Source organism: Bubalus bubalis, chromosome 2 (genome assembly GCF_019923935.1).
Source record: "Bubalus bubalis isolate 160015118507 breed Murrah chromosome 2, NDDB_SH_1, whole genome shotgun sequence".
NCBI lineage: Eukaryota > Metazoa > Chordata > Mammalia > Artiodactyla > Bovidae > Bubalus > Bubalus bubalis.
The window spans coordinates 141,378,574-141,485,722 of NC_059158.1; the positions used below are offsets into that span (position 1 = coordinate 141,378,574).

General features: G+C 41.8%; 1 protein-coding gene and 2 pseudogenes across 3 annotated transcripts; 1 reads left to right on the forward strand and 2 right to left on the reverse strand.

Annotated features, from left to right (window-relative positions):
- Nucleotides 1-12,218: 12,218 nt before the first annotated feature.
- Nucleotides 12,219-12,912, reverse strand: LOC102390472 (annotated as a pseudogene).
- Nucleotides 12,913-28,586: 15,674 nt separating this feature from the next.
- On the forward strand, nt 28,587-98,551 carry LOC102391150 (aldehyde oxidase 4). 3 transcript variants are annotated; one of them, XM_044937029.2, is made up of 35 exons: nt 28,588-28,766; nt 30,909-30,966; nt 36,495-36,591; nt 39,073-39,181; nt 42,620-42,746; nt 46,136-46,197; nt 49,070-49,153; nt 49,969-50,049; nt 51,960-52,104; nt 52,340-52,432; nt 56,514-56,665; nt 57,103-57,196; nt 58,327-58,436; nt 60,730-60,914; nt 63,024-63,186; nt 63,797-63,889; nt 64,932-65,101; nt 65,425-65,539; nt 65,973-66,095; nt 68,390-68,486; nt 72,666-72,790; nt 75,251-75,384; nt 76,615-76,702; nt 77,304-77,390; nt 77,565-77,756; nt 78,757-78,984; nt 80,622-80,717; nt 81,089-81,217; nt 85,405-85,479; nt 86,681-86,733; nt 87,202-87,316; nt 87,478-87,543; nt 93,654-93,839; nt 96,067-96,243; nt 97,387-98,550. In XM_044937029.2, exons 1-35 carry the CDS (start codon nt 28,713-28,715, stop codon nt 97,438-97,440), a joined length of 4,017 nt encoding a protein of 1,338 aa, XP_044792964.2. In that variant the 5' UTR covers nt 28,588-28,712; the 3' UTR covers nt 97,441-98,550. The 3 variants fall into 3 exon arrangements, with proteins under 3 accessions (XP_044792984.2, XP_044792964.2, XP_006047604.4); XM_006047542.4 differs by having other exon boundaries at nt 96,067-96,234; XM_044937049.2 differs by lacking the exon at nt 80,622-80,717 and having other exon boundaries at nt 28,587-28,766; nt 97,387-98,551.
- On the reverse strand, nt 29,085-29,667 carry LOC102390816 (annotated as a pseudogene).
- Nucleotides 98,552-107,149: the final 8,598 nt, after the last annotated feature.

Genomic DNA, 107,149 nt, shown 5'->3' on the forward strand with positions numbered 1-107,149 from the left:
TATGAAAGAATGGTATAAGGCAGGTTAGCTCTGACAGATTGTGTAACATTAATTAGCCTGGAAGACAATAGCTAGAATGCTACGACAAAGACGCTGATGCTGGGAAAGATTGAAGGCAAGAGGAGAAGGGGGTGACAGAAGATGAGATTGTTTGATCGCATTGAGTCATCACTGACTCAATGCACATAAGTTTGAGCCAACTTAGAGAGATAGTGAAGGACAGGGAAGCCTGGGGTATTGCAGTTCATGGAGTTGCAGAGAGTTGGACATGACTTAGCGACTGAACAAGTTAGCCAAGGGATTTATCTAACAGGCAGTTAATTCAGGATTGGCAAGAGGTCTGGGCTGGGCTGCAGACAGATTTATGAGTCAGTGCAATTAGAACCTGGATCTGTTGCAGGAAAGGGGACCCATTCCAGGGCCTGAAACTGTTGCAGGAAGGCGAACCCCTTCCAGGGCCCGAAACTGGGCTCTTGTCTAACACTTGGAAATGAATTGTCCGAGGAGACACATGTGCTGACAAAGCAAGAGATTTTATTGGGAAAGGGCACCCGGGTGGAGAGCAGTAGGGTAAGGGAACCCAGGAGAACTGCTCTGCCACGTGGCTCGCAGTCTCGGGTTTTATGGTGATGGGATTAGTTTCTGGGTGGTCTTTGACCAATCATTCTGACTTAGAGTCTTTCCTGGTGGAGCAGGCCTTGTTCAGCCAAGATGGATGCCAGAGAGGATTCTGGGAGGTGGTCGGATATGTGGTGTCTCCTTTTGACCTTTCCCAAACTCTTCCGGTTGGTGGTGGCTTCTTAGTTCCATGCTCCTTAGCAGTACCTCTTGTCGTAAAACAACTCATGCAAATGGTTACTATGGTGCCTGGCCAGGGTGGGTGGTTTCAATCAGTGTGCTTTCCGTAAACAGATCCAGGAAACAGCACAAAACTCACTGGAAGGTGAAACTGCAGATGCGGAAGAAAGAAGAAAATGTAGAAGAGGAGGAGAGAGAGGGAAAAAGAAGTAAAACTGAAGGAGAAAGAGAAGAAAGGATAAACCAAGGATGGCTCACATGGGAAAGGTAGATCTAAGAGGCAGAAGTAGAGGGCAGGAAGTGCTGAACCTCTTGAAAGAAGTGGGGCATGCTGGAGTCTGGGCACACACTGGGAGTGTTAGCAAATCACAACTCTGTGTGCCTGACACACAATGAGGCCAATCAATACTAAAACATCAGAGTTTGGAACAGAGAAAGGTTTATTACAGATTCATAAAAGGAGAAGGGTGGCTCATGCCCTAAGAACCCTAAAATTACTGAAAGCTTTCAGCAAAGCCTCTTTAAAAGCAAAAGGTGAGGGAGGGGCGTGGTTAGTTGTTACAAACTTCTTAGTGTCAGATCCTCTGTTCTTAAGGTCAGGTCATGATCAGGTAGCAATGTTTCTATAAATCTCTACCATACAAATGTTATTCTGTCTTGACAAGAAAGGACAAGGTCCCAAGGCACAATTTTCACCCTTCAAGGTCCCAGTCTTGGCCCAGTGGAGGCAGATTTTGGTTGGCAGCTGTTTCAGGCCCAGGTTCCAACACCCTGCCCAGCTGTCATCTCTGAAAGAGCCAGGCACTTCAACCCAACTGTGTTCTCAGGCCATAAAAATGGGGTAGACCAGATCTCACAGACTGTGACCCAGGCAGATGGCCACTGCTAATAGGATTCAGAGATAGGGAGGAGGGAGAGGTTCACCACTGCTTCAAGGACAGGGCCAAGGCTAATGTAGGGCCTTAGTGAGGGCTCAGGAATCCTGTAGGGCATAGTCCCCAGTCTGTTCCCAGGGCCCTCTATCTTACCTGCTGGCCCAAGGCTGGGTGAGCTGGAGGGTCTCCAGGAGAAGGCCTGAATCTGCCTCTTACCTCACTTTCCACCTGATGACCATCACATCACTGACACTTCCCTAATGGTCCCTCATTGACAGTTACTTGTGGGCAGGGCACACTGTGGTGCTGACCAATAGCTAAGCAGGACAATGAAAGGTGGCTCATTGACAGTTAAATGCTTGTGGGCAGGGCCCACTGAGGCACCTGAGCAATGGCTGAGCAAGACCAGTTGGCCACCTGCTAAAGGCTGTGCTCATCCTGCTCTGTTATAGAAGCAGGAGCATACCCTTGGATAGAGCCAGTGCCTGCCACCTGCCCAGGGGAGGAGGTGACCACCAGACAGCAAGATTTTAGAGGCCCTGAAAGTCCCCCATTTTATGCCCCCTACACACCTACACATCACAATAAACTGAAAAATTCTGAAAGAGATGGGAATACCAGACCACCTGACCTGCCTCTTGAGAAACCTGTATGCAGGTCAGGAAGCAACAGTTAGAACTGGACATGGAACAACAGACTGGTTCCAAATAGGAAAAGGAGTACATCAAGGCTGTATATTGTCACCCTGCTTATTTAACTTATATGCAGAGTACATCATGAGAAATGCTGGGCTGGAGGAAGCACAAGCTGGAATCAAGATTGCTGGGAGAAAGATCAATAACCTCAGATATGCAGATGACACCACCCTTATGGCAGAAAGTGAAGAAGAACTAAAGAGCCTCTTGATGAAAGTGAAAGTGGAGAGTGAAAAAGTTTGCTTCAAGCTCAACATTCAGAAAACTAAGATCATGGCATCCAGTCCCATCACTTCATGGCAAATAGATGGGGAAACAGTGGCTGACTTTCTTTTTTGGGGCTCCAGAATCACTGCAGATGGTGATCACAGCCATGAAATTAAAAGACAGTTACTCCTTGGAAGGAAAGTTATGACCAACCTAGACAGCATATTAAAAAGCAGAGACATTACTTTGTCCACAAAGGTCCGTCCAGTCAAGACTATGGTTTTTCCAGTGGTCACATATGGATGTGAGAGTTGGACTGTGAAGAAAGCTGAGCACCGAAGAATTGATGCTTTTGAACTGTGGTGTTGGAGAAGACTCTTGAGAGTCCCTTGGACTGCAAAGACATCCAACCACTCCATGCTAAAGGAGATCAGTCCTGGGTGTTCATTGGAAGGACTGATGTTGAAGCTGAAACTCCAATACTTTGGGCACCTGATGCGAAGAGCTGACTCATTTGAAAAGACCCTGATGCTGGGAAGGATTGAGGGCAGGAGCAGAAGAGGATGACAGAGGATGAGATGGCTGGATGGCATCACCGACTGGATGGACATGGATTTTGGTGGACTCAAGGAGTTGGTGATGGACAGGGAGGCCTGGCGTGCTGTAGTTCATGGGGTCGCAAAGAGTCGGACATGACTGAGCAACTGAACTGAACTGAACACACCTACTTAAAACAGAGTATTCTCCACTGGTCTGAAAAGCACAAGCTCATAACCCTGACATGGATGAAGGCAGCCTAAACCCCAGAAAGCCTCGATTAATGTGTCCCTAAATCCAGGGGGTGGGCTGTGAAGTTCTCAAGACTCGGGTAAAGAGCCATGGAGTCTGGTCTGCAGGCTTCTGGGAAAATAACATCTGGCAGTGGCATGGATGAGGCCACCCACATGGGACCTTGTGCCAAAGTGTGACAGAGACTGCAGGGCAAGGTCTTTATGGGACATGAGGAAGGGGAGGTCACAGGAAATGACCCATGGGAACGTCTGGTGATTTGCAGGGAAAACGTGCACAGACTCAGACCATTTACGGCCTAGGAGGCATTTGGCGATGTGCAGCTAACCCAGCCTGGGTCTGAATTCACTGGCCATTCTAACTAGCCTCTCCCGGTGCCCAAATACCCATGTTTCCATGAATCTGAGCCCTCAAAGGCCCAGGTACCTTACCTTGAAAGTTGTTCAGTTGTGTTCAACTCTTTGAGAACCCATAGACTGTAGCCCTCCAGGCTCCTCTGTCCATGGAATTCTCCAGGCAAGAATACTGGAGTGGGTAGCCGTTCCCTTCTCCAGGGGATCTTCCCAACCCAGGAATCCAACCCAGGCCTCTCTCATTACAGGCAGATTATTTACTGTCTGAGCCACTAGGGAAGCCTACAGGCGTGGCAAGGGCCCCGCCAAAATGCGAAGCGCCTGGTGATGAGGGAGCGCTGAATGAAAGTTATCAATTCAACCGACACTTTCCCGCTTCCCACCATCACGAATGCTTTGCTTTTCCAGATAAATGTCAATGGAGAGCATGATCCTACCCTCCCATCAGGCCCCGTGATGCCGAGCTTCTGGGATGCGGAGACCCCTGCGGGGGCGGAGCTGGGTGGGGTCTCGACCCACATGCACGGAGGCCGGGCATCTTCAACGTCTGTCCCAGGGGACATGGGGCCAGTGCAGCGGTTGAGCCATTGACCCCCAGGTGCGGGAAGGACCAGGACCCAGACAAGCCAGTGAGCACCACCAGAACCCCACTCGCAGGGACCTAGAAACAGTGACTAATCCAGCAGCTGCTGCTGCTGCTAAGTCGCTTCAGCCGTGTCCAACTCTGTGCGACCCCACAGACGGCCGCCCACCAGGCTCCAGCCATCCTCAATTGTACATCCAGGACATCCTTGTAAAAAGTGCACCCGGTGTCTTGAGGACCCATGACCACAAGGCGACAGTGGTGGCTTTTATCGTCGTGCTCTGGAGCAAAGAGAATTTTAGGCAGAACAGTTTGGCTGTTTTCTGCAGTAGATTCAGTGGTTCTTGGGAAATACTTTGGTAGGAAACAGACTGAAAACCATACTTGACAAGAGCCGAAGGAAAACCGTTTTGGAAAGAGAAGTGCTTCAAATATTAATAGCTGCAGATACCTTGATGCTTCTGAAACCCACTTGTCAAGCTTTGCAAAAACTAGGAGTAAATCTCACCAGATGATTCATCTCTGTTGTATCAACCCAAGTACAAATGGATGTATATTCTTTTTTCAAGTGGATTTTTGTTCACCTAGTGCCTTCTGCATGCAGGGAAAAGAGTTTAATTGAAGCAGACACCTAGTTTCCCGAGTGTAGGGAAGATAAATTTCCTTCCTTAAAACAGCAAGGACAAAAACATGCCAGCATTTATTTGAGGATTTTATCACCAGTATAATGGCCTCCCTGAGAATACTAGGCAAAGTATTTCACTATTGCAGGAGAGTTGTCCTCTTTTTCAGAGTGGGCTTACTATGCTCTGGAAAGAACCACCGTAGTGGGCTGGACCTGGGAAATCGGTAAAGAACATGGAGGGAATAGCCTGAGATGTGGGAGGCCCAGGATGGTGAGTATAACTGGTGTACACTGATTGACCCAATTTGTTACTTAAATTGTTAGCATTATTGTTCTAGCTGGAAACACTGATGAGCCATTTGATAGATCTGTGTGCTTACCGCCCTGAAGAAGCAACATTCAGATTATATTGACTCTTTTTCCATAGCAGCGGGTATTGAACTTAGCAAAATTCTGATCTTTGTGTGTCCACTATAACTTCCTGTATGTATAAGTCACCAGAAAAGAAAACTGCATATGATTGTCAGCTACAAAATACAGAAAGCGGAGTCTCATCAGCTGGAAATTTACAAATTTGTTTTGCCTTCTTTATATTTTAAGGACCTCACTGAACTAATTAAGCTAAAGTTACTAATAGTGAAAAAGTTATCTTTGAATGTCTTCTCTTTATCATGCTCCTTTGCATATGTAAAGAGAAAAGATTTAAATCCAAGAAAATGTCTTTTAAAGTAATTGTGTTATAAAGATGGTATCTTGTGCTTTTGGTTTATCATTAACAAACAGGTACTGAAGAATTTGGGAAATACTATACTGTGCAATAAATACTATACAAATTTTCATTTTAGATAAATTTTGACCCTACCAAATATTAGTGAATTCTAGTTATCTTTATGTAAATGTTCTCTTATTTAGATAAAACATTGTTAAAGAAAGAATTTTATAGTCTAAATATAAAGTCTGTTTTACTTGGTGAGTTTAGCCTTTTGTTCTTACTACATACTGAATCTCCTCAGTTTTCCATATCCCTCCAGTAGGTTCTTGTTTTTAAAAATTACATAATTTCTTGGGTTTTTGTAAACATTTTAACTTTTTTATCAATTTAAGATAGTTTTATGCTTGTTTGACTTTTTATTTTAGCTTTAGATGGCATTTCATTCTTTTTATGACCGAGTAATGTTTTATTGTATGTATATACACCACATCTCCTCAATCCAGTCATCTGTTGGTGGGCATTTGGGTTGCTTCTGTATCTTGACTATTGTAAATAGTTCTGTTGTGAACATTAGTTAGTTCAGTCGCTCAGTCATGTCCGACTCTTTGCGACCCCATGAATCGCAGCACGCCAGGCCTCCCTGTCCATCACCAACTCCTGGAGTTTACCCAAACTCATGTCCGTTAAGTCGGTGATGCCATCCAGCCACCTCATCCTCTGTCGTCCCCTTCTCCTCCTGCCCCCAATCCCTGCCAGCATCAGAGTCTTTTCCAATGAGTCAACTCTTCGCATGAGGTGGCCAAAGTACTGGAGTTTCAGCTTTACCATCATTCCTTCCAAAGAACACCCAGGGCTGATCTTTAGAATGGACTGGTTGGATCTCCTTGCAGTCCAAGGGACTCTCATTGGGGTACGTATATCTTTTCAAATTAGTGCTTTCATTTTTCCTGGATATATGTCCAGGAGTAAAATTGCTAAATCATATGGTAGTTCTTATTTGTAGTTTTTTAAGGAACCTCCATACTGTTTTCCATAGTGGCTGCCGAGGTCCAGCCCCAGCTGATCCAGGGTATTCGAAGGAGAGACGGCTAGGCGGCCTATTCAAATGTTAATTAGAGATAATAAAGAGGAATAGAATGAGGATAGCTCAGTAGGAAAATTCAGTGGAGAAAAGAAGCTGAGTGGCTTGGTTTACGCAGAAAATCAATATAACCCGTGACACCAGGTTAGCTCTGACCACGGAGGCCGCAGGCGCCCTCTCGAATAGCGGAAGGTGCCCCACCTTAGACACCTTCTCGAGTGGGTCTTAGAAGCCCAGGCAAATAAATGGTTGCAGAGGACATCCACGCTCCAGATGGACACTCAGCTGGAAGTTAAAGGGAAGAATGACATGGGGAGACCAAGCGTTGGTGAGCAAGGCCCATAGCTTTATTTTCAACAGGGGCTTTTATACCCTAAGTTACACATAGAGGACAATAGGGGATGCAAAATCAGCAGTCTTTGATGCTTATCAAAAACCAGGGTTTCTTTCCTGCAGATTTATCGTATACAAATGGTTTAGGTGATTTACATCATCTTCTGGCCAGAGGCCTATTAACATTTTATGACTCTTGACAAGCACTTATCAACAAAGACTTATTTTCTCTAAGAGTAATTATTTTAAGGTTTGGCGCCATCTTCCGAAGATAAGATTACGTTCCTATAGGGTGGATGTGTAATGGGTTTACAAAGGAAAGAATTTACTACCTTAAGGGTCTAAAGTTACTAACACCAGGCCACTACTTATTTTTTCTACATACCAACTATATTAATCAATGCACATTCAAGGATACAATTCAGGGGATGTGAAAACTTGGCAACAAACATTGGCTCATCAATGAAATCTTTTACTAGTTTTATTCTGACACTTTCTAATTCTCTGAGAGGCTCTAAGCTATTTGAATATCTTAAGCTTCCCGTGCCTCTGGAGGCTGGGAGACTGTAAACAATCGTATGCATAGCTGTAGGTGTCCGGGTAAACTTGTCAGGCGAGTTAGAGAGCCATCTGAGGGGTTTGGATTTAAACACTCCTAATTGCCCAGGAACTTTATTAATTGGAGCTGTAAGTTAACTCTTTGACAGAGAGAGTGAGATGGTGGTGGGGGACAGCCCCCAGTAAAGTCAGAGGTGAGAGCACAAAGCAATAAAGTAGGCAGACTCTGGTTTTTTGGGGGTAGATGCTCGAGAATATCCGGGGGCACTCCCGAGGCTCGATCCTGCCTTTGCGTATGCCGAGCCCCCTTCCTCATGACCTTTGTCACGAGTGGAATGTCTCTCGCCGGCTCCCGGCAAGTGGCTACACTAATTTACATTCCCACCAACAGTGTATGAAGGTTTCCTTTTCTCCACATTCTCCAACATTTGTTCTTGGTAGATTTTTTTGATGATAACCATCTGACAGATGTGATACCTCATTGTGGTTTTGATTCTCATTTCTCTAATAATTAGCGATGTTGAGCATCTTTTCATGTGCCTGTTATCCATCTATATATGTTCTAGAAGAATATTTTAAATAAGAACATTTGTCATTATTTGATATGTTGATTCCCTATGTTACTGCTCTATCGAAAAAGTTTTTTTTATTTTTAGCTAGAGTAAAAATTGTGTACGTTTAGTCTCTGCTCTGGTATGTGAAAGAATTAGGGATCCTTTCAGTTTATCCACAAAAATAATGAAAGAGAGAAAACAAGTTTATACAAGTTAAAAAATTCTTAATAAATTAAATGTTCAAAAAAGAAACTATTTTGCAGCAAATTATAGTTAGTAGTTTTAAATTTTCTTACTGTTTTTAAATCATATTCCTTGTCTGCTGAATTCTCCTTTTAGATTCCATTTACTGATTCTAAATGCTGTTACCTAAAGTTTGGGGCTTGAGAACGCAAGTTGATTTTCTGAATGATTTAAAGACTTGGCAGGTCATTAGCATACACCTCTTCATCTAAAATACATAAGATGCTGTCAGTTCAGTTCAATCGCCCAGTCATATCCAACTCTTTGCAACCCCATGGACTGCAGCACGCCAGGCCTCCCTGTCCATCACCAACTCCCAGAGTTCACTTAAACTCATGTCCATCGAGTCGGTGATGCCATCCAACCATCTCATCCTCTGTCGTCCCCTTTTCCTCCTGCCTTTAGTCTTTCCCAGCATCAGGATCTTTTCCAATGGGTCAGTTCTTTGCATCAAGTGGCCAGAGTATTGGAGTTTCAGCTTTAGCATCAGCCCTTTCAATGAATATTCAAAACTGATTTCTTTTAGAATTGAATGGTTTGATCTCCTTGCAGTCCAAGGGACTCTCAAGAGTCTTCTCCAACACCACAGTTCAAAAGCATCAATTCTTCAGTGCTCAGCTTTCTTTATAGTCCAACTCTCACATCCATACATGACTACTGGAAAAACCATAGCTTTGACTAGACAGACCTTTGTCGGCAAAGTAATGTCTCTGCTTTTTAATATGCTGTTTAGGGTGGTCATAGCCTTTCTTCCAAGGAGCAAGCATCTTTTAATTTCATGTCTGTAGTCACCATCTGCAGTGATTTTGGAGCCCAGAAAAATAAAGTCAGCCACTGTTCCCAGTGTTTCTCCATCTATTTGCCATAAAGTGATGGAACTGAATGCCGTGATCTTAGTTTTTTCCCTTTCCTCTTTCACTTTCATCAAGAGGCTTTTTAGTTCCTCTTCACTTTCTGCCCTAAGGGTGGTGTCATCTGCATATCTGAGGTTATTGATATTTCTCCCAGCAATCTTGATTCCAGCTTGTGCTTCATAGTCTGGCATTTCACATGATACTCTGCATATAAGTTAAATAAGCAGGGTGACAGTATACAACCTTGACATACTCCCTTCCCAATTTGGAACCAGTCTGTTGCTACATGTCTGGTTCTAACTGTTGCTTCTTGACCTGCATACAGATTTCTCAGCAGGCAGGTCAGGTGATCTGGTATTCCCATCTCTTGAAGAATTCTCCAGTTTGTTGTGTTCCACACAGTCAAAGGCTTTGGCATATTCAAAAAAGCAGAAGTGGATGTTTTTCTGGAACTCTCTTGCTTTTTCAGTGACCCAACAGATGTTGGCAATTTGATCTCTGGTTCCTCTGCCTTTTCTAAATCCAGCTTGAACATCTGGAAGTTCTTGGTTCATGTACAAGATGCTATGCCTAAAAGTTATTTTTATTGAGCTTTTGTCAGTCTATATTAAACATGACAGTATGATAAATGATAGTCCATAATGATTGTGAAAGCAAATACTCATTTATTTTAATGCACAAGTTTGTTGGCAGCTTGCTTGACTTTCTAAGGCTCTCAGTTATCAAAGAATTAATAATTCACTCAATAAAATGTGAGGTAAAGCAGAGTCACCTTCTAAAATGAAAGGGAATTGTCACGCGAGTGTATGTTCCTTGGCTCTTTGTCTCTTCACAACAAAGATTCGGAGTGACAGACATTAAAGCCTCCTCAGCGTGTCACAGCTCTCAGGTCTTGGATAGACCGTGTTATAGCTCTCAGGTCTTGAACGGACCATGTTATAGCTCTTAGACAAATCAGTGTTAAAGCTCAGTGTTACAGCTCTATTTTATTTAGAAGATAACAGGAAAATCCATCTTCGAGGCATGAGGGCACATCGATCCAAAGACACGAGAGGAGCACCCCAGCACGCGGGAGAGAGCACGCGGGAGAGAGAGAGCTAGCTTTGGCTCCTCTATTTATATGTTTATTTTTCCCTGGGCCTGTCCTATGTAAATTGGGCCAGCCAGGAGTGTTGTTTGTTTTACCTGAAGTCTTCACTCTGGTTCTCGGACCTTCCTTTATCCTATTTTCGCGGGCTTTTCCCTTTCTTGTCTTTTAGCCACTGCCATTTTGGACTCCTTTTCCCTATTCTACCTACCTAACAGGAATTTAAGAGAACTATAGAAATAATTCCATAAAATCTGTGGAAATATTTGCCACCATAACTTCAACAAAGTAATTCTATTCATTGACTCTTTTTCCCCTGTGTGTGTGCTCAAAAATGAATATTGATTGTATTCACTACTAAAACAGATCTACTGTGTTAATATGAGAGTGACCAAAATACTTCCAGCCAGTATTCTTATAGGTTCTGTTCAAAAGGCATAAACACTCAATATTTTTAATAAACAAAGCATATTTAAAAATTCTGCAGTCTGTAGTATTCTAACCTAAATGTTCAAATACTGAATAATGCCTAGTATCAAACATTATTCTGTAAAATTTTTGTAATTTATACAAACAAGCTGATTTTCCTCATGGCATCACCATAAATCCATTCAGCTCAATAAATCCTCTTTGAATTCTCACTCATTTCCTTTCACTTTTTTCTTTTGAGATTCACTGTTTTGCATCCATTTTCAAAAATTAGAGCTGCCATCTGAGGGTCATGTGAAGAGTGAAGAGGGTGGCAGGCTAAGCATGAGTTTGAAATTAGGGAGGCAATTTATATACAGTGCAGGTAGTCAGGAGTTTTGTTGAAACTATAGCAAAGAAAATAATAACTACAATAATTATAGCCAATATTTGCATGTTACTGTCAAATTTAGAGAGTGTTTTCACATGTCTCACCCACGTTAAGCCTTATAGTTTGCCTCTGGGTACTTAATAAGACTCACTTTGTAATTTTTACTGAATCATTCATTATATCCAGCTGTCACTTTGTGGGAAATGACTATGTCTTATATTTCATGAAAATACACACACACCCTCTGAAAATATATGTTCTTAAGGTGCTTAAGAACACCTTAAGCTCTTAAACACTCTAAGCAAGTGCTTAAGAGCTTCATGTGGAAGATTTGCTGGATTTTGTGATGAAAGGGTGTTAAGGACACGAGTGACATCATCAGAGAGAACTAACTATAGGAAAATCTGTGGTGAGTGGGCCAAAGCAAGGAGATTGGACACAGGGAGGCCAGAAACAGGAGAGAAGACTCCAGGAATTCTCCTTGGAAAGATTAATCCTGGACCAAAGTCCTTCATTATTTTTAATGGCTAAATTGTTTTCCATAGTATCTATACTTCATAATCAACTATTTTTTCCATTGAAGTGCATTTGTCCTACTACACTGAGGAACATGTGTACTAAATTTTTTATAACATAAACAATGCAGATTTTTAGGCACGAAACTGAATATAATGGTTATATCCTAGTTCTTATTCCTAATTCTGTTTATTTCAATCATCTCATTTTTTCCCTTGAGCAGACTTGTTAACTATTTAATTACTAGGTTTTCACAAAAAGTTTTTCATTTATCATTTCAACACTTTTCACATTTTCTAAATATTTGTTCTGCATTTATCTTTGTTATATCTCTCTTTTTTTGGATTTATGTTTATTTTTCTACCTTCTTGAGTTGAAAGATTAGTGCTTTTATTTTCAATCATTCTAGGTTAAAAATAAAACATTTCAAGTTATAGAATTTCCCTCCAATACAGTTTTAGTCACATCTCATTGGTTTTGACATATAACTTTTTCATTGTCATTTATTGTTATGTCTTTATTTTCTGTTTTTAGTCCTTTGTTTTTTTGTTTTTTGTTTTTTCAAATCAAGAGTTTTTATTGTCTCTTTAAAACATCACAACTGAGTCCATAGAACCATCTGCTATCTTGTTGTTTCTGCAGCAGGATCACTGAGATCTTATTCATCAGCCTGCTGAACTGTTCCTTTTTCAGAAACATAGATACCATCCAAAAATTTTCTGATATCCTTGTTTTTAACTGTGGTGGCTTGCTGAATCAAAGCAGCTGAATTTGACACAAGTTCAATGTCATTTCCTTCAAGAATCAACTCATCTTGCTGGGCTTGAGATACTGAACAGGCAACCCCTGGCCTCATTCAAACCCTGCATATATATTTTTCACCCAAAAAATTTCAGATTTCCACAAGAGAACCATTCTCCTGAATAACAACGTTGATGGGGAAGTGGGCATACACCGACCTCATCTTGTAACAGAAACCCAGTGTAACACCCTTGATCATGTTCTGTACGTGACTACAGATTGTGCGAACAGTGGCCAGTTCCTTTCTGTTTCCCCACCATTTGTCAACACGGAGCCTCTTCTTTTTCTTTCCAAGGAGACTGAGTTCTACATTGATGTGATTGAAGTCCCTCCGCAGGGTGCCTCTGGGGCCCTTCACAATAACTGTCCGTCCCTTCAAGTTAATGTCTACATTTTCTGGGATGTTGACAGTCTGGTTGCTGAGAATGGTCTTCATTCTCGCAGTAGATGCGGCAAAGAGCTTTAGTCCTTCTTTGAACCTAAGTATTAAGAATTTAATTTTAAAATTTATCTGTGGTTAGATGGCTTTTGTCTTTTTATCATTAATTTCCAATTTGATTCATTGTGATCACTAATGACTGTTGACAGGGAAAATAAATAGAAAAGGAAATAAGAAACAAACTGAAATGGGGGGATGAGGAGCATATGCATGAGACATAGCATTAAAGAGTAAAGAAAAATAATGAGAACAAAGCACAAATAGGAAGAGAAGTAAAAGGGCCCAAATGACTGGACAGATTAGAGGACTGAGTCTGTCAGTTACTACCTTGGCAGGAGGTTTGGATTGTTGAACAGGGTACATGATTCAAGTCAGTGTTTGGAGAACAGAATGACATAGAGAGGGAGAGTAAATGCACAGGCAACACAGTCCTGCCAGAAACCCAGCTACTCTTTGGTTGTGAAGGTTCTTTGAAGACTAGCAAGAAATGCCTTACTTGATCTGCTCTGATGATAATCTTTTTCTGCCATCATCCCTTGACATATTAGCTTCTTGGGTAGACTTACTATTTCTTTATCTTCCACTAAATTGGAGGATTTCAATATAGAAAACTGAGGAACCCATCCCACTCATACTATTTTCTTCATCCAACAGTCATTTTTCAGTTCCTATTATGACCAGTACTGTAAAGGGTTATCCACTTCTAAACATCTAACATTTACAGCCCATGTATGCATTCCGGTTCTCTTTTTGCCAAGCAAAGAGAAGCTGCTCCTACTTGAGAAAGAGTGATTGGCCAAGGTTGCAGTTATTTCACAGCCAAAAGAAAATTCCATATACCCACTATCTACCTGCAAGACCCAGTCACTGGGGGAGCGGGAGAGGAGACAGATTCCCCAAGCCACTCCCTAATTATTTCTTTCAGTGAAGAAATAATGAAGCTGCCCAGAAATGTCATGGTATCCACAAATCGTTAGGGAGGAATTGGTGGTGAATACTCCTGCCTCAATTTTTCAGACCCGTAAGTGGGGATTGTAATAATCCTTACCTAATTGTTTTGAGAATTAAATGAGCTAATGCTTTAGAACAGTGTCTGGCACATAGTGAGCACTCAATAAAATGAACTCTTATTGTTATCCCAGAATGCAGGTACCCTCACCAGTGCACAGTCATGAAGGCATTGCCAGTCCTGCAGAGAGAATGAAGCTACCAAAGAGAACACAGATAAAAGGATGCTGAAGTTAAACAAAGCCACAGCACCATGCAGGCCTTTTCAGTAAAGAATTAAACAGCCGTCCAGAAAGTTGTGAAGCAAACTGGAGAGAAGCCAAGACTTCAGCAGACATCACTGAAAGGGATTTTATACTTAAAGACTTTTCTTTGGGCAACTTAGGACCTGTCTGTGATGAGCACTGAGAGCCCTGAAAAAAGACTTCTAGCAGGACAAGAACACCTTAGATCATCCAGAAAAAGGTCCAGAAAGAACTTAGATTATTCTTTGAGCCACACTGCATAGGCTTATTATCAGTTCTTTAGTAAGAAAGAACAGGATAGTAGTCCACTCTAAAATCTTTATCATAAAGCTCACCACAGTATGGATTTAGTCCTTCTTTTTACAAAAGTATCCTTTGTCTTTATAAAGTCATAGATGAGCTGGGCTTTGTGCTAGACATTGGAAACACATGGTGAACAAGACAGACCCACATGAGTTTATGATTCAATAGGAGAGACGGACATTGACCAAGTAATCACACAAATGTCATTGCAGGCCTTGATAAGTGCCCAGAAGAAATATAAAGTAGTCAATGAAGGTAATATCTGGGACTTTGAGACTTGGGGGTCCGACAGTTTTCTGAGACAGCAACAGCATTGCCACACCCTCAGGATAAGGGGGCACTGTCTGGGCAAGAACTGTAGCAGATGGTGCCAGGGAATAGACAGTGTGCTTGAAGGCTCTGGGGTGGGGCTCTGGCTGTGGGCCAGCAACTGGAAGAAGGCTTGTGCAGGGAGCATGTCAGCAGGATAGAGAGCCTGCCAGGCAGGGCCAGGTTAGCATCTTTGCTTTCTTCCAAATACAGGGCAGGTCATTGAAGGGTTTAGGCACACACAGTTGATGGTGACATATTTAGATTTGTGTTTTCAATGGATCCTTCCAACTGCAGTGTGGAAAGGAGTTTGAGGGACTAAAATGGAAAAGAGAAGTCCATTTTGGAAGACTTTCAACCTGGCATTAGAACCAAGATTATGGTGAGCACAACCAAACACAAAGACCCCTTTACTGAATCAGATCCCAAAAGGCTCATACCTGAATGGATGCTCCATGTGCTGGAGAGACACCCAAACTGTAAGAGTCCAGGTGACCACAGTGAAACTGTTATTTGGGTAAATTTAGTTGAATCAGAAAGTGTCAAGAATAACACTTAGCCATATAGAAGTTCATGAAAATAATGGGCTTGACCCAGCAAAATAAGTAGCTGGGAATGTGAGACTGAAATGATTAGCCAACATACTGGGGTTTTGAACAGGCCCAGCTGAAAAACAAGAGAAATTAGACAGATGAAATTAGACAGATCAAATTACTCCACCAGTTTTATTAAAAGCAGAGTTGAAGAATTTGGCTTAGGTCTATGGGCAAGCCATGTTGCAAAAATTTCACTTCTAAATTCACACTCTGCCTCTCAGAGTGTGCCCTGTAACTGAGGAAGGAGGTGCAGGATAGAGCCTGTTTGGGGAACTTTTGCCTTTTGTGGGCTCCTTCCATAAGCAAACATTAGAAATTATATTTTACAGCTGCATTGGTACAGAACTATAAGCCAGGGTGATTTATATTCACTTTCTCTTCTGATTTTAAAAGAAAAAAACTTTTTTTGTGGCCCTCTAAACCGGGATGCATCAGCCCAGCACAGGGCAGAATCCTGGTGTTGCAGGTACATTGGTCCTGAGATGCAGGAAAGGGGACTTAAGCTGAAAGTGCCCATGATGGACAGTGCTAACCTTCATGGGATCTGCCCATGGAACACGACTGGTTGTCCCGCCAATAAACTACACTAGGATCCAAAGACATGTTCTGGTCCTGGATGACCAAATTTGTGTACCAGCAGATTCTGGTTCCCTCAGTTCCACGTACCAAGTGGCATTAAATACAGTCTTGGGACTTCCCTGGCAGTCCAGTCGTTAAGACCACACTTCCAATGCAGGGGGCATGAGTTTGATCCCTGGTAGAGCAGAGACATTACTTTGCCAACAAAGGTCCATCTAGTCAAGGCTATGGTTTTTCCAGTGGTCATGTATGGATGTGAGAGTTGGATGGTGAAGAAAGCTGAGTGCCGAAGAATTGATGCTTTTGAACTGTGGTGTTGGAGAAGACTCTTGAGAGTCCCTTGGACTGCAAGAAGATCCAACCAGTCCATCCTAAAGGAGATCAGTTCTGGGTGTTCACTGGAAGGACTGATGCTGAAGCTGAAACTCCAATACTTTGGTCACCTCATGCGAAGATTTGACTCATTTGAAAAGACCCTGATGCTGGGAAGGATTGAGGGCAGGAGGAGAAGGGGACGACAGAGGATGAGATGGCTGGATGGCATCACTGACTCGATGGACATGGGTTTGGATAGACTCTGGGTGTTGGTGATGGACAGGGAGGCTTGGCATGCTGCAGTTCATGGGGTTGCAAAGAGTCGGACACAACTGAGCGACTGAACTGAACTGAAGAGGAGCTAAGATTCTACACGTCATGTGCTGTGTGGCCAAGAAATAAAAATAGTCTAGTAGCCAAAAATAATGTGTTTTCCAGTCTTTGTGTCTCTTGGAGAATGTTAATTAAAATCTGTAACTCATCACAACACATCCAGAAAGACCGTTCCTTCCTAATTCTGTCAAGCCCTGCAACTGACTGCCCTTACAGCAAACCCACCTATCTGACCCTAGTCTGGCTTATCGGTTTCTGTCTGGGTGTTTGAGTTGTTACACTTGGACAAGTGGCACATGTGTTTCAACAGCTGGTGCTTTCAAACTCCAGAGAGGGGTTCCATGATGAAGTTTCCAGGCCTGTGATGCAGCCCAGCTCCCAACATGACCTGCATTTCCAGGGAGGATAAGTAGGCCATAGTCTTACATCTTTGACTAAACAAGATCCACGCCTACTGATAAGGCAAGAGCTTAAGAAATAATTTACTCCAAGGTGTAACTGCCTGTTTTCACATGATGGGAGAAACCACATCTCTGTATTATTACAAGCTTAAGTAGGCTCTGGGAGTGATTCTGTGCTATTAAATCTTTAAGAAAAGTTGGTATTCTATATATGCAAATTTCTACTCACCAGGCAGACACTGCAGCTCCGTTTGCTTGAAAAAGATGGCAGAATAGCCTGGACCTAGACTTCCCAATACATCTCAGGAGGCTGAGTCTGGGTCTTCCTACCATGCTCCATCAGTGGTGAAACTAAGCCAACCCAGCCAGGGGCTGGAATGCACCTGCAGTCAGAAGCCCCTACAGTTCTTAAAATTTTGATGAATAAAAGCTAGGGGGTAAATTGCCCTGGCATTTAAAAACTCCAGTGGTTTCTATTTCACAGGCAGTGAAAACTTTATTACTTTGTTAGGGTAAAGTGGTACCAGCCTCCCAGGGAAACCAAAACTTATTCTGTGTCTCACAGAAAGCTGAGAAAACAAGCATGTGAAATTATAAGTAGGAATTTTATAGGGCACAGACTCACTTGTACAAAGCATGTTAACTATCTTTCTTTGGGTGCCTCAGATCCTTATTTGTAAAATGGACACTCTATTCCTGCCTTAAAGTTTATCACAAAGATTAAATGAACTAATACAGGGAAGCTTTTCATTCAGCATATACTCGAATATTGAACAAAGGTTAGCTATTACACAACTGTAATATATTTTATATACTCACTTACTCAAAAAATACATATGTATATATATTTAAATTCTATCTCAAGCACTGTTCCAGCTGGCAGCAAAAACTCGGTCCCACAGAGAGGAAACCCAGCAGTACAAAGTCCCTGTAGAAGATTTGGGCCAGTGGCATTAGGAAAGGACACTTTCCTTGACATCCCTGTCTTTGTTCCTGGCATTTCTGCATTTGTCTTTGCTTCCTGATGTGAGAACGCCACTCGGAAGCCTGGGAGTGTGGCATGGCCTCCCCAACACCTGAAAGCGGGAAAAGGAGTGGCAAGGGGGAAGCATGTCAGCTAATATTTCCTGCTGCAATAGAAATACTCTACAGTTCCCATGTAGCTTGTGTTTATCATCTATGAGCTGATAGTCTCCAGTCTGGATGAGTCCTCTGACTTCTAGATTTCTGTACCCAGTGGACATGTGCACTTGCAAGTCAAATAAGCAGCTCACATTGAACAGACCCAAGAAAAGACTCTTGGCTCCCTTGCCCTCCTCCCCAGTGTTACAAACCCAGTCTTGCTATCTCAGCAAATGGCCCCATGGTTCACCCAGCTGCTCAAGCCAGAAACCTAGGACTGATCTTTGAGACCTCTCTTTCCTTTACCCCCACCCATATCTCATCTATCCAGTAGATTCTGCCTCCAGAATTCATACCAATTCTGTCCTTGTCTGTCCATCTCTGATGCCACCACCCTACACCCTAGTCTGATCCTCCATCAGCCCCATCAATAGCTTTAGACCTGGTCTCCATGCTGCCCTCTTAGCAGTAATAACTCATTTCTCTATACAGTGGAATGATCTAATATAAACCGTATTATATCCCAGCTCAAAACTCTCAATGGTATCCCTTCCCACATAGAAATGTACAAACTTCTCCCCCTGGCCATGTCATCTTTCTGACCTTCTCTTATGCCATCTTCCTCCTGCTCTCTGCACACACCCATGCTGGCCTTCTTTCTGCTTTTCAACATGACAAGTTCATTTCTTCCTTGAGGTCACATGGGACTCTTTTTCTTGTGCCTTCTCTCAGTGGGTTGGCTTTTTGGACTCGATTCAAGAAGGCACCCTAGTGCTAACTACCCAAAACTAAGTTAGTCTTTTAAGTATGTTTGTATTGCCACCCCTCCCGTCTTTATCATATTGCTTACCATTCATTTCTTGAAGTTAACTTATTTCTCTAGTTGTTTGTTATCCCATCATATTAGAAATACATGGCATTTTATCCAGTACTTTACAGTTCACACACACATTTGAGACCCAGGAGAACAATGATCTTGTCAGGTACACAAATATTTTTTTAATAAATGAATCATCTTATTTGATACTCATGTTCTTCTCACTCAATCTCATGCAATTCATACACAAGAATAAAATAAACTACTTGTAAATCTCTGAAACATAATAATTTCAAACTTCCTTGACTTTACACAGTGGTTCCCTCTGCTGAAATGTCCTTTATTTGTTCTTCTATTCATCCTTCAAATCCCTGTTTGATAAGCAGCATGCAGAGGGATGCGAATAGGAACCATGGAGGTGATGAGGCAGGGAAGTAAGTAGCCTGCTGCCAGTTGGTGAGGTAAGAACTTGGGGCTTGAAGGAAGACTGGAGTCTCTGTAGGGAAATTCTGCCCCAAACCTGGAGCCTTCCCTTTTCTCAAGACAGGAAGCAAGGGGGTGGGGGACTTTGAATATTCAACAGCCTACTCACCATCTCCATTTGTGTGTTTTTTTAGGTTCCCAAACTTTTACTATCCAAATAGAACTTGACATGTAAGATAGCCCCAGTCACCTGCTCAGCCTAAAAGCCGCAGAGAAATTTTTGACTCCACCCCCCACACATACAACACACACACACACACACACACACACACACACACACCTCACATCCAATTTGTCAGCACATCTGGGCCCTTCTTAGCGCTGCCCCCCCAACCCCCCACTGGCACCCTAGACCAAGCATCATCATCCCTTGGCGGAGCCACTATCATAACTTATAATTATCTCTCTTCTCTCTCCCCTTGTCCCGACCCTTCATTCTCTGCAAACAGCCTAGCAACCTTTTTAAAACCTAGACCCTGGTAGGTGGTCCTAAGATGGCAGAGGACTAGGACAGGGAGACCACTGTCCATTTCTCCCCCACAAATTCATCAAAAGAACATTTAAACGCTGAGTAAATTCCACAAAACAACTTCTGAATGCTGGCAGAGGACATCAGGCACCCAGAAAAGCAGCCCATTGTCTTCGAAAGGAGGTAGGAAAAATATAAAAGACAAAAAAAGAGACAAAAGAGGTAGGGACAGAGCTCCATCCCGGGAAAGGAGTCTTAAAAAGAGAGAAGTTTCCAAACACCAGGAAACACTCTCACTGCCGAGGCTGTGGCAAGCCTTGGAAGCACAGAGAGCAACATAATAGGGAGAAAAATAAGTAAATAACTAAAACCCACAGAATATGAGCCCAACCATAACTCCCCCAGCGGAGAAGCAATGCAGACACCTGCACCCGCCACTAGTAAGTGGGGGCTGGGCAAGGAGGCGTGGGCTGCAATTGCTTAGAGTAAGGATCGGGCCTGAATGCCCCGAGGGTAATCAGAGCGAACTAATTTGGCCTAGCAAACCAGACTGTGGGATAGCTACCACGCGAAAAGCCCTAAGACACCGCCAGGCCCTCACACAGAACAAAGGGCTGAACAGAACTAGCCGGCTTCAGACCATCCCTCTCCAGTGACAGGCAGCCAGAGCTGGAAGGGGGCAATCGCAGCCCCAGAGAGACATTATCTACCTAACTGCAAGCAGGCTTCTTTGCTAACTAAGACTTCTTGGGGTTCTGGATAGTCATCATCTGCCTGAGAAGGTGCGCTGGTTGTACACCCAGAAAACCAAGTGGCAGGGACAGGAGAGGCAATAAGTCTCAGTGACTGTGCTCACCAAACACCTCATCACCCAAGCTGCTCAGAGCTGGGAAGGGCACAAAACGCAGGCCCAACAGAGTCTGTGCCTCTAAAGACTGCCCGAGGGCCTGAACCTGAGCTGCTTAGACCTGGGAGGTGCATGCAGCCAAGGGCCAGCCTTGGATGGTTCCCGGCGGAGCAACCTAGAGCCTGAGCTATGTGGGCAGGGAGGGTGCACGTGCCGTGAGTGGGGGCAGGCCCAGTGTGGCTGAGACACTGCAAGCACATGCCAGTGTTATTTGTTTGCAGCGTCCCTCCCTCCCCACAGTGTGACTGAACAAGTGAGCACCACCCCCCAAAAATAGTGTTCACCACCGCCCCCCTTGTTTCAGGGTGGAAATCAGACACTGAAGAGACCAGCAAACATAAGAAGCTAAAACTGAGGGAACCGCCTTGGAAGTGACAGGTGCAATAGATTAAAACCCTGTAGTTAGTACCAACTACATAGGAAGGGGGCATATAGATCTTGAGAAATATAAGCTGGACCAAGGAACTATCTGAAAATGAACTGACCCCACACTGCCCACAACAACACCAGAGAAAGTCCTAGATATATTTTTACTATTTTTACAATCATTCTTTTTTTTTCTTTAACTTTTTTAATTTTTAAGTTCTCTATTACTCCTTTAATTTTCATTTTTATAACCTACTACTACTTTTCCAAAAAAAGACGATTTTTTAAAAGCAAACTTCATATATATATATTTTTAAATAATTTTTGTGACTTTGTTTTTTTCTTTAATATTGTATTTTTGAAACTCCAACCTCTACTCTAGAATTTCAATCTTTGCTTTTTGGTATTTGTTATCAATTTTGTACCTTTAAGAACCCAATCTTCAGTGCCCATTTTTACTTGGGAGCGAGATTACTGGCTTGACTGCTCTCTCCCCCTTTGGACTCTCCTTTTTCTCCACCAGGTCGCCTCTGTCTCCTCCCTCCCCATTCTCTTCTCTACCCAACTCTCTGAATCTCTGTGTGTTCCAGACAGTGGAGAACACTTAGGGAACTGATTACTGGCTGGATCTGTCTCTCTCCTTTTGATTCCCCCCTTTTATCCTCCTGGCCACCTCTGTCTCCATCCTCCCTCTTCTCTTCTCTGTATAACTCCATGAACATCTCTGAGCGGTCCAGACTGTGGAGCGCACATAAGGAAGTGATTACTGGCTAGCTTGCTCTCTCCTCTTTTGATTCCACCTCATCTCATTTGGGTCACCTCTAACTGCCCCCTCCCTCTTCTCTTCTCCCTGTAACTCTGTGAACCTCTCTGGGTATCCCTCACTGTGGAGGAACTTTTCATCTTTAACCTAGATGTTTTATCAAAGGTGCTGTATAGAAGGAGAAGTCTTGAGACTACTGCAAAAATAAAACTGAAAACCAGAAGCAGGAGGCTTAAGTCCAAATCCTGAGAACATTAGAGAACTCCTGATTCCAGGGAACATTAATTGATAGGAGCTCATCAAACGCCTCCATATCTACACTGAAACCAAGCACCACCCAAGGCCAACAAGTTCCAGAGCAAGACATAACACGCAAATTCTCCAGCAACACAGGAACACAGCCCTGAGCTTCAATATACAGGCTGCCCAAAGTTACTCCAAAACCATTGACATCTCATAACACATTACTAGACACTTCATTGCACTCCAGAGAGAAGAAATCCAGCTCCATCCACCAGAACACCAACACAAGCTTCCTTAACCAAGAAACCTTGACAAGCCACTGATACAACCCCACCCACAGTGAGGAAACTCCATAATAAAGAGAACTGCACCAACTGCCAGAATACAGAAAGGCCACCCCAAATTCAGCAATATAAACAATGTGAAGAGACAGAGGAATACCCAGCAGGTAAAGGAACAGGATAAATGCCCACCAAACTAAACAAAAGAGGAAGAGATAGGGAATCTACCTGATAAAGAATTCCATATAATGATAGTGAAAATGATCCAAAATCTTGAAATAAAAATGGAATCACAAATAAATAGCCTGGAGACAAGGACTGAGAAAATGCAAGAAAGGTTTAACAAGGACCTAGAATAAATAAAAAAAGAGTCAATATATAATGAATAATGCAATAAATGAGATCAAAAACACTCCGGAGGCAACAAATAGTAGAATAGTGGGAGCAGAAGATAGGATTAGTAAAGTAGAAGATAGAACGGTAGAAATAAATGAATCAGAGAGGAAAAAAGAAAAATAAATTAAAAGAAATGAGGGCAATCTCAGAAACCTCCAGGACAATATTAAATGCTCTAACATTCGAATCATAGGAGTCCCAGAAAAAGAAGACAAAAAGAAAGACCATGAGAAAATACTTAAAGAGATAATAGTTGAAAACTTCTCTAAAATGAGGAAGGAAATAATCACCCAAGTCCAAGAAACCCAGAGAGTCCCAAACAGGATAAACCCAAGGCAAAACACCCCAAGACACATATTAATCAAATTAACAAAGTTCAAACACAAAGAACAAATATTAAAAGCAGCAAGGAAAAAACAACAAATAACACACAAGGGGATTCCCATAAGGATAACAGCTGATCTTTCAATAGAAACTCTTCAGGCCAGGAGGGAATGGCAAGACATACTTAAAGTGATGAAAGAAAATAACCTACAGCCCAGATTACTGTACCCAGCAAGGATCTCATTCAAATATGAAACAGAAATCAAAAGCTTTACAGACAAGCAAAAGCTGAGAGAATTCAGCACCACTAAAGTAGCTCTCCAACAAATGCTAAAGGATATTCTCTAGACAGGAGACACAAAAACAGTGTATAAACTCGAACCCAAAACAATAAAGCAAATGGCAAAGGGATCATATACTTATCAATAATTACCTTAAACGTAAATGGTTTGAATGCCCCAACCAAAAGACAAAGACTGGCTGAATGGATACAAAAACAAGACCCCTATATATGCTGTCTACAAGAGACCCACCTCAAAACAGGGGACACATACAGACTGAAAGTGAAGGGCTGGAAAAAGATATTCCATACAAATAGAGATCAAAAGAAAGCAGGAGTAGCAATACTCATATCAGATAAAATAGACTTTAAAACAAAGGCTGTGAAACGAGACAAAGAAGGACACTACATAATGATCAAAGGATCAATCCAAGAAGAAGATATAACAATTATAAATATATTTGCACCCAACATGGGAGCACCGCAATATGTAAGACAAATGCTAACACGTATGAAAGGGGAAATTAACAATAACACAATAATAGTGGGAGACTTTAATACCCCACTCACACTTATGGATAGATCAACTAAACAGAAAATTAACAAAGAAACACAAACTTTAAATGATACAATAGACCAGTTAGACCTAATTGATATCTATAGGACATTTCACCCCAAAACAATGAATTTCACCTTTTTCTCAAGTGCACACAGAACCTTCTCCAGGATAGATCACATCCTGGGCCATAAATTTAGCCTTTGAAAATTCAAAAAAAATTGAAATCATTCCAAGAACCTTTTCTGACCATAATGCAGTAAGATTAGATCTCAATTACAGGAGAAAAACTATTAAAAATTCCAACATATGGAGGCTGAACAACATGCTGCTGAATAACCAACAAACCACAGAAGAAATCAAACTATGCATAGAAATGAATGAAAATGAAAACACAACAACCCAAAACCTATGGAACACTATAAAAGTAGTGCTAAGGGGAAAGTTCATAGCAATACAGGCATACCTCAAGAAACAAGAAAAAAGTCAAATAAATAACCTAACTCTACACCTAAAGCAACTAGAGAAGGAAGAAATGAAGAACCCCAGGGTTAGTAGAAGGAAAGACATCTTTAAAATTAAGGCAGAAATGAATGCAAAAGAAACAAAGGAGACCATAGCAAAAATCAACAAAACCAAAAGCTGGTTCTTTGAAAGGATAAATAAAATTGACAAACCATTAGCTAGACTCATCAAAAAACAAAGGGAGAAAAATCAAATCAATAAAATTAGAAATGAAAATGGAGAGATCACAACAGACAACACAGAAATACAAAGGATCATAAGAGACTACTATCAGCAATTACATGCCAATAAAATGGACAACGTGGAAGAAATGGACAAATTCTTAGAAAAGTACAACTTTCCAAAACTGAACCAGGAAGAAGATAAAATCTTAACAGACCCATCACAAGCACAGAAATTGAAACTGTAATCAAAAATCTTCCAGCAAACAAAAGCCCAGGTCCAGATGGCTTCACAACTGAATTCTACCAAAAATTTAGAGAAGAGCTAACACCTATCCTACTCAAACTCTTCCAGAAAATTGCAGAGGAAGGTAAACCTCCAAACTTATCCTATGAGGCCACCATCACCCTAATACCAAAACCTGACAAAGATGCCACAAAAAAAGAAAACTACAGGCCAATATCACTGATGAACATAGATGCAAATATCCTTAACAAAATTCTAGCAATCAGAATCCAACAACACATTAAAAAGATCATACATCATGACCAAGTGGGCTTTATCCCAGGGATGCAAGGATTCTTCAATATCCACAAATCAATCAATGTAATATACCACATTAACAAATTGAAAAATAAAAGCCATATGATTATCTCAATAGATGCAGAGAAAGCCTTTGACAAAATCCAACATCCATTTATGATAAAAACTCTCCAGAAAGCAGGAATAGAAGGAACATACCTCAACATAATCAAAGCTATATATGACAAACCCACAGCAAACATTATCCTCAATGGTGAAAAATTGAAAGCGTTTCCCCTAAAGTCAGGAACAAGACAAGGATGCCCACTTTCACCACTACTATTCAGCATAGTTTTGGCAGTTTTGGCCACAGAAATCAGAGCAGAAAAAGAAATAAAAGGAATCCAAATTGGAAAAGAAGAAGTAAACTCTCACTGTTTGCAGATGACATGATCCTCTACATAGAAAACCCTGAAGACTCCACCAGAAAATTACTAGAGCTAATCAATGAATATAGTAAAGTTGCAGGATATAAAATCAACACACAGAAATCCCTTGCATTCCTATACAATAATAATGAGAAAACAGAAAGAGAAATTAAGGAAACAATCCCATTCACCATTGCAACGAAAAGAATAAAATACTTAGGAATATATCTACCTAAAGAGACTAAAGACCTATATATACAAAACTATAAAACACTGGTGAAAGAAATCAAAGAGGACACTAATAGATGGAGAAATATACCATGTTCATGGATCGGAAGAATCAATATAGTGAAAATAAGTATACTACCCAAAGCAATCTATAGATTCAATGCAATCCCTATCAAGCTACCAACGGTATTTTTCACAGAGCTAGAATAAATAATTTCACAATTTGTATGGAAATACAAAAAAACCTCGAATAGCCAAAGCAATCTTGAGAAAGAAGAATGGAACTGGAGGAATCAACCTGCCTGACTTCAGGCTCTACTACAAAGCCACAGTCATCAAGACAGTATGGTACTGGCACAAAGACAGAAATATAGACCAATGGAACAAAATAGAAAGCCCAGAGATAAATCCACGCACCTATGGACACCTTATCTTTGACAACAGAGGCAAGAATATACAATGGAGAAAAGACAATCTCTTTAACAAGTGGTGCTGGGAAAACTGGTCAACCACTTGTAAAAGAATGAAACTAGAACACTTTCTAACACCATACACAAAAATAAACTCAAAATAGATTAAAGGTTTAAACATAAGACCAGAAACTATAAAACTCCTAGAGGAGAACATAGGCAAAACACTCTCCGACATAAATCACAGTAGGATCCTCTATGACTCACCTCCCAGAATATTGGAAATAAAAACAAAAATAAACAAATGGGACCTAATTAAAACTAAAAGCTTCTGCACAACAAAAGAAACTATAAACAAGGTGAAAAGACAGCCTTCAGAATGGGAGAAAATAATAGCAAATGAAGCAACTGACAAACAACTAATCTCAAAAATATACAAGCAACTCCTGCAGCTCAATTCCAGAAAAATAAACAACCCAATCAAAAAATGGGCCAAAGAACTAAATAGACATTTCTCCAAAGAAGACATACAGATGGCTAACAATCACATGAAAAGATGCTCAACATCACTCATTATCAGAGAAATGCAAATCAAAACCACAATGAGGTACCATCTCAAGCCGGTCAGAATGGCTGCTATACAAGAGTCTACAAGCAATAAATGCTGGAGAGGATGTGGAGAAAAGGGAACCCTCTTACACTGTTGGTGGGAATGCAAACTAGTACAGCCACTATGGAGAACAGTGTGGAAATTCCTTTAAAAACTGGAAATAGAACTGCCATATAATCCAGCAATCCCACTGCTGGGCATACACACTAAGGAAATCAGAATTGAAAGAGACACGTGTACCCCAATGTTCATCAGCAGCACTGTTTATAATAGCCAGGACATGGAAGCAACCTAGATGTCCATCAGCAGATGAATGGATAAGAAAGCTGTGGCACATATACACAATGGAGTATTACTCAGCCATTAAAAAGAATACATTTGAATCAGTTCTAATGAGGTGGATGAAACTGGAGCTGATTATACAGAGTGAAGTAAGCCAGAAAGAAAAACACCAACACAGTATACTAACACATATATATGGAATTTAGAAAGATGGTAACAATAACCCTGTATGCAAGACAGCAAAAGAGACACAGAGGCATAGAACAGTCTTTTGGACTCTGTGGGGAGGGGGGGGGGCGGGGAGGATGATTTGGGAGAATGGCATTGAAACATGTATAATATAATATAAGAAACGAATCGCCAGTCCAGGTTCAATGCAGGATACAGGATGCTTGGGGCTGGTGCACTGGAATGACCCAGAGGGATGGTATGTGGAGGGAGGTGGGAGGGGGTTCAGGATTGGGAACACGTGTACACCCGTGGCGGATTCATGTTGATGTATGGCAAAACCAATACAATATTGTAAAGTAATTAGCCTCTAATTAAAATAAATAAATTTAAATTAAAAAAATTAAAGAAAAAAAAAAAAACCTAGACCCTGTCACCCCTACTAAAAGCCTTCCAGTGGCTTCCCATCATATTTAGACAGTTCAGCAAAACCTTCATCATGCCTGCCAAGCCTCCCTCCATGCTCTGGCCCAGACTCTGGCCACTGGCCACCTCTCCAGCTTCATTTCCTTCCATCTAGAGCACAGGAAGAAAGTCAAAGACACGGACTCTGGAGCAACTCTTCCATCATTGCCTGTGTGACATTGGACAAATTGCCTGATGTCTCTGCGCTGCGGTTTCTACATCTCTAAAGAGAAGATGACAACACTTGATCAAGCTGCTGTAGGACTGAGGGAGTCCTGAAAAGGGTCTCCAGCCCATAGTAAGCTTCTGTACATGTTTCTGGTTTTAAGTAGTTCGATGTCTTAACCCTCAAATTCAGAGAAGAAAGTGAGTATGAAAAAAAGATTAAGAGAATATACTTGCAGTTTGCTTAATGCAGTTAAGGACACATTTTTATGAAGTCTCTATAAAGAAGTTATGAAGGTATGTACATAGTGAAATCTCCTTTTGCCTTTTAACTGTAGAAAAACCTAAGAAAGTGTCATGAGTTTTAATAGCATTGAATTAATTGATGGTGTGGTTAGTTAAAAAAACAATAATAGTCTATTTAAAACTCTCTTTTATTTTTTTCATTCCTAATGTTAAACACCTTCCCCCAGTAAAACCAGTCTTGGATTCCAAAGGGGACTGGCAAAATCACTGATCTGACTGACATGAGAAGGGAGGAGAAGGGAACGCTTGTGGGCTGGGCGGGCCAGGAGCTCTGGTTGGTGCTTCATGTCTGCTAGGGTGGCTATAAAGTCACCTCTTCTCTTCTTGCTTTGGCAGCTCGGGCTTCCCCAAGGCTGATAAGCATCCAGGTTTTTGCCCTAACATATCTGCTCGCCAAGAAAAAAATAACCCTCTATCTTGCTGGAGGTATTTTTTCTGGCATAATGCCTTCTCTTTCCAATTCTGATGAGTTGATTTTTTTTGTGAATGGAAGAAAGGTAAGTTTATTAAATGATTAATATGAATTTTCATATGTCAGAGATAAAAACCAAGCTGATTTTCTTTCACTGATACTGTTTCTTATTTATTTAAACTCTCTTTTCTGTCTTTTTCAAGTCATATGTAGTAGTATGAACTTGACCATGGGTCGTTAGTTTAGGCTTTAGTGCGAAATTATTAAAGCTTGGGAGTGTTAGTTTGTTCTTTTCTTTTGGAATCAATAAGGAACTCTCATTTTATTTGTTAAATTACAATGGTAGTGAATTCTGACCCAGGCATTAAAAACTATGTCATCCTCCCATTACATGGATGTTAGCTCTGCTTGAGTTTAGCAATACTATTTTATTTTATTTATTTTTTTACTTTGGAGGCTTGTGTTTTATTCATGGGCTATCAGCCTCCCTCCTGCCCACCTGGGGCAGGTAGGAGGAGTGAGGGAAGGGAGGGCAACTGGGCTAGGAGGGGGCCAACTGCCACTGCCCTTTGTAGATGTACTTCAGCATGGTGGTGATGGTGCACATGTCCAGCTCGATTTTCTGAACCCAGTTCTGCACATCCCCGATTTCCTTGAGTGCCTGGTTGAAGTTCTCCACCATCCCGAGCCACTGACCTGTATGCTTGGCAGACTGGGCAGCCTGAATCTGTAGGGTCTTCACCTTGTTGTCCAGCTTTCTCTGGCTCCTGTTGGCCTGGGCCACGCCCACATTGAGGTGATCCACCAAAACTTCTGTCAGGCAGGTGGCTGGAGTGATGGCCTCTCGCCTGTTCGGCCGCAGCTTTTTGCATTCTTTCTGCCTGGCCTAGTGTTCTTTCAGCAGGTGAGACAGCATGGTCATGGTGGGCTGGGGGCAGGGCACACCTGACACCCTCTCAACAACACTGTTTTGATAGAAGGAGTATATGACATTGATGATAATAATAGCAAAGGAGGATTTTATTTTGCCCTAATAAATACTTTCAGGCTGATCCATGAACCTTGAGGCTAAAGCATCCTGGCCTGCTACTTTGGGCTTGGAGCAGTATCGTGAATGAAGACAACACTAAATCAAGTGTAGCAATGATCCGGCAATTAGAATGGTTGAGAAACATTGACCTGGAATGTTGCATCAGGAACATCGATGTCTTTATAGCACAGAATAGTGTCAGCAGGCTGTGTCTCCTCAATGTAGGGGCACACAGGAGGAAGGGACAGTGGTCCTGGCTTGCAGGCCATCACTCCCGACCTTCATCTTGTTTCCACCTTGGAAATAATTTCTGTAGCCACACAGTTAAGGTGTTAAAGCAGTCTAGGTGTAATGCTTTGCTTCTGCGATGACATTTCACTCAGCCTGCTCTGCACGCTGAGATTCCGAATGGGGAGCACTGAGCTCATCTGTGGCTGAGTGAATCTTCTGAGGGCTCAAAAGGAGACTTGAAAATAGGAGGCAGTTATGAAAAACAATGTGGTTTGTTACTTTTTCTGGGGTGATCAAAAATATTTTTAGTGGAATAAGGTCCTGTGTCTCTAGTCTCAGTGTTGCACCTCTTCCTGATGGGTTTCGCTCCAATTCTCCTCTCTAATCTTGCCTGACTTTACCCAGCAGAGATGCTGCCTGAGTCAGGGAGGACAGATAGCTTTATCTCATGTGCAGGCTTCAATCTATTGGGATTAGCAGCCTGGAGCGCCACGTGACAGGCAGAGGGGAGATTCCTGTTCCCTTAAGCTCGTTCTTCACCCAGGCACCTCCGTTTCAGTGGGCAAGGGGAGCTGGTGGGGACAGAAGAGGCTCCCTCATAACATACTCTCCTATGACTCCTTTGGAGAATCTTCTCTAGCTAAGCTTTTTCATGACTTCGTGTGGCTGTGTTATCCTGAGTCAATTTTGGAATCTGTTTCCCTATATGGATCCTCTGCGAGTGACTCTAAGGGAAAAATAAGCCAGAACTTACAGTTGTCACATACATGAGAAAGTTCAGAGACAGTGAAACGGCCTTCCACTATTTCTCCAGAATTCTAGTTCCAGTGTTAGAAAGGCTTCTTTTGTTGTTTTTTGTCCTTGTAAAGACAGCACCTTTCAAAACATGCCCCCAAAACAACAGATAGGATTGCCATAACATGCTGGTATTATCTCCCTAAAATCCCTTCTTATTTCACAATGTAGGTCATAGAGAAGAATGCTGATCCTGAAGTAAATCTGCTATTCTACTTGAGGAAAATCCGTATCCTTTTATTTTACTGTAATTAATCTGGCTTTGGTGGTAAAAAGAAAACATGCTAAGACTTCTAAAAGAAGTCATTCTTCCTTTCGTATTTGCTCTAGATAAATAACCTTGTGTTCAATTTGCACAGTCTAGTTGGAGTTCAGAGAGTGCATTTAAACGTGACAGATATGTGGTATATTTGTTGTATTTTTTGCCTGGGCAAAACCAAAATGATCATCCAGTGAACCATGAGTGTGCTAAGATTGGAAATAACTTTTTGACTTTGAGCCCCCATGGTCACCTTGATGATGATTTTATATTCAGCAGTGTGAATGTGAAAATGTCAAGCCAGGAATTTCCCCAGTGGTCCAGTGATTAAGACTTCCGTGTCTGGGGGCATGGGTTCAATCCCTGGTTGGGGAATTAAAATCCAACACGGCAAGCCAACCAAAAGATTAAATATGTCCAGCCACTTGCTCAAGGGTACATGCCACTGACAATGACAATGTGTGTACCTTCCCACAAGGCATTGCACTGACTTGTCATCTATGCCTTTTAATCATCCTTATCAGAGGAAACAAGGTTTTATAAGCATATTTCAAAATCCCATTGTATAATGCACTCCAGCTCTTCACTTCTGATCTGGACCCTTTTTCACATCTCGCTCCTCCTGCACCTTCAGTAAATATTCAAAAAGAATTTCTTGGGCCTGAGTGTAACTGTAAAAGCACGAGAGAGTGACTGTGGCAGCGGTCACGCAGATCCATGAGATACAGTTGCATAGAGCTGAGTATACCACATAATATGAGAGCATGCATAAGAGGCAAAATCTGAAGAAACCCTGGCCTCTGGTTATCTGTTTTCAGTATGATACCTATGTCAGCTTCCCGGTTTTGGTGTTGCACTGTAGTTCTGTGGGATGTCAGCACTGGGGGAAACTACGGAACAGGTCCATAGGGCAGTCTGTACTATTTTTGCAACTTCTTATGAGACGACAATTGTTTCGAAATAATTTGGAGATTTTTGGGGGGGGAGTTTCCTAGTACCTAGTGATTAGAATTCCAGGCTTTCACTGACATAGCCTGGGTTCAATCCCTTGTCACGGAACTGAGATCCTGCAAGCCACATGGCCAATAGATAAATCGACAAATAATAAGTTAAAAATAAGTATACTTAGTGTCTACTAAGAACAAGGCACTGTATTAAGCTCTGAGGAATCAGTGGTGTGCCAGACAATCCTCTCTCCAGAATCTTCGTTTCCTTCTGCTTCTGGCTCTTGGCCTCCCAACACGCACATCTACAAACATGAAGCATGACTTCCTTTCTCCCTGACCTTTCCTTGCCAGACTTATCTAATAACTGTGTGTACCTAATGTCTCATTTCTCTGCTGACTCCATCTCTCACTATTTAACATTTCAACCTGGTTTCCTACCCCCATTATTCTACTACTCTAGCCAGTACTGCCCTCCAGTGTCCCCGTTACCCTCACTATTCAGGGAATTGGGATTACAGTTGAAACAAAACAAAAAAAACAAACAGGCCAAATCCTTCCTCCTTGGTTTTGCCACCTCCCATTTACCCAGCTTTAAAATCTGTGTTAGTCAGCATACCCTATCACTTCCCTTTTCTTACCTTTCTACATCTGTGCCACACTTTACCATGCTTTCTCTAGACTCCCAAAGTGAAGAAACTCTATATTAGGAACAAGCTGAAAATTCATGGGCTCCCAGGTAAGCAAGGCTGATAGAGCCCTAGACAGAATCATCCCCAGCCTCCCATTTCCCTGGTGGCTCACACAGTAAAGAGTCTGCTTGCAGTGCAGGAGACCTGGGTTTGATCCCTGGGTTGGGAAGATCCCCTGGAGAAAGAAATGGCAACTCACCTACACTGCCCAGACATGCTGGGGTGCAACCTCATGTTACCTCTCCTTCTACATGACAGATCCTGGCCTGCTGTTAAGCAATCTGACCTGTAAAAGCAAGATACTGCACCAGCAAGAGTTGATGTCCCACAGCTACATGGATTACAGAGGATGTGCCGGGGTCCAGCCCCGGTTGGATCCAGGGATTCCCTCGGGAGGATGGCATTGGCGAAAAGGATAGAAATAGAGAAAGAGATAAGGAAAGAATTTTGCAGTTGAGAAAATAGAGGAGAGAAAAGAAGCTGATATTCCTTGGTTTATGCAGAAAGACAATAAAGCCCCAGCACTGGACTTGCTCTGTTCACGTAGGCCGCAGGCGCCCTCTCGAATCACGTAAGGTGCCCCACCTCAGGCACCTTCTCGAGTGGGTCTTAGAAGCCCAGGTAGGAAAGTGAATGCAGAGAGCCCCTGTGCTCCATGGAATCAGCCTGAATAGGAAAAGGAAAGAGAAAGAACGACCTGGGGAGACCAAGCTTCGGTGAGCAAGGCCCGCACTTTATTTTCCAAAATAGTTTTTATACCTTAAGTTGTGCATAGAGGATAATAGGGGAAGGGGTAGAGTAATGCAAGGTCAGCAGTCCTTGATCCTTATCGAAGCCAGGCTTTCTTTCTGCAAACTTATCATATGCAAAAGTTTTAGGTGATTTACATCATCTTCTGGCCAGGAGGCCTGTTAACCTTTTATGACCCTTTCTTCAGAAATCTTATTTTTCTCTAAAGGTGATTATTCTAAAGTCAGGCGCCACCCTCTGAAAGCATTAAATAAAGTTGCATTCCTATAGGGCAAAAGTGTGGTGGGCTATAAGAAGAAAAGAATTAACTCAAGGGTCCAAGGTTACAAACCTTAAAGCTACTACTTACATTTCTATACATGAACTATATTAATCAATACACTCCCAGGGACACAGCAGGTAAGGGATATGGAAACTTGGCAGCAAGCATTAGCTCAACAAAGAAATCCTCTACTAGTTCTATTCTAACAATTTTAACTCTCTGAGAAGCTCTGCACTGTTAGAATATCTTAAGCTTCCTGTGCCTCATGTGGTTGGGAGGCTGTGAATCTGAACAAACCTGTCAGGCAAGCTAGAAAGTCATCAGAGGGGTTTGAATTGAAACACTCCTATTATGCCCAGAAGACTTATTAACTAGAGCTCTAAATTGATTTTCTTCAGAGAAAGGTGGTAGGGGATAGCCCCCTGTTAATGTCAGAAGAGTTGGTGAAAGTCGTGAAATAGTAAAACAGACAGATTCTGGTTTTGGGGTAGATGCTCAGGCAGACCAGAAATGGCGCCCTTGAGCCCTGACTCGCCTTGCCCGTCAGGGCTCTCCCGCATGACCTTGTCATTGGTGGGAACTCCCGTGCTGGCTCCCGGCAAGGATGTGTCATTAGGGAGTTGCTTTAATGCAACTGTGAGATCCTGGCTCTAGGACAAAACTGGAAATGCTTGTCCTCATTTTCCCTCACTGTTCACATACCCAGCCCTATCACTTCTTGCAGTTCTTGAAACAACTCTTCATTCAGTAGATGAATTTTACCAAGCACCACATATGCAGAAGTAAGCTAGAAGACACAGCCTCCGCCCTCAGTCTAGAGAATGAAGAGACAGACAGCGGGTGTGATGAGTGCCATGTTATGGGAACATGGACAGGGCACTCCCACCAGGCTTGAGGAAGGAAGGGAGAGAGAAGGGTTGTGTAGGAGTTGCTGGGAAAGGGGAATTCTTGGGGAAAAGGGTATTCTTGGTGGTGGTGTTGGGGGGATGGGGTGGTGCAGAGACAAGAGAATGTATTGCTTTAGAGGAACCGAAAGCAGTTTATTCCAATGGATGTACAGCTTTGGGGGCGGGGGGGGGGGGGAGGGTATAGCAAGAGATGAATGAGGAGTGAGATCCTTGAGGCAAAGAGTCAAGTTTGGCATGCAAGATACAATCACTCACTGATGAATGACCAGAGGTCAGTGGAAATTCCAAGGTCAACTGCATACGCTGGCCATGAGCATTTAGTCTCAGGGTAACTTCTGTATATGCCCATAGTGTTGTGTATCTTGGTGCCCTGAGAAAGCTCTTTTCTTAAAGGACCAAAAAATAAACTTCTGATATATTATTGTTTGTATTTGACTTATGTAGGGTTGTCAGCTTTAGCATATAGAAATATAGTATGCCCAGGTAAATTTGAATTTGAATGCATGGGACATACTTACACTAAAATATAATTCATTTTTTATCTGAAATTCAGATTTAACTGGGTGTCCTATATTTTGCCTGGTCACCCTACCTAGCAAAGAGCTTTAGGATGAGTCAACAGAACATGGAAGAAACTGCGTGAATCAGGCACTTCTGGTGGGACTGGAGGAAGGAGGCATCAAACTACTTGTGTGGTAACCAGAGGGCAAAGCAGCTGGTTGAATCAACCTTTCACTTTTCATTCAAGGCAATGTTAACACGAGAAGCAGAGAGCTGCTTTAAGGTCTGACAGAGTGAACAGTCAAAATTTGACTCTTCTTTGAGTTAGACGGCTCCTGGATTCCTTTGCTTGAAAATATCAGGTCACCAAAGGCAAAGAGAAGGGGTTTTGTCTGACTTTTCCATTCAGGTCAATGGAACACTCTCACTAAGGCATCACCCACGTGACTCTGCCTGAAGAAAGCAAGCTTGACTTGCCTGAGTGGGCTCAGACGAGGGAACAGAGGAAGCGGGGTGCCACCCCCTCTGAACCTCTGCAGAGAATCTCAGCTTCCTACTCTGTGGTGTCCTGACCTGTTATTACCTCTTCATGGGCAGAAATTTCTAAGATGAAATTATTCTCAGCCTCCACCCAAGCCAATTATAATCTGCACCCATGAAATCTTTCTTAAACCTCACCTGGAAAGGTCCCAAACAAATTCTAGTAGACTCTAATAGCACCTGAAGCAAAGGGATCCCATACATTATTTGTTCTTTCTTTGTGGAAACATGCCAGTGTCTTACAGGGAAGAGGTACGCAAGAGTTTGTTGATATTACTGGTTCGGGAACCAAGTTATCAATTCATATTCTCTAATCTTGTAATCCTATAAGAAAATAAAAGCATTACATTGCTGAACCAGGAAAAATTAAACTTCCTGGTGGGGGTTTCTAAGTTTTACATATGCACCACCTCCCAGCACCTCCACAGCAATAATATGAGTGTAGAATCCATTGTCCCCAACTCTGAATTCAACAGGCTTTTCCCTATTCATGTGGATGAAGACTATGATCTAACTGGCATGAGACTCTTTGTAGTCTTCATGTGTCCCACTTAGTGTGAATATCCAGAGGACTCACTTTAGAAGCATAAGCTTTTGATTACAAGGTGCTGCCCTCACCCCACTGGAGAGCTACCATACTGCCTTTCTAAAATCAAGAAAATGCCGCATTCACAAATGCATCAGGGATTTCAGATAAAGCCCTGTGATGTAGGTGTGTAGGGATATCTTCTCACCTGTCATCAATTAGCTCACTTATGTGCAAAAAGTGGAACAGCTCTCTTAAGCAGGGAATCTTAGGAGAGTCCAGAAAATGACTCACTTGTTATCAGTATCTGAGGAAGAAAAGTATAGAAAGCATAGCAGCCTGTGCCCCTCTTTTCCTTGACCCCCTTCCTTCCAGTCCACCTCACCGGCACCAAATATGGCTGTGGGAGCGGAGGCTGTGGTGCCTGCACTGTCATGGTGTCCAGATACGACCCAAAGACCAAGAAGATCCAGTATCCTTTGCATTGGCCCAAGCACTTCTGAAAAGAATGCAGAACCTCCACTTCCTGTCCCTGTGTCCCCTCTCCTCTCTCCAGGTGTCCATTGCACTCACATGGCCTCTGGACCTGCTCTCCTGTGACTTCCCATGCTCCAGATCTTTCCTATGGACTTTCTTCCCATCAGGGTGTATCTGTCCTGGATTCCAGTCTCTCAGGGCTACTGTCTCTTGCTGTACAGATATTTACTTTGCTTTTGAGCAGATCTCAGACTGAGGGCCAGGCAAGAATGGGTTTACACACAAAGAAGTGATGCATTGTCCTGGGAGAAGGTTTAGGTCAACATACATTAGAAAAGTTATTCCCCTGAAGGGCTGAGTGAGAACTCCCATCATACTATGTGACTGAGCTAACGTCACCTTGACCTAAAATGTAAATTTGCTCACTGATTGCATGCGGTAGCAGAGTTGTCAAGCATGATTCCAAAGTTTTTTGTCTTAAGTCTCTGGGTTATGCTGTTCACAAATTAGGAAGAGGAGAAGCAAAGGAAAGGAAAGGGGTGAGTTTAGCTTTGGATGAATTGCACAGCAATTACTATGGGACATGCAAGAGGGATTGTCCACAGGTATCTACATAGACAGGTCTATTACTCAGAGGAGAGGTCTCATCTGGAACTAATTTGTTGGAAGTTATCAACATAGATATTGACAATGACAATAGAAATAGCTAATGTTATTGAATGCTAGGCACTGTTCAAAATAGTTTACATCATGTTATCATATTCAGTCCCCAAAACAACTTTGAGACAGGCTCGACTGTCACTCATATTGAAAAAAGAGGAAATGGAGGCAAAGAGGGTTAACTAACTTGTCAAGGTTATGAGGACCAGTTAGTGGTAAAAGCAGGTTTTCAACCATAGTCGTTTAGAATGTAGCGGGAATCACAGGAGAGCTTCCAAGCTCAGGACACTGCAGAACAAGAGATAGGGAGATGGGCAAAGAAAGACACCCCCCAAAGGAGACCAAGAGGGGATAGCCAGGGATGAAGGAGGAGCATCCAGAAGAGAAAGTTCTAAGGTGGTAGAAGTGCAATAGTATGAAACACCAGGACATGGCTCACAGCCGTTAGATTGCTCCCAGAGACTGTCAGCAGACTTGTGGGGCTGGAAGATGAGATACAGATACGCAGGAGTGACTGGAGGGCCAGGACGGCATAGATAGCTTTTGAAGAAACTTGACTAAGAAGGGGAGAAAGATGGGCTGGAGAGAGACATTGGCCTGGGGATTTATTGTTAGCACAAAAAAACACTTGAACTTCTAAATTCAAGGGAATTTAGAGAAATGAGACCCTAGAAAGGAAGAGGTTAGAAGGGCAATTGATAATGAAGCAAGTCCTTGGGAAGACAAGAATAGAAAGGATTCAAGGCACAGGGAAGGAGGAGGGGTGGGGTGTCCTCACCCTCCAGGCTTGGACTGGGGGTGAGGCTGATTGCAGCTAGAGATGAGTAGGTGTGGGCTGGGCAGTGACAGGAGAATATGCCTCTATTTCCTGGATGAGGGATAAGGCTAAGACAGGAAAGCAATGAGCCCTGGGAAAATTGAGAGAAAAGGAAGAGGGAGATAACATTAAGAGAAACTAAACTTAATGGAGGAGGGCAGCTGGAGGACAAAAAAAAAAAAATGCACAATAACCCAGGGTTCACTCTTGCTCTGTAAACCAAGCACTCTTCCAAGAAACTAAACTGGACTAATGAAGCCTGGACCCTATTCCCAACCAGTAGGATGAGAATCTGATGTAACCACATCTGCTGTGTCAATAATACAGACTCTAGTGTGAGAGAGATGGTCAAGACAGGGGCATGAACCCATGGCTTACATACTTGCCCGTACACTGGAATCAGCTGAGGAGCTTTGAAAAGTGATGGAGTGATTGCATCCCAAAGATTCTGGTTTAATTAGGCTAACCTTGGACTTCCCTGGCAGTCCAGTGGTTAAGACTCTGTGCTTCCAATGTAGGGGGCCAGGGTTCGATCCCTAGCCAGGGAACTAAGATCCCACATACTGTGTGGCATGACCGAAAATTAATAATAATAATTAGGCTAGCATGCAACCAGAGTTTTAGTATGTTTAGAAACTTCCCACAGTTGAGAATCACTGGGGTAAATTATCCCATGATGGTTTACATGAGTCAGTATATCATTTTATGATGAGAAAAAGCCTTTTTTCTCTGAATGAGAAAAATAAACAGAGATGAGGGTCTCTTGGAGGTTCTATACAACACTCATTTTTCTTTTTTTCCATTTCTCTCTACCATTCTACTCCAGCCATATGTTAAGTCCTTTCTTGAACACTTCCAAAAAGTTATTGTTTTTTATCTAGTGTTCTCTGTGTTCTCAGGGAAATATAGTCTCAAGACCCTTTCTAGAAATAACTCCCTGAATTATGTTACCCCCTCCGTGTGATTCCAATGTGTTCTCTTTACAAAATCCCATCACAGCCATTATCCAGTCACCGCCTGCCTGGTGCCCATCTGCTCTCTGTATGGGGCTTCTGTCACCACTGTGGAAGGTGTAGGAAGCATCAAAACCAGGATTCACCCCGTGCAGGTAAGAGCACAATGTGGTGGGGACCCAGTGCTGGTATCGGCACCCTCCATAATCTAATGGACTCCAGTTAGGTCATCAATTTTGAGATTTTTTTTGTGCTTTTAAATTCTCATTTTGTGGGATTTAGTGCTTCATAGCTAGGGATCTTTTCAGAGATTGGTGTATAGGGACTTCCATGGTGGGCCAGTGGTTAAGATTCTGTAGTCTTCCACTGCAGGGGGCACAGGTTCCATCCCTGATGCGGGAACTAAGATCCCAAAATAAGATGCCCAAAATAAAATAAAATTTGTTAAAAGGAGAGAGAGATTTGTGTATAAATGGAGATTTCTTCATCTTCATAATTTTAATATATCTTAACTTCTCAGTCTCATCCTTGCCCTAAACTAAAACAAGGACAACCCAGTCTGATAAGAGAAGAAAATGAGATGGAAACTAGAAGTTTATAGAAGATACTACTTGTCTACCACATTTCAAAATTACTAAACTGTGAATAAGAAGCTAATCTTGTAAACAAATACTCCCCAAATGTCTCATGAGAAGCTGAACACCATGCTACAATAAAGCATAACTAAAATGACAAAGTATTTATTGATACTAATGTTCAAAGGACTTTTTAAAAGAAACTGCAATATTACTTTTATGTACTATTGAACAAGAGTTTCTTCAGAGGTTAAGTTTTAAAAGCAGGGTGTAGAAAGAAAATTATGGATTGCTGTAATCTCCTTGGAAATTTCTCCCCCTAGAAGGTTGTGTTAGAACATGGAGGCTCAGAGCTTCCTCTGTTGATATGTTGCATTTATGAGCACTTTTGGTAGTGCTTGTCTTTCAACTGTAAACTTAATGACTTTTTGACCTTATTAAGCTCTTATTCCACACTTGGCTCATCATCTTAATAGTTATGGAAACAACCTAATGCTGCAGCTTATCAGATTTCTTCCTCCCAAATTCTGACAATACTTGATAGTTCAGGAGTGTCCCGAACACGCTTTTACTGGCATGTGAGAGCCGCTTCTCTTGTGTTGTTGGAAGAGGGTGATTGCTATGACCAGTGTGTTCTCTTGGCAAAACTCTATTAGCCTTTGCCCTGCTTCATTCCGTACTCCAAGGCCAAATTTGCCTGTTACTCCAGGTGTTTCTTGACTTCCTACTTTTGCATTCCAGTCCCCTATAATGATAAGGACATCTTTTTTGGGTGTTAGTTCTAAAAGGTCTTGTAGGTCTTCATAGAACTGTTCAACTTCAGCTTCTTCAGTGTTACTGGTTGGGGCATAGACTTGGATTACTGCTGGGAAAGATTAAGGGCAGGAGGAGACGCCAATGACAGAGGATGAGATGGTTGGATGGCATCACTGGCTCAATGGACGTGAGTCTGAGTGAACTCCAGGAGTTGGTGATGGACAGGGAGGCCTGGCGTGCTGCGGTTCACGGAGTCGCTAAGAGTCAGACACAACTGAGCAACTGAACTGAACTGAACTGAGGGCCGCTTGGGAAATGTTACGGATTTTGTGAGCCAGGCTTTAAGCACAGCTGTTACTAAAAAGTAAACTATACAAACTTAAAAGTAGGTAAATGATATTAAAAACAAAGTTAATAAATAGTAACTTTTACTGTATCCCAATCATTTTACTACATTTTTCTATCACCTATGCTTTTGAGGCCATTTATGTCTATTGTAGCTACACAGTGGAAGTACCTTGTAAGTGTATCCATATTCAATGACATCACATCAGAAGTTTAACCTCAGCCTCTATGGAAATATTTATATTACCAAAAATAGTAGAAGCTACAAATAAGGACTGTCTTCCCAGAGATCCAGTTGTTAAATATTTACCAGCACATGTGCTGTGTCTGTCTATATGACACATCTGAAACAACTCTCCTTCTAGCAGTAAACCCAACACAGCCATATTTTCCTCTAGCACTAGAACAATGTCTTTCCTTTCAGTTGAACCACAGATGACGTATTTGGCTTCCATCTTAAGGGTCATGCTGTTTGAAAAATGTTTATTTTAAAACATATGAATCACATTCAGGCCAGTGAACTGAAGTATCCTCAACTCATTGAGAAAGACACGGGACAGAGACACACAGTGGGACCCACAGAGTCTGTTTCCCATCTGTTCATGGATTGGGTCTTTGTATAGAATGGACAAAGTAAATTGTCATTTCGCATTCTATTTATATTTTGCACTCTTTTTTTATTGTTTTGTTGTATTTAAATGCATGAAGTTGAAAGTGCATAAATCAAGTATGTAAATGGTACAACACTACTAAATTATACTTCACAATTTTCAAAGCATGTATATAGATTGCCATTTAATCCATAAAACATTATAGAATATAAATGAAGAAGATAAAATTTACTTGCCAGAGACTGTTAAATGATTGTATATACTCATTTATTTATTCTCAGTTATTTTGTGCCATAGATACCATTATTATTCTAATTTAAAAGATGGGAATAACTTGTGGACACAGGGTGGGAAGGAGAGGGTAGGATGAATTGAGAGAATATTATTGACATATATACACTACCATGTGGAGCCTGCCAGGCTCCTCTGTCCATGGGATTACAAAAGAGTTGGACATGATTTAGCAACTAAAACGACAACAATGTGTAAAGTAGATAGCTAGTGGGAAGCTGCTGTATAACTCAGGGAGCTCAGCTGGGTCTCTGTGGTGACCTAGAGTGATGGGATGTGGGGTGGGTTGGGAGAGAGGCATATGAGGGAGGGGACATATGTATACTGATTCACGTTGTTGCACAGCACAAACTATTAATAACACAACATTGTAAAGCAATATAATGTTGTTTAGTCACTAAGCTGTGTCCAACTCTTTTGCTACCCTGTGGACTGCAGCGCCCCAGGATCCTCTGTCCATAGGATTTCCCAGCCAAGGATACTGGAGCAAGTTGCCATTTCCTTCTCCAGGGAATCTTCCTGACCCAAGGATCAAAATGCATCTCCTGCATTGACAGGCAGATTCTTTACCACTGAGCCACCAAGGAAGCCCCAAAAGCAATTATACTTCAATTAAAAAAAAAGTCTTTTTAAAAGGAAGTGAAAAATATGAAGAAAGGAAGAAAGTAAAATAAATCATCCAGAGACCCACAATTAATGAATACAGGAAGGACCTAAACCCATATGAACATGACTTCAAAGCATTTTACTCATTACTTAAACTATATTCTTATTTCACAGGAAAAGAAACCAGAGAGTCTAGAGAGTAAAATAACTTAATACATGCCAATAGGCTTTTCTTGAGTGGGTAGGCAAAACATATGATTTCAAGAAATAGAAATATTCTTCCAGAATGACATTTTTCACCCTGCAGTTATCTCTAGAAAGTTAAATATATAAGCTTTGCTCCTATCTGGTATACAAGGAAGGGAAATGAGAGATTTAAAGTAGAAGTAATGTACCATTTTTCCCCCAGGAAAGACTTGCCAAGTGTCATGGGACACAGTGTGGCTTCTGCAGCCCAGGAATGGTGATGTCCATCTACACACTGCTGAGGAACCACCCGGAGCCCACCCCTGAGCAGATAACCGAAGCTCTTGGAGGTGAGGCTTCTCAGCCCTCAGCAGGCAGGACTTCTAGAGGGAGGTGCCCAAGGAAGGAGGGAGGAAGGCCCCAGCTGGCGGAGAGAAGCTTTGGGGTTCCAGGCACCTGGTCAACAAGTAGGCCTCATTAGCCCTCATCTTGACCTCAGTCCTCTCTAGGAAGGGCCGCCCTCATTGGTCAGTATTGGTGCCAAGAATTGGGGCAATACTGTTTCATTACAAACCCTTCTCTTTTAATGGAGCCTGTAGTCACTCTGCAAAAGCATTCAAACAGGCTGTTTCTAACATTTTTAATACAATAGTTTCCAAATATGGAAATCTGGGTAGTGTACAAGAATGAGATTTTTTGGTTTATTTTTAAATCAATCTGTTAGAATCATTCATTAACTCTACTTACTAAAATTAATTTTACAAAGAGAATAGATTTCAGAAACTTTACCTTTTTCTGTTCTGGTTGGGTTCATTACAAGATCAAGAAGCCCATAAACAGGAATTAGTTATCACAGATTAGCTTGGTGAGCAACTCAATCTCCTATGACAAAAGAGCTATCGAATTTAAGTGAATTTACTACCAAAAAAAAGCATTTTATCAAATGTAGTTTCCTTCAATTAACATACTAGGTTCAAGGTAAGCAGTTACTAGTTCTTTGAAGAAAGCTGTGGAAGAAAACCTCAAAACGTTATAAGAAAACTCTTTGTCCCTTTCAGTAAACAAACCTACACAAAAATTCAGTTTTATGATGAAAAGATACAGACTAAAACAAAGTAAAGTTTCAACTTAAGTTGTATGGTAACTAGAATATAAATATTCACTAATATTTTCCCTTATCTCTCATCAACTTCTACATTCAACATTTTTCAGTTTCTCATTAAGTATTATAAGAATTTTGGCCAATGGTTTCAATTATAATTTTAACTAAACCTGAATAAATTTGAATAACAGATAATCTTTGTTTTATAAAATAACCCACACTAATGAGATATTTAGAGCTTTGAAAAGTAAAGGTCTTGTGATTTGCCTTACTTTTTGTATGTTTCTTTGAATATGCACAGACAGTCTTATAAACATGAATTATTTCCTCCCAGATTCTATGCCTATAACACTTAACCACCAGGAGATGGCTGTAAAGTTTGGCTAAATTATAAAGATAACTTTATTCTAGGCATGGATAACTTCGAGAGTATATTTTGTTTCACACTTCATTTACTTGATCTCTTTCTAGAATTATAAATGCTAGGCACACTGATAACCTTTATGTTCATATTTTAAGAAAACTGATCAAATAAAAACTCAAAAGGAATGCAATTAGACATGACACATACCTTCTATAATGATCAGCTGATACAAATGACCACTTCATTTAATCTTGTTTTTTTCTTCAAGACTAAGAAAAGAAAAATTTTGAATTTCCATATTTTTCTCCCTGAGAATCAGAAAATTTTCTGTAATGGGTGCTATTAGTTTCCCTTGGTGGGCTTTTACTAGCGCTTCTGATTATGTGGCAAACAAAACTAAAAGCTTTGATATAGCTCTCTCTAGCTTTTAATGCTTTCTCACTGTTTATCAATGAGAAACTGTCCTTTGCCTCTTAAATAGTTCAATCTCACTCCCTATAGCTATGTTCTAGGTATTTCAACTCCTTTTTTCTATGCCAAAGAGAGGTTTATAACTCACAAACTCCTGTATTCTTTCTTCTTAAGCAAAAGGAAAGATAAAATATGGAATCTAAATCCATCCTTGTGCATGTAGTTTCTTTCTAAACAATTTTTGCTCAAATATAAAAAGAGAAGTAAACCTATTATCCAGTTTTTCCACATGACTTACTGGCAACAAGTTTCCAAATAACACTTTGCTTCTAGCTAACTAAAGCTGCCCAGTTCACATATATACATTGCTTCTGAAATTTTTAAACTGTATTTGAACATAATAATCTTAAATTTATTTTTAACATAAAAATGATGTATTTCTATTATGAAAAATGAAAAAAAATGAAAAGATAAGGGAAAAACTCATTCATATTTCTGCTACTAGAAGACAACCACAGTCAAGATGCTTCTCTTTCAGTCTCTTCTGTACATAGTTTTTGTAGGCTTATTTTAAATACTTGTGACTATCATGTATGCAATTGCATAGTACATATACAATTTTTAACTATACAACATAAGAATTTTCCCATATTACTAAAACCTCTTTATAAATGTCATTTATACTGGCTTCAAAATTTGAATATACTTTTTAAATTTTTTTAATATTTTATTTTATTTTTTTAACTTTACAATATTGTATTGGTTTTGCAACATGAATCCACCACAGGTATACACGTGTTCCCCATCCTGAACCCTCCACCCTCTTCCCTCCCCGTACCATCCCTCTGGGTTATCCCAGTGCACCAGCACCAAGCATCCAGTATCGTGCGTCGAACCTGGACTGGCGACTTGTTTCATATACAATATTATACATGTTTCAATGCCATTCTCCCAAATCATCCCACCCTCTCCCTCTCCCACAGAGTCCAAAAGACTGTTCTATACATCAGTGTCTTTTTTGCTGTCTCGTATACAGGGTTATTGTTACCATCTTTCTAAATTCCATATATATGCATTAGTATACTGTATTGGTGTTTTTCTTTCTGGCTTACTTCACTCTGTATAATAGGCTCCAGTTTCATCCACCTCATTAGAACTGATTCAAATGTATTCTTTTTAATGGCTGACAATATACTTTTTTTAAAAGACAGTGGTTTCATCACCATTTCTACCATATTTTGAAATGACTAATTAAAACAATACCAGGTCCTTATTGAACACCTACTATGCTGTACTGGGAGGATTCAAGAACATCTAAGACTGTCTTTGCTTTCTCCATGAGCTTAAGAGCCAATGAAGGAAATTAAGCATGCACATAAATGACCCTACTCCCACATGGTCAGCGATAGACCTGGGGAAGGATCCAGACAATGAGTGTACAGCTCTGGCTGGAGTGTTAGAGCAGACTCCATGGAGGATGGGGGCTGTGGCCCTGATAAATGGACACACTCTCCCCAAGAGGACATTTGAGGCAGAAGAGACTACATGAGAGAAGCTTAACAAAGGGGACCATGTGAGATGTTATGGGGGACAGTGGTCACATGTTACATGAGTTAGGGCAGGGGTGGGAAATAAGGAAGGAAGGGAAAAAACTATAGAGATCTCTGTGATATTTCAGGATAAAACTGTAATCACAAGTATATTCTAATTTTGAAGGGCATTTCTGTTTCAAAGAACCATTTTGTTGGTTTGAGAAACAAAAAGTAGAGACCGAAAAACTACTAATATAGCTATTCCAATGAAAAAAAGCACAACTATGCAATATATCTCTATCATTCCTTAAACATCAATTTCTTCTTCAGGTAATTTGTGCCGCTGTACTGGATACCGACCAATTGTAGAAAGTGGAAAAACTTTCTGTGCGGTAAGTAATGATAAAAAATATTTTTTCGGTTGATTTAACATATTAAAAAACCTTTGCATAAAACTGTCTATTGCATTCAGTTATCACTAAAATGTTGTGCTTTCTGTCCACTGAAAGTTATTAAATGCCACTATTGTTGTTTTTAAAAATAAATCTTTAATATCTATCTTGTTTACAGCCCTAAATTAGGCACTGTCTTTAGAAGTAAAGTATGTGGTCCATGATTTCAAGAAATGCAAAGCCTATAGAAGAAAATGAAATATATAGATTAAAAAACAATACACACATAGTTGAAAAGCAAGATATTAAAAGCTCAATATATCCTCTCTAGCTGGCTTCCCAGGTGGCACAGTGGTAAGGCATCTGCCTACCAATGCAGGAGATTTAGGAGACTTGGGCTCCATCCCTAGGTTGGGAAGACCCCCTGGAGTAGAAAAATGGCTACTAACTGCAGTGTTCGTGCTAGGAAAATCCCATGGACAGAGGAGCCTGGTGTGCTATAGTCCATTGAGTCACAAAGAGTCAGACACGACTGAGTGCAGCACAGCACAACAGCATAGCCTCTCTACCTTGTAAATAAATTTTAGAGGAATACGGATTAAACAGAATCAATGAGTGGGGAGGGAAGATACAAAGGAGACTTATTGGAGAAGCAGAGTTATGAGCCAGGTCTTAAAGGAAGTGATATTAATGGATGGGTAAAGAGAGGCCATTAGAAAATTTCCAGTAAGAAAATGTATGGAAGTAGAAAAAAAGGAAGGATGTCCAAAGTTCAACTAAGAAATTGATGTGGCTGAAGCATTAAGGAATTTAGTCTCAAAGCTGATACCTACTATATAGTCATTGTTTATTCTCAAGCTAGAAGTCACAGAAGAATAATATTTCAAAATTCTTGACACCTGTCTATAAGAAGAATAAGCCTGGAAAGAGAGGATGGGGATGAGGGCATGGACTGGTGCAATATCCCATGAATGAGGGAATGAGGACTTAAACCAGTGTGGTAGATATGGGCCCAAAATGATAACTTTTAGGAAGAGGATTGCCAGAATCATAACCTCTAGAAAATAAAGGAGGCAGTGAGAAAGAAATCCAAATCAGCTTCCAAACTGAGAGATCAAGGAATCAAATAGGTTGAAGGAAGCTGTAAAAGAATGATTTAGTATATGGCCTGGAAGGGGGTGATGTCTTGAGATAGATTTAGTTTTCATAAAGTTAAATATCAGGACTAGGCATCATCATGACAAGTATTCAGTTATGTTTTTCATCACCCATTTTTATGGTAAAAATTATTTTTATATAATTTTGATTGACCAAAACCAACTCAAAGGGTACAAGTTCATTCCAAATACTAAAACGTCTGAAAGAAATCTTTGTTTAGACCAGAAACAAAGAATTTCAAAAAAATTTCCAAACTACAGGCTAGTTTATTTTAAATCCTGAGTAAGATATTTTTTATGTTGTGCTAAATGTGTGGCCATTTTGACTCACGAGAACAGCAATTTCGTATGATTCAATCTATTACTATTTTCCTGGAGGCAAAATACATACAAAGGTAGACATTTTGTCACACTCACTCAGGGTCCCCACACTCAGCCACTAGTTGGTCCCTTTATCGTGCATGATGTTGTCACAAAGTCCAAATCCCTTCTCAACTCTGGACAGTTACCTTATACTCATAAGGTAATACCCACCACCATTCCTGCCGTGCTTCCTATGTGTCAGATACTGTGCACACCTGTCACATATTTAAATCTGACAAACCTTTTGAGACGGGTTTTATTTTCCTAATTTAACGAACTCAATCCAGCTAGTATGTGTTAAAGCAGGAACTAGAACCCAGGTCTCTTTGACCCCATGTATAAAGCCAAACCATAGGTCTCCAGACCACCACAGATCCTTAGGCTGTGTCTGCATGTGAAAAGGGCAAACAGGAATGATGATTTGTTTGAGAGTTGCAGGAACTGACCAGTGAATTCAGGCCAAAAACACTACTTTGAGTCTACATGAAATGTCCTGAAAATTAAGGCAAAATGTTTTGGGACTTGCGTTCTCCAAATACTTTGGAATAGCTCCAAAAACATTCAAAGAAACTCAGGTTTTTCAGTCTATTTATATTTGTATACAGGACATCTTAAAGGCAGTTTGTCTTCCCAGGACTTCATTAAAAAATACACATGCATCACCCTTATGATGTAAAGCCAGCTGTTTGTCTTTCTAATTACCACCTTGTAACTATACTCCTTTGACCTCACTTCCAGTAGGAAGACTTAGCTGACTGACCCACCTTCCTCTAACCACCTTCATCTTCCCCTGAAACTCAAGCAGAACCATTTATAAGACCCTAGCAGGAACATGGTTGCACACTCCCTGCATTTTGTCTGATCCTTCAGTTATGGAATAGCTTATACTCTGTCCCACCCCATTACAGAGTCCCTGAGCTTCCCTGGGAGCTAAGATGGTATAGAATCTGCCTACAGTGTAGGAGGCCCCAGTTCAATTCCTAGGTTGGGAAGATCCCCTGGGGAAGGGATAGGCTACCTACTCCAGTATTCTTGGGCTTCCCTTGTGGCTCAGCTGGTAAAGAATCTGCCTGCAATGTGGAAGACCTGGGTTCAATCCCTGGGTTGGGAAGATCCCCTGAAGAAGGGAAGAGCTACCCACTCCAATATTCTGGCCTGGAGAATTCCGTGGACTGCAGTCCATAGATTCGCAAAGAGTCGGACACGGCTGAGTGACTTTCGCTTCACTGAAGGCCAGGATGGGCTCTGTTACTTCTTCCATAGCTCCTCTGGGGCCTGGGCACTGCTGGGTGCTCAGGTTGGTGTTTAAAAATCAACCAATGGATTTGTTATAAACTGTATTACTTCCTAAGGAATCAACTGTTTGTCAAATGAAAGGATCAGGAAAATGTTGCATGGATCAAGAAGAGAAGTCTTTCACAAGTAGACAGGAAAAAGTAAGTATCTATTATTCTACTTAAGTTGGAATTGACTGAAACATGCCCACATCAATCCAAATTTATTATTCTATTCTTTTCAGTGAATAAAATGTAAAGTTAGTGAATTCAAGGCATAAACAGCCTTTAAAAGTCCCCCAGATTAGCAAGCCCTTGACTTTCATGAGGGGCTTTCCAGGTGGCACAGTGGTAAAAGAATCCGCCTGCAATGCAGGAGACATAAGAGACGTGGGTTCAGTCCCTGGGTCAGGAAGATCCCCTGGAGGAGGAAATGGCAACCCACTCCAGTATTCTTGCCTAGAAAATTCCATGGACAGAGGAACCTGGTGGGCTACAGTCTATGGGGTTGCACAGAGTCGGACATGACTGAGCATACGTGCACAGACTTTCATGAGGCTAGTCACCACAGAAGACTATTTTCCTTCAGAAGCACTACAAATTTCTGTGCCTTAATCTGGTCTTACCCCCTCTGTCACCCCCCAACAAGCACTACAAGGGATGAAAGCAGGGACACGTCTTCATGCCTATGGCAAATAAACACCTGCCAGTGATACCTGAGGCCCAGACAGAAGCTTAAAATCCAATTCCTGACACCAAAAGAGGAAGCCCAGGGCCCAGCAGATCTGCCAGTGAAACCATCAGTGTCTGCTGACGGGGAGGGGGAGGAATTCTGCCAGGGCTGCCCTGTGGCTCTGGGGCTTCTATTTTATATACAGAATGTCAGATGCAGGTTCTGACTCTGAAGTTTCACACTGAGAGACTCCTGTACATCTCTCAGCATCTCTGAAGTTCCATTTGTATTTTGTTTTGTTGAGATGTGTACCAAACTGTACAACGAAGATGAATTCCAGCCCTTCGATCCAACCCAGGAACCTATATTCCCTCCTGAACTGATAGTAAGATACTTTACTTTTGTTGTCTTATAACATGATGTGGTTTAAGCATTTTGCCTTATACTATGAGACTACTGAGTTTTAGATCCTGAAAGTTGGGAGTGTGTCCAACATGATAACCCATTTTTAGAAACATGTTCAGCTCCACTGTGAATAGTATAAAACAGACAGCTTAGGAAAGCTGTGCTGCGGGGACCACAGGGGTGCTTGGGTCCACCCTTCCATTGAAGATCCTGAGCTCAGAGAGTATACGTGACTTAACCAAGATCACACAGCTACACAGTGAGATGTGTCAAAGACATTGTGTAAAACTAGTAAAGTAAAAATCAGATGATACTTATTACAATGGAATTTCATTATTCCTACTCTTAACCTCTGTGTTCTCAACTCAGTGGGGAGAGAGAGAGAATAACACAAATAGTGTGGTATGCCCATCATTCTATTCCATGGCTCTGTCCTGGAGACAGCATGAGGTGAGGGCTATGATTCTACTGGCTTCTCAGAAGGCTTCAGTCCCTATGTTACCAACCAGGGTTCTTGGCCTCCTTAATCAGTAGAAATCTATCAGAGGCCAGACAAGACATTCAGGTAAACCTTTACTAGGGCCCCTGCTGCAGCATGGGGGAGTCAAAACACACAACAGGTCCCCTCTCTGCTTGCATGCTTCCTGAGAGGGGGGGTGGTGAGGTTGTTCCTTATATGGCGTGAGGGTAGGGGTGTGTCCAGGGGTCAACCCGAAGGGATGGCTTAAGTCGTTTGCCCACCCCTTAGGCGATGTCGTGTGCAGGGGGGTGTGCGCAGTACCCTGCTTTTTCTCTGGGCTCTTCAAAAGCGGCAGCTGGGTTTTTGGGTCTTTTTGTATTATTTGTTCAGAATTTGCCTCAGTTGTGCATGCACGTAGTTATTTTTGACCCATGCAGTTTCCTTGTATTTTGTTACTCAAGGAGAGATCCAGGGGCAAGCGTTACAGCACTCGAGCAAAAGGTCCCAGGTCCCCGCCTGTTTCACACACACACCCCTCAGAGCGTGAGAACCTGGACACACCTCGTGTTTAACGATTATTTGTACATGTAGATATGTAGATAAAGATAGATATTTTAAATATATTAGTATATTTGATCAGAGAAGGCAACAGCACCCCACTCCAGTACTCTTGCCTTGAAAATCCCATGGATGGAGGAGACTGGTAGGCTGCAGTCCATGGGGTAACTAAGAGTCAGACAGGACTGAGCGACTTCACTTTCACTTTTCACTTTCATGCATTGGAGAAGGAAATGGCAGCCCACTCCACTGTTCTTGCCTAAGAATCCCAGGGATGGCAGAGCCTGGTGGGCTGTCTATGGGGTCGCACAGAGTCGGACACGACTGAAGCGACTTAGCAGTAGCAGCAGCAGTATATTTGATATATATTTTAATATTATATTTATGCACAAAGTTGTAAAAGTATCCATTTATACTCTACCAGATGAATGATGTAAGGGATTTTTTTTACCCAAGGATAATATTGCTAATAAGCTATCTCTGTCCTACTGAAGAATCTAATTTCCAAAGAATCTAATCTCCAAAGGAGGGGCCCCTCTGAGTCACCATTATGGCAGAATTAGAGCAAGAAGCCTAGCCCTTTAATTCCAGGCTAAGATACCTTCAAGCTGCCATGCTGCCTCCTCTCTGTGTAGTCACTTCACAAATGCAGAGTTTGCTCTACTCTATATGCAGCTGTTGATGTACAGACACCTATTATGAGAGTTATTCAGTGGTGCGAATACACATCTTCTCAATCTAGGTAGCTTCAAACAAGGCCACCTTCTCCTGATACCTAGAAGTTAGGTTGTCTCAAAAAGCTAAAATAAACAGCAGGCTACTTAGATACCCAGAGCATTACTTGGAAGTCTATTGGCTTTGCTTCCCTGTAGAGAATGGCAGAAGACCCGAACAAAAGGAGGCTGACGTTCCGAGGGAAGAGGACCACCTGGATCACTCCTGTAAACTTGAATGACCTTCTGGAGCTGAAAACCAGTTTCCCTGAAGCCCCCATCATCATGGGGAACACTGCAGTGGGTAGGTGGTCTAGGGGCATGTTTTTTAGTCTAGATTGGGGGTAACTCAAACGTGTCTCTTTTAAAACTCTGCACAAATGCGATTCACTTTTATTAGTGAGTGCCTATGATCCTTTAGAATGTTGTGTTGTTTTCTTTTGCAAGTGAGTTGCTGTGTAATTTCCACTTTGAATTATCAGCAAGCCACACATCACTGTCTTTCTTTTCTAATTGCTTTACATATTTTTCTCCTTAAGGACCCAGCATTAAATTCAGAGATGAATTCCATCCAGTTTTTATATCTCCACTTGGGCTTCAAGAACTATATTTCGTGGATAGCACAGATGATGGTAGGTACCTTTTTTTTTTTTTTCAAATAAGATGTAACGATTGGCTGCTGCTGCTGCTGCTGCTAAGTCACTTCAGTCGTGTCCAACTCTGTGCGACCCCATAGACAACAGCCCACTAGGCTCCCCCGTCCCTGGGATTCTCCAGGCAAGAACACTGGAGTGGGTTGCCATTTCCTTCTCCAATGCACGAAAGTGAAAAGTGAAAGTGAAGTCGCTCAGTCGTGTCCGACTCTTCGCAACCCCATGGACCGTAGCCTACCAGGCTCCTCTGTCCATGGAATTTTCCAGGCAAGAGTACTGGAGTGGGGTGCCATTGCTAGTGGGCTGTTAATCAATTACAAAAACTGGACTAATTTGAGATCTTCATAGAATAGCTGACCTCATTTACTCTTTCAGAAATATTTATTGAGCACCTATGTGAGTCTTCTATGAGCTTTATCAAACTACCCACCCGGCTGTGTCACCATGGATTACATTGTCATAGAAGCCATAATGGCAGGAGGATGGCACACAGCTCAGCCAAGTATAGAGAGAGTGACTGAATAAGAAGACTTAAGACATTATTGGAGAAGGAAATGGCAACCCACTGCAGTGTTCTTGCCTGGAGAATCTCAGGGACAGGGAGCCTGGTGGGCTGCCGTCTATGGGGTCGCACAGAGTCGGACACTACTAAAGCGACTTAGCAGCAGCAGCAGCAAGATATTATTTGGCCAGTAGGAAAGGTTCTTGCCTGATATTACTCCCTGATTCACAAATGTGCTTGAGGCATATCCTATATACATGCACACTCACCGAAAAGAGAAAAGATCTGGGCCATAAGATTTGAAAATTTAACTATAAACAACAACCTTATTTATTTTTACAGTCTTCACAATTTACTAAGGGTTCTCACATCTCTTATTTGTTTTGATTCTCATGACAACCCTGGGAGGTAGACATAGCAGGTAGTCTTGAAATCCCCATTCTCCTAAAGAAGATACAGGATCAAAAGGCTTAAGTAACTGCTGAACTTCACATGCCTAACACATGGTCAAGTCAGGACTAGATCCTAAGTCTTCTTACTCCAAGTCAAGTATTCCTTCTTCATCATGCACCAAATAAGGCTATCTGAGACACGTGTACCACTGTCTACTATCCAAACTCAGCATGTGAATGGATAAAAATCATCAGTTCAGTTCAGTTGCTCAGTCATGTCTGACTCTTTGTGACCCCATGAACCGCAGCATGCCAGGCCTCCCTGTTCATCACTAGCTCCCAGAGTCTGCCTAAACCCATGTCCATTGAGTTGGTGATGCCATCCAACCATCTCATCTTCTGTCATTCCCTTCTCCTCCTGCCCTCAATCTTTCCCAGCATCAGGGTCTTATCAAATGAGTCAGCTCTTCTCATCAGGTGGCCAAAGTATTGGAGTTTCAGCTTCAACATCAGTCCTTCCAATGAACACCAAGACTGATCTCCTTTAGAATGAACTGGCTGGATCTCCTTGCAGTACAAGAGACTCTCAAGAGTCTTCTCCAACACCACAGTTCAAAAGCATAAATTCTTCAGCACTCAGTTTCCTTTATAGTCGAACTTTCACATCCATACATGACTACTGAAAAAATCTTAGCCTTGACTAGATGGACCTTTGTTGACAAAGAAATGTCTCTGCTTTTTAATATGCTGTCTAGGTTGGTCATAACTTTCTTTCCAAGGAGTAAGCGTCTTTTAATTTCACAGCTGCAATCACCATCTGCAGTGATTTTGGAGCCCAGAAAAATAAAGTCAGCCACTGTTCCCACTGTCTCCCCATCTATTTGCCATGAAGTGATGGGACCAGATGCCATGATCTTAGTTTTATGAATGTTGAGCTTAAGCCAACTTTTTCACTCTCCTCTTTCACGTTCATGAAGAGGCTCTTTAGTTCCTCTTCACTTTCTGCCATAAGGGTGGTGTCATCTGCATATCTGAGGTTATTGATATTTCTCCCAGCACTCTTGATTTCAGCTTGTGCTTCTTCCAGTCCAGCGTTTCTCATGATGTACTCTGCATATAAGTTAAATAAGCAGGGTGACAATATACAGCCTTGACATACTCCTTTTCCTATTTGGAACCAGTCTGTTATTCCATGTCCAGTTCTAACTGTTGCTTCCTGACCTGCATACAGGTTTCTCAAGAGGCAGGTCAGGTGGTCTCATATTCCCATCTCTTTCAGAATTTTCCACAGTTTACTGTGATCCACACAGTCAAAGGCTTTGGCATAGTCAATAAAGCAGAAATAGATGTTTTTCTGGAACTCTCTTACTTTTTCCATGATCCAGCAGATGTTGGCAATTTGATCTCTGGTTCTTCTGCCTTTTCTAAAATGAGCTTGAACATCAGGAAGTTCACAGTTCACATATTGATGAAGCCTGGCTTGAAGAATTTTGAGCATTACTTTACTAGCGTGTGAGATGAGTGCAATTGTGCAGTAGTTTGAGCATTCTTTGGCATTGCCTTTCTTTGGGATTTGAATGAAAACTGACCTTTTCCAGTCCTGTGGCCACTGCTGAGTTTTCCAAATTTGCTGACATATTGAGTGCAGCACTTTCACAGCATCATCTTTCAGGATTTGAAATAGCTCCACTGGAATTCCATCACCTCCACTAGCTTTGTTCGTAGTGATGCTTCCTAAGGCCCACTTGACTTCACATTACAGGATGTCTGGCTCTAGGTGAGTGTGAGTGATCACACCATCGTGATTATCTGGGTCGTGAAGACCTTTTTTGTACAGTTCTTCTGTGTATTCTTGCCACCTCTTCTTAATATCTTCTGCTTCTGTTAGGTCCATACCATGTCTGTCCTTTATCGAGCCCATCTTTGCATGAAATATTCCCTTGGTATCTCTCATTTTCTTGAAGAGACCTATAGTCCTTCCCATTCTATTGTTTTCCTCTATTTCTTTGCATTAATCACTGAGGAAGGCTTTCTTATCTCTCCTTGCTATTCTTTGGAACTCTGCATTCAAATGGGAGTATCTTTCCTTTTCTTCTTTGCTTTTCACTTCTCTTCTTTTCACAGCTATTTGTAAGGCCTCCTCAGACAGCCATTTTGCTTTTTTGCATTTCTTTTTCTTGGGGATGGTCTTGATAAAAATCATACGTCTGAGTAAATCTCAGATACGTAAATAGAAATCAAATGGAGAATTATCTGCTTTCCCCTCTGATCTTCCCATCTTAGTCTGCTCATTCTTTTCTTATTTTTTTGCATGATGGAAAGTCCATATTAATGGATCCACAGAAGGAGATGGAGCAAGGAAAGGTCAGGCTGTATGGGGAAGGGCTAGAAGAAAGGGATGTGGTTAGGGTGGGGTAGAGATGGAGGGACTGGATGTTAGAACCTGGAAAATTAAGTCAGTATTTCTCAACTTTTCATCATTTCTCACTCTAAGGAGTGATGGACGTTTTTTTCTCTCATCATCCTCCATAAAATTTTAACATCACAGATAGACCATATATCTGTATGGGTATCAGGGCTTTATAAATAAAAAGAACAAGATTTTTTTCACTGCCTTAGTGGCAGTATTGCCCCCACTGAGAATGCATGAACTAGAAGACATCATTACTCAAAATACTCCCTGTAAGCTCACAGACAAATAGAACTAAGCCAAGTTTCCGGCAGGTGTCTCTTCTTGTTATGATAAAGCAACAACAGGAAGAGATGGTTTGGCAAAAGGGCAAATGGGCAATGCAGATTTGGAAGTCAACTTCCACTCAAAAGTAACGATCTTTTAAAAATCTTACAGGATCTTGGTTGAAATTTTCACATTTGATCCGTCTATTCAGGACAGCACTACACTGGGAATAAACAGAGTAATGAATTTCAGATATCTATGGTTGAGGTGTCCTAAAATGTAAGGCAGATACAACTGTGTACATGAAAGAGAAAAATCTTTGGTACTTAATATTTGAGAATAAAGCAAATTGCCAAAATATCTTTATCTTTGTTTCTGTCCTTCTAAGTTTATATGAAAAGAGAAGATATATTTGAAAGAGTGTTTCCAAGCAGCCCATGCATCTTGTTACCTTCCACTTTAAGTTTAAATTCCATACCTTGCTTTCAGGGGTGACGATAGGCGCAGGATACAGCCTGGCCCAGTTGAATGATGCCTTACATTTTATTGTTTCTGAACAACCAAAGGAGAAGACCAAGACCTACCATGCTGTTCTGAAGCACCTGAGAACACTTGCTGGAGCCCAGATTAGGAGCATGGCGGTATGTTCTCCAGTGCCATATGAGATGAGCCTGTGTCAGAGCAGCTCTAGAGACGGTTTTGGGACAATGAGAATTGTACTGGCAGCAGCACAGCGCATATCTGAATTCAGAGTTTCCTCAGGCTCCAGTCTCCTCGCTTCGCCATGTTATTGGACACGCGCTAGGGTCAGTTCTGAAAGAGGTTTTTTCCTCATGGCACATGGAAAGGCAATATTTTCTCAAGCTCTAAGTTCAAATTGGCGTCAGAGGAGTGGGACTCTTGCTGACTGTGTTGTCTGACTATATTTAGCTGCACCCTCCCCCAAGTTTGCCAGATCTTTCTCTTAAACAAAGAGGAGAATTCTTAAAGCTTACACAAGATCCCTGTATACATAATTCCTTATTTTTCAAATGACTGAGTGTAGCTTTAAAAATGCCATCTTTTCTTTTTAATCTAGACTTTAGGCGGGCATGTGGTGAGCAGGCCTAACTATTCTGACCTGAATCCCATTTTAGCAGCAGGAAATGCTACCATCAATCTGATATCTAAAGGTAAGAGACCAAGCTTTAAGCATTTGATTTTATAATTATCACATCAGTTACGTAGCTCCTTTGCAAACTATGAACAAGGAACCCAAATATATCTCACTTAGACTCACCAGATATATCTGGTTGTATCTACATTACCTCAAACATAAGGATGAAACTGAGATCAATCACCTTGTTTTCCATATGTTCTATGTCTTGTAGATCACATAAGTTACTGCACCTGGCAGTTTTTCTGAACTAGTTGGCTGTATTTATGCATAGTCCAAATTGTACTATCAAGGCAGATAAAGGAAAATTTAATGAGGTGTATATATGTGATTTTAAAGTTTTATGGCATAGTTTATTTCACAGTTTCATAAAGGTGAAATTTGTCCTTATAGTACTTTTCATTTTAAACAAAATCAAATTCGTGGGGCTTATTACTCATTTCTTCTCTCTTTAGTCAAAGATAGCTTAAACTTTGCCAAGGAAAATGATTTAAACTTAAAGAAATAAAAATAAAGACAAATGTGTGTTATTCACAGGTCTATTGATATAAGATACCTTCTCTTTGATTAAAATCAGATTTTTAAAACTATGGTGGAGCGAGAGAGTATGGTAAACTGTTTAAGGGGGAAAAAGTATATATCAGGCATCCCACCCCTGCCATTCATCCCATCTCTATCTCTTTGGACAGGTCATCTATCCTTTCTTGACTCAGGGCCTCAGTTTTCCCATCTGTGAAATACACTGTAACCAGTGTACCCATTACCCATTTGTGAACCTCCTTTGTGCTGGGTCCTACTCTTTGCCACCACGACTGAGCAACTTCACTTTCACTTTGTACTAGGTAGTTTCCAAATAGCTTTAAAGTTCTTCAAAGCCCAAATGTTGTGAGTGGTGTATAATGGGCAATAAGAACAAGAAAGGACACGTTAGTGTACTGGGTCCAACCCTGCCATCATGCATGAGAAACCAGAAGCCCAAGGTTTCAGGACCTGCCTCAGCCAACCCAGCCTGGGAGCTAGATGAAGAACCTACATCTCTGGCTCCCAACTGCACTCTCTCTTTCCACCAGTGCATCACATCTGTCCCTTTGGGCATTTTCTCCAATTTGATAACTTCATCCTAATCAAGGTCATTTTCTCTAATAGAAGGAAAACGGCAGATTCCTTTAGATGGCCGTTTCCTCGAGAAGTCACCTGAAGCCAACCTCAAGTCAGAAGAGACTGTGTTATCTGTGTATATTCCGCACTCTACTCAGGTAAGGGCTCCCCAACCCGCCGCCCACCCCAGGGAAGCCCAGCTTCACCCTGAGCAGTGGGCCACATATGGGCTTCCGAGAGAGAGGTGTCCTCTCCTTTCCAACCAGCTGCTGCAGGGTGCCTTTGGGGCTGCTCACAGGAGGGGTGCATTCCCAGGTGACCATCGGATTTGCTTTCTTATCAGAGCCACGGTATGAACTCAGGGGCCCTGGGTGCTTTGCCTTCTGTTAGTTCTTTCCTCCATAAAAGATAAAGTAAAAAATATATATGACTGTGTCAGTATAAAGATAAATATGATCCAGGCTGCCTTCAGTGTTATATATTCATTATCATTATATTCATTTTTCCTTTTGATTTTAAAAGAAATGAAAACATTTCCATGAGCCTTATCTCTCTGCCTGCAGGGAACATTAGCCCTGTAAAAAAGAGAGCCCTTTGTGTGAAGAGCTGAACTGGGGGTTTCAGACAAAGATGCAACTTAGCCAAGATTGAGTAATAGTCTATTGACTACAGCAAGTTTCTGGTAAACTGAAAGTTCATTACCATAAATTTACTACCAAGTCAACCAGATATTTATTAACCAGATATTTTAAGTACAATTTTCTATTTATTAACTATCTACTACTTTACATGCCTGGCACAGTGCTAAACTCCGAAGACTACAAGACACAGCGTTCAGTCTTTAAAGGTCTCTACATCTATGAGGAAGGGCTTGAAATAGGAAAAAACTAATCTCAGACAGGAAATGAGCGGACAAAGAATTGAGGTAGTTCCGGTGATGGGGAGAACCCTGCCCTGGTGTTGTTAACCATGAAGGAAGGCAGTTGAGATCAGCATAGATCAGTGTAGAGAAGGGGGTGGTCTTTCCAGGATTTTTATTTAATTTAAAATCTTTTTTTTAGTTTTGTACTGGGGTATAACTAATTAACAATGTTGTGATAGTTTCAGGTGAATAGTAAAGAACTTAGCCATACGCAAACATATATCCATTCTCCCCCAAACTCCCCTCCCATCCAGGCTGCCAGATAATCGTTCAACTTTTTTTTATTCTATGAAACAAATAGTCAAAGAGTTAATAGTCTCACGGGGATGGGGGCTGGGGGGCATGGCAGGCTGAAGGCCAGATGGCTGGGCAGGTTGTGTGGAGCAACCTGAGAGATGAGTCTGGAAGGGAGGTTGGGGCTCCATCACCAAGCATATCTATTGCTCTATTAAGGAGTCTGTATGGGTCCTAGCAAACAGCCACCTCTGAAGGCTTTAAAGAAGATCCAATCTTAATGAAAGGCGCTTTTGAGAAACATTGATCACTAGAAAGATAGAAGATAAGTTGATTGGAGGATAGCCTAAAAGTCAAATGGCCAGTTAGGAGGCTAATGCAATAGTTCAGGCAAGGGAAGGTGATGAGGCATGAGAGGCAAGTCCCACCAGTCAGTGCGGTACAGCAGGAACAACCAGTGTCTCTCAAACACTTCTTTATCACCTTGCTTTCTAGATCAAAAATGTGTGCTCCTTGTCAGGGTCCATGATGGTAGGGTCTAATCTCTCCCCTGCCCCCTACCAAGATGCTGGCCACACAAAGAGGCTTTCACACTTTGTGGCTCCAGTGTTTCAAACTAGTAATGAAACTCAACCTAGAATGACAGATTTAAACTTGGCAAGCACTTTGGAGACCGTTTGTCCTGTGGGTTCCAAGGTTTTTTCCTACAGTAGAATTCTTTATTCAGATGAGACTTACATAGAACACCAAACTAAAACTGCTACAAGTGGAAGTGAGGAAGTTCACCGTGAGAGGCACCCCACCTCCTCATCCTCCACTCAGCCCTCTCAGCAGTCACCAAGGTGCCATCTGATCAAATTGAACCTTGTCATTTTAAAGAGAAGTAAAACTGGAACAGTTTAAGTCCCCTGCCCAAGCCCACACGTGGATTCACAGTGGAGGGTAGATGAACATAGACCCCACAGCCTGCACTGCCACTTCCTGTGTGACCTTGTGCAGGCGACCCAGCCTCTCAGTTTCCTCATCAGGAAAGTGGACAAGAGCAGAGTTGTTGTGAGGATTAAATATTAACACATAATATAATATAGAATAATTAATACGTAATGTAATACATAACAATAGATACAAAGCACACGGGCAGTATATACACCACAGTCAGTTCCATACTCCATAACCACGCCTGAGTGAGAACTTATATCATTCACAAGACCTTTTTCAGGATCAATACCAAACGTCATTGTTGCTGTACATCAGACAGTGAAGCTAAGCACTACGCATTGCTTTTCTGTTTCTAGTGGCACTTTGTGTCAGGACTCCGGATAGCCCAGCGTCAGGAGAACGCCTTTGCCATTGTCAATGCTGGGATGAGTGTGAAGTTCGAGGATGGCACAGACACCATCAAGGAACTTCAGATGTTCTATGGAAGCGTTGGCCCCACTGTTGTCTCTGCAAGCAAAACCTGCCAGCAGCTCATTGGGAGGTATGTCATAACACATCCGAAGCATGCAACCCAGGCCTTGCCATTTTAATATTTCAATGAAAATAGCGCTTGGAAAATTTTTTCTGATCATAATATACATATATATATATATATATATATACACATGCATATAATGTGTTGAAAATTTAATCACTGCAAAAAAGTACAAAGAAAATAAAAATCACCCAAAAACCAACCACCTTCAAGATACAATGATTCTTTTGTTGTAGTTTCTATAATAATAATTCACAAATTAATCTAAGATAATCTAAGTAATAGTATCTCCAAAATTCCACTATGAATTTACCTGAAAAATAAGTAAATGTTTCTAATACTGTGTCCTAAAACAACTGAAAATGTCCTTAAAGAGCTTAAAGAAGATGAAATAGTCCAAAAGGTGAATTGGCCTTCCTCCTGTCATTTGCATTATTTCTAGCATTTGGGCAGCAAGTTTTTGAAGTTCTTCTAACCAGTAATTTTATAGTAATTTTCATCCACCCATCAGGTTTTTTGTCAACAACTAGAACTTAATGCAAGTTTTTTCTGATACTGAAATAACTAAAATAAGTGTTCGCAAAGCACTTATATAGTAACTTTCAGCCATGAAAAATGTTGCAAGTATCATCAATAATTCAGTCATTTACTAGTATTTAGTCAGGAAGATCCCCTAGAAGAGGAAATGGCAACCCACTCCAATATTCTTGCCTGGAAAATTCCATGGACAGAGGAGCTTGTGGGCTACAGTCCATGGCATCACAGAGTCAAACACAACTGAGCAACTGAGCATGCATGCACTTGTGCAGGTGTGGGGTCATTGTTGGAGACACAGCCACGAACAAAACGAAGTCCCAGATCCTGGGAAGCTTGATTTGAGTACTTTTTTCATCCAAGCTATTTGAGGTAAATCAACATTCCCAGGCCATGACGTTAAAAATAATAAAAACAATCTGATTAAAAAATAGGCAGAGGATTTGAATGGACATTTTTCCAAAGAAGACATACAGATGGCCAACAAGCGTATGAAAAGATACTCAACATCACTAATCACAATGCAAGTCAAAACCACCATGAGCTATCATCTCACATGTTAGAATGAGTATTCTATGAAAGACAAGAAATAACATGAATGGAGAATAGGAAACCCTTATGCACTGTTGGTGGGAATACAAATTGGTGCAGCCACTGTAGAAAACAGTATAGAGGTTCCTCAAAAAATTAAAAATATGACTACCATATGATCCTACAAAGAAGATGGAAACATCTACTCAAAAGACATAAGCAATTCCATGTGGCTTGCAGCATTATTTACAATAGCCGAGATAACGGCAGCAACCTAAGTGGTCATTGATGATCAATGTATAAAGGATATATATATATATAATGGAATATTATTTCATTATAATAAAAGAAGGAAACCTTGACATCTGTAGCAACATAGATGGACTTTGAGGGCATTATGCTAAGTATGATGCAGAGAAAAACAAATACTGTACGATCTTATATGTGAAATCTAAAACAAAGCAAAAACTGAGCTTGTAGATACAGAGAACAGTTCGGTGGCTGCATAGATGTGGTGGGGTGGAGGATGGAGTGCAAAATGGACGGAGGGGGTTAAAAAAGTACACATTTCTAGTTATAAAATAAATGTCATTGGGATGTAATGTACAGCATGGTGACTATACATAATAATACTATATTGTATATTTGAAAATTGCTAAAAACAAAACTAGATCTTAAACGTTCTTGTCCTAAGAAAAAAAATTTGTAACAACATATGGTGACGAATATTAACTAGACTTATTGTGGTGATAATTTCACAATATATACAAATATCAAATCATTACATTGTACCCCTGAAACTCACATAATGTCATGTCAATTACACCTCAATTAAAAATTAAAATTTTTTCAATAATATTTTTGAAAGGAGGACTTTGTAAGAAAATTTGGGAGCCACTGCCCCAGATTCTAAAGAAAGCTAGTTAGGGATTTGAGAGTCTTTTGTATAGACTTCAAAGACGGATACATACTGCTCTCCATCTTTTTGTACTCTGCTGGATTAGTGTTTGTCTCTGCCTCTTCTGTGAAATGTTCACTCTTTCCTGCTAGGAAATGGAACGATCAGATGCTGAGTGATGCTTGCCGATTGGTTCTGGATGAAATTTACATCCCTCCAGATGCTGAAGGTGGCATGGTAGAGTATAGGCGAACCCTCATCATCAGCTTACTCTTCAAATTCTACCTCAAAGTGAGGCGAGGGCTGAATAAAATGGTAAGGACTACTTCTCTGGGTCTCTGGCCCCCCCTGGCCTTCTGAACATGAGCCTGCACATGAAGGGCCTCCATGGCCTGGTTTTAATAATACACAGAGCGTGTCGAGGGTGGGGCCTTCGGGTGGCGCTTCCCCGCCTCCAACAGCTTCCTCCTCGCCCTTTTTGTTTCTCTCCTTCCCTCACCCTCCTTCACTCCTGAGCTGAGAAGGGGATGGATGACCTTGTTATTCCATTTGCTTTATAATTTGTATGACAGATGCTAATATGCAGTGTCAAGTTGATTTATAGTAGTGAAGAGCCTTCAGTGAGCAAACTATAATATTTTCCTTAAAATAAGACCTATTTTAATATTTTAAAAACATGAATAAGACAAAAAGGAAGAGAAAATCATCTATAATCCCATAGCCTGTACATAACCATTATTAGTATTTTATTATGTACTTCTTCAAACAACAGTGCTAGCCCAGGGAATTCAAAGCTCAGGGCTCTCTCCCAGCAGAACTGGTATCTCATGTCTGGAAGAATAAATAGAATAGCCTATTTCTGACACGTGTTTTTCCAAGTTAGTCACTCAGATTATAAAATTAAATGTGAAAAAAATCTTTTCAGGACCCCCACAAGTTTCCTGATATCCCAGAAAAGTTCGTGAGTGCGCTAGAAGATTTCCCTATAGAAACACCCCAAGGCATTCAGATGTTCCAGGTTGGTGGCTGGGGTGTTTTGCTTTTTAATCTGTCTGTGCATGTAAGTGTATGCCATTATGCATATATCTTCCTTCTTTTCAAGAACCTATTTTTTATTTTTATTACTTGTACAGACAAAGTCTGCTAAAGCCTGTTGATGTTACCCATTGTCACCCACACATGGCTTTCTTGGTTTAGCTTCTATGCTTTTACTAAAGGCTACACAAAGAATTAGATTTTGTATCTCTTTTCCCTACTATTTTCAGTTTTGCTGCATAAAATTTCCTCCCTTTCTTGGCCAGTGTCTGTCCTTTCTTTAAACTCTGACTTAGCATTTACTGCTTCTATAGAGACTTCCCAGCTTTCTTATAATTGAAAGTTTCTCAGTCCTGTCTGACTCTTTGTGACTCCATGGACTATACAGTCCATGGAATTCTCCAGGCCAGAATACTGGAGTGGGTAGCCTTTCCCTTCTCCAGAGGATCTTCCCAACCCAGGGATCGAACCCAGGTCTCCTGCATTGCAGGTGGATTCTTTATCAGCTGAGCCACACGGGAAGCCCAAGAATACTGGAGTGGGTAGCCTATCCCTTTTCCAGAGGATCTTCCCATCCCAGGAATCAAACCAGGGTCTCCTGCACTGCAGGCAAATTCTTTACCAACTGAGTTATGAAGGAAGCCCCTGCTTTCTTATAATCATCCTAAATCTCCCAGAAATTTGTGTATATTTCTTGCACCAAATTAGTTGATGTCAACTGTTCTTTATTGCTATACAAAGTTGATCACATTATGTTAATGTGTTACTATGTATTCTGATACTTCAACAAGGTTGTAGAGTCTTTGAGGGCAAATAAAAAAAGTCTTCCTTTTTGGGGTGAGGGGGTGGTTGTAATCAGAATTTATCCTTTATCGTATGGATCTTTATTAATGTTGACTCACAGATATGGATACCCAATTGCTTATAGTTTTTTTTGACTCTGGGGTAAGCCAAGCTATATCAGACCCAGGTTTCAGTGCTTGAGGATGCCTGGCAATAAAATAACTTGCTTTGTTCATGAACAGTGCGTGGATCCCCACCAACCCCCACAAGATCCAGTTGGCCACCCAGTCATGCACCAGTCTGCCATTAAACACACCACAGGGGAAGCTGTGTTTGTTGATGACATGCCCCCCATCTCCCAAGAACTCTTCCTGGCTGTAGTCACCAGCACCAGAGCTCATGCAAAGATAATGTAAGAAAACAAAACATCCCTATAAGTTACTGGAATGCATTCACAATTTCATATTAGAATTGAAAATTTATTATATATTTGAGTCGAATAAGAATAATTTCCTCTTTTGGATGGGAATCGGTCATTTTTTAAATATAGTTAAGAAAAAAAAAATCTATGACCAAAAGTAAGAACACCTACTAACTGCTGGCACTTTCCACATGGAATACTGCCCATGACTTGTTATGTGGTCACCAATTTTTCCTGGTGTTTGAGGAATCACTTGTATTACCCTGAGCTTACCTCTGTAACTTCAGTGTGTGCTTTCAAAATTTCCTTCCTAGACTAATTGATACTTCAGCAGCCCTGGCCCTTCCTGGTGTTGTTGATGTGATAACAGCAGAGGATGTTCCAGGAGATAATAGCTATCAGGGAGAGATTTTCTACGCACAAAATGAGGTGTGTGATTTGTGCGCCGCTTATCATTCAAATGCTTTGCTGGAAATGCCAAAATGATTATTGGTCATGGGCCCATGTTCACATCACAAAGACCTGCAGGAAACCAGTGACTCCCCCTCAAATTCTCTCTTGAATGGTGGACCCTTTTGAGATTCTGTTAAAAGCCATAAGCCTTCTCAGGGAAGGCTTCTAAAAAACCATCAAGTGGTAGAAACAATACAGAGCATAGGACATTAAAGGAACCAACATTATTTCAGGACAACCGGATTACTGGCTGTGATTTGGGAGTGGGAAGGAATGTGGCTGAAGACAGTCACAGGCCAGGTCCTTAAATTCTTCCTCCAACCTATGTATCCCCTGAACCCCACTCAAGTTACTGTTTTAGATTTATTCTCATAGGTTGAAAATAATACAACATGTGGCTTTTTGCCAGGTAATTTGCGTGGGTCAGATCGTCTGCACTGTGGCTGCTGATACCTATGCTCATGCAAAAGAAGCTGCTAAAAAAGTGAGGATTGTTTATGAAGACCTAGAGCCCAGGATTATAACAATAGAGGTACGCAGGCCATTCCATGTCTTCTAGAATGACTAGGGTGGTATAATTTTGACAGAATTCAACCCATGGGGTCACAAAACAATATAGGGCTCACCTATACTGGGTTTAGAGCTGTCCATAGTTTTAGAGAGAAGGCTCCAGCAATCTGCACCTTGAAACATAATACTGAGAATTTTCCTGCCTGGAGCTCCCTCCCTTCTTGTGTCCATTTCTCCTCCCTTGATCTCTTGCTAAGGCATGGCCACAGAATACAGATAAGGGATACCAGGGGGATGTTCTACGACCTCACATACAAAACTAGTCAGTGGGGAAATCCAGAGCATGTGAAACTCAAAACAGTTGTAACATTTACTATATTACAGCTTGGGTCCTCTGTCTCCCTGCCCACTTCCTGCTTAAACACAAGCCCTGGAGATAGTACTCTGACTGACAGTCTGACTCTATTGTCTGCTGCTGCTAAGTCGCTTCAGTTGTGTCCGACTCTGTGCAACCCCAGAGACGGCAGCCCACCAGGATCCCCCATCCCTGGGATTCTCCAGGCAAGAAACTGGAGTGGGTTGCCATTTCCTTCTCCAATGCATGAAAGTGAAAAGTGAAAGGGAAGTCGCTCAGTCGTGTCCAACTCTTAGCAACCCCATGGACTGCGGCCCACCAGGCTCCTCTGTCCGTGGGATTTTCCAGGCAAGAGTACTTGAGTGGGGTGCCATTGCCTTCTCCGGACTCTATTGTCTAGTGGGACCTTAATAGCAATGAAAGCATTGACAAGTTGTTTCAACTCCTCATATCTCAGTTTCCTCGACTGTAAGATGGGAACCATGGAAGTACCTACACCAAAAGGTCACTGTGAGGTTTAAATGGAAGAATTCAAATGCCTGGAACAGCACTTGGGACATGGGACCCATTCAATAAATGTTAGCTGTCATTTTGCTTTAGCTGTTTTTGTTAATAAGGACAAGAACATATTCTCAGTGCTTTATAACCCCAGTGCCTAGTGAAGCACTAAACCCATAGTAGATGCTCAATAAACATGTGTGATGGAAGGATAGATGAGTCCATAAGCAATGTGAATCCCAGCCAATGGGAAGCAGTCTCCATCATTTTCTGTGATTCTCCTCTGTTCTTCCCAATGGTTACTAAGGTCAAGTATTTCCCAATTATCCTCTGAATGCCTCTTAATTCTGTCCCTTTCTTTCTATTCTCATTTTGTCTCCCATCTCATGGTTCGGCCAGATTCTCATCACCTGTTGTCAGATTAATTATCATAACTGCTTTAAAAGGAGTTTTGTACTCTGTTTCAACCTATCTGTCCATCACATTAACTTTCTAAGCCTCAAAGTTCATCAGATCACTTCTTCCACACAGCAACATCCCCTTAGATGAGGTTCTTAGTATGGAACTCAGGATCTTGTGGTGGGGGTGGGGGGCTCTTCTGGTCTGCATTGCTGTGCACAAGCTTTCTCTAGTTGTGGCGAACAGGGGCTACTCTTGTTGCAGAGCACGGGCTCTAGGGCATGCAGGCTTCAGTAGCTGCAGTGCATGGGCTCAGTCATGGCAGCATGTGGGCTCAGTAGCTGTGGTGCGTGGGCTCAGTTGCCCTGTGGCTTGTGGAGTCTGCCCAGATCAGGGATTGAATCCATGTCCCCTGCCTTGGCAGGCAGTCTCCCAACCACTGGACCACCAGGTAAGTCCTCAGGATCTTTCTTAATCCAACCTCAAGGCACCTTTCTAGTCCAACCTACTGTTTCTTGATAGAAAATCTCCACCCTTCCAGTTGGCTTGTTCTCATTTTGGCCCCTCAACTTGGTTTCAACCTCACACTATTGCTTTATGAGGCGCTTTTGACTGTAAATAATTCTCCCTCTCTTCTCTAGCTGTCCTAATCCCATTCAATTCAGCACCTAACTTTCATCACCTACACAACGTCACCCTTGAGCGTTCCTGGCCCCACCAACCTCCTCCTCTTGTCCTCTCTTTACTCTGTTATTTGCCCCCCTCACCACAAAGTTGGCACCTTAACACCAAACTGCCTCAGGCCCTCACTGTAGGACCGCGTTGTATATATCTATCCTTGTCTCCCCCTCAGCTCTTCCTCAGAGCCCTGAACAAAACTAAGGCAATACCAATGCCTGTAATCCATTTCAACACAACATCTGTTGTCTCTCCTTACTACTTGGATTGTCTTTGTGTGTGAAGATCTGATTGAGCAGGAGCTTGGGGTTTTGATGGTGGGTGAATGGCTTATTAGAATGCTTTTTAAAAAACAACACCTTTTTCTTGTTTGTTTTGGTCTGCAGCAAGCCCTAGAGCACAATTCATTTCTTTCTGCTGAGAAAAAAATTGAGCAAGGAGATGTAGAGCAAGCCTTTAAATATGTTGACCAAATCATTGAAGGTAAGTGACCTTGAGCCAAAAAGGTAAAGCCTTTGCAGTTGAAGACTTAATTGAGTCATCTGGCTTGAGAAATACTAGAGCTCTCAGGCAGAGTTTCTCAACCCTAGTGTGATTTTTGAATCACAATTTTAAATGCACAAATAATAAACTTACTAAGCTCGATGAAATTTTACATATGTATAAGTCTATGGATGGGATGGTTAGATAACATTATCAACTCAGTGGACATGAATCTGAGCAAACTCCGGGAGATAGTGAAGGACAGGGAAGCCTGGCATGCTACAGTCCATGGGGTCGCAAAGAACTGGACACAACTTAGTGACCAAATAAGAACAACAATAGGCCTATGTAAATACTACCCACACCAAGATATAGAATATTTCCAGCACCCTGAAAGCTTCCTTGTGCCCCTTCTCAGTTAGTAAACCTCCCAAAGATTTTTAATTTTACTTATTTGGCTGTGCTGAGTCTTTGTTGCTATGCAAGGGCTTTCTCTAGTTGGAGTGTGCAGGCTTCTCTTATTGAAGAGCATGGGTTCTAGGGCTCTCAGCCCTCAGTAGTTGTGGCATATGGGCTTAGTTGCCCCTCAGCACATGGAATCTTCCCAAACCAGGGATCAAACCAGTGCTGCCTGAATTGGCAGGTAGATTCTTAACCACTGGACCACCAAGAAAGTCCCCAAAGATTTTATTCTAACCTTTACCACTGTAGATTAGTTTTACCTCTTTTGACCTTCATAATATTTTGTGCCTACTTTTTTTATTCAATATTGTGTATGGAGGGCTCATCCATGTTGTTGCATAGATCCATAATTCTTTTTCATTATTCAGGAGTATTTCATGGTATAAATATTTATATATCCATTATATCTGTAATTATACCCATAATTTATTTATCTATTCTACCATTGATATGCATTTGAGTTTTTTCAACTTGGGGCTTTTATGAATAGTTCCTGTAAACACTGTTATTATACATGTCTTGTGGTGAGCATAAGCACTCATTTTCAATAGAATATACTCAGCAGTAAAAATGCCAAATAATAGTGTTTTAATATGTTTTAGTTAGTGCCAAACATTAAAAAATATTTTTCCTATTTTATTCCTAATAACAATTGTAAAATTCCATTGTTTGTTTATTATCATCAGTCTTTTTAGTTTAGTTCTTGTACACCCTTCTTAATATTTCTTTCTAGTACTTGATACTTTATAATGTTATTGTAATGCTATTGTAAGTTATATTTTTATTTAATTTTCTACTTATTTATGTCTAGTATATAAAGACAGTTGGTTTTTGTATATTGATCTTATAGCCAGGAGTTTCACTAAATTCCCTCACTATTTTAATAGTCCTACAGAGTCTCTTGAATTTTCTGTGTATAAAGTTGTTTCTTAACAGTTTTATTTATCTTTCCTGATCTTGATACTATATTGTTTGCTTGCTTGCTTGTTTTGAATTGCTGCACTGGGTAAGACTTAGTACAGTTTTTTAAAATACAAATATTCAGATCCCACCTTAGACTTGTGAAATCAGAACCTTGGAGTATAAGGTCAGAGAGCATCAGTATTTTATAAAAGATCTCCATGTGGGTGAGTCTAATTTGTAGCCAGAGTTGAAAGCTGCAGTTGTCTTTACTAAGAGAATTGCTACAAGTCTTAAGTAAGAGAAAATAGTGATTTTTACAGTAATTTTTACCTACTTCTAAATAAGTGGAATGGCAAGTGCTATATTTTTTACTGAAATGCCTTCAGAATACTTGTTTCCCAGCATCATTCTGTTTAAGCAGAAAATGTAGACTAATTCCCAATCATAAAAACAATTTACTACCTCAGAAGAAGAATTAAATACAAGCAGGAAAGCTAAGAAAGATGCTCAGAGATTTGACAGCATCCACTCTTGTGTCAAACATTCATTACTCCATAATATATTTTATAGAAGAAACTAAATGAGATTTTACAAAGACTATAAATTTAGGCTAATGCTAAATATATGCTAGGTAGCTATTTGTCATGGTTATTTAGTTATGATAATAATATCAGTTAATATTTATCAGATACTCATTGTGCCAGGTACCATGCCAAGCATTTTACATGTTTTATGTTATTTAATCCTGACAACAACCCTAAGAAATGAGTAATATTATTATTAAGTCTAGTTTAAGTTCCTAAGTATTACTGCTTACTATTTAATATGTAAGTAGAACACTGCTAAGAAAGAACATATCAGTAGTTGCATTTTACAGATGATGAAACTGAGGCTTTGAAAAGTTAAGTAACTGGTTGAGATCTCATAACCAGTTAGCAGTAGAACCAGGACTGGAGCCCAGAATTGGCTGAGCCCTAGGCCCTTGCTGTTAACCATAGTAGTATATTTTCTTTAAATTTCTGTTCTCACTGAGGATAACAGAATGACAAGATGCTAGGTAGCTATTTGTCATTCAGGATTCTGGCCATAGTGGGAGTTCAAGTGGGAAGTTTGAAAGACAAAGGGAATTTAAAATTTGAGCAGAAATGATGAAAAATTGGAGAAGACTCTTGAGAGTCTCTTGGATCCAAGGAGATCAAACCAGTCAATCCTAAAGGAAGTCAACCCTGAATATTCATTGGAAGGACTGATGCTGAAGGTGAAGCTCCCATACTTTGGCCACCTGATGATAAGAGCCAACTCATTAGAAAAGACCCTGATGCTGGGAAAGATTGAGGGCAAGAGGAGAAGGGGATGCCAGAGGATGAGATGGTTGGATGACTTCACTGACTCAATGGACATGAATTTGAACAAACTCCAGGAGATAGTGAAGGAGGGAAGCCTGGCCTGCTCCAGTCCATGGGGTCATAAAGAGTCGGATACGACTAAGCAACTGAAAAACAACACAACTAGGAGTTATTGAGAATATAATGTAATAGTTTAGAGCATGGATCCTGGGCTCAGGCTGCCTGGGTTTGGATCCCAGCTCTGCTCTTTACTGGCTGTGTGACCTTGGGAAGCTTACTAAACCTATCTGTGTCTCAAATTCCTAATAATACCTGCCTCATAGGATTGGTACAGAGATTGCATAAATTTATTATCTATAAAGTTCTAGGCCTCAGAATAATATCTATCATATGTAAAAACTATTTAATTATTAAATAAATTTGAATTTAGATTAAAATCAGTATATACATGCTGAAAGCAAACTTTTTTTGTAGGGGGAAGGGTGCCTTTTTACATGACTCACATTCTATCATCCCAAGAAGTAATTCAAGAAATCCTTTGTTTTCTGGCAAAGCAATTGACTTATTTTTAACTGCGCAGGGTTCCTTTGGTTAGCTTTAAATTAAAAATACTACCTTTTAAATACTTAAATAAGGGCTAAATGTGTCTCTAGTACAACCTACAAAATAATAAGGATGAGGAACTTATTTACAAAACAGATACAGATCCACAAACTTAGAAAACAAACATGGTTGCCAGGAGGGAAGGTTGGGGAGAAGGGATAGATAGGGAGTTTGAGATGGACATGTACACGCTGCTATATTTTAAATGGATAACCAACAAGGACCTACGGTATAGCACAGGAAAGTCTCATCAATGTTATGTGGCAGCCTGGATGGAAGGAGAGTTTGGGGGAGAATAGATACATGTATATGTATGACTGAGTCCCTTTGCTGTTCACCTGAAACCATCACAACATTGTTAATTGGCTATGCTCCAATATGAAATAAAGGGTTTAAAAATAATAATAATAAGGATGTACTGAACAAGCCAAAAATCTCAGCTAAATCAACAAGAGCAGGCTGGTTTTAAGGTAGGTACCTTCTTTGTGACCCAATAATCCTGACATCACCTAATTAGGGTACATACTATTTTCCAGATGAGGAAATGAGGATTTACTAATTTGGCCAAGCTCACTGAGTGAGGATATAACAGAGCTAAGATATGTGGTCATATTGGCCTGTGTACTCAAGTCCAACACATCACAGATCTCACCACCCACTGGACAGGCCAAGAGAGGGGAATGAGCCAGCCAGAATCAGGCATGTTGAGGCACAATGAAGATTAATGAGAAAATGTGGTTTAACCAAACGATGCAACGTCAACCTCTATAAACTGAAGCAACTTGTTCTTTACAAAGTAAACACCACTAAGAGTCCCCAGGTTGGAACTTTCAAGTAAACCTTGTCCTGTGTTTATGCTTTATAGGTAAGGTCCATGTGGAAGGACAAGAACATTTTTACATGGAAACACAAACTATCCTGGCTATCCCCCAAGAGGAAGATAAAGAAATGGTGCTACACCTTGGAACACAGTTTCAGACCCATGTGCAGGTAACAGAGTATTTTTGGAAAATGAGGCTCCAAATGGCTCTGTGACAGAGGCTCTTACAACTAGGCTTTCCACTCTAGGGGCCTTTTGATGCCTACACTCCCTGCACACCTGCCATTAGCAAAAATCCAGAATGAAGGAAATGGGGCAGATATTTTCCTTAAAGGGCAGACCTTTCAGAGATCTGAAAATTGTGCTGCCTTCCCAAAACAGAGATCAGAGTCTATCTTTCCTTTCTAACAACTTATAGTGTAAAACCTAATCTCAGGAAGGTCAAAGCCTTAATATTGCATTTACATTTCCCTTTGTGGTTCTTCTGCGTTGCATCTCTGTGTGAATGTTTTTATAAATCGGTGGCATATGGGTAAAGTGATTGCATCTTCAAGACATTTTCAGCCCAGCGCAGCAGCATGTGAATTCCAATCCTGTTCTGGTGGTTGAGATTTAACCTCACCGAGGCAAGTAAAGAAAATCCTCTGACATTCCCCTCTTCTGAAAAGTGGAGCTGTAGGTCCTAAAGTAGTGGCGGGCACAGGGGATACTTGGCCAGTTCTTCTGGGAGGGGGAGTAATGCCAGCCTCACTGAAGGAAGGAACTGGGGGCTTCCTGGTGGAGCGCAGTGAGTGGGTAGCTTGAAGTCCTGAAGGATGGCAAGCCTCAGTAGGTGGAGGAAGCTCCCAGCTGCCATTCAAAGAAATAAACATGTATAACAGAACTAGCAAAACAGCCTATCAGCAGATACTTAATCCAGAGCCCTTGAGAAGATGCTGATGCTGAGCTGGGATGTAGCTGTGGCCTCCACTGTTGCAAATTTTGGAGTGGACAGAGATGGAAATACAGGCTTTGATGCTAATCTGCTACATGATCTCTGACAAGCAGCTGGATATCAATATCTTCTGTAAATTGAGGAATTTGATAAAGATCACCCCTGAGATCTCTTTTGGAAGACCGTATGTCACTCTGGGGTCCAGAGGAATAATATGTATGTCCCAAGGTCCATAGTTATTTCCCATCAACACCTTCTGAGGTGCAATCAGTCATGACAGCAGGCATTTCCCAGGGATAATGGGGGCACTGGGTACTCACAGCCCAAAGCCCATAACCTGGGCAGCATCAAAGGCAGGCCCAGTAAAGAATTTGAATAGATATTTCTCCAAAGAAAGTCTATGAATGACTAATAAGCACATGAAAAGATGCTCATGCATGCCTGAATATTAAGTCTCTTCAGTCATGTCCAACTCTGTGCAACCCTATGGACTGCAACCCACCAGGCTCCTTGGGTTCAATTCCTAGTTGGGAAACTAAGACCCCACAAGCCTTGTGTGTGTGTGTGTGTGTGTGTGTGTGCATGCACGCGTGCACGTAAGTCACTTCAGTCATGTCCAACTCTTTGGGAACCTATGGACTGTTGTAGCTCACAAGGCTCCTCTGTCAATGGGATTCTCCAGGCAAGAATACTGGAATGAGTTGCCATACCCTTCTCCAGTGGATCTTCCTGACCCAGGGCTTGAACCCGCATCTCTTAACATTTCCTGCATTGGCAGGCTGGTTTTTTATCACTGGTGCCACCTGAGAAGCTCAGCATCATTAAATCACTATGTGTGTGTGCATAGTCGCTCAGTCCTGTCTGACTCTTTGTGACCCCATGGATTATAACCCACCAGGCTCCTCTGTCCATGGGATTCTCCAGGCTAGAATACTAAAGTGGGTTGCCATGCCCTTCTCCAGGGGATCTTCTCGACCCAGGGATCAAACCCAGGTCTTCTGCATTGCAGGCAAGTTCTTTATTGTTTGAGCCACCAGGGAAGCCCACTAGAAAAATGCAAATGAAAAACACAATAATAGCAGTTCACTAGACAAACAGAGGACAAACAGTAACAAGTGAGAATGTGGAGAAATTAGAACATTTATTCCCACAACAGAACATGAAAAATGGCAGAGCCACTTTGGAAACAGCTTGGCAGTTTCTCAAGATGTTAAAGATAGAGTGATCATATAACCCAGCAATTTCACAACTAAGTATCTGTCCAAAGTGGACTTCCCAGGTGGCTCAGTGATAAAGAACCCACCTACCAATGCAGGAGATGCGGGTTTGATCCCTGAGTCAGATCCCCTGGAGAAGGAAATGGCAACCCACTCCAGTATGTTTGCCTGGAAAATTTTCCAGGGACAGAGGAGCCTGGCTGACTATAATCCATGAAGTTGCAAAAGAGTCGGACATGACTTAGCAACTAAATAACAACAAATATTTTCATTAGGAGTGACTGCTTAATAGATATAAGTGTTCTTTGGAGATGCTTAAAATATTCTAAAATTAGATTACAAAGATGGTTGCATAATTATGTGAATGTTGTTTTTGTTCAATTACTGAATTTCTCTTACTAGGTAGAGAGGAAGTACATGAGTGAGGAGATAAACCAGTAAGTTGCACTTTTGTGACTTTGGGAACTTACCTCTTTCAGGAATATGTGGCTGCAGCACTAAACATCCCAAGGAACAGAATCGCCTGTCACACAAAAAGAGCTGGAGGAGCATTCGGGGGAAAAGTGAGCAAGCCTGCTCTGCTAGGAGCTGTCAGTGCCGTGGCTGCCAAAAAGTAAGAGTTACAGTGGCCGCAGGGCAGATACCACCTCTGTCCCCCCAGCCCCACACCCCAGCTTTCATCCCACTGATCATGGCCCTTCATTTCCGAAGGGTATGGTTAAACCGTGGCTGCAGAAACACTGGACCTAGAGCCAGAGGGCCTGGGTGTAAGCCCTGCTCTGCCCACTCATTCACAAGGTCATCTTGGGCAAGTCACCTTGGTTTCCTCATGAGTAAAGTAGCGAAAGTAATAGCCACCTGTTTCCCAAGGTGGCTGTGTGAAATAAATGTAATCACTATAAATTTTGACTCACTGCACAGATGTAACTTGGGGTTACTTTTATGAGTTGCATTGACTTTCACTCGTTTAAATGTTTATGTTTCAAATCATTAAAATAAATCAAGCTGAGGTTGGCTGAGTGGAGGGAGGGTCAAAATCCCAACCTAATGAGGGGCATGGTTTTTCATGAAATAAATCAGGTCTGTTGCTGCCTGGGAATGTTCTCTTAGCCTCTGCATGTTCTGGATGGAATAACCAGACTCCAGGAATAACCCCAACTTCTGTGAATTAACCTTGTAACTACTAAATTTCACTAAGTATATTCAGGATAAACCTAATTTACCCCTGGTTACTGCTCTGAAAAGAAAGACTGAATGTTCCCGCTCGTTGGCACTTCCCAACAATAGAGAAGACTATCCAGTAAGTACAGGTGTGTAGGCCTTGGGAGCACTCCCACAGAAGCAGGAGGAGTGTTCACTAGGCACTTTAAGAAGGAAGAGTCTGAAACATGAAAAGTCTGAATGCAGCCAGGGGAGGTTGACAAACAATTGTTTCTCAACCCTTTCAGCCTACACATCCCACTTATAACAAATATATTATCCCCCTTTTAATGTCCCTAGATGAAATTAATAATAGTATAACCTGGTTAACATATAATTGCAAAATAATCATACAATTCCTTGATGTAACATAAAAAGAAATAAAAAGGAAGGAAATGTAACCAAATAATATGTTATTTCAATATCTGAATTCTCAGATGTGACTAAACCAAAATGATTACAGTAATAGGGGTTCTTTTCCCACATTTTAATACCCCTACAAATTTTCAGAATGTTAAGGCCTGCAACTACGCCAAACCCCACATTGAGAAACCACAAAACTGGATTATCTTAAGCCTTCTTTATTTCAATGCATCCCCCCCATCATTAAACATCAGCAGGTTAACAGAGTCATCCCCTACAGGACTGGCCGCCCAATACGGTTCATTTTGGAACGTGGTGATGACATGTTGATAACTGCTGGCCGCCACCCACTGCTCGGAAAATACAAAGTGAGTGACAGCAACAATTTCAGGGGACTGATTAAAACACTGTCCAGTGATAATCAACCTATGCTGCCGCTGCTAAGTCGCTTCAGTCGTGTCCGACTCTGTACAACCCCATGGACAGCAGCCCACCAGGCTTCCCCGTCCCTGGGATTCTCCAGGCAAGAACACTGGAGTGGGTTGCCATTTCCTTCTCCAATGCATGAAAGGGAAAAGTGAAAGTGAAGTTGCTGAGTCTTGTCCTACTCTTAGCGACCCCGTGGACTGCAGCCCACCAGGCTCCTCCGTCCATGGGATTTTCCAGGCAAGAGCACTGGAGTGGGGTGCCATTGCCTTCTCCAAACCAACCTATAGTACAGACAATTTACTAAGTTCTGTGCCACTTGAAAGGGACATTAGGATGCTGCCTAAAACTAATCAGAACTTCCTAATGAGTTCATGGTCTACTTGGGCACCATGCTCAGTGTTTCTCTGGTGATTTTCACATCAAACCATGAGCATAAGCTGGGTACAGATCGACAGCTGTGATCAGATGTGTTTGTGTACAGCATGGTCTGGTTGTAAAGGACTATTGAGAAAAAGGTTTACTTGTTCTATCACTTTGCAGATTGGATTCATGAACAATGGTGTGATCAAAGCTGCTGATATTGAATATTACATCAATGGCGGATGCACTCCTGATGAGTCTGAGTTGGTAAATAAGAAATACACCTTTCCCATAAGTTACCATTGCACTGTTCTTCTTATGAATAATCATCATACAAATTAGACAAATTCTGTGAAGCATTTGAGTTAGAGTTGACATTTGGATAAGTGGTTTTGAATACTTGATAGATATGAAGGTTTGTGTTGTTCTGCTTTAACTCAGGTGATGGAGTTCATGGTGCTGAGAAGTGAAAATGCATATTATATTCCTAATTTCCGGTGTCGGGGTAGACCTTGCAAAACAAATTTGCCATCCAACACTGCTTTCCGAGGATTTGGCTTCCCCCAGGGCATAGTGGTCGGTGAAGCTTATATAACTGCTGTGGCTTCTCAGTGTGACTTAACCCCTGAACAGGTAAGTCATCAGTCAGAACACCCTAAAAAAATTCTGACATCGTTGGCTCAAATATAAGTTGAATATCTATGTATATTAATAGATGATGTCAGCTTCTAGTCTTGAGGTGTCTGGTGCTAAAGAACCCCACTGCCAGTGCAGGAGACATGGTTTCATTCCTGTGTACCAAGTCAATCATAAAACTTATTAACCAAAACAACAAACAGCACTTCTGATTTTGTGGATCAGCTGGGTAGCTCTTCTGGTCTAGACCAGCTCAACTAGAGTTTTATAGTCTAAAAGATAGTCTAAGCTGGCATGTTAGGTGGTCCTTGGGCTGATTAGTCTAGGGGATGTCTCAGCTGGGAAGGCTGTCTCTGCTTCACGCAGTTTCTCACCCTTGAGGAGGCTAGCCCAGATCAGTTCTCAAGGTGGCTCAGAGAATGAGTAGCAAGAATGTGGCAAGCTCTAATGCACAAACACTTTTCAAGTCTCTGCTTATATTGTCCCATTGGCCAAAGAAGTCTCATGGCCAATCCCAGAGTTGGTATGAAGCATCCAAGGGCATGAATAGAGAAAGTGGAATATTATGGCCATGTGTACAAGCAAGAATAGCACAGTTCAAGATTTTGAGGAATTAATCTGAGAATGATTAAGAATAAGGAAAAACTGTGTATGAGTAAAAGGCTGTGGGGATCAGGAGAATTTTGTCTCAGCACAAACAAATCTTGGGACAGAGTTCATAATAACAGTACCTACTATTGCTCAGAGTGGTAAAGTTAACTGAGGAAATGCACTTAACCTACAACCTGGAGCATATGAAGTGTTCAATAGTGGTTTCTATTATTATTATCGTTAAGTTTATACATGTATGTTTGTACTTACATATCCATAGCCATTTTAATAATTGTTTTGTTTTTCAGAAAGACTTTCTTCATATCACGTATATAGCAAAAATGCTAGCCTCACGCCAACAATAAACATATAGCCTTGAAATTCACTTTATTTCCCTGTCTTTCAGGTTAAAGAAATAAACATGTATAAGAGAACTAGCAGAACAGCCCATAAGCAGACATTTAATCCTGAGCCCTTGAGAAGATGCTGGAAAGAATGTCTGGAGAAATCTTCCTTCTCTGCTAGGAAACTGGCTGCCGAGGAATTTAACAAAAAGAACTATTGGAAGAAGAGGGGGCTTGCCGTGGTCCCCATGAAATTTACAATTGGGATGCCCACAACCTTCTACAGTCAGGTGAAGTCAAGGCGGGCGTCTCTGGCAGAGAGACATGACTGTCTCTCACAATCATGTGTGAGGAGGGATGGCCCCCTCCAGGGAGAAAAAGAAATGGGGCATTTTCCTACAGCAGGAAACACAGCGGATTTAGGCAAACGTTGGAAACCACAGGTATCGGAGCAGACCTGGGGCAATGCAGTCCCAGGGACCTTAGAAACAATCAACAGATAAAGTCCAGCTCAGGGGGTTAGGCCTTGGACTGGGCCCCAAAAGTGATTATTGGAGTATGGCATCAAATTTCAAATCCATGAGAGAACTGGAGGAAATAAGGATCCCTTCCTCTCTTTTCTAATTTCTCAGTGGCCATAGTCATTTGAAAGTAAGAGATGTCAAAAACACACAAGAATAGAGCTCTCCTATCCATACAGAACTTGGAATTCCTATACTGAGGCTCAGTGACTACTATGCCTCCTTTTTAATTCCATCTTAAACAGTTTTTCGTAGAGTTCTTATTTCTGATTTTTTTTTTTTTTTGGCTTCTATTCCCATCAATCTCTGAAATATTCTCATAACCAAACCCATACAAAGACAGGTGCCCTTACTGGTGTGAATGAGTTTTGGCCAAGCTGTCTTTTATTAAAACTAGCTTTAATATACGCTCTCCCTCAGAGTCTACTAACAAGGTAGAAAGGCAAGTAAGAAGGAGGGAGGGAAGGTCAGGAGAGTTTGGAGCAGATGTTCAGTCTTTCCCCCAGGTAGTATTCTCAAGCCAGAATAACAGATCTCCTTTAAAGGAAAACAAATGTATTCTTGTGGACTGTCAATGGGTGCTTATTTTTTTTAATATTTTTAACTGTGTGTAAACACAGAACAAAGAATAAGCTTCTTATAGCTCTTATGCCTTTATAAAATACAAATTTGGAAAATTAATAAAAATAGTACTGATAAATGCCAATAATGTTCAGAATAGTGACATGAACTTAATGTGGTAAATTATATTGCTTTTCTAAATTAAATCCTCACTTACAAAATGATGATGGCCCTGGTGCCACTGCATGAGGCATTTTGTATCCCAAACATGGGCAATTATCCAAATCACCTGGGAGTTTCTTTAAAAATGGGTATTTGAACTCCAAGTTCAACCTTCTACTGAATTGGAATTTCCATAATGGGACCCACACTGCTCCCCAACCATGATTCTTAAGGTCAGTAGCATTTGGAAATCATTACAACATCCTGACTTTCTTCCAGCTCCTCTAGTATCCAGGGCAGGTTGTGCCTGGAAATTGACCTATCCAAGTTCCATTTGTTTTCAAATTAATCTTCTTGTTTAGGGAGGAACAAACAATAGAGTTTTGTGCAGGTTGGGGCTTTGGAGAGGCAACACGCAAGCCAACCACACAATGCCTGCAGTGGGCAGGACACTTGTGGGAGTGTGGCTGAGCCACACTGCATGCCTCTGCACTAGTGTTTGCAAGTCTGGGGCGTATTGACAGGGCTTGTCTGTAGCTATCTGTAAAGGCTTTCCTCTCCAGTAGAAACAATGAGAGGTTGGCTCACTGAACCAAAGCCATTCGTCGGGTAACCTCAGCTAAACTCATGGCAACATTTGGCCACATCAGCGTCCAAACTGGTATTATAATTATTATCCCCAGGCTGCTGCTCTTGTCCACATCTATCTCGATGGCTCCGTCTTGGTGAGTCACGGGGGCTGTGAACTAGGACAAGGCCTTCACACCAAAATGATCCAGGTGAGATATGTGTTCCCTTTCTCCACTGTGGAAGAGTGTGGCTGGACCTCAACCTTGTCTGCATGCGCTGTCCTAAACTAGATGTCCTAGAGTGACTGTACTGCGGCGTAGCTACTGTGAAAGAGGCATAAAAGAAAACACAAACAGAGTCTTCGGTTGGCCACAAAGAAAACCGCGTATGCTTCACAGTGCCATTTAAAATCTTCTGAACTATATAATCAACATATGAAATCACCAACATTCCCTTAAATGTTCGTCAGTACAGGGTAGCCAGGTTTTATACTCAGTTCAAAAAAGAATTAAAAGGTTTTTAACTTGTGGGGAGGGTAAAGTCAATGAAATAAACAGTATTTTTCTTCCGCTCCTGGCAGGTGGCGAGTCGCGAACTGAACATCCCTGAGTCGTATATACACCTGTCTGAGACGAACACTATCACGGTTTCCAATGCGACCTTCACAGCTGGCTCAATGGGGTCAGACATCAACGGGAAGGCCGTGCAGGTGACTTTTTTTTTTCATTTCTCAGTCACCCAGGTGACCGTGCTGGAAGGGACCTTGTCCCATCCCTTCTTTTATGGAACATGAAACTGAGGCCAAGAGGGGTCAAGCAGGTGGTTCTAGATCTCTCAACTAATCACTGGCAGAACCAAGACTCCAAGTGGTTCCAGCTCCCTCTGTGGGCTTCTCTCCTCTCCCTTGCATAAAGTCTACATCTAATTGTTTTAATAACTCTAAGATCACTTAAAATCCATTTTGGGGGGCCTTGCCACATGGCATGCAAGATCTTATTTCAACTAGGGATTGAACCCATATGCCGTTGCAGTAGAAGCAGAGTCCTAACCACTGGGCCACCAGGAAAGTTCCCCATTGGTCTCTTTTATCTCATTTCAGTAATTTAAATGTCCAATCCAAAATTCCAAAATGTACTTCAAATTCTACTGTCTTTGCTACTTCCCAGCTTGGGCCTGCAGGCGTAAAGGGGCGGGCATGGCTTCTCTCCATTTCTCTCCCTACCCTTTCTCCCCCTGCCACCATCCTCCTCACCTACATTTCAGACCCTTATAAAGTCCAAGGAAGAGTGAGCACAGAGAGGCAGAACAGGTTTTACTTGGCTGGCATCAGTGTAATCTGACTGTGCCACATCTGATTCCTCCCCTCATGGGTGCCATCATGAGCTCCCTAGAGGGCCCCTTCCAGGCAGCTTTAACCTGGGCCATGCCTCTCTATGGCTTTAGCCACTTGTGACCTGCCCCAGCCCCACCCTGAGCCCCAGGCCAGCTGCCTCCTCTTTCTACTGAGGGGCCTCCTCACTTTCAGGAAGTTCTGATACAGGAAAGTAAAAGTGCAAGTCACTCAGTCATGTCTGACTCTTTGTGACCCCATGGCCTATACAGCCCATGGAATTCTCCAGGCCAGAATACTGGAGTGGGTAGCCTTTCCTTGCTCCAGGGGATCTTCCCTACCCAGGGATCGAACCCAGGTCTCCCACACTGCAGATGGATTCTTTACCAGCTGAGCCACAAGGGAAGCTCTGATACAGGGGGTCCTTTTAAATCTAGAGATTAGAGGTTAGCCAGAGCTGGGAGGCAGGGCAACAGAAATTATTTCATAACAAAAAATACATACAAGAATAAGATTGCTTTCAAAAATCAGTGGGTAAAGTACAGCTTACAACATGGAAACTTCATTTATTAATAGAACTATGTGGATATTGCTGGGCCACCTTTGAGACAAAATAAAATCCTTCATCTGAAGTCTAAAAATGTAGGAGATCTCAAAACAAAGCCTTCCTACACACTGGCTTCTGCTGTCTGATTTGGACAGAGCTGTGTCCAGCAGATCCAGAGAGAGCTACTTGGGAGGAAAGGAGGAGAAGTTGGTCACCCAATTGCCATCAGGCCTCCCACAGCTTTGCAGTGGGCTTCCATGGTGGATTGATTACAAAGAGCTTTCGAGGTTCTCAGCTTCCCAAAGCTCTAGACTCTTTGTCAGCCAACCATCATGCCAGATTTTCAAAAGAACCACGTGGAGCAGAAGCTGGGGCTTCAATGGCTGCAAAGGAGACAGTGGTTCTAGCCCTGGTGTACATAGGCTGTCCGTTGGCTGAGGAAAGTGAAGTTGTTAATTTCAGAGCCCCAGAATTCTTTTTTAAATCTCAAGTCATTTATATGGGAGTAAAGTATAGGAAATAGCTATAAAAAAGAAAAAAATGCCTTGCAGAGAAGTCCTGAATAATTTCAAATTAAAAGCATCAGTAAGAGGATGAGGTAAATCAATACACATTAGTACATTTAGGCCTATAGAAGTAGAGATTGACGAAGTATTAAATACCACAAAGCATAGAAAGCAGCAAGCAGAGAAGATTGCTTTCATTTTGATTTTGTCTTCTGAATTTTGTCTTAAAATGGAATGGTTAAATACAGAGAATTCTATTAATTAGAAAAAATATCACCCAGGGTGGCAACACAGACACCACCCAGAACACGTGTACCTCTGGGGACTGGTGGTGAACGGGGGGATGGTGCCTCCCAGAGCTGGCCCTCCAGGGCCCCAGCCTGCCGCTGGCAGCCTCTTACCTGCAGACTTGATTCAGAAGCAGACTCCGGTCTGCAGGGACCCCAGCTCTGGCGAATGCATATCAAGGTCTTGGAGTAACTCTGAAGCACCTCTCCCTGGGCTCAGCATGGGGAAAGCTCTGCGTGCCCCTCCTCCCTGAAGAGATGGAGACCCCAGGGCACCAACATCCTTCTCCTTGTGACACCGTCTCCCTCATTACAAGTTTCTAGTCTCCTGGCTTCAGCCCTTTGATCCACTGAGGCGGGTGAGGGAGTGTGTGTGCAGCCACCCTTTCTCTGCATGACCTGCATAGGAGGTAGAGCACCTCGATATGGAATGAGGGGCTCTTTGTCAGCTACCAGTCTCATTCTTGTGGGTCCTTAGCCTAAAATGAGTTAGCCTAAAATGAGTTAAAGTCTAAAAGCCTTTTAACATCCTGTCAGTAAACAACAAATTATTAAATAATAAGAAAGAAAGAAAGAAAAAAAGAAAGGCAATGTCAGGTGTCATGAATCAGGAAGTTATGAAAAGAGCAAGTGGAAGTGTTGAGGGTGCCATCTTAGGTGGCAGGGAAGTCAGGCAGGTGCTGACCCTGAGCCTGGTACCTGAACAGCCGGGAGGGAAGCAGAGTAGGAGGCAGGCAGGAGAGGTGAGACAGAGAACTGAGGGCGGAGGCGGGCTGTACCTGCTCACTGTCAAAGCTGGATAAGGCTGTAAGCAGAGAATATTGTACTACCCTCCTTACTTTGGTGTATTTCAAATTTTTCTATAGTGCAAAGGAAGCCATAAACATTAGTATCTGACATTTGGAGCTTCAATAGGAGGAGGTGACCTTCTTATCGGAGAACATAAAGTGAGAGAATTCTATGTAGGAAGAAAAGGCATTCAGGTTATGCAAGATGGCAAAATTCTCTACAACATCTCACTTTCTTAAGGGAAAACTTACCTCAAGAGCCCCTCGCACTGTTGAGTGTAAAGCTTTGCACAGGAGCATGTGGTCAGTGTGCCAGTAAGGGGAAGAACAGCTGAGCTTCAGACAGGCGGGAACTCTGACTCAAGTTTGTCTTGAATGTGGCACCCTTGTAGAAGGTACCCGTTGGTAATGAGGTCAGTATTGAAAAATTGAATGAGCCAGCAAAGGCGGATTTATGAAAACAGGGATCTCCCTGATACACGAGAAGCCAGAGGCCATTTCCCAAAGACAAGAAGACAGAATAGAAGAAATAGAAACCAAGAGAGGGTGTGAGGGGGGCTCTGAGTCTGAGAGGAGTAACTAAGGGCAGACAAGTAAATAGATTTGTATTTGAATTGAGTGGAAGCCAAACTGAGGCCCACCAACACCTGGGGATCAGTAGGGATAATCTTAAGGGTCTGAGATTTCATCTCAATAATTTTTATCTTCATTTCAATTAAAATCTTTGAAAAATTAAAGCAGGCATGTTTTGCATCATCAGAATGACCACTTTATAAGTGGAGTATTGCCAAGAGATCTCTTTGTCCACATTTGGGACCAAGAAGTATACTTTGTGTCAAGGTAACAATAGCAGAGATGGACTTGATACATGAATGATGTTTCCTTACCCAGTGAATAGCAAATGATAGCAAAGTATGAAGTGCAAAATAAAAATCCATAGCAATTTAAATAAGAGAGAAAATTGATCCATCAATTGGCACACGCTAGGCACATCAACTCCGAAGTATGTATGCCTCAGCACTCCAGACCTTTCTTCATTCCAAGCAGCAGTTTAGCTTCAGAAAAACAACATCAGCAACCCACTAAATTAATGTTATTCAGAATTTTATTGGTCTATAGATTGGTTTGCATGCTTTGTTGTTTTATTTTTGCTTTAGAGTTATCAAAGAGCTATAACTATAAACAGACTTTATCTAACTTTATGTTAACACATATTTAAACAAGATGATAATAAAAATAATTTTCAGTCAACACCTCAGGAGCCACAAGGATGTCTGTCTCCCTCAGAGGGATTCCATCCATGACTCACGTTTAAGAAGCCCTGCCCAGAGGACTAGGAAGCAGGTTCACAAAACCCATCATCTACATTTGAATTGATTTAAGTATTTTGCTGTTCCCTGAGGCCTTCATTTCTGATATTTCAAATATTTCTTTTTAGAATGCCTGCCAAATTCTTAAGGCCCGTCTTGAGCCAGTCATCAGGAAAAACCCCAGGGGAACGTGGGAGGAGTGGGTAAGTGTTCTCTTTATCACCCTTGCCCGGAAAAGGGCAGATACACCCAGGTGGGTCAAATCCTGCGTGCATGGACCAATTTGTGGTGCCCTTTCAAGAACAAAACATTTCTTAACATTACTTCTGCTTTTCCAAAAGAGTAAGAGAGATGTCTGTGTTCCCTGCAATGTGACTTTATTTCAGAGCCCAGTCTCTCACAGAGCATGATGACAGCGTAAGTAATAAGTGTTAGTCACTCAGTTGTGTCTAGCTCTTTGTAACCCCATGGACTGTAGCCCACCAGGTTCCTCTGTCCATGGAATTCTCCAGGCCAGAATACTGGAGTGAGTTGCTATTTCCTTATCCAAGGGATCTTCCCTACCCAGAGATGGAACCCAGGTTTCCTGCCTTGCAGTCAGATTCTTTACCATCTGAGCCACCAAGGAAGCCCTGATGACAGCAGAGGGTCTAAACAGAAACACACCCAGTATTGCTGCCCTGCCCTGTCACTGCCCAGGCCCCCTGGGCCTGTCCCCTGGTGCTCAAGGCCTTGGTTTTCTCACCAGAGCAACAGAGATAATAGCAGTCCTAATATCAGAAGATTACTCTATTTTAATAACTTTATAATAATTATTTAATTAATATAATTATATTAAATATAATAAGCTGTATTTAATTAATATAATGATTAATTATTTTGTTTTTATTATTATAGCCATTAGTAGTATTATTCCCAGCCCCACCCAGTTTATTCCAGCAGGGAAGCTGACATAATACACTGAGACAGCCATTCAAATTATTTGGGAAAAAGTCAGGGTAAGAATACATACATGAAAAAAAAAAGAACACATATATGCATATACACATATACATATATGTGTGTATAAAAATAGATATACATACCTGTGTGCATACCTAATGTACATAAGTGCATGAATGCGGCCTAGCCCATTTTCTGATTTAAAAAGCCAAAAAGGGTGAAAAAATAATAAACTTCATACTACAATCTCAAAAAATAGGGAGTCCTGGAGGACAGCCAGCAGCTGCCTTTAAGCGCCTCCCTTGGAAAGCCTGACCTGTGGCTTGTATGGCCATTACTCTCACTCCAGGGGAACATAGATACAGAGCTCAGTGCAAACTAGAGGAAGCAAGCCCCTCATGGAAGGCCTTTCTCTTGCTTTCCCCAAATTTTTATTTCTTTGTAACCAATCATCTCTTCCAGATTTCGGAAGCCTACGAAGAATCCATCAGTCTCTCCACTACTGGATATTTCAAGTAAAGGACATTCTTGTTTTGGCTTAGATTACACTTAGGCAATGATGGTGTGCACTCAGCTATCTGACCAAGTGCCCTGAGATCCCTGGAGCTCTTCTGGGTCCCTTGTCAACCCTCAGCCCTGGGTCATGGAGTGCAAAGGGAGGTGGGGGAGGACCAAGGACTCCCAGGGGCCGCCATACCATTAACCAACCAGAAGGGACACCATAGCTCCCTATGTGCCACTCTGACCATCCCAGCAACTGTGCAGTGGAGGGCAGGGGTGGGACACCAGTGGACCTTCTCCCCACGTCTGCGGTGGTTCTCTTGCAACTCTGATCACTACCACTCTGCTCTCAGGAAATGGGAACAGAAGCATCAGCCACAGGGTGGGTGCTCTCTTCATCTCCAGGACGCAGAGGTCAGCGGGCGTTCAGTCCACTAGTGGGGAAAATGCCTTTTCTTTTCATTCCTGACTTCTCTTCTCAGAGGCTACCAGACAAATATGGACTGGAAGAAGGGGGAAGGTAACGCTTTCCCATACTTTGTTTATGGAGCATCCTGTTCCGAGGTTGAAGTCGACTGTCTCACAGGGGCTCATAAGGTAAAGAGCGACGTTTGTGTTCACCATCTTCACAAACATTGTTTTCTGTGCTGTAAAGATTCTCCCAGTGGGAGAACCAGGGACAGATAAATAATTTGAGTCCAGATCTATTTTAAGTAAACAGTATTTCCCATTGTGCATTTTCTCTCATGTGTTTTCAGCTCCTTAGGACTGACATCTTCATGGATGCTGCTTTCAGCATAAACCCAGCTGTGGACATTGGACAGGTGCGTGATACCAGAACTGCCGCCACAGGGGCTTTTGGTTGGTTACCTTTAGAAAATTCTTTCCCAGAGTCCTCTAAATGTTGTTTATGCCTGATACAAGTATTCTACAATATATAGTATACACTGCACATACAAATAGATAAGATATTGGAAGAATATTCAAGAAAAAGTTGTCTTTTCTTCAGTGGTTGCCTTTATGGCAGGAATATGTATGATTTCTAATTTAGCTTTCTGATTTAGCCTCAGTTCCATTCAGTTCAGTTGCTCAGTTGTATCCGACTCTTTGTGACCCCATGGACTGCAGCACACCAGGCTTCCCTGTCCATCACCAACTCCCAGAGCTTGCTCAAACTCATGTCCATCAAACTAATGTCCATCAAGTTTGTGATGCCATCCAACCATTTCATCCTCTGTCATCCCCTTCTCCTCCTGTCTTCAATCTTTCCCAGCATCAGGGTCTTTTCAAATAAGTCAGTTCTTCACATCAGGTGGCCAGTGTATTGGAGTTTCAGCTTCAGCATCAGTCTTTCCGATGAATATTCAGGACTAATTTCCTTTAGGATAGACTGGCTTGATCTCCTCGCAGTCCAAGGGACTCTCAAGAGTCTTCTCCATCATCACAGTTCAAAAGGATCAATTCTTCAGCACTCAGCTTTCTTTATGGTCCAACTCTCACATCCATACATGACTACTAGAAAAACCGTAGCTTTGATTATATGGACCTTTGTCAGCAAAGTAGTATCTCTGCTTTTTAATATGCTATCTAGGTTAGTCATAGCTTTTCTTCCAAGGAGAAAGTGTCTTTTACTTTCATGGCTGCAGTCACCATCTTCAGGAGTCTGTCACTGTTTCCATTGTTTCCATGAAGTGATGGGACCAGATGCCATGATCTTTGCTTTTTGAATGTTGAGTTTTAAGCCAGCTTTTTCCCTTTCCTCTTTCACTTTCATCAAGAGGCTCTTTAGTTCCTCTTCACTTTCTGTCCTAAAGGTGGTGTCATCTGCATATCTGAGGTTATTGATATTTCTCCCAGCAATCTTGATTCCAGCTGTGCTTCATCCAGCCTGGCATTTCTCATAATGTAGTCTGCATATAAGTTAAATAAGAAAGGTACAGTATACAGCCTTAACATACTTCTTTCCCAATTTGGAACCAGTCCATTGTTCCATGTCCAATTTTAACTGTTGCTTCTTGATCTGCATACATATTTCCAAGGCAGGTGAGGTGGTGTAGTATTCCCATCTTTTGAAGAATTTTCCAGTTTGTTGTGATCCACACAGTTTCAAGAAGTAAATGTTTTTCTGGAATTCTCTTGCGTTTTTGATGATCCAAAAGATATTGGCAATTTGATCTCTGGTTTCTCTGCCTTTTCCAAATCCAGCTTGAACATCTAGAAGTTTTTGGTTCATGTACTGTTGCAGCCTAGCTTGGAGAATTTTGAGCATTACTTTGCTAGCATGTGAGATGAGTGCAATTGTGTGGTAGTTTAAACATTCTTTGACATTGATTGCCTTTCTTTGGAATTGGGATAAATACTGACCTTTTCCAGTCCTATGGCCACCGCTGAGTTTTCCAGATTTGCTGGCATATTGAGTGCAGCACTTTCACAGCATCATCTTTTAGGATTTGAAACAGCTTAGTTGGAATTCCATTACCTCCACTAGCTTTGTTCATAGCGATGCTTCCTAAGGCCCACTTGACTTTGCATTCCAGGATGTCTGGTTCTAGGTGAGTGATCACACCATCATGGTTATCTGGGTCATTAAGATCTTTTTTGTATAGTTCTTCTGTATATTCTTGCCACCTCTTCTTAATATCTTCTGCTTCTGTTAGGTCCATACTGTTTCTGTCCTTAATTGTGCCCGTCTTTGCATGAAATGTTCCCTTGGTAACTCTAATTTTCTTGAAGAGATCTCTGCTGCTGCTAAGTCGCTTCAGTCGTGTCTGACTCTGTGCGACCCCATAGACGGCAGCCCACCAGACTCCTCTGTCCACGGAATTCTCCAGGCAAGAATACTGGAGTGGGTTGCCATTTCCTTCTTCCTGAAGAGATCTCTAGTCTTTCCCATTCTGTTATTTTCCTCTATTTCTTTCATTGATCACTTAAGACTTTCTTATCTCTCCTTGCTATTCTTTGGAAGTCTGCATTCAGATGGATATATCTTTCCTTTTCTCCTTTGCCTTTAGCTTCTCTTTTTCTCAGCTATATGTAAGGCCTCCTCAGTCAACCACTTTGCCTTTGCATTTCTTTTTCTTGGGGATATTTTTGATCACCGTCTCCTGTACAATGTTATGAACCTTCGTCTGTAGTTCTTCAGGCATTCTATCGGATCTAATCCCTTGAATCTATTTGTCCCTTCCACTGTATAATCCTAAGGGATTTGATTTAGGTTACACCTGAATGGTCTAGTGGTTTTTGCTACTTTCTTCAATTTAAGTCTGAATTTTGCAATAAGGAGTTCATGATCTGAGTCCTCAGTGGACATTAATATGTTCATAATTAGGGAACATTATATAAATACCTAATAGAAAGTTACAACAGTATTCATATTAATATTGGTTTTAAGTAGACCACAATGTAGCAAAATAGAAGGGAAAAAGAAATGCTTAAAGTTTTTCCCCTCTTGCTGAATTTCTGATTTTTATCTCACAAATAAAATGAACGTGACTAAAGGCTTTTTAAATTTAGAGTTAAAACCTTTCCAGCTGTTGGCATACTTTGCTTTTTTTCTAGCCTCTAACTCACAGTGGGTTCCCACAAACCAGCAGCATCAGCCCACCTGAAACCTACCGATCAGCCCCGTGGTAGGGAGTCGGCTAGTGCCATTCCACAGCTGAGGAACAGTCTACACCGGCTGAGCAGCTTGGCTTCAGCCCGACAGACCTATGGTGCTTTCGTATGCAAACAGCTTCCCGCTGGCCTAAGTCCTAGGTTTATATAGTCCTGGTTTATACAGATTGATGTACTTTATAAGGAACAGATGGGCCACTCGGTATTTCTCAAAACGTGGTCCTCAGAGTCTGCAACAGAAGATCTGTAGAGTTTATTGGAAATGAGGATCCCTGGTCCACCCAGGCCCAGACTAGCTCCATCATAACTTTGCTAGGCTGGGACTGGATTCCCCACTTTTTTTTTTAAATTATTTATTATAATTGGAGGCCAATTACTTTACAATATTGTGGTGGTTTTTTCCATACATTGACATGAATCAGCCACTTCTGTACATGTGTCCCCTATCCCAAACCCCCTCCCACTCCCCTCCCCATCCCATCCCTCTGGGTTGTCCCAGTGCATCGGCTTTGAGTGCTGTTTCATGCATCGAACCTGGACTGGTCATCTATTTCACATATGATAATATACATATTTCAGTGCTATTCTCTTAAATCATCCCACCCTCGCCTTCTTCCACAGAGTCCAAAAATCTGTTCTTTGCATCTTTTTTGCTGTCTCACATATAGGGTTGTCGTTACCACCTTTCTATATTCTATGTATATATGTTAATATACTGTATTGGTGTTTCTCTTTCTGATTTACTTCACTCTGTATAATAGGCTCCAGTTTCATCCACCTCATTAGAACTGATTCAAATGTATTCTTTTTAATGGCTGAGTAATACTCCATTGTGTATATGTACCACAGCTTTCTTATCTACTCGTCTGCTGATGGACATCTAGGTTGCTTCCATGTCCTGGCTATTATAAACAGTGCTGCGATGAACATTGGGGTACACGTGTCTCTTTCAATTCTGGTTTCCTTGGTGTGTATGCCCAGCAGTGGGATTGCTGGGTTATATGGCAGTTCTATTTCCAGTTTTTTAAGGAATCTCACGCCGTTCTCCATAGTGGCTGTACTAGTTTGCATTCCCACCAACAGTGTAAGAGGGTTCCCTTTTCTCCACACCCTCTCCAGCATTTATTGTTTGTAGACTTTTGTATAGCAGCCATTCTGACAGGCGTGAGATGGTATCTCATTGTGGTTTTGATTTGCATTTCTCTGGTAATGAGTGATGTTGTGCATCTTTTCATGTGTTTGTTAGCCATCTGCATGTCTTCTTTGGAGAAATGTCTGTTTAGTTCTTTGGCCCATATTTTGATTGGGTCATTTATTTTTCTGGAATTAAGCTGCATGAGCTGTTTGTACATCTTTGAGATTAATTCTTTGTCAGTTGTTTCATTTGCTATTATTTTCTCCCGTTCTGAAGGCTGTCTTTTCACCTTGCTTATAGTTTACTTCATAGTACAAAAGCACTTTTAACCTGAAACTCCCTGCAAGCGGGTAAGGCTTAGGAACCACAAGCCCCACCTCCCATTCCCTTTTCTTCCCTTCCTCCCAGCTCATTCCTGCCTCTTCATTGCTTAAGCAGAGGCAAAAAGGGAGAGGTCATGATCAGGAAAATTTTGCATTTTTTCCATTGGAAAAGGAAAGAAAACCACAAGTGGGTTAAACTGCAACTCTTGGAATTGATCTTTTCCTTAGGGACAAGCATTTGGAAATACTCAAATTTAGTGTTTAAATTTGTTTACCTTATTCTGTAATTTTACATTTCAATAAAATGCAAACTCTACTTCAATTTTTAACCTCCAAGAAAATACCTCTTTTAAACGAGACCTTCCTTTTCCTAAGAACACAGTCATTTGTAAACAGGACACAGCATGGCTTTAATTTTAAAATATTTAATTTAATAAAAATATTTCTTCCAGCCCACCTTGTTTAACACTGATCTACTCTCCATAGTAATTTATAAAAGGAAATAATGAAGTGCAGAAATTATAATAAATACAATGTCATGGTTCTATTTATTCTAGTTCATGTTCCTTTAATGTTAGCTTCTTTATTTTTTTTAAATTGCTTTTAACTGCTTTTTTTAATTGGAGGACAATTGCTGTACAATGTTGTGTTGATTTCTGCCGTACAACAAGGTGGATCAGCCATAAGTATACATACATCCCCCTCCCTCTTGAGCCTCTCTTCCACCCCCGCCCCATCCCACCCCTTCAGGTTGTCACAGAATATCAGGTTGGGTGTTCTGTGTTATACAACAACTTCCCTTTAGATATCTACTTTACATACAGTAATGTCTGTTTCAATGCTACTCTCTCAATTCATTGAACCTAGAGTAGTCTGTCATACAGAGTGAAGTAAGTCTGAAAGAGAAAAACAAATATCATACATTCACCCATATATATGGAATCTAGAAAAATGGTACTGATGAACCTCTTTGCAGGGCAGGAATAGACAGGCAGACACAGAGAACAGACTTGTGGACCTGAGAGGGGAAGGAGAAGGTGGGACAAGTTAAGAGAGTAGCTTCTTTTACAACTAATTCAACAGACATTTTACTGAAAATCCATGTACCAGGCACCATGAATAAGAACAGAATACAGGAAGGTCAGGCCCCACTGTACTTAGAAGCTAGTGAGAGTGAAGCAAGAGCAAAAACAGAACAGAGAGTATACAGGGAAAATGCCCTCTGATCCCACCTTGATAGGGTAACTTGTTCAAGATGCTGTGAACCTGGATGAGGCAGTTCCTAAGTCCACCCAGGATTGACTTGGATGGTTGGAGGACCCAAAAGTCTCCAAAGAGGCAGTTGTTCTTTGACTGGACTTGGAGGATGAATAGGCATTTGCCAGGTGGACAAGCTGAGTGGTGAACAATGAAGAGAGTAAACTGCTTTACAAAGACTTGGAGGTCCTGGAAATTCCTGGTGGTCCAGTGGTTAGGACTTGGTGCTTTCACTCTCCTGACCTGGGTTCAATTCCTGGTTGGGAAACTAAGATCCCAAAGCCTCATGAGCATGGCCAAAAAAATATACATACACACAAAAACCATCAAGACTTGGAGATCTGAATGAATCTGGTGGATTTGGCATGTTACTCAGAATTTGAGAAGTGTCAGGTCCCTGGAGGGTGGGGTCTCTGGTGAGAAGAGCTGGGGATGAGACCAGGCTACCTTTGAATGGCAGGCTCAAGATCCTGGGGACCATTCATAAAGCCACCACAGTGCCTTCAAGAGTGGCTTACTATAGTGCAGAGCTCCATTTTCAGTCACATTGGAACACTTATTCAACCAATATCACATACTTATGAACTGGAATTTTTGCCGGTAGGTTGAAGGAGCGTTTGTCCAAGGCATGGGATTCTATACCATAGAAGAGCTGAAATACTCTCCAGAAGGTGTGCTTTACTCTCGAGGTCCAGATGACTACAAAATCCCCACCATCACTGAAATACCTGAAGAGTTCAATGTCACTTTGGTGCATTCCCAAAATCCCATCGCCATCTACTCGTCCAAGGTAAGAACCCAAGACCTCTATGTGAGTTTGTTAGGGCTGCCTTAAAAAAACACTACAGACTGGGTTGCTTAAACAAGGGAGATAACATTTTCTCACGGTTCTGGACGTTGGGGTCCAAGATGAAGACGTAATTTCTTTTGAAGCCTCTATTTGGCTGGCAGATGTACACCTTCTCCCCGTGCCTTTATATGATCATGGGTTTATCATATACTAAATGTGTCTCTGTGTCATAACATTTTTTTCTTAAAAGGACACCAGTCATACTGGATTGGGGTCTACCCTAAAAACCTCATTCCTTAATTATCTTAAACCTAATTATCTTAAATTTAATTATCTTAAACTTAATTATCTCTCTAAAGACCTTATCTCCAAATATGGTCACAGTCTGAGGTAGTCAGGGTTAAGACTTCAGCATCTGAATTTGAGGAGGCACAATTCATCCCATAACAACCTACTCTGTCAATAAATAGTAAAATAGGGACTTCCCTGGTGGGCTAGTGGCTAAGACTCTGTGTTCCCAATGCAGAGGGTCAGGGTTTGACCCCTGGTCAGGGAACCAGATCCCCCATGCAGCAACTGGGAGGATTCACATGCTACAACTAAAGATCCTGTGTACCACGACTAAGGTCCAGCACAGCCAAATAAATAAAAATAATTTTTTTAGAAAAAGAAATATAAGCAGTCCCGTGAATTCACTTAACCCCTGCAATTGCAAATCCCAAAAGAAGAAGGGAAAAAAAGGCAAACATTCACTGACTTCAGAAGCCCAAGTAGAGTCTTCACTCTTGGGCTGTTGTTCAGTTGCTCTCAGAAGAGATTATGAAATGAGTTTGAATCAGACAAGAAGGGCCAAGGAGTAAGCAGACATCTTGGGTCATTAGGCTAAATGCCACCATAAGATTAAACTGAAGTAGACATATTTCACTGGCCCTGGACCTTCTTTTCTGCAACCTTCCCATGCCCTCCAGACTCAAGTCTTTCTTATCTACACTGCCTCTCCCCTCTCTCTCCCCAAGTCAGGATAAACTTCCACACAAGCTTCTCACTGACAGTTTACTCTGAGGTGTTAATGCCACAAATACAGGAGGTGTTGACCCCAGGCTCCATAGAGCCAACGAGCTCTCACTGGCTCATAAAGACTTAGGGCAAGGTCCTCAAACACGTGTGGAAAACACACAACTTCTCCAATGGAAGTTCTGTTCTCTGACCACATCTGGCCAGACAGATGGCAACTTTAACCTCAGGCTTTCAGAGCATTCCCTTTCTTTATTAGGAGTAGGTCAGGTTGGGAGGAAGGTGAGACTTCCTGTCCAAATGATCTCTACCTCCACTTCGCCAGACATTGACCAGGGACATCGCTAAAGACCATCCTGACACAGGGCACAGCCCGGGCCCTCAGGACCTAGCCACCTCTCTGCCTGGTCTACTGCCTGCTCTCCCCTCCTCCCCTCTCCTCAGAGGAAAACCTTCTTTCTGCCAGCTCCTCCTCTCCCCCTCTCCCCTACATTTGCTTCAGAGAGAACACCACAGACTGGGATAGCCTTTATCTGCTTGGGCCCTTGGACCCATCTCTCCACTAAGGCCCTGGACACAGACCAAGGACCAGAACACGCTGAAGAAAGAAAGAGGAAAAATTAGTAAAAAGAAGCATTGCTGAATTATTCAGCATGTAATGCCACCACATCTTTCGTTCAAAAGCACCCAACACACAGTCAAGGAAGTTAACACATACAAAGACTTCCACAGTCCACCCTCCAGGGGCAACCATCTCACTGTCTTTCAAGCTCAGCCACAAATATTATTGTTGTTTTGTTGTGGTCTTGAGTTCAGTGAAAATACTCTGGAGCTGCAGTTGGAGTATCCTAGAGGGCCCTGAGGGCTTCTGTCTCCAGAACTTTACCTGGGTGGGGGGAGTTGCGGTGGGGGGGCAGAGAGAGAGACAGATTTTAGCTGTCCACTGTCCTGATGCCCCTGGGACATTTCCAGGAGCCACTCTGAGGAGGACCCCCACACACAAATCAGCAGGTGGGGGAGTGATGGCGGGAGTGGGGAGGGTGGGAAGCAGGGGGGTAGGGTGGGAATTCGATTCTGGTAATTCTGATGCAATACATTCAGAGGGTTGTAAAGTCAGGAGGAGTGAGTGTGTGTGTGTGTGTGTGTGTGTGTGTACATAAATTAGTCCTAAAAGAACCATGCAATTCTGATAGCCTTTTACCCTCCTTCTCAGGGGTTAGGTGAGGCTGGAATGTTCCTGGGATCCTCCGTGTTGTTCGCCATATATGATGCCGTGGCTGCTGCCCGCAGAGAGAGGGGGCTGACCAAGACTTTCACCCTGAATAGCCCAGCAACCCCTGAGTTGATTAGAATGACTTGTGTGGATCAGTTCACTGACATGGTATGGCTGGTGAGGAGAGCTCCCTGTTAGAATCACCCCTTATGTGAACTTTCAGGTTCTTTGTATGGATCTGACAACCATGTAAAATTACAGGGCAAGTTCATCTTTTCCATTGAAAATTCCCATTCTGGCTTCACTTACTACTTCTTATATGCTTCCAACTGCAAAGTGAGTGACACTCTTCAAATGATGATTTAAAGTTTCAGATCCCAAATAACCAGTGCTTATATCAAATGGACATGCTAGGTTACTTTAAACATTTTGTAAGATGAAATTGACATGCTATTTTCATTACCTCAGTAACTAAATTAGATTAAATAGACATCAGATCTGGTCAATTATTCTGAAAATATCTGTTGAGCAAACTAATAAAAATAATTTAAATGAAACTCTCAAGTCACAGGGCTTCCCAGGTGGCACTAGTGGTGAAGAACCTGCCTGCCAATGCAAGAGACTCAAAGGACACGGGTTCAGTCCCTGGGTTGGGAAGATCCCCTGGAGGAGGGCATGGCAACACGCCAGTATTCTTGCCTGGAGAATCCCATGGACAGAGACTAGCGAGTTACAGTCCATAGGGTCGCAAAGAGTGAGACACGACTGAAGTGACTTAGCAGGCATGCACGTCAAGTCACTGGGCACGCTTCGATATGCCCTATAATCACACACTAATAGGTCATAGGTCCATTTTCCAGCTGCTAAAAATACATCTAGAACTATCATCAGAGACTGTTTCTATACTGAACTGCTTACTGCAGCCCTAAATGAGTCTCTGGTGTAAAATTAGATTGCCTCAAGAGGGAGGAGATACATGCGTACTTACAGCTGATTCATGTTGCTATCCAGCAAAAACAAACACAACATTGTAAAGCAATTATCCTCCAATTAAAAACTTTTTAAGAATTAGATTGCACTTTATGCCTTTGAAATTCCAGGGCTTCTGAATAAGATGCATCTTATCCCAAACATAAGAAGTATATGAGAATAAGGAGATTTAAAACTCAAGGATTGAAAGAAATATGAAAATTATCTAATTTTGATAAGAATAAAATGGATATTAACTTTTCTTTTTTTAAAAAAAATTTGTCTTCTGAATTACAACTTATTTCATATAACAATATTTTATTAATAATTTTTTCTTTTGATCTTCTTTAGATTCCCAGAGATGATCCATCAACATTTACACCTTGGTCCATCCACGTGTCTTAATCCTCAGAAAACGTCTTTTCCTCAAAAATTGCAAGAATACATGTTTGACCTTAAATTTTTCAAACCCAAGCAAAATGTAGGTTGGCCCCCAAATTTTCGAGGGTAATTTTAGCATCTTTTCATTATTCTCTGTGGTTTAGACCACTGTATGATTATGTTTTAGGATTCACATTTTCACCAAAATGTATAAGGAAGTTTAGAGTCAAAAATTCTTCTTTTCATCTGTATTATCATGAATATCGACAGCATGAGAATTTTCAACAGTGGTGGAGTTTTCATTACCCAACAACTCAATAGAGACTGCTCGTACTTTGTTCTACACAAGTTTGCTCACCCCCAAAATCATTCACCTCCAAAACTCTTGGGATTCCCCGAAGCCAATGGTGTGCTGGTAGTAGCCATTTCCTCTCAAAAAATCAATGATTTGTTTTATTTGCCAATTTCCACGTTGTAAATACCCCACGTCAGCCAACTCCAAACCCCAGACAAGAGGTCTCTGAAGGCAGAGTTGGAAGAGATGCTTGAAACCTGCTCATGATCTCCAACTTGAAAGCCCAGCACAATCCTTGGTTTCTGCCATTCCTCCCATGCAGCCCATGTAGATGGGGCTCAAAGAGGCAAACCATCCAGAGCCTCCAGCGGGTCCTTGTCTGCCATGAGCCACGCACATGGCACCATGTCTTCCTTACCTAGGAAACAGCACAGAGGAAAATGGCTCTCTCAGATCACCCTGGTGTCCCTTCTTTTGGCTTAGTGTCTAAAAGGTGAAATCAGAGCCCCCTTCCTTTTGTCATCAAAGGGCCACAAAATCCTCAGGGTTCTCTTTCAGTTATTTCTTAGCTATTTTACATTGCATTTTCCTGAGGAAATGCAGTCTTATGCCAGAGAAGATGTTCAGTCTCCTTTGAAGTTTGAAAACACGAATAAACTAAATCATTTGTTGGGATCTGTGTGTTAGGTATTAAAGCTCTGCGTTTACGTAGAGAATGGACATGGAGGGAAGGAGAGGGTGGGATGAATTGAGACAGTAGCATTGACCTATATACAATATCATGTGTAAAATAGCTAGCTAGTGGGAAGCTGCTGTATAGCACACGAAGCTCAACTCAATGCTCTGTAGTGACCTAGAGGGATGGGATGGGGGTGCTGGGAGGGAGGCTCAAGAGGGACAGGATATACATATACATAAAAGCTGATTCACCTTGCTGTACAACAGAAACCAATACAACATTGTAAAGCAATTTTATTCCAATAAAAGAAAAGCTCTGCATTTATTAATAGTAATTTTGTGGTGGAAGAATAAGTTTGTAGCAACTCTTTGTGTGTGTGTAAAACTAGACTGGAAGAAGAGAAGGTTGGCAAATAGAAAGGAAAGGCTCACCAGTCAGCCTTTTATTCTGTGAGGAGTAGGGCTGTGTGTGTATGTGTGTGTACATGTGTTTTTAACTGTCTTTTAATTCACCTAGTAATCTAAATTACCTGGAACCCAGCCCACAAAAACTCATTGTCCCAGGCAGAACAGTAAAAATAAAGTAGCTGATATATTTTTCTAGCAGTAAAATAGGAAAGACACATTCATCACAAACGTAATTTTAAGAGTGCTATACTTCCTAGACTGTGTGAACAAGACTTTTGATAACAGAAACTGGATTTTTACAAAATAAATCTGATCACTTCAGTAGTATTTAGTTAAGTAGAAAAATTGGAGTTGGGGAGGAAGAATTTATAAATACAGTTTAATGGATAGCAAATTTCAAATATAAGATTGCTATATTAATGCCTTTAAAATTTGACAGTTGATATTATCTTATAAACAATCTATGTTACTAATTTAGATAAATATCTGTTATTGTGTGTCTAATTTTAGATGTTATTACAGTGATAGTTGTATGAGAAGTGTAAAATACAAGCTTTCAGCCAGAGGACTCAGTAAGCAGTCAAGCATACTTTGAGTGATAGAGTACATGATCATTATTAATTCTGGGCAAAGCTGCTAGTGCTTGTCACTCATAGAAACTTACCTTTACTACTGCTTAACTGTAAGCTCAATAAAAGTTTGTCAGAACAGAAATAATATTATGTGGCAGGTACTATGCTTGTTGCCTTTTTCCTTTCAACTTAAAAGACACACAGGGCCCAACTGTCTTACTTCTCCTGGACCAAAAGTTTATGATAGAACAGTTTTGTGCAACCTTACAAAATACTAGAGAAATGGAGTTGAGTGAATAGTGGCTGGGAGGGATTTCATTTCAGTATCTTGACCCTGCAGCACCGGGCATGATCTTGGCTTTTAGAAATGGGGGAGGTCAAAAAGAGGGAGAGAGTAAATGCTTGGATATAAGAATGCTTGGATATCTACATTGTTTCTTTCAAGGGAAAATCTTTAACTCCTCCTCACTTGATACTTTCTATGGTGTAAATTAGCCATATTCTTAACACTATCAGAGCCAGGGGATCACAAGTTGACTTTTCTGAAAGAAAGTGCTGAGACAGAGTTTAGGGAGCACGATGTTTCTTAGGGCTCAATACTTTGGCCAACTCATGTGAAGAGCTGACTTATTAGAAAAGACCCTGACACTGGGAAAGATTGAAGGCCAGAGGAGAAGAGGACGAAAGAAGATGAGATGGTTGGATGGCATCACCGACTCGATGGACATGAGTTTGAGCGAGCTCCGGGAGATGGTGAAGGACAGGGAGGCCTGGCGTGCTGTAGTCCATGGGGTCACGAAGAGTCAGACACGACTGAACGACTGAACAACAACCTGGGAAGGAAAGGCTGAGGAAGCAGAACTGGGCAGAGGGAGAAGTCTAACTGATACAGGTCCCTCTAAGCATCAGGACCCTAGCAGGGAGCCCTGGACCGAGCACTGACCCATGGAGCAGTCCTGCTAAGGCTGAAATGGACAGGCCTGTGTATCTCCCAGTGACTAGTTCACTGACTACAGGCCTGCCCTGGAAAAGCTTAACCTTGAACAAAGAAACTCCTCTGCTCTAAGGGAGACCCTGAGGGCACTGACAGCTGGAGACCACACTCCAACAACACTCCCTACAGCTGGGTGGCAGGTCCTTCCAGGAAAGGGAACTGAGAATCTCACCTCCAGTCTACCACACACATCTCCCAAAATGATCCTCCCTGATTCATGAGTTTATTAACATGCAAATTCTACATAGGTGTAAGTTGTAACTCACAGTTATACATTGGATTAATTACCTTTATAAAAAAGAATAATTCTGATGCTTTTGAAATGTGGTGTTGGAGAAGACTCTTGAGAGTCCCTTGGACTGCAAGGAGATCCAACCAGTCCATCCTAAAGGAAATCAGTCCTGAATATTCATTGGAAGGACTGATGCTGAAGCTGAAACTCCAATACTTTGGGTACCTAATACAAAGAACCAACTCATTGGAAAAAACCCTGATGCTGGGAAGATTGAAGATGGGAGGAGAAGGGGACAACAGAGGATGAGGTGGTTGGATGGCATCACCAACACGATGGATATGAGTTTGACTAGGCTCCAGGAGTTGGAGATGGCCAGGGAAGCCTGGTGTGCTGCAGTTCATGGGGTCACAAAGAGTCAGACATGACTGAGCGACTGAACTGAACCGAATTCTACCTTCAAAGAAATACACAATTTATGTATATATAACATTTCAATATTTTAAGTCAGTACTTGCCCCAGAAATTTCATATCATTTGTTTGCTATATGCTTTCCTTACCTATTCAATTGAATTTGATTAAATTCAGTTATTATCACACTGTACCAGATGATGTTATTAATTACAAATAAAACCTCAGGGAAAAAATATGAGGTTTTAAAACTCATTGTGTTGTGTAGCCACTAAGTCTTGTCTGCTTCTATTGCCACCCCATTGCCATCCCACTGCCAGGCTCCTTTGTCCATGGGATTTTCCAAGCAAGAATACTGGAGTGAGTTCCCATTTCCTTCTCCAGGGGATCTTCCCGACCCAGGGATTGAACCCAGGTCTCCTGCATTGTGGTGAATTCTTTACCACTGAGCCACAGGGAAGCCTTTTTAGAACACTTACCTAAATTTTATTATCTAGAAATTGATACTAGGTCAAGAAAATTAATTTGCTCTGAATTGGTAGATGACTGGGTAGAAGTATTCAAGAAGGTACAATTTCCTGCAGAGCTCTACAACTCTGAGCCCTGGTTGACAGGTGTAAGAGCAGAAGTATTATATTAATAAGAAAAGACAAATTTTGTTGTTAACATTTGCCTGATATGTCTTTCACCCATCTATATTTAATTGTTTCCTTTTTCACTTTAAACATGTTTCTTAGTACACACACTTACACACATATATAAATACATACATATATATACATGTATGCGTGCTAAGTCACTTCAGTCATGTCTGACTCTTTGCAACTTCATGGACTGTATGTAGCCCACCAGGCTCCTCTGTCCATGGAGATTCTCCAGGCAAGAATACTGGAGTGGGTTGCCATTCCCTTCTCCAGAGGATCTGCCCAGCCCAGGGATCAAAACTGTATCTCTCATATCTCCTGTATTGGCAGGCAGGTTCTTTACTACTAGTGCCACTTCAGAAGCCCTGTATACCTATATATATCTTAGTGTATATATATATGTATACATATACATGTAGCATGTACATATAAATAGTATATGCTAGGTTTGGGGTAATTTTTCTCATCGAATTTCTAGTCATCATTTTTAAATGGTAATCCATTTCATTTGTGCCTTATAATTGTTTCAATTTTTCTATTTATTTATACATATAATAAATAACAAGTTATATAATTAATGTCCTATGTTTTTATTATTCAGACTTGAACTCCTCTTCACCTTTCTTATCAGGGTTGTTTTTTGTATGATCCTTCTCCTCAGGTAAGGTGGTTGTTACCCAGGCAGGAATACTTAGTTCCACCAACAGGGTCTCCAGTGCCCTTCTCTCAGAAACCAACCTACAGCTGCTAGTCTCCTGCCCTCTAGCGTCCATTGTGGCAGCAAGCACTTTGATGCCAGACTGAGACTTTTTCCTTCATAGAAAACTTGATCTTTCACCCTGAAGTGCAGTGAAAGTCACTCTGTCGTTTCTGACTCTTCGTGACCCCATGGACTATAGAGTCCATGGAATTCTCCAGGCCAGAATACTGGCATTAGTAGCCGTTCCTTTCTCCAGGGGATCTTCCCAACCCAGGAATTGAACCAGGGTCTCCTGCACTGCAGGTGGATTCTTTATCAACTGATTTCTTTCAATCTAATACCTTGTAAGAAATTCTTTTTATCCTCAGAGTTCCAAGATGCTGTCAGCGGATGTCAGATGTGTGTCTTTTTCTTTAACCTAGCGTGGAACTTGAGAACGTCCAATCTCTAGACTCAGATCTCTCTCAGCTCACAGAAAGTGTCTGCAAGTGTTCATGGTTGCTTTTCCTTCACCTCTTCCTTTTACTCCTTTAGCTGTCCTGTTCTTCAGGCTTTATCTCTCACATCTAGGCTCCAGGTCTCATTTGTTTCTTTAAGATTGCTTCTTCTGCATGTCTTTACTCTGTGCTTGGGTTTATGTATTGCACTTTGTTTTCCAAGTCACTAATGTGGGTTTCCTTGTCTCTCCCAAGCTTGTGGTGGCTGCCAGCATTCCTTGGTGTTCCCTGGCTTGTAGACACATCGCTCCAATCTGCCTCCATTGACTGAATTGTTAGTTGGTTGGTTGGTTTTTTTCCTTGAGAAAGTCTTGAGGGCAGAGGTTGTCTTAGTCCATTGGAGATGACAATAGTATGTTCTGTTTTGAATGATCCTCTCTCTAACTCTCGGGTATGTATGAATTCCCAAGGGCTGCTCTAACAAAATACCATACACTGGCTGGCTTAAAACAACAGATATTTATCTTCTCACTGTTCTGAAGGCTATAAGTCTGAAATCACACTGTCAAAAGGGCCATTCTTCCTCTGAATGCTGAGAGAAAGTCTTTCTTGCCTCTCTAGGTTGTGGTGGTTGCCTGCAGTCCTTGGTGTTGCCTGGCCTAAGGACTCATCAGTCTCCGCCTTCATCCTCAGATGTCTGTTTCCCTCCCTGTATGTCTGTCTCCAAATCTACCTCTCCTTATAAGGACACCAGTCACTGGATTTAGAGCCCACCCTAGTCCAGTGTGACCCATCTTCATTTGATTACATCTATGAAGACACTGTTTCCAAATAAGATCACAATTGGGAAATGCACGCAGTTCAGTCCCCAACTGGCCTCCTTAAAATTTTATTTGTCAGCTCACTGGGCTCCCACCTAGTTACTGGGATACCTAGGAGGCAACAGATTATAGAAGCCAACATGTTCCTGATCCACCCCATGGGCTGGTAGGACAGAAGCAGGGCCAGTGCCCTGTTTAGGAGACTAGAGGCGGCCACACAGCCCTATAGCCCCTTGATTCCCCTCATAATTGCCCAGACACATGGGAAGGAAGGGCTCAGACAGCCCATGTGGCCCCTGACCTCCTATTCACACCATAGTCAAATATCCTCTCCATGCTTCACCCACAACCCAGAGGAGCAGCTGTCCTCCAGATTCATGGTCTTCAAGGTAAAGATTTCCAGGTTCTTCCCCAGCCTAGCACTCCTCCCCCACACAGCCCAAGGCCTTACTTCCCACAAGCCCAGCTGGGAGGGGCAGGGAAGGGGTCTCACAGCCAAAGAGGCTGAGAATGGGGGGGTCTGGAATATGGACGTGTAATGACCAACCCAAGGTCATTTAATGACCAGCCTAGGGGGTCTTCAAAGTGCCCACTGTCAATCTGCTTGCCCATGTTCCATCTCTGGGTTTCAAAGAGCTCACACAGAAGGGACACCCCAAAAGTAGTGGCCAGTACTTTCCCATATACATCAGCAGGCAACACTTGTTACAGCTTTTTCCCCAGAAACAGGTGTGTTTGAATTGTTGGGGAGGGCAGTATCATTTCCAACAGTAATCCTTTCATTGGGTAACAGGAATTCTTTGCTGTTAACTCCTAAGACCTTTTTTTATAACAAACATACAAGTACCTGGGTCAATAGACGTGGCACTTTTCTCACTCACAAGAACAATCTATTTGAAAGTAATGAAATTCAATCTCCCCCTTTCATTAAATTAAAAAAAAAAATCAGTGGTTGCTTTTTCCCCCATTGTTTTGAATAAGATCTGAGAATCAGAAAAACTTGGCAGACATCCTCTTGCCTTTCTACGGGGAACAGCCTTTGGTCACTCTGCCCTGAGTGATCTTTTGACTCAGCTCCCCAGAGCCCCAAGAGCTTCTGAAAAAGAGAAAATGTGAGGACTTTAGGCCTCACCCCAGCCCTCCAGGCTACACAGTGACTTTTTAAAATTTGTTTACACTTCACAGGATATCATTCAAACAAAACTTTCCCCGGCTGAAACATGTTTGGAAAAAGACTTCTCTAAAGCATTTGAAGATAGGTTTCCAGATTCCTAGAAATTAATGAATTTGGTTGCCTAATCCAAAGAACTTAGACCTTCCAACTCCAGCACTGTAATCTGACTTCAGTATTCTAACACTGATCTTCTCCATTTAATGCTTGTGCCTTCTGTTGATGCTTAAGGAGTTGTTCCTATAAATATTTTTTTTATGAATACTTGTTCCTTTTTAAAATTATTTGTTGATTCATGTGGCATGCAGGATCTTTAATTGCAGCATGCAAAGTCTTAGTTGCAGCATATGGGATCTAGTTCCCCGACCAGGGATTGAACCCCGGCCCCCTGCATTGGATGTGCAGAGTCTTAGCCACTGAACCACCAGGGAAGCGTTCTTATAAATATGTTCAAACAACATGCTTTTTGTTGGCAGTGGCCATGCTCCTGTAAATGGGAACCATGTGCTCTTTGCAAGCACTGGCTACCCTGTTTTAAAGAGCAGAGTAAGGGAATTCCCTAACAATCCAGTGGTGAGGACTCCATGCTTCTACTGTTAGGAGTCCAGGCCAAAAAATAACAAATGACAAGGACAGGGTAAGATAATGAACACACTGTGGACCCGTAACAATGCCTGTGTCAGTCTTGCCCTCAGTGGAAGCAGCCAGAGGAAGGGCTTCTCCACATGCCCCTTTCCCTCTCTTTGCTCCGCTCCATTCCCCGTTCTCATGGAATCAGGGAGGCCCCGTTCTCATGGAATCAGGGAGGTTCTCAGGGAGGCCTTCTCTGATTCCTCTCCCCAAACAAAGCTAATCTCCCTTTTCTATGCTTCTCACAATGGTTGATTTCAGTTACATGTAAATTGTCTCTCATATGAACCATAAAGTCTCTGGAGAAAGAAAACCAGTAGATCTTGTTCCCCACTGTGTTTAATACTGGGTTGGCCAAACACTTTGTTCGGGATTTTCCATACATGTTATGAAAAACCCAAATGAACTTTTTGACCAACCCAAATGAATGAATGATCACTGACGCCTCCTTCAGTTAAAGTATCTGGAGTAATCAGTCAGGCATTGACGAAGCCCTGCAATGAACAAGTCATCATCCATGCTGAGCATCGTGGGGAACACAGCCAGCTATTTAACCTCCAGGAGAGTACTACATAATTGCAAAAATGAGATACAGACACTGATAAGACAACCGACTATTAGTAACAGATTAGAGACTAGTTTCCTGGTTCCCAGTTTATTCAGTGGAAAGTAAAGAAGCAATCGGTTGGAAATGCAGATGCTTTTAAAGGAATTGAGAGAAAGGAGAGAAGGGGGAGGATAGGAAGACAAACAACCACAGGGAGGCAGGAGCAGGGTTGCTGTCCCTACAGACATAGAAGTGCCTTCTTCAGTCACTCAACTGTTGTTCAACAGGCAATTACTCTGTGATCAGCACCATTCCAGGCCCGAGAGACAGTGGTGTCCTCAGGGAGCTCACCTTCCAGTGGAGAAAGCAAAAATCAGGTAAAGAAGCATCCACGTTAGTGGATGAAGTACCATGAAGAATATTAAACAGTGGTTAGGAGAGTGCTCCTTCAGACGAGAAGGTCAGGTAAGACCTCAGACCCAAGTAGCAAGAAGGCACCACCAGGCCAACATCAGAGAGAAGAGGAGTCGAGGTGGAAAGGGTCACACGCACCAAAGCCTAGGACAGGAAAGAACTTGGTACATTCAAGAAGCAGGGGAAGGCCAGCGTAGCAGAGACGACAACCAAGGGAGGAAGCAGTGAAGCTGGTCTCAGAGAGGGTATGGGCCCGTCCCACGGGCCTCCTCAGAAAGCCTGTGAGGTTTTGCTAAGTGCAGTGGGGACCACTGGAAGGTTCCCAAGAGAGAAATGCCAAGGTTAAGCAGAGGAATGATGATGAGGGGATAGTTTGGCTGGAGCAGGAGACTTTTCTGAAGAGAAAGAGAGTCTGAAGCCTGAAACAAGGACAGATGGCAGAAGGCTTTGGACACTAGGCTGAGGAGTTTGGACCTTATGCTCCATAGGCTCCAGGCCTCAGAGGGCTACTGGGGTATTTGTAGCAGAAAATGTCAGGATCAAAAAGGCTGACCTGGGGGCTTCCTTGGTGGCTCAGTGGTAAAGAATTCACCTGCCAATGCAGGAGACAAGGGTTCAATCCCTAATCCGGGAAGATCCCACATGCCGTGGAGCAACTAAGCCCATGCACCACAATTACTGAGTCTGTGCTCTAGACCCTGGGAGCCCCAGCTACTGAGCCCACATGCTGCAGTTACTGAAACCTGAACTCCCTAGAGTGCATGCCCCACAACAAGAG

What these genes read in the sequence shown, in the direction of transcription:
- LOC102391150 (XM_044937029.2), top strand. Translation starts at nt 28,713, where the DNA reads ATGCCTTCTCTTTCCAATTCTGATGAGTTGATTTTTTTTGTGAATGGA. An exon ending in CATCAATCTGATATCTAAAG is followed by an intron (nt 57,197 to 58,326) that starts GTAAGAGACCAA and finishes TTTCTCTAATAG; the next exon opens with AAGGAAAACGGCAGATTCCT. An exon ending in CACTGCTCGGAAAATACAAA is followed by an intron (nt 76,703 to 77,303) that starts GTGAGTGACAGC and finishes ATCACTTTGCAG; the next exon opens with ATTGGATTCATGAACAATGG.